Below are 139589 nucleotides of genomic sequence, written 5' to 3' on the forward strand. Positions count from 1 at the left end.
TTTTTGCATTATTTGGTCTCATATTGTTGTAAATTAAATATCTTTGGGTATTGGACTCGAGCATTTAAAGACGTCAGTTTCGTTTCTGGGAATATGTTTCACATTTTATTTCATTTCATACATCAAATATTAATAGAAAAAAATGAACAATGGAAATTTATTTGCTGCATTTATTGCAGAGACGAAGGAGAAACTTTTAAAGCTTGTGTGCCGTCTTGGTCGGGACTTTTTTTCTCTAATAGATAATCTTTTGGTTTTTGTTCACATTAAATAAAACGGCCAAAATGAAACTGTAAACCCTCCACCGATCTGGGATTTACCCCTAAACTTAGCACCTCCTGTTTGCTGTTACAGTAATGTTAGCAGTATCTGTGTGCAGAGCAGCTGTAGTGTGAAGCGGGTGCAGCAGACTAAGACATATCAGAGCAGACAGCTGTCACAGTCGCTCTCGCATCACCCCACTGGCTCCGTTCATACAGCCTCTGTTTACACAGGAGAAGTGAGGATGCTGCACTGTTACCTGTCCACGTGCAGCACTCTCCACTCCGTGCTTTATCGGACGCTGACCTCACTGTGAATGCAGGATGTTTATTTGATTCACTGATGTTTATTGAGACTTGTTTTATTAATGCAGGGAGGGCCGTGCTTCACATTCAAGCAGCTCATCATGTTCGTGACCACGGATGTTTCCCTGGACCGAGTGAAGGGTGAGCGTTCAGATCAGCTGTTGAGTGACTCAAGGTGTTTATTAATCAGTTTCCCTCCCAGAATCTTCCAGGGATTCAGGTTCCTGATCAATTCTCTGACTTTATAGTTGCTCACAAACACAAAAAAATCTACATTTGTTATTGACAACAGGTTTGAAAATAAACCACTCATGACAGAATTTATTATTGCAAAACACAAGAGCCGTTAGTGGATTTACAGTAGATGAGCCCTCGTTTGTTTTTACATGTAATTCAGCATAATATGTAAAGACACTTTTATTTTATTATCAGTCAAAATATCTAAAGATTTGTTGTTACTGTGCGGATCAGTCAAATCAAATTATGTCACTCTGAAAACATGTTCCTGCGTTCAAATGTCGAGCTGTAAACGTAGAGAGTGGGGCTAAAATAATTGTTGTTTATTCCTTCATAATCACCAAACCAAGCTGATAATCTCCTTCTTTACCAGCAAACAAATCCCACAGGGGCTCTTACGTGTCACAATTTAGCTTTGTTTTAAAGACCTTTAATCCTGGGGCTCCTCAGGGAACCACCCGGGTCCCCCTGTGGTTTTAATCTGAAAACCCTTAAAGGTTTCCTTTAGGGCCTTTCATATTTCACAGTGTGCAGGCATGGTAATGTATTTTAAAACATCTTAAGCACATTACAAGCGTGTTGCACACCATTCTGTTTGTATAATCACATTTGGAAATGACATGCCTCATTATCAAGGGAGGAAATTAACATTTTCATCCACCGGCCGTAATGGCTGGTGCCTTCCAGATTTTGCCAGAGTCTTTCACTGTTTCACCAGCCAAACATGATCTTGGGAAAAGCAGAAGAGTCTCAGCAGGATGGGAGGATACCGACATGTAGCTGCAGGCTGTTGTTGTTTTTCTACCCTAAACAGATTAGTGTTTGCAGACGGTGTATTTTATATTATCAGGAAAAAACCTGAGAAAAGAAAAGAGACGATAAACGAAATAGAAAAGACAAAATTGAAGAGCACCATCCATTTTCTTGGCGTCGATAATCTATTTGCTTGTTCTGTGTGTTGCGCTTGAATCATGCACTGTCTACTGTAGACATCAGACTGTATTTGTAATGGATACGCATGGTTAATCATTAAAGATCGATGAGAGCAGGCTGGCTGAAGGCAGCATCACGAGTCTATGATGCAGTTAATGATGGATTATGACGATAATTAGCATGAGATGCGAGAGCAGCGCAGAGAAGTGATGTGTCACCAACTAATTACAACTAAATCTCTTTCTCCCAGATGCATCGACATCTGCGGCCTCCGACAGACGCTGCTGTCAGACGGCGAGGACCGACTCCACCTGTGAGGAAGTCGGGTCAGCGAGGAGGAGCGGAGGTACAGGTACATCACACTGGTGCTTCACATGTCTGTTATGTCACATGAACCACGTGTTGAAGCCTTTTAACCTGCTGTAGTTTAAATACGACAACAAAACTTCTCACCTTGAACTTTAAATCTCACGTCGAGTCTCTTATTATGCAAATATTTAAAAGATAATTCCAGTTTATTACAACATGGGCCTTGTTTTTGTACTTGTGGGTATAGTTTCAGTCTGAAATAATAACATCGGTTTAATTTATATGTGACACTGAAGGTATAAAAACTTTTTTCCCGGCCCAAACTTTATTCTAAACTTCTCCCATTCTGTTGCGATTGAGGAGAGATTCGACAACTTTCCATCACGTCGAACGCAGCTTGAAGCAAAGACTCAATGCAACTGCACAAAAATGGTGCGTTCGCTGCCACATGAAAAGATGTTTGTCCCACACAAATCAAGCAGAAATGAGTCATCATCATTTTGTACATTTAGCATTTAACAAGAAGTCAAACTTTTAGTAAATCATTGCAGCATTTTGGTAAATTACTCAGTTGATTCAGGCGTTTCGGCACAAATTCATCCTCCTCAGACTTTCCTCTGTTTCGTGGAGAAAATCTTTTATTTTGTAGCAGCTGGATTCATGAAGCGGCCGGACAGTGAAGCTGCAGCTCGAACACAGGTAACACAAAACTCTGTCTGTTTTCTCACGATAGATAGATAGATAGATAGATATATAGATAGATAGATAGATAGATAGATAGATAGATAGATAGATAGATAGATAGATAGATAGATAGATATGCACATAATATTGTTCAGGTTAGACTGCTACCTGTATGTGTTTGAGATGCAAATCATTGATTATTGGAAGTTGTGATTATTACTTTCATTTACATTGTTATCTAGTAGATTTGTGCAATATGCAAAAGTTTTAATGCAAATTGTTGCACCACCTAGTCGGTGTTAACATAAAGCAACATATCGTATCTCTAAACAACCACGCATCTTTGCAATAACTTTTGTTTCAAGCTCAAAAGTTTCCAAAACTCCCTCAATGACATAAAAGTCAGCGTCAAAACCCACACCAGCAAAAACTGAAGGTACTTTTTTTCTTCTTTTTCTCCTCAGCAGCTGATAAACAGCTCAGCCAGATGCAGCTCAGCTGTGATACGTATTATAAAGTATAAAAGATGAGCGCTCTGACGCTGTGACCTTTCCCCCTCTCCAGGCAAACACCTCCACAACGAACCCACAGCAGCCGCCGCCGCCACCAGCACGGCTCCCTGGACTTCAAAGGAGAAAGACTGGCGAGGAACCAAAGTCAGACTTCAGCGCTCGACACATGATTTACCTTCTCTGCCGCTGTATTTCAGTTTCCACCCTTCTTTCACACCCTTGCATCAATTAACGGAAACTTCTTGGAAACTGATAATGAATTAATCTACATATCACTCCACCATCTTTCCATGGTCACAGGAAGACTCCGCTTGTGACCTCTGACCTTTGACCTCCTTGGTTACTGATGTTTTTAAGGTTTTACACTCGGTAGGGAAATGTCTTTTCGTACCATAGAGCGTGTACAAAAAGCTTCATGCAAAATACAAAACGGCTTCACACTTTTAAACGACAGCTGAAAACCTTTTTATTTATCTTGGCTTCAAATGAATTTTACTTTTCTTCTGTTTTCTGTTTTATTTTCATTTAAATATTTCATCATCTACTGTTTCAGTTTGTATTTTCATTGTCCTTTAATTCACCCTTATTTCATTTTTATTTGATTTTATTGTAAAGCACTTTGAGTGACATCTCTTGTATGAAAAGTTCCCTATAAATAAAGTTTAAAATAAAGCAGCCGAATACGTTTGTAATGTGTCCGAGAGTCGAAGTAGCAGTAAAGTAAAAACAACCCAGTCCTAAAAATTGTATTTAACATAAAAGCACAATAGCAAAATGTATTTAAAGTAAAAGTACACAGACACCAGCTGTGTTATTTTCTAATGGATCATTATTACTGATGCGTTGGCGTTTTACTGTTGGAGTTAAACTGTTTTATTTACTGCATTTATCACCGTATTAGTGTTGTTAATTATAAAAGAAGCAGTTATTTTATCATTAATACACTCAGTAGAACTAGATTTTATTATAGTAGTAGTAGTAGTACTGTTAGTCATAGTGTGAAGTGAGAGCAGTAACTCTGAGCTGCGGCTTGTCCTGCGCTCACTGGTGAAGAAGCAGCAGTAGTACTGTTGTAGTATTAGTGTAGTAGTAGTGTAGTATTAGTGTAGTAGTAGTGCAGTAGTAGTGCAGTAGTAGTGTAGTAGTAGTGCAGTAGTAGTGCAGTAGTAGTGCAGTAGTAGTGTAGTATTAGTGCAGTAGTAGTGCAGTATTAGTGCAGTAGTAGTGCAGTAGTAGTGCAGTATTAGTGCAGTAGTAGTGCAGTAGTAGTGCAGTAGTAGTGTAGTATTAGTGCAGTAGTAGTGTAGTAGTAGTGCAGTAGTAGTGTAGTAGTAGTGCAGTAGTAGTGCAGTAGTAGTGCAGTAGTAGTGTAGTAGTAGTGCAGTAGTAGTGTAGTAGTAGTGCAGTAGTAGTGCAGTGTAGTGTAGTATTAGTGCAGTAGTAGTGCAGTAGTAGTGCAGTGTAGTACACGGTGCTCAGCTGCAGTCCCTCAGCTCTTTCCTCCTGCTGCTGCTGGAGCAGAACAACAGGGAGACTTTTTGTCCTGGCTGGGATCAATCGGTCCATAGATGACGCCCACCCAGCCAGGCCTCTCCGTGGGCGGCCGGCAGCCCAGCAGACCGGCCCGGTCCGGCCCCGCCTGGGCCCTCCTCCGGCCCCCGCAGCCTGCAGGGTCAGCACGGCAGGGGAGCAGGAGAGCTGCACTTCACATCTGAAAGCTTTTCGCTGACACTCCGGTGAACTTTAAAGTCACTGAGGGAGAGAGCAGAGCTTTCTTATGGTGATCTACTTCCTGCTGACGGAGGGATCTCTCACCACCACTGTCGGTTTAGAGAAAGAGGGCGGGAAGGATCCAAAATCTACTACAAAAAAAAATATTGAAGCTACAATCAGAAAAATGATTCGTGGTTTCTATCCTCACCCGTTCTACAGATATTAGGAGTTGGTTCATTGAGACAAACAGTCGGAGGCGTCACTCGTCCTTTCAAGTGCCATTCAACCACAGCAGGAGTCGACGGCGAGGTGAGGTGAGGTGATGTCATTAAGAGAGCTGCGGCCAAACCACGTTGTTTAGTGTGTGAACACTAAACCTGATCTCAGACATCAGGTTTCCATCCAGACGCATCTTCCAGAAAATCAGCAAAAGAAAATGCAGATTAAAACTCGTTTCCATCCACCACTGTTGTAATGACATGTAGATTCATCATGAGCACCTTTAAGACTTCTCATCCATGTTGGCTTAAAAGTTCAAAGTTCAAGACAGTTATTAATGTGATGCAGGTTTGTTTACATCTTGAATAGTTGTAAACGTTGTTGTCACAGTTTCTTCACAGTAACAAAGAGACGACGGCTTCGTTTCTTCAGCTTCTTTAACACAAAACAGTTTTCACAACGCGCCGCACAAGGTTAAATAACAAAAGAAATCTGCACGACACACAAAGAGCAGGTGGAAATAAAACGCTGCTCGGCATGAGGCTGTGCAGAGACGAGCCGCCTCGTTAAAGATTCTTTCATCCTGAGCGGCTGCTAATGAACACTCAGGTAACAGGTGATCACCAGAGAAGACAGGTAGACGTTTACACTGAAAATGTGATTTCTGATCAGTACATTTTTGCCCGTCTGCGCTGTCACAGCATGGATTATGTTAACCTGTCTGCATCTGTTGCTGTGGTAACGATTTAGGTGAGAGAAAGTGTGCTATAAGGTCAAAGACAGTAAATCACAACCGGTTACACCTGGTTTCACTCAGCTCTGAATTCAACATCAGTATTAAACCATATTCATTCACGGTGACACGACCAGGGAGCATTTACCGACAAGCAGCCGAGTTCAAAGTTCAAACCACAGAACTGAGAGGTGTTACCAGGAAGGGATTGGTTAACACCTACAAGGGTGACGGTTAATACAGAGACAAAACTAAAGAGCCAGGGTTCGATCCCCATTAGGATTCAAATGTAAGCATTTCAATTTCTAGAAAGCACGTTAATGACGCACAAGTTGCCAAAAATGAGCTCATGCTCAATCCAGATTATGTTTATGTTTATTAACAGTATAAAAAGGATGTTCTTTTATCTGCAAGATGTTTTGATCAGACAGATGTTTCCTACAGTCGACGCAGTGCGAGCGATGTTCAGGAGACGCTTCATCAGGTTGATTTAAAGCACGCTCTTTATACCGAACCAAGCGAAGGGCGTAAAGTCTCCAGAGTCTGTGTTTCTGTGCAGAACAAGCTCGTAGCAACAACGTTAGCAGTTAGCAACATAATCCAGACAGCTGTTACGTTCCCGCCAAAACGTGTTCGGCAAAACCCGGGAATTAAGTTCATATTAAAACAATCCTCCGGTGCCAACGCAGGTTATATCGTGTCCTGGAGTGTAGAGGTTTGGCTGGTGGATGCACAGATATCTAAGGTTGTAATTTGGAAATATTGATATTGGATGTACAAGATAAAGAATCAGAGTCATCCAGCACTGGCTCGTGTTGACCATGTACGGCTACGTGAACGCAGCTGCTTTATACGGAGCATCGGTTGTAACAGCACTGACCACTTAAGTGAACAAAGACGATCAGTCGTCACTTTCCTGCAGTTTCTCTACACAGGCAGTAACGAGATGATATCTGATGTTTAATTAAAGGCAGATGAATCTCCGTGTGCTCTGCGTGTTCGGCCCTGTTGTCTCCGCGCCGTCTTATCAGTGTGTACATTAGTCGTCAGCACGTCTCTGCATTAATGTCACCACCACAAATCCCTGTGCATTCATTGTGCGCGGCGATTAAAGTGATGCTGGTTGTGATGTGCTGCAGGGACGTGGGCAGGGCGATGTGGGTACTTGTGTGTGAGGAGCCCTAAGTTGCAGAGGTTTTTTTCTAATTGAGTCAGGGACTTATGCTGGCAAGGTAGGCGTGTGAGTGGGGGGGAGACTAATCCCAAGCTGCTGTTGTTTTTCGTGCCTGCTGGCTTGAGATCAAAAACTTAACAGCAATAATCATGCAAAATGTGTGGCTTCACTTCAAAGCCTGCCTCAACTTTGCTCACACCCTTGTAGCTCGCATTGTTTCATCATTTCTACCAGTTTTTCTTCTTCTTCCTCTCCTGCAAGGGATTTTTTTTCCCCCTTCAGTGTTTATCTTTTGTCACACATCAACATGTCAGCCCGCGAGGTTTGAACGCGATCTGATAGATAGTCATGACCTTTCAGCAGCAGCTTCAAATTAATACATTTAACAGATTAATCACACCTTCAGACGCGCTCAAAGTTGAGGTGTTTTTGCCACGTGCACGCGCACACATACACACGCACGCGCGCGCACACACACACACCACATTTAAGGCCGGATGGTTTCTCTCTGACTGCAGTGTGTGGTCGTGGCAGAGGGAGCATCAGCCTCCGCCTGGTGATAGCAGACATGTCAGACGTCAGCAGCGCTCTCAGGGTGAGGAGGCCGTGGGCGGCGAGGGTCGCTGAGGCCCATACGTGGCCAAAATGGGCAAATCCCCTCCACATCAGCCCACGGTCTGTCAGCAGGGAGATACAGGGCTTCCCACTGAAGCTTTAAAGGTGCAACACATAACATCATAAGACAGTAAAAACTCCACCACATTAATGACGTTTGGCCCACTTTTCTCTGAACCCACAGCTTTCACACCACAGAGAATGATGCAAATTTCTATTTGACCTTTTTTTCTAATTTGTAAAGCACAGCAAATGTTTCTTTTACTTTTTACCAGATTGAGTTTCCTCAGCTCCATTTGGCAGCTTTTTTGCACCAAATAAAATTCAGCGTTTTGAGGCTTTTGGATTTTGCACAATAGTTTAAGTTGCTCATCTCTGCAGATGTGCTGGTTTACCATCAGATAAAGCTCAACAACTGACACTTATTTTTCGCTTTAAAGCTTCTCACAGCAAATACCTCCATGTGTAAAGTTGATGTGATGCACATTTTGTTCATTTTTAAAGGTTTTCTAAAGGTACACAGTGTAATCTATTGTGCTCACAGTACCACAGTCAGAGGCTTAGACAGGATTTAAGAAAATTTCAAGTCCAAATTTCCCCCAGAGCCGCCCACGAGAAACACCAACCAGCATGTGGCAGGGATTTTCTTCACCTGAAAGTCACAAAACTTTACAGACGTGTAGCTGAGATCAAACTGATCTGAAAGGCTGAGTTTGAGGATGGGTGTGGTCTGACCCATGAGTGCTCAGAGCATGTGGACGGGAGTTGAGGCTCGAGCTCAAGACGCTCCATCAATTTGTTTTTTCAGGTTGAAAAAACATCAAATTTTCTGCAAAATGTCGGAATCGACCTGAAAAACTCAACGTGTGCAACTCGTGTCATTTAACCCTCGACGTCCCGATGGGAACCTGTGTCACCCGGTACATGACTTCAATGCTAATGCTATGCTATAATTAGCAATAGCTTATGTCAATAATGTGAATCCTGCAGATTCTTGTGCATACGTCTCTATGGCAACGGCTGCCTTTTAGCATTGTTAGCATTTTAATATTGGCACAGTCATTTAGACAGCTTGAAAAAACAGAACGGCGCCTTCTCAGGAATATACCTGTAACTCTACAGCTTCAGGTGAACAGCCTGTCGAACGCTTCAGACCTTGAGCAGATATTTTCATGACAGAACAAGAGTGATTCAGACGTCTCTTCAAAGACACTGACACGTGTCTGTTGTTTGACACACCGGCTTTTGTTTCAGTTTAACCTTTCAACTACAGAACAGTGTCTTTAACCACAGACTGAGCCCACTTTACAGGAGGATGAGTCATGCTCAGTGTGTCACACGAGGATTCTCCACCTAATTCAGACATTTAAAATATTTCGTCAAACCCGGTTAATATCGAAGGGGCAGATTTGCATGTCGGAGGGTCAGAGTTAGTCAGTTAATCATCTCTTTTAAATGAGTCTCTGATGAAGAAGATTAATTTTCTCACGGTTTTTCAGCGTCTTTCTCAAAAGATTAAAACACAAAACTAATGATTTCTGTCCATATTTGAAGATAAATGGATATTGATAAAACTATAGTTGCAGTACTACGTTAGCATTCAGCAACTAGCTTCCATTTGCTTCCACTCATGCTACATTCAAGTCAAATCGTTAATTCCATAATGACGCATTCATGTCAAAAATTCTCTGTTTAGATTTTTCAGATTCAGATTATTATTGAATAATCTGTGATCGTGAATAGAATAAAGGTCGTTACGTTATTTATATTAGAATAACATATTATTATTATAACATTTATAAATGTCACGACCATGAAATAATAATTATAAAATCAAATGCAACCCTGATTAATTTTGTGGTGCTAATGTTACGTTTAGATTATTTTCCCAGATAAACCAGAGCTTTAAGAAATCTCTAATTACAATCTGGACAATTACATTTTTAGATTATTCAACTAATCGTTTACAGAATGCCGACCACAACCTGCGAGCTCCTGAGGCTGCGTCTTTAAATTACAATGATATAAAACAGAGAAAAGTAGCAAATAATCACATTCGAGAAGCTGGAACCAGAAGTTTTTATTGATTAATCCCCTGATCATTTGTTGTGATCAGAACAGCTCACACCTTTTAAAAGATTCTTATTTCATGCTCGCTGCTCCTGACCATGAGCTGTCCTTCTCTGCACTGACATGTGTCACATTTTCTCTGCCTGTGTCTTCATGGAGGTGACTTTAACTGAAAGTAGTAGATGCCAGTGAAGGCAGCAGATTTCCACGCTGGCACATTTGCAGGCAGCAGGGCCCCTATAGCTGCTTCTGCAGTCCAGACTCTGCAGTAAAGTTTCACACACATAAACACACTGCAGGAACACTGCAGTCTCTATCTGTATGTCACATAACCTCCGCCTACGCACACTACGCCCACACACATCCTTGCCCAAAACACCCACACAAGTGTAATGTGTGCAAAGACACACACACACACACACACACGCACACACACACACACATCGCCCCTATACACACACCCCGCCCACGCAGGCACACACGTGTTCAGTCAGACATAAGCCGCTCATACCATCCCACACTTTCTCAACAGACACAAAGTAAGACTAACCAGGGAGCCTGTGCAAACACACCAGCTTTAGTCCTGCACACACACACACACACGCACACACACACACACACACACACACACACATGCACATTCTCCCAATACACACAAGCTGTGACCTCGTACGGCATTGTAAACTCAAAAAATATGTTGTGCTTTTATAGAAAGAAAACCTGCTCGGCTGCTTCAGCTTCTTTCTGCCCAGATTTTTTGATTTCACAACATTTTTTTTTTTTCCCTTCCCAGTGAAGTCACATCCACACCCGACTGAAATGTGTCTGCCACCCAAAAACGGCAACACAACCCAGGGTGGAGTCGACAATAGGAGACACCAAACTCCAGACGAAAGGAGCGTTTGTTTTTTCCTTATTATTGAAATTTTTAAACTCCTGCTTTTGGCATCACAGTCATGCTGTAACCCATATTCCCTCCAAATGAAAAGGGACACTCCATGACAAGCACTACCAGCGCCTGGAGACTGAATCATGCTGCTCTGTTGTTCCTCCTCTTTCTCTTTTTTCTCTTTCTTTTTTTTTTTTTTCCTCCAAAAGAGGAACTTGGATGAAAAGAGCTGCTTTTTTAGAGCGCAAAGTGTTGAGGATGTGGGTTGGTGGGAAGGGGAGGAGAGGGGAGGAGAGGGGAAGGAGGAGACAGAGGGGAGGGAGAAGGGGAGCAGAGCAGCGTGGGCGCTCTGACAGGGCGAGGGGCTGACAGGCCCAGGCGTGGGCGTGTCATTGAAATGTGTTTCTACTCCGGGGGGGGGGGGGGGGGGGAGGATGCGGGGGGGGATGGGGGAAAAAGTTGCAGGGAAAAAGAAAAGGAGGAGAAGAAGAAGGAAAGAGAGCGAGGCAAGCCGCTGCAGAAATTAAACGAACAGGCGTCTCCTGAAAAGTGAAATATGAAGAGGCTCCTCGCCAAATGAGATACATCCACTGTTTGTTGGGGGGGGCACGCACACACACACACACACACACACACACACACACACAAAGAAAATCAATAAATAAATAAAAAGTGACGCCCACTCCTCAGGAATGATTGACAGGGCGACATGAAAGCAGATTGCTGCCGTCGCGTGGAAACCTTGTAACTCTCCGTCTCTGCGGTTTTTAGGAGTAAATTGAAGGATGAGAAGATATTTCTGGTTCGTGGAAACGTTTCAACACATGATCAGATGAAATGAAAATCTCTCGGCTCTCGAAGTGTCGGAGCGATTTCGGAAGATACAAGTGAAGTAACTTAAAGTTGAAGTTAAATCTGCATAAATATAAATATAAATATATATATATATATATATATTTATATATTTATATGTATATATGTGTGTGTGTTTGCTGTGACTTGTGAACTTATTTGACCAAAACTGTAATTACCTAAAAGAAGATAATGGCGGGAATGTGCAGCTGCATGTACGTGTGCTGGTGCTGGACTTACAGGACCGTCCTTTGGTTTCCATCGTCACGAATGGAGTCGTGAAAGAGAGAGAGAGCTAACAAAAGCAATTACTACGCCCACACACCAAGAGGATCGCCGTCCAGACTAACACACCTGAGAGCACAAACATACCTGAGCAATCACCAGCAGGTGTAAACAGGAAGCAGCTTATCTACTGCTAGCAAAAACAACAAGGTCAAGAACGCTTGCGGTTCGTTCTCCGTGTTGTATTCGCCACCGTTAGTCGAGGCAGATCAGACGCAATCAGGGAGCGACCGCCGGCGTCTTTACGTCATCGTTTCCAACAGTTTTCACTCGTCCATACGACGACGTAACCTGGGCTTTTCAAACTAAAACGGTTTCCAGCAGCGTTTTCACAAAGTCTCAGTTGTCAGTGTCGTGTGGACGAAGCCGAGCTGCCGCTGAGTCTCGACTCCTGCCCTGCCGCAAGTTTTTACATGTAGAATATAATTAAAACAATTAAAAGTGATAATATCCTGCAGTTAGCTAAGAAACATACAGATGTTCAGTGTAAAGACAGACAACGACAACACAAGCTACAAATAGCCAGACGGGTAGAGCTCTGGTTTGTACAGAGATGGAGATCCAGGCTGTGGCCTGATATTTACGGCTCAGGTCCGACCGCGGTGTCGATCCCTGCTGCACAGCAAATAAACACATTTCCAAAAACCTTGATCTTCCTCTAAAGGAGAAAAATGAGCTTTTTTATGTCATTTTGGCGACTGAACTGCGTCTGTCTGTAAAAACAATCATGTAAATAAACTCTGTCTTTGTCGAGAAGCAGTGGTGTAAAATTCAAACTGGGAAAACTGGGACTTGTGGGAACAGGCAGCCTGGGTGTCGACCTACCTCAGAGTGTGGGTGGACATCCTATTTCCTGCCGCCGCTCTCATTTTAATTCGTTCTTGTTTGGTTCTTGTCCTTAGTTATTGAGTGCAGTGTGTGTGTGTGTGTGTGTGTGTGTGTGTGTGTGTGTGTGTGTGTGTGGGGGAGAGAGAGGGATGAGGAGGGAGGTCAAAAGAGAGAGCGATACGGAGCTGATACTCCTTCTCCTCCCTGTTTCTTTCAGAATTTGATTTGATCCCCGTCTGCTCGGAGGCTGATCCATGGGAACGCTGTTAGAAGGTCATATCTGCATAATAACACACACACACACACACACACACACACACACACACACACACACACACACACACACACACACACACACACACAGAGCAGCCAGACGTGGATTTAGAGGCTGAAGGTGGGCGGACTGGAATCCTACCTGCCTACCTGCGTTTGGAAAATACATCATAAACATTTGCATGAAAGTTCATCTTTGACCTTGGAAATACAATGTTACAGGCTTTTTCCAGAGCTTTCAACCACATGACATGATCCTCAGCAGCAAATTAACTTACGCGTGTACTGGTGTACTTAAACACGCTGTATTAACCCTTTAATATTCCTGTAATGTGTTCCTCTAAAGTTTCACCTTTCGGTATCGGCGTAATATTCCTGCAGGGTTTTATATTTCAGCAAATCTGCAGTTTTGCTTTGATATTTGTTTTAGTTTCCTTCTGAAATTAATTAGAGGATCTGAAAAGCAAGGAGTTCCACCCCATCCACCCCCACACACACACACACAGACACACAGACACACACACACACACACACACACACACACACACAACACACACAGACAGACACACTCTACAAATACTAGTTTTCTCATCATTTGGGCTTTTGAAGACACATGAAAGGAGCTGCAGCGCCGGGTGTAAATTGCACTTCTTTTATTTTATTTTATTGCCGCTGCGTTCGGGGTGTCGAGGCGGTGGAGGTGGATGATGGCGGGGGAGCAGGGTTTCAGGGGAGGAGGGGTTGACAGAAGGCGTTCTGGTTGCGTCCCCGGGGTGTAACACTGGTGGCGGCTGGCCTAATTCCCCAAAATAGCTCATTGATGGGGAATCAGGCAGAGTCGAAGCGATCGTGTGGAGATCTGATCGCAGCGCTGAGGGCGTCGCTCCGCGGCGTGCCAGGACACAGACCTTTACAGGCTCTCTGCTCACTTTCCTGGCCTTCATCTCGCTCAGGACACAACTTCACTGCGCTGCAGGAGGTGCAGTCTATTTCCTGAACAAAGCATTTGACCTAATATTAGTATCTGTACCAGTTACAGTGAAATACACATTCAAGTAAAATACAATCAATAAGTAGTAAGAAGTACTAGAACTACAAGTAAAAGAAGTTAATTAACTGTATTATTAATAATAGTAAAATCAGGATTAAGTCGTAGCAGTAGTACTAGTAGTACTCGTAGTATTAGCTGAGGTAATTGTAGCAGACAGTTTTAATACCAGTGATAGTAAACACAGTGTCAGTAGTACTAGTAGTAGTATTCTGGAATTGGTACCAGTACTACTAGTATCAGTAGTACAATCAGTAGTAGCAGTGACATCTATAAATGCACGTCTTGGTACTTGAAAGGTGTAGTAATAGTAGTATCTGTACTAGAAGTAACTGAAACAGTAGTATTAGTACTTCTAGTAGAAGTGCTGTACTTGTACCATCTATTTACTGGGAGTAGGGTTAGTACTAGTAGAAGTAGTCATAGTAGCATAAGAGGTAGTAGAAGTGGTGGGGTCAGTACAAGTACTAAGAGTATTCGTAGTAGTAGAAGCAGTGGTAATAGAGTCTACTAGTACTAGAAGTGTAGTACAGACTGTGAATAAGTGAATTGTACAGATGTAGTATTGCAGTACTCTGTGTTTTCATTGGTTCAGTCAGTTTAATTGGTTTTAATCGAGGAAACTGAAAACAACATTCTCATTCTCTCTCTCTCTCTCTCTCTCTCTCTTCTCTCTCTGTCTCTCTCTCTCTCTCTCTCTCTTTCTCTCTCTGTCTCTCTCTCTTTCTCTCTCTCTTTCTTTCTGTCTCTCTCTCTCTCTCTCTCGTTCTCTCTCTCTCTCTCTTTCTCTCTCTCTTTCGCTGTGATGCAGTGAGAGTCATATTGGGGAAACACTTGTGCCGGATTTCGCAGCAGATGAGCCAGAAACACACACACACACACACACACACACACACACACACACACACACACACACACACACACACACACACACACAGAGGGCTTCCTGCTACGTACTTCCCTGTGTTGGAAACCATTTGCATGCCCTGTCACATCGCTGCGTGTTGTAGAATAGTGAATCTGGATCCATCATTTGCATACAGGCCTGTTTCATTGACGCACTCGACTCCACGGACTCGCACACGACCAAAACTGCCAGTACGGTTATCACTCAGTGATCACCACCCCACACTGATACGTCACGTTCACAATATGATGCAGACGCCTTTGAAACCCAAAATCAAAATGTTTCAATGAGCGAGAAAACAGGAGGTTCTGGTCACTGTCACGTTTATCAGATGTTGGGAATGTTTTTTATTTTCTTCTCTGATTTTGAAAAGCGAACAAGAAGTTCTTTATGTTGCAGTGAGAAACTTCCACAGACAGAAAACTGCCACACGCTCAAAACTACAGGTGTGTTCCTTATATACAGACAATAAACATATGTTCACACTTTATTTAGACAGATGCAGAGTTCAAATAGAAAAATATAAATATAAACACACAGAGAATATATGTAAATCAGATGAAGATACAGACAATGTACACTTATTAACATACATATACCAACAATGTAAAGATAGAAGATATACTTTATATACTTTATATACTTTACATTTATGTGGAATATTTACACATACAAACATTGGACATAGTCAGAAAGAGAATTTATATAAATATATACATATAAACTCCAGAACAATCACACACTCTGACTTCAGCACGGACGTTTACCGTCTCAGCTTTTCTTTAACAACTCTCAGGACGCTACTTCTCGCCTGATAGACGACTTCAGGTGCTCAACAGTCCGGGGTCGTCGCCGTCGCCGTCGCCGTCGCTGTAGTTTGTCACTTCATAATGATGTCACACGTTTTCATTGGGAGACGCGTCTGGATGCAGGAAGTCCGGTCTAGTACCTGCAGAAAAGGTGTTGTCCGGATGTGCTGTGTATGTTGCTCCAAAACCTGTTTGTACCTTAATGGTGTCTTCACAGATGTGCGAGTTACCGTCGTGTGGGGTTTTAACGCAGCGCCGCCTAAAGGGTCAAAGGTCACGGCCGTTCAGTGTTGCCCCCGACATCAAGAGACTCTCCTAATCTTGTATGGTATTACTGATTTCACACGATGAAATCCCTCAATTATTTGCAATTGTGCATTCACAGGCGTACAGCACATATGTTCAAATATATAGATATAAATATAAGAATTTATTAAAAAAAAAGAAAATATATACAAATAAACTGTATTTATAGACAGAAATATGCTCAAATTTACATTTTAAAGGCTAAACATGCAAATATAGGAAGAAGTGTACATGTGGACAAACACTTATTAACATATATATATATATACACACACTTAATTTATAGGTATAAAATATATGTAGATACATTGTGCATATGCAAAGGATATACCTAAGAAATTATATTTACATTTTACAGTTTCATGTGTAAAAATCTGTATAAGACACTTTGTTTAAATAAAGAAAATAAACCTGTGAACACATTGTACATATAAAATATATTCAGAGAGGTGATACACATTGTGCATGTAGAATATACTTATTATTTTTTAATTGTAGTAATATTCACATTTTACAGAAGAAAAAAAAAGAAGATTTCCATGAAGCAAAAAGAAAAACCTCTTAACTTTAAAAACCTGACGCATGTTGTAAAACTACACTGATCAGTGTCAATATCTATCGACTATTGGTTTTGGCTGCTGAGGATCAAATAGTGGAATAAGATCCACAGTAATAACTGAGTTGGAGAACATGAAGTGTGCAAACTGCTGCGTCTCTCTGTGTCTCTGTGGGTGTTGAACCTGCCTGTGTTTGGTATTCCGTGCAGAAAGCCTCCCACGCCCCGTGTGTCCGCCCACGCGCGGATTTGCGTCACGCAGGGAGCAGCGTGGGCGAGAGAGAGAGAGAGAGAGAGAGAGAGAGAGAGAGAGAGAGGCTCTGTGGCAACCGCGCGGAATATCCCACTTTATTCTGCTGCCGCGTCAAGCTGCGCGCGGTGAGGACGCGGCAGACCGGAAGTGTTGACAAAATAAAAACATCTGACCCAGAATCTGAGGAGCTACTTTCAAACAAAGGTAATTATGATAATAAATACAAAATAAATAAACGTGCACCTCATGTACTTGTGTTGAGAATATATTACAGTTTCATATATAAGGAGAAAGGTTTGTAGAGGGTGTGTGAATAATTCTTTGCAGTAGTCAAATTGAAAGAGACATCTTTATTTTCTTAAGTGGAAGAATTCAGAAAAATAATTCCCATTTTAGATTTGAAGGATTATATATTAGTAAATTATACAAAAAATAAACAAGCAGATTAAGAGCCTTTACAAACCAAATGCAGCGATAGCACTTTTGAAATTACATGATCGTATTCTGGGTCAAACCATAATAATCAAAACAGTGTATTGATTAACCAAAAACGGATTGAAGCTGAACTGCAGCTCTTCAGACAGATCACATGATGCTTGACTGATTCCACTTCAAGCTACTTTTTACTCAAAAATGAATCTTATTAAAGATTAAAATGTCTATAAAAAGTAGAACTTGCTCTCCCTCAGTAATTATAATAAACCAGTGTTATAATATAACAATATTCTGCAGAAATTAGCTGTTTTACTTTGAAGTAATTTTGCCAATAATACTTTTACATCTGTGAAATTAAGAATGCAGTAATTCCACTTTTAATGGAGTTTTGTACCAAAAAATATCTGAGTTTTCTTCCTCCGCTGTGGATTTCTGGTAGATTTTTATTTTCTTGTGTAATATCTTTATATTTACATTATATTTTATTTTGCATTTTAAAGAAGATAAAGAAAATGTTGTGGTTTAATTGGAATCTAGAATAAACTAATATCGTATATTGTTTGTGCTATTTTCACAATAAAAGTGCACAATTGAGTTTTGAAGTACATTATTTAAATTTTGGATGAAATGCCAGAAAACTTGAATTCAGCTTCTTCTTTCTCCGTTTCCCCAGTGCTTTTATTTTGTTACGGCAGGCGGAAGTGTGTGTGACTGCGTGTGTGTGTGTGTGTGCGCGCGCTTGTTGACGGTGGTGAATAGTGCAGGGGAGTGCAGAGACACTGGGAGAGGACTAAAACACTCACACACACTCACACACGCACAGACACGCACTCGGCACACACGCCACACGCACTCGGAGGAGAAAGACGCACGAAGGTCAGCGGCTCTTCACTGACTCTCTGCGCTGGTTTCTGTCTTTTCTCTGAGCGGCAGCAGAAAGAAAAAGTTTCCAGAGAGAGAGGAGAGGAGCGGACTGTCGCTCTCTGGGAAATAATCCTCCAGTTTCTTCACTTGATTTCACATTTTGAATTTTACGCGCCTCGATCTCGCTGTTGGATTCTCTTCTTTTCGGGCTTTCTTCTTCTTCTTCTTCTTCTTCCTTTTCTTTTTTTTTTTTTTTTTTTTTGCTGCACAAATTGACACGCAGGGTTTGTGTTGATAAACAGCGAGGAAGAGGAAGACGAAGCAGAAGGAGGAGAAAGAGAAGAAGAGGAACCAGACCAGGGCGGACCGAAGGGGGCCAGAAACTCACCAGGTAGGCTCCATTAGACACGGATTTGATCCTGCACGTTACCTGCTGCTGCTGCTGCTGCTGTTTCCCTCCACACAGGCTCGTTCCTGCAGATATCTCCAGCTAACACAGGAATATCACAGGAAACGATTTCAAATAACACTGAGGAGCATTTAAACTCACCGTTTAGGCGCTAAAACTCCCCGTGGGAAACAAACTATCAGCTACACACACAGTAAGGATCTGTCTGAACTGTATGGATTTATTATAAGGCACTTGGCTCAAAGATACTATAGAAATACTACAAGGCGTGCACAATAACAGGCACTGCTGTGCATGGTAAATGTACATTATATGAATATTATAGGTGTTAAATGCAATAAAAGGAGACAGTGACTTTGTTAACTTGCTGCTGAGCTGCACAGACAGAATATAAGAGATAAAAGAAATACCTTACAACACAACTATAGTCACTCGTGTGGATGATAAGTGATTATTATATGAGTATTAGAGGCGTGGAGGGCGACGGTGTGATTGTAAACTTGCTCCTGAGCAGCAAACACAGAGTATAAGTCTCCATAAGAGATTTTAAAAGAAATACCTGAAAGGAAAATTACAACGAGACAGAAACAGCTCAGCTCTTTACTGAGGCTGGAAGTGTCTGAAAGCACAAGTACTGTCACTGCTGGACATCATACATGTGTATTATATGAATATTAGAGGCGTGAAGGGAGACGGTGTCATCGTAAACTCACCACAGAGAAGTTTCTATAGGAACATTACAAGAATTCTCACTTGTGTGTGTGTGTGTGTGTGTGTGTGTGTGTGTGTGTCGCTTGCTGCTCGTTTCTTTAGCTGCTGTAAATTCATTTTCACTCCATAATTGTACTAAATGTGATGTTTAAAGACTTCTGAGGACTGTGGACACACCACACACACACACTCACACACACTCTCACCCACTCATACACTCATACACACACACTCACACAAGGATAAGGTCATAGTGATGATTACAACAACATGGTTCTGCATTGAGAAACTGGAAAATTCCTCTTGAATCAGAGTGAAATCAAAGTGTTCCTCATGTTTCTGAGGGAGGGCACAGATAACCACGGTCTGCTGCGTGGCATTTCACCTGGAAAACTACACACCAGTGTAGTGTGTGTGTGTGTGTGTGTGTGTGTGTGTGTGTGTGTGTGTGTGTGTGTGTGGTGCCATTGTGCAAGTGCACGCCTTACTTCTCCAGGTCAAAAGCTGAACTCGCTAAACTCGCTTTGTGAAGCAGGACTTCAATTAGAGCCTGCCATTCACTATTACACCCCGGTCATGCACACACACACACACACACACACACACACACACACACACACACACGTCTGCTGTGTTAAAACTGGGGTAAGATGGCTGGGCGTTAGATATCAGTGTTAATGAAGACAGAAACAGTGAGATGCTTTTTAAAGCTGCAGGATTCTTTTGCTGCTCAGGTAAAACTTACCTGTAACACAGGAGTCAGATCTTCACATTCACTCCTCTACAAGTGGAGGAATAATTACTAGAAGGATGAATTGATCAGAATAGTTCCTGGTTAATCGACTAATTGCTTGAATTTAAATATCGCCAAGTGAACACACTGATCTTTCAGATTCACTGTAGAAAATCTGGAACTGAATCAGTGTCGGTTTTGTTAGATAGAAAATCTTAGAGCGTCGCTCAGATCGTCCGACAGCCTCTGAAACCTCCTCCTCTCACACCTTTTCACATGTGAGGAGGCTGTTTTTTCCGACCTCGGAGGATCGCACCGGGACCTCGTTCCCTGAACGCTTCTCGAGGCTGAAGCGTTCGTGAAATCGATCTGACAAACCTGAGGTTGTAGAGATACAGATCTTTCCTTAAATGCTGGAAACGATCGTAGATGAACAAGTGACTCCCACACAGTCGTCTGAGGACGCTGCAGAAACCTGCAGGCGGGAATAAAAACTACAAGTTTTCATTTTTAAGTTTATACTTTTATCACAAGCGTTAATCTTTGCACTTTTCACCTCCTTGCCCGATATGTCCGGATCTTTTCAGGCTCCGTTTCTGATCACGTCCGTTTGTTGACGCTGCGCTCAGTGTGTTTTCCGCCACGTGTTTAATTAAATGCAGCAGGTCTGATCCAGAAATGATGACAGGATGGCTTTCACAATAGATGACGTGTGTGTTCATAGGAAGCATCACAGCTTTATTTCAGGTCTGCTGTGAGTGTGAGAGTAAACAGCTTTAATCAATACAAGTTCACTTCATGAAACACGCAGCAGCAGCAGCAGCGTGAGTCGCTCTGAAGAACTTCTTGGGAAAGACGTGTAGAAATCTAGAGTGTTATCTGGAAACAGAGCGTCTCACCTCAAACTACCTCAGTGACTGTTTCTGTGTTCGTATCCGCTCTGGGTGACGGCTGACCTTCCGACCTTTTTGTCTTCAGACGATCGACAGCTGGACTCCAGATCCAGGATTTAATTTGGATTCGACGTTTGTGTTTGTTGTATTGTTGAGTTTTGTGTATTTTTAAAGTTCAGGCTGTGAATGCTGAGGTATGTGGCTTCGGTTCGTTCCATACAATCAAACATTATCTCTCCGTCTGCCTCCACGCCGTGGTCGCCGGTCTTCCCGGGGTCCACAGGCGTATGTCCCCTCGGCATGAGAGCAGTCAGACAAAGGGCAGCAGGTGAAGCTGTCACATCCAGTTACCTGCAGAACAGCTGTGAAATCAGTGCATTTTAAAAACTCAGCAGCACAAGCAATAACACGGCGTCACAACTTTCCTTTGAAGACTTCCCCGGCGCCGTGAGGGAGGACGTAAACGACAAGACACTTTCTCGTTCGTCCGCAGCGTGGCCTCCATGATGTATAGACGCCGTTGTTGTATTTCTGAGTTTCTGTCAGAGGGTGTTTTACAGTCCAGTGTTTTCTTCTCGTCCGCTCGCTCTCTGATTGGTCGGTTTGTCGACTCCTGAGTGAATGTTATAAATGGCGCAGTTGCTGCTGTAGTTTAATGTGGCTGCACATGATTCACAGGGTAAATCATGATAGGTGTTGTGTGTGTGTGTGTGTGTGTGTGTGTGTGTGTGTGTGTGTGTGTGTGTGTGTGTGTAACTCCAACTGGGAAAGAGATGAGTGAAAATGTTCTCAGGAGATGTTGATTGATGTGTGATGATTTGAAGTTTATCATTTCTTCTTCTTCCCCAGTGTCGTGAGTTGAGTCTGAAATGAGTATGAATGGTCACTTCCTTTGAGTCGAGGCGTTCTGGTGAATGTGATGCACTTGATGAACTTCCTCTGTTGTATGACAGTGACTTTGCTGTGTCAGCACCCCCCCCCCCCCCCCCCCCCCACACACACACACACACACACACTGAGATGTTCTTAAACATACACATACATTATTCAGCGTCAAATAAAACACAGAAGAAGTAAAAATATGGAGCTTAAAATATTCGGACGTTTATCTGTTTTGCCCGGATGTGAAGTTGCGGCGTACGTGTTTCGTTGGCGTTTGTCTGACTGTATTTACACGTATCCTCCCAACCTCCCTCTCGAGACAGAATATAACCTCGGTTTCTATTTCAGAAACACATTTGGTTGATTGGAGATATTTCTATCACCTCACTGAGCAGTTTGTAGCTGAGAGAAAGAAGCAACAAGAAAGAGATTGAGTAAGATAAAAGCTAAGAACGAGAATGTTTTAAGTTGCTGTGTTTCCTCTGCTCGACTTTATGCAGATGGATCGAGTGTTTTTGGATATTTTAGATATGAACAATGATCTGATCGAGTGGAAAACAACACCAGCTAAAGGATTGTTGTTTAACTTTGAGTAGATAGTCGTTGATCAACCCAGGTGTGTGTGTGGAGTTTGGATGGAGACAGATGAAAGAAGCTGGTGCGGAGGTGACCTTTGCCTCACTGATGTGTCACACTGACCTCCATTTGGAGACGAAGCCGCCGCCTCGTCCGTGTCATGGCTTTGACCGAGAGCTTCGCTAAATGGATCTACAGGCAGCTGACTTTTAGCCGCTGGTCTGCTTTGTGGAGATTTCAACATAAACATAAAGACGGGTCATGAATCAGCAGCAGGAGCAAAGCTAAACTAAAGGTGTTGAATCACTTCTGTCTTCTCTCGCTCTCGTTTTCCCGACTCACTCAGGCTGAGTCGAGGCCTGCCTGGCTCCCTGGGCTGAGGCTCTCTGGGCCTATTCTGGGCGAGGCGAGCCCACCACCTACACATCCTGCAGGGGTGGAGAGAGGCATGTGGTCCTCCCAGCAACCCGGGCCTGCTGACTGCCACTCCTCTGTTAGCTGGGCTTCCGCAGGGCCTCACATGCACATAGGAACAGCCAGGAACAAGCCTCTCTCAGATCTCCACTGTTGCTCTCTCTCTCAGTTTAAGGTGGCGAGTGACAAGAGTTTGGCACAGATCTGAATGTTTCTCTGCTTTTGAGATTGTAGGCAGAGTGAGCGACGCCGTCACTTTCGAAGATAAATACCGAAGTGACGGGCTGTCGGGGAAGCAAACAGCCACACATCCCAGCCAGAAAAACTTTATTCACACTCTTCTGCAAACGTGGAATCTCATACCTGTAGAAACAAAGTGACGGCGGGTCGATTAAAAATACAGTTTTATCACAGAGTGCGTTCAAGCAGAACGAGACATGAAAGCACTGCGAGGAATGTCTTTCCTCAGTTGTAGATCAACGCTCTTCAAGTGTGAGATCCACTGAATTAGTGCTGTAAGAGGCAGTTTTGTAGTTTTTAATTCATGCATCTGCAGAGTCTCACTCTCTGTGTTTGTTCCACACCTGAACAGACGTAGATTAACCAAACAGGAGGAAAAGCAAAAGACCTGAACGTCCTACAGGAGCCATTCGAGCTAAAAACGCTCAGCACTCGTGGCGAAAAGTCAAATTTAACCTTTTACACGCACCTGTCGAGGCCTGATAACCTGAAACCCTGCACCTGCCAGGAAGAGTGTGCACAGTACAAATATAATTCATGTTTGATTTTCTTTTTTTTTGTAGAAACGTGTCTCCTTCAGTTTCCAGTGATAATTCCATAAATCAGCTGTAACTAACCAAGAGAGCAGGTTTAGATTTGTCATTTTAAATTATACCTTTTTTTTTTTGGCAGCTAATTAACAAATACCAGGAAAAACTTGGACGTCTTGTGACTGTGACATCTTTACTTTTCAGGTTCAGTCAGTTTGTGTCTCTTATCTCTGGGATAAACTGTGATAACTTCTGAAGAATTCACATGATAGTGTCGGTCGGTGCGGAGCGTTGCTCAGCAGACAGCAAGTGACTTATCTGACATTTCAACCTCAGACACATGATGTAGAGATTTTAAAGAGCAAACACATATAACAGTAAGTGTTGGGTTAGCTTAGCTTAGCATAAAGACTGGAAACAGGGGGAAACAGTTAGCATGGCTCAGTCTGGAGGCAACGAAATCCAAATAGAGCTAGAACAGAAAGTAAATCACCTCATTTCCCAAAATGCCGAGCTGTTCCTCTAAAGAACAAAGTGTCTCATTACCGTGTGTGTGTTCCCCCTCAGGTATGGCGGCGGTGTTGCCGAGAACCCTGGGTGAGCTGCAGCTCTACAGGATCCTGCAGCGAGCAAACCTGCTCTACTACTACGAGGCGTTCATCCAGCAGGGCGGCGACGACGTGCAGCAGCTGTGCGAGGCCGGCGAGGAGGAGTTCCTAGAGATCATGGCCCTCGTCGGCATGGCCAGCAAGCCGCTGCACGTGCGCCGTCTGCAGAAGGCGCTACGTGACTGGGTCACCAACCCGGCCATCTTCAACCAGCCGCTCACCTCGCTGCCCGTCTGCAGCATCCCCGTCTACAAGCTGCCCGAGGGCTCGCCCACGCTGCTCAGCGCTCAGGACCGAGCCAACACCGCCAGCGTCAAGATGCCCAAGGCCGTCGCAGCCGCCTGCTCAGATCCAGGGAAGCTGGACGTGGCGCGGGACAAAGTGTCGGCCGGGTCGCCCCTGCAGGGCGGCAGCGAGGCGCGGTTCTGGTCGGGCCACAGCAACGACAGCGAGCACAGCCTGTCCCCGTCAGACCTCGGCTCCCCGTCCTCACCCAGAGACGCTCTGGAGGCTCTGGATGCTGCGGCCGTCCAGTCCGTCCTGGAGTGCGTGGACCGGATGGCGCCTGGACTCCCTAAGACAGATCTGGCCGAGGTCAAAGAGCAGCTGAAGAACAACAAAAAGCTCGCCAAGATGATCGGGCACATCTTCGAAATGAGCGACGATGACCCGCGGAGGGAGGAGGAGATCCGTAAATACAGCGCCATCTACGGACGCTTTGACTCCAAGAGGCGGGACGGCAAACACCTGACTCTGCACGAGGTTGATGAATATCCGTGTGTCCTCTGGATCCTTGAGCTTTATGTGTTTGTGTTTCTCCTGAACTAACCTGCCTCATGTGTGTGATGTATGTGCAGCTGACGGTGAACGAGGCGGCGGCTCAGCTCTGTATGAGGGACATGGCTCTGCTGACACGTCGGGACGAGCTGTTCGGACTCGCCCGGCAGATTTCCAGAGAGGTCACCTACAAATACACCTACCGCACCAGCAAGTAAGAGCTCCGTCTGTCTTCCTCTGCAGAGGCCGCTCAACGTGTTGAAGTAGCTGTTGTGTGTGTGAAGGGATGAAGCTGATCTCCTGCTGTTTCTCTGCAGGTCTCGCTGTGGAGACAGAGACGAGCCGTCCCCCAAAAGGATAAAAACAGAGGTGAGGTTCCAGATGTGCAGCGGTGACGTTCAGGACGTGAGAGAATGTGCAGTTGCATAATGGAAACAGGTCTCATGGTGGGAGTGATGTGGCTCTTACCCAGTGTAACGGATCCAGTCTGGTCCATTCTCGTAGCGCTGAATCCGTCACATTTAACACGGTCGAAAACTCACAACGATCCAAACTCCACAGACTCCTCCGAGTTTAATTAGCGCCGCCTTTTCCTAAATCACCAAACTGCTTTACAGCAAATCCCCTGTCGTAAAAAACTACGACCATATAACTGCACACTTTACGACAGATAATAGAGAGACGTGTAACCTGAGCGTAACGCAGCATTCACCCTACACATTGATGTTATACAGATATAATACATGTGGAATCTAAAGAGCATCAGTCTCTAGCTGCGGCTCTTTCACTCAGTCAAGTGTTTAACAACGGACAGAGTACAAAGCGAATCTCCTGACGCTCTCTCGGGCTGAGAGCTGTCTTGGAGCTCTGAATGGCTCCTCTCAGTTTGTGAGGCGATGATGATGGGAAACATGTGGCGGCTGCGAACTGCGCAGGAAGAGCTGCAGATGAACCGACACCTGCTCAACGACACGACTCTGAGCTCCTGAAGGGAGTTTCCTCCAGAAACCATCAAAGGAAATTCATTATAAATACGTCCCTTATCTCACATTATTGTTTTATGAAGCTAAAATATAGGGAGGGGAAGAGACAATCAATAGGTAATAGTAATTATCTCAGACAGAAAGTAACTCCTCCTCCTCTGAAGACATGTCCTCCTTCATCTTAAGTGTGAAATAATAAGAGTCTCTGACCCTCTGTCTTCTCGACGCCTTCAGGAGAACTTCTTCGACATCCAGGAGGCGCTGCAGGCCATCCACATGAGGCAGGAGATGCTGAGGGAGCAGCTGGCCTGCGCCAAGTTGAAAGGAGAGGAAACGGTCGGGCGAAATCTGCAGGTGAGCAGACGAGTGCAGTAAATAACCGTCTCTGATTCCTCTAAATGTTTGAAGGTCGTCCAGGACGCATGTCCTTCTGTAACGAGGTGCTGCTGATATCTGCCGGTCTGAGCTGCGACGGACACGGAACTGACGAACAGACAGATCAATAAATGTGCAAGAAATAAACAAACCACCTCCTTCAGATTTTCTTAAAGCAAAGAGCAAAGCTTTTATTTCACCGTCACATTAGTTCAGACAGTTTCCACCTTCATCAGGGAGGAAAGTGTAAAGAGATAATCGACACCTGCTGCTCCAGAGACGACACACCGGAAATATCAACATGACAAAACATGAAGACATTTTGCAAATATTTTAAAGTGTCCCTGCTGGTTAAAGGGCTCATCAAGACGTGTGTATTACTCCACTGCTGAAAATAGTCCCCAACAAACGTGCTATTTCTCCTGTTTGATAAAAACTACAGTGAGCAGCAGTTTGAGGGATTTACTGAAGGTTGTTTCTGACAATAACAACAAACACAGACTGTTGTCATCTTTATCAATAAGTGCAGTTGTTCAAAAACCAATCCTCGGATCTGCACCAAAAAACATGTTTCATGTTTCTTTCACCAAATGTTATATTTTTAGGGCTGTTTTCCACAAATTATTTTAGTTTTGCTTGACAGGATTTAAAAGTGGAGCTCAGCAGATAAACTTTGCTCATTTCTCAGCTTTTACACTCATTTTTTTGCTTCTTTTTAGCATCAAATATCATTGTTTTAGTGTAATTGTAATATTTTAACACAGAAATATGAAAATGAAAGGTGAACACAGTGTTTCTGTGGGTCCTCAGCTGCAGATATATATGGCGACAGATGTCCGTGTCAGCAGATGTTTGTGGCAGCAGGATCCAGTTTGATCCCAGTAATGGTCGTTATTGGTTTCCATGCTGCCGCTCTGGCTTGTTCCTAATTAGAGCCGGAGTGTAGGAGGAGAGCTTTATGATAACTCATTACCCAGAAAACACATCCATGTGAGCTGTGTGCGTGTTTGACGTCTTCATGCGTGTTGAACATGTGTCCTGTCTCATGTATTATCTCTGTGTTTGTGCGGCTGCAGTTCCACTTGTCATTTTGATGTGATTTCCAGAAATCGCATTCAGAGGGAGAAGAGATTTCATGGCTGCATTCACACCGCCGGCCTTCTGAACATCCCATAATAATTTAAAGTGACAGTGACGTGCAGACTGACAATAACCTCACATCACTGCCGGTTTCAGCTGCTGTTTGGATGAAACGGAGGTGTCAGCTGTTTGTCACTCGTCCTCCGTGTTGATGCTCGCTGACTGCCTGGATCAGATTATTACAGTCATTTCCAATAATACATTTAGTCTCAAGTGCAGTTGTGGCTGTAACAGCTGTCGTTATAGTGACGGATGTAGTCGCACTTTCTCAAAATAACAGTTACAAGAGCTTTGCATTTATATCGGTACATGAATATATTCATAAAGTTATAAATAAAAGTGATAATAAAAGAGTTAAAATGAATTAAAATAGGGTGGGACAACATGATGTAGAATTATAACTCATAATAATAATAATGATAATAAATACAGTGTTTCTAGGTTTCTCCTAAGTTTAAAATCTTTTTCCATTTTAATTTAGACAGTAATTATTATTTCTAATAATTAGAATTAAAGTAAAGTTTACAGTTTAAAACGTACGGTGATTGACAGTGTATTTACTTTAATAATAAAGTTCACAGTTCATGGGGAACACATGTTTTTAGCGGTAACTCCCGTTCAATTTAATCCTACGGATCAATAATTACATTTGCTGTCATGTGAGATCACTGGGTGAATGTTAAATCATTTAAAGCTGAAATAAATCGTGAGTGCAGATCATTATGTCTTTTGTTTTCTCACGTGATGTCGACCTCTTCCTCGCCAAAGTATCTCTGTCTCTCATCAGCAGCCGTCTCTCTGCTCATTAACGTCCTGTTGACTGTCACTCCACTTCATTTCAAATGGATGTGAAGTGAAACTAACAGCCCGCAGTTCAGCGACGTCACTCGCAATCATGACATCACAGCGATCAGCCGATGATTCTGACTTCGATTTGTCCGTGTATCCGTCAGATGCAGCTGGAGCGTCTGCTGGCGAGGCAGATGGAGATCCTGCAGGACGCCGCCGTTCAGGAGCGACTCCAGGCTCTGGACTGGAGGATCCCCCCCGCCGCTTTAAAGTACCTCAACGACGCCCAGAACACTAACGGAGCCGCCGCCGACGCCAGCAGAGACAACCCAGGTGAGAAACAAGCCCAGAGACCCGAGAATCTGAATCTTCCAGACACAACGACTCCATCAAATCTAGATTTAAACATTTCTTAATGTTTTAGAAGATCATTTCATCTCAAAATATTTTAAAACATTATTTATATTTTCATTTATTATTTCTACCCACTTGCAAAACCTGGATGTAAACGTCCTTAGCTTAGCTCAACAGCTACTTAGCACCTGTAGCTTCAACAAGGCGGAAACATAAAGGACAGAGCAGAGATCTGACCCTCTTAGTTAGAGTTGGTCTTCAACCTCTACGTGAATCATAAATACCTTTTGTGTTTCTTTAAATGCTGCTTTGCAAAGTCGTGGTTGGCTCACTGCTGCCTCCTGTGTCCAATCAGGGGAAGACAGCCGAGTACTTGCCCTCGGTTGGTCTTTATACTGAATCTGAGGCTAATTTGACTTGATCTGTTTTGGAGAGTTAATTTGAAGAGATTTATTTCATGTCATAGATGCCACAGGATGTGAACGATGTGTCTGTGGAGGGAAGCAACACCTATAGGTGCAGGCTTTCCGCACCCAGCCCAGGCAGCTGTCACTTTTTTCTTTTCTGTTTTTTCATCTCCACCTCTCGAACACCGAGGGGGGTAGAAGAAGAGAGAGAAAAATCAAGACACATCATTATTCAGGATCTTACTTCTCCTCCAGGCCTCGTCTCATTTTCATCCTTTGCCTCCCTCACCCACTCCCAACAGCTCATTATAACGCTGTTCCCACAAATGCCACAATGCACCTGTAATTATCACGCCCACGCCTGTTTACCTCCAGCCAGTTGCCCAGAGGGGGGCGTCTCTCTCTCTCTACCTCTCGCTCGCTCTCTCTCTCCTCCCCCTCTTCTTCTTCTCTGCTTTCCTTCCTCTTGTCCCCTTTTCTCTGTCATTTGTCATTTCTTCTTCTTCACGTCTTCTGTTGGTCCAAACTTCTCTCCTTCCACACTCTAGTTTATTTCCTTTTACTGCCTCTACGTCTTTCTTAGCCCTTATTCATCCCTTTCTTCCTCTTCTCTTTTATAGTCTCTTTTCCTAAACTAAAAATCAAACTCTGCGTAAGTCGGCCTCATCGAAAAGTCCTCACACCTGTTTGCAGTTGTGAATTAACGACATATTCTGGGTGAAAATTGCTCCTGTACAATATGTTTAAACAAACTGTCACAATCAACCAATCAGTCGAATGACAGGAAGTTATTGGCAACTACTTTGAAAGTTGTTTTTGTAGATGCCACTTGGAGCTGTGGGAAATTATAACAGGCTTTTATTTTGTTATTTTCTGACATGTTATCAATTAGATTAGTAGGTAATGAGAATAATCGTTGGTCCTACACATACGACTTTAAACTGAATTTATTTGGATTTTGGACAGTTGAATAAAACAAGCTAATACAGCAACTTAAGCTGGATGGATACTATAACTTGTATTTTCCACTGCCGCATTTCATATCAAAACAATTCATCTGGACTAATAAAATCCACAGAAACAGCTAGAAAATGTGAATATGAAGCGTCGTATTCTGTTTGCCTTTGACCCTGGGTCATAGCAAAACAAAAAGTATGATGACAGACAATGAAATAAGAAAGTACAGACTCAAATGAAAGTAAAAAGTAAAAGATGCTAATGTGAAGAGGAACCAGGATAAGACTGAACATAACACTGAGTAACAACCTGTGAAACGCAGATTAACTGTGTGTCAGTATTAAGCAAAGAAGAGTCTAGTGGTTCAGAAAATACAGTTAAATCTTCTCTCTCTCTCTCTCTCTCTCTCTCTCTGTTTCTTTCTTTCTCTCAAAAGGAATAAAAGGCAAACACGAGGGATCAGCAGCTTAACTCGCACTGACACACATGCTTTGTAACCACTGGGAATATTGAACATGTAAAACAAAGACAAACATCTGGGCTGATGTTTGCTTTTTTTCCAGCTGGATTTGCTCTAGTCCACGGCAGTTTGATTTCATATTTATTTAGTATTCAGTGATTTAAATGACAGGACAGGAAGAGCTGAAGTGATTTTATTATATATATATCTATAATGTATAATATTTGACAGGCTTTTAGGTTTAACAAAGAAAAACAGAAAATATGTGGAAGTTTTTAATTTTCTTAAAAATGGTCAGACTTAAAAAATTAAACTAATAAACTTAAATTCTTGGTGTTTCAACCACATTTCAACAAATTCAACAAATATTTCGATGTTTTTGAGCGACAGATCATAAACAAAGGAATCGAATCAAAACAACAACGATCTTGTTTCCTGTTTTCCAGACGAACGTCCGATCAACTTGCGGGTGGTTAGTCAAAGCATGCAGGAAGGCGACCTCCCATTGGGCAAGCAGCTAGCCAATGAACTGAAGCGTCATCACAATAGCAACCACAACAACAACAACAACAACAACAACACAGACGAGACCAAAACACCAGCAACAGGTCAGTGATCAAGGACAATACGATCTACTGTATTGAATTTGTTCTACGGTTCCGACTTTGTAGGTTTGTTCAAAAGGTTTTATTTTGAATTATAAACCTCTTTGCTGATGATGCCGTGTTTTATCTTTGTGTTCAGAAAACGGGACGTCGCAGCGGGCGACCAGCAACGCAGAGAAGAAGATCATCAAGTCAGAGCCCGAAGACTCCACATAGTGCCTCCCTCCCACCACCCCACCCCCCCATTCATTCTACTCACACCTGACAGTATGCAGTTATTACCCGTCAATAGATACTAAGCAAGCACAGCCACAGTAGAGCCTTAACAACCAATGTTGCCTCATGAATAGCATTTATTTTTTTTTAATTTTGTCTTTTTGTTTTGTTTAGTTTTTTTGTTTGTTTTTGGTTTAAAAGGTATTTGCCAAAGCACCTAGAGAGCATGTCGAGAAGCGCCTCAGTGCTCTACAGGTCTTTGTCTGTTGGTTAATTGTACGTGTCAGATGTACATGTAATTTAAGAGCGATCGGTTGCAGACGTGTTTATACTCTTTACCTCCGCCTGGGTGTTTTTCTTTCTTTGCTTTCTTTGGACAGCCAGGTCGCAGGAGGATGTGAGCGCGGGGATGAGTCTTAACTCAAACGTAGATTCAGAGATGAGACAAAAAGCAGAAATGTTGGTCTTGTTGCTGACACTTAATATGACTACCACACAGACAAATATTTTAAAGTCTCTTTCACTGGTTTATATTTCAAACCCGAAGCTGCAGGTGCTGCAAGTATTCAATCTGAAATTTTTAAATTCCAGAATATTTCAAGCGTCTGTTTCTTCTTCAGACTTTTAGCAGAACTAGCACTCTGGAGATTGCACTTTGTTCCAGACTGAAATATATTGATAAATATTGGATGAATTGCATTTAGATTTAATGCAGACATCCATGGTCAAATGTATATTACCCTAATATTAATAGCACATTTTTAAGGCGTTTGTAATGAATTTTTAAAACACTTGTGCTCATTTACAACCATTTTTATGAGAACACAAGGTGCTAATTGATGCTTTCAGTTGGTGACCTGTACATACGAGCATATATGAACATTTACTGTCATAAATATAAAAGACAAACACATATTAATGGTAGTCATACAAAGTGTTAGCTAATCTTGAGAAATGTAATTGCCTGTATGTTTCCGAAAATTCACAAGCCGTTCTCACGACTCAATAAGCCAACTGTAATCTTTGAGAAGAAGAAGCAACTTTCCAGCAATAGCAACAGATGGAGCAGCGTTTTGCTGGTGGCTCGTGGTCGTTTTCCTGGCCGTCACCACGCCTCCTCTGAGCCTCCGTCATTCTCCCAAATCCAACGTAGGTGTCTGCATTTGTACTGTAACTCCAAAAACAAAAGTCTAGAAGTACTGTAGGGAGAGTGAGTTAGGATTCAGCCCCTGTAGCAGGTTAGCGTTTCTGTTGTGTTTAATCCTTCCTTCCTCGCTCTTGTCTTGTGTATATTTATGGGAAGTAATTTAAGAAGAGGATGTATAGGAGCTGTTGTGGAATAACAGCAGGGGACATCTGTCATTCGTTTTGGCAGGATGGCTGGGCTGGCATGCCGGAGGCCGAGCTAATTGGTTCATTTCACTTTGTAATTTAGCAAAACACTGCTGTTGAACCAAAACCATGCATCTACAAACAGGGAGTATTTCAGGAATCAAGACGCCTGTGTGTTTTTTAGAAGTAATCCAACGAGCTTTCAGGAGGCCTCACGGGTCGTAAAATCCACTCAGTGTGAAAACTGTCAACTGCAGACAATAAAACATTAAAGATTGCAGGTTTGTGGTTTTTCAACAACAGCAGCAAAAAGCAAAATTCCTGTTTATTGCTGTTCTTCACGGAGCAGCGGCCTGGGTTCTGTAAATAGTACCATGATAACAAATAGTGCTAGCCTAATCTCTCAACCAGGGTTTTCCTTTGTCAAGTGTAACTTTGCTGTAGATTTTTGGTGTCAATACGGTGTTTATGTATGTAGAGCAACATCAAAAAAAGAAACCTTACGTGTCATTGAGGAAAAAATACAACAGTGTGAAAGTGTCTGGTGTATAAAAACATGCTTTACATGATGATAATGTTAATTAGCCTTAGCTCTTAACAGTTTTTAATCCACCTGTGATGGCCATCAGTGCATATTTCAAAGATGTGTTTTTGCTGTTTAGAGGTAGATACATAACAAATAAGTGTTCGCTGTGTGTTCGTGTGTTCGCCACATTGTGTAAATACGTCCGTTTGGTCTTAACTCCCTGCAGATAGTTTAGTCTCACTCAGCGTAATGACAGACCAATGCAATATTTATGTAAGTAATAAGTCTATTTGCATACTGTATGGATCCATCGTTGTGTCATGTGCTCAGTAACTGTACGTCTGTCGTCACCTACAACGTGGGAAATGTTTGTATTTGTTGTCTCACTTTTAGTGCACAGAGCACTGTGTTGTATTTAAAGGCATTGTGCTCTCTTCATGAAAATCCATGAGGTTGTTTTGTTTCAAGCCGCCACGCTGGCAAAAAAAAAAAAAAGAAAAAGAACAAGGATTTGAGGCCGTGATCTGTCGTAGAACTCAAGTTTATGGCATCATCTAAAGCGGCTGGTGGATTGTGGGAGTAAAGCCGAACACTGGCCTCGTGAGCGTCGTACCATGTTTCAGAGAATAGCGCATGTCTGACCTTCCGTCTCACTGATCACCGTTCTCCTCACTGTTTATTGTAAAGTGATAGATTAGGCTTCACCTAGTTATGCACCTGTTTTTTAAACACTAATATATTTTATTTGTTATACAGCACATAAACATTAAACTTTATTTTTTTGAACTCTATTGTGTGGTGCGTTCTGTGATCAATGTCATCTGAATCCACTTTAAACCTGTTATTTTGGTTTTGCATCATAATATGACAAAGATTTATACATATCTGATCAAACTCTGGCCCTGTTCCGGTTGTTGACGTTGGCCCAAAGCTAGCCTGATTGCTGCTAACTGGAGCTAATTCTCTGGAATTAAATGACATTATATTTAGTTGTTTAGTTGTTTGCTACTCACTGTAGACATTAGCATGTTAGCATCGGTGCAGTGGGATATAAAGTGAAGTGACTAATGGGGCAGAAAGGTCTTTGTAGAGCAGTAATAACAGGTTATAGTCGCAACACTATAATGCAGTGATAATAATGTTTTGCTTGATTATAGATTAGCTTCCCGCTGCAGGGAGGGGCCACTGGAGTTTCAGTATCACAGGTTTGATTCCTGGCTTTAACATCGGAGCTGTTGAGGCTCGCTCATCATCCATTAGCGGCTGTCACGCTGCCTTAGAGCAAGGCAGGGAAGCCCCAGCTGTGAGCACGGCGGTCTCTCTCTGTAAAGACAGGTGAGCAGAGACTCGGGGTTCAGGATGACAGTGACTCAAAGGACAGCTGAGCTTCCTTTAAAGGAGCTTCCCTCTGTCCTCTGTTTGTTTTCTTCTTCTCTTTTTTTATTTGTTTTATTCAGATGAAACTTCTCAGGCCATTTGCATCAGCGTCACATCAACACATTGTGAAACTGGCTGATGAGTCACTGTGACGCAGGTCCTTTTCACATACCTCCCATCATCCTCTCTCTCTCTCTCTCCACTCCCCCCCCCCCCCCACGCCCTTCTCTCTCTCACACACACACAGACACACACACACACACACACACACGTAGACAGATTTTCTCTGGAGAATAGCTCAGCTCATGAACACCCACGCCGGTTGCTGCTCACAGTGGCAGCCCTGCTCGGCGCTCAAACGGCCACCCCTCCCCTCCCTGTCCTCCTCCTCCTCCAGTGCAAGTCACTGATGATGATGTGTTGCCGTGGCAACGGCTGGATGTGGGCGGCTCCACGGGCGGTGGGTGGAAGCCAGCCGCTAAGCAGCGTGGGAGGGATCTGCTGAGCGCACCCATCACCCTCATTTTGAAAGGAGCAGGAAGCTGACTGCTTTTGAGAAGGTGTGGGTGTTGGTGAATTATCGCCTCTCCTCCCTGCAGCTTCGTTAAGGATCGCCTTGTTTGTCTCCCTTCCTTCCTTCCTTTGTTTTCTGCTTTACTGCTGCATGCAGTGAAATGCAGCTGCTCATGAGGGATTTCTGTGCAAAATTCAACTTTAAGAGCAGCTGAAAAAGTGACATTGTCCTCTTGTTGTTAGATAAAAAGCTTTGACGTTAAAGGGTAAAATACTGGCACAGAAAAGGATTAGACTGATCACTCTCCAGGCATCTGTCTGTTGAGGCTGAAACTATCTCCTACAATCTTTCTATTTTCCTCCATATTATGAAACCTGCCGGCCAACGGGGTCAAGTAGACATCAATACAATTTGCTTCATCATGTAACTTTGTCTGATAAGATTGAAAATGTAACTTGATATGATTCTGATGTAGAAACAAAGCAACATAACACATAACAAACTATATGTATATGAAGCCAGCAGGATAGTTACACATTTAGACAAAAAATACAGTAAAGATAAAATAAAGAAAACTATAAAAAGGCTAAGTGTTGTCATAAAGGTGAAATATGACACAATAAAAATGCTATAAATGAACATAAAGTGCCATAAATCCATTGTGCTCCTATTAGCTATATAACTTTATAACTCACTGCTTGTAAAACCTCTAATAGTATCTGACACCATCTAGTTAAGGTCATGTGTCTGTAGCTCACAGCTTTAACGTACACTGACTTCTGGGTAAACGACTGTCATCTAATTATAAAACTGCTTTAGCAAACATACATGAGACTGAAACAGAGACGCACTGACTGTGATGTACCTAGTTTCTTGCAGGTAAGCAACATGTTTGGGCAAATTTTCAAATTTCACATTTAAATGTGACAGATTTCACAATCTTATTTTTAGAAGTACAAGCTTTAAGGCCTCTGGTTATTTACCTGCAGGTCTGTCAGTGCATGCCCCAAAAGTATCTTTGAAGCAACACACATGAACGTTTTTGTTGGAAGTCCCCTTTACCTCGAGACCTGATTACATGGAAATCAGAGCTGCAGATTCTGACTCTCCTTCTGTGGACTTCGTCCAAATTCATGAATGTTTCATGTTCTAAGTGAGGCACTATTAGTCAGGTCAGTTTGTTTGATTTATTCTACTTGGAGCTCCAGGTGGGTGGAGTTTACTGCAATTCAGATAAAGTCAGATAAAAGGTTGGGAGCCAGAGAAAAGTAAACTGAAGCAACTTGCAAAATACTTTCCAGTGAGTAATCTCTGTTGTAGGTCACTATTTCATGCTGGGTGTCAAACTCCACCCACCCAGGCCGCCAAAGAGTTCAAAACAAACATTAAAATGCTGTCTGACTCAGGTGGAATACAAAAGGAATAATATATTAGAGCTATTAGTTCAGAATTTGTTTATATAAAAGAAATTTGACCTGAATGTGACACTTTCATACATATACAAAGATAGTGAAGAAAACCCAAACAAAGCATAAAATTAGAGGCTTTTTGTCACTTTATAAAAATCTATTCTTGGTTTGTGAGTGTGTCCTTGATGCCTGGGGACCAAATTAAATTATTTCTAACCAGGAGATGGTGCTGTAACTATTTTTGTTGAGGACAGAGACTGCCATCTGCTGCCACTGCTACAATCTGAATATGTGCAGTACCAAAACCAACCGCAGGGTGGCGCACCAGGACAAGGCATCACAGTATGTATCTGCTGCTCACATAAACATGGCATATTCTAAACTACAACCACACAGATAAACATAATATGAATACAAAATGAATATTAAAAAAATAAAAAATAAATATAAATACAAATTTTAATTGATATGTAATAAATTATACGAACCCTACTCTAACAATATACTCTGTACAGTTGATTATATTCTGTATTATTGACTTAACAAAATTTGAAGAACTTAAAGGAAAACTTTAGGAAGTTGTAAACAAATTAGAAGAGAGAACATAGGAGAGACAAGACAGATATCTACTGTTCAGTGGCCTCATTCAATACTACACGATTCAACTTTTGGTTGATGGTATTAGTGCAATATAAATAATTAATATCCTATGTCATCCCTCCCCAATCCCATACATTTCATATAATTTGTTGTGTTTTCTTTCTTTATAAAGTCTGATATAGCATCGTTACTTCCTGGTCCTGCTTTTCAAAGAGGAAATTATGTATTTAAAAACATTAAAAGAGTGAATTATGTTCATAATCGCTTTAAAATGTTGAGGAATGATGTAGATAACACTACGGTCCAAAACACTACCCCGGCAGTTCTGATGATTGACAGCCCTTCTGACCAATCAGGTGCAGATATGAATTATGACGCTCCAATCAGATCTCAGGCGGTGTTAAAGGTAGGTTGTATCCCACTGAGGAAAAACCGTTACTCGACCGAGGAAGCCGAACACTGTCATAGGAAAACACGACTGTTTTATTCTCCAGATTTCTTCACTTTGGTTTTACGGTAGTTACTCCATACACACAGTCCTCTCGACGGGATTGAAATGTTACATTTTCGGTCAACGGTAGCGCTCAAGGAGTTATTTCAAACCCAGCTCAAGCGTCCGTTGACAGGTAGAGTCGGTGTGAAAGCCGCACCTGCGACCGCTGCTGCCTGCTTGAGTACCGTCACTTCGAATGGATGGTCGCCGGGCAGAGGGAGGGCATTTGCCGGGTGGAGAGCTCAAGCCCCGCAGCACTTCACCAGAAAGCACGGCGTGAGAGGCTTTTGCTCCAAGGGCCACAACGACGGCCACAACGACGGCCACAATGAAGCCTCCAAGGACTCTGCAGCGGAGAAGTGAGTAACCTTAGCCCCGGTCTGTTGGCAGATGTTAGCCGCTAGCTCCACGGTAGACCGAACTCCATAGACAAAAACGACAATTTAATACAGCAATTTAACACAGAAGACGACGATGACGCCTGGGAAACCATTCCTTAAAGTTTATTTTTTTTACCATAATATGTCAGTATTTACAAACAAAACATATGCCGAATTAATGACTGGCTGCTAACATTACCTTTTATCATAAAATGTCTTAATTTGTGTTGTTTGTCTTACAGTTACAGGCTATGCTGATTTTAATTTGTGATATTAAGAATGTAATTCAGCATCGAAGGTCTACAGGCGCGTGACGCCACTAACTGCTAACACAGATGCTGTTGACCTGCAATGGACTGACTAGCTAGCCAGCTAATGGCTAGTGGAGGCTGTAGTTGTAGTGTTTACCAGGTAACTAGGCTGGTCAGGGTGGTGAAAGACCAGCTGCGTGCATACAGGTAATCAGCGTGATTGCTAAGTAGCTGTACAGGCAGACAGAGATCCATTATCGGACAAACATGCTAGTCCAGACCAGATGTAGCCACTGTCACTAAATATTAAAAAAACCCCATATTGGGATATCATTTACTACTTTGTGAGATAAAGGTCTTAAGGTCGAATTGCGAGGTGGATGAAATTAAATTAATCACCTCACGTGAAAATGGCTTATCTTACACAGCCAGGCAGATAATCGTGACCACCAGGAGCTACAGCTGCCATCTCCAGCATGTTAAACCACTGAGGCGTGAAGCTGTGAAAATCCCTATAGACCCATAACAAACAAAATCTGCATCTCTTTAGCTTTAGCTAGTGACAGACCAAGCAATGACCTAATGTCTAATGAAGGTCAGTCACTCTTGCATCCAGGAATGCAGCTTACATATTTTTGTCATTGATTTTTATAGTTTGATCATTGATTATGTTGTACATAATCGATGCAAGATGCAAGTGACATTATGAGGCTATAATTAAGTGGATGGCTGAGGTGATTGGTCAACAGGGGAGATGAGTGAGCGCTGGTGGAGGAGTGAGGATGAGATGCAGGTTAAGGACCAGAACCACCACGACACCACCACAGGTTGACAAGGCCTCCCTGTTCCACTGCCTCCCCCTTAAACCCCCTGACATCAGTTACGACAGTGATCCAGTTTGGACCAGCGTGGGGAATGTTTGTTCAGTTGATGCTGTTAGTGATGAAAACCCCAAGTATCTTTGCTTGGTTGGCGTGTTGCTGCATCTGTATTCCAGCAGCTTGGCGTCTGCTGCATCTGTTATTTTAATGAGATGTAAATCTGCCTGAAATTTGAATCGGTGCTTCCTGTTTCCCTCTGCAAACACTGGAGTGTTGACTGAGGAATCTGCTTCCTCCTCTGACTGCAGTGGATATCTGACATTTTAATAAGTAGATTATTGACAATGTTTTAGACAGTGTTTGGTGATATGTTAGTGTTAACTTTAGCTGTTGAAGCACAGAGAATCAGAGGAAGGGAATCCTGCTTTGTAGACAGTAACTCATCCTGACAAGCTGAACTGTCGAAGCTTTGCTGTAACAGTCGTGACAGTGTTTATGGACAGAGATAAAGGCAGTGCAGCAGTTGGCATTGCATTAAACAGAATCATGTGTATTCATCTTACAAGTGCAAATAAAGATGCTAATTTTTCCCAGATATATGGTTCCTACATAATAGTTTAGCACCAGCCTGTATCCCGCCTCATTGCCCCCGCAGACCGAAGTTGCCCCATTTGTTTCCGTTCACGGACAATTTGATTAAGTTGTCGGCCGGGTTCAGGCAGTCATTTGCTGACTGGTTTTCATCAACATCTTGTTTCCCCTGGAGACAAGATGCAGCTTCAGCTTGTTCTGTTAAATACGATCATATCAATATAATCATCAACATTCAGATTCAGCTGGAGCTGAATTACAGGAGGAATCTCAGTGAGTGAGCAGGTTCAGTGTGAAGCACAGGAGCTTTTCATTATCAGTTGTTGAAAGGCAGCTTCAACAGGCGCTGAGTCATCTGAATCTGTGGATCTGTGATTATCAAAGAGTTGTGACACAACAAATCCAAGAAAAAAAGGTCCTGGGCAGTTTAAACATTAGGCATTTACTCTGCAGAAAATCAATCATTATCCATCGATTTAGTCCATGAACCAACAATTAATCAATAATAATAATCAATTGGGCAAAACAAGTAATTTGAAGACATCGCCTTGGTTTCTCTGGAGCTTTCTGTTGTTGATTGATTAAGAAAATAAGTGGCAGATTAATCAATAATGGAAATAATTGTTACCGGCAGCCCTAAAGACGAGACAGATAAACTTTATTGCAGCTGACGAACAATAACATGTAGATAATTAACTTTAAGTAACTAGAATATTCACATCATGAACATTTCCCCACATACACGTGAAGCATGAAAAAACTAAATAAAATGAACAATAATCATTTTTACTATATTATGAGAACTCACTGTAAATCAGATTATCAAATCCTGTAATGCTGGTCACGCCGTCATCACAGCTTTGGCTGTGTTCAAACAGGAAATGACATCATCACCAGGTTTTAGTGCCAGACAGAGCAAATAACCAGGGTCAGAGGTCAGTGATTAAATCTGGGGGTTTGAATTCTCAGAGGTCCAGACAGCGTTCAGCCTCCACTCCAGTCTGGGTGTGAGGGTCCTGAGGCTGTGGCCCGGTTAATAAGGGGTTAAAAATGTTAGTAATGCAGTGGAGCTTATCCCGCCCACATCATTTTTCCATGGTTTTTGCACCAAAGCCTGCGTGCTGGCGCGCTGCCCAGCAGTTGTCAGAGCCTAAAGGAGCAGATGAGTCACTCACACAGATTGATTTGTGCAGCGCCGCCTCTCAGCGCTCCCAGTCTCATGTCTGCCTCCACCCCACACCAATTTGTCATGACATCTGTGAGGCAGTGAAACCAGCGCCATCGATCGGCTCAGACCGACACTCGACTCGTCAATACGAGCATCTCTGTCTGCGACTTTGATGTATCAATTAAATGAAATCCCATCATCTGTAGTGGGCTGAGTGGAAAGACTTCAAATCATCATTATTATCTTGATCTTTGCTCTGCGTTTGTAATTTCCTGTCATTGCTCATTTAACTTAATGGGATTGGATTTGAAAGCTTTGTTTTGCATTATTTAAACCTAATTACTGTTTGAAAGTATTTTCTCGACCTAATGAAAGTGAAACAGGAACTTTATCTGTATTTTTACTTATTTTGTTTAGAGACATCCTCCCTCAGTCCAGTCGTTTTATCTCTAGAAACAGATACTTGGTTGTTTGTATAAAACTTTCCAACCACGCTCGACGTCATCAGCTGTCACTGTCCTCAGGACCAGCTGTCCTGTCAACAGACAGCTGCTGGTTCCAGTGCGTCTTCACCGAGAGAACTGACGTCAGAAATACCTTCAGCACTACTGACCTGCTGAGTGGACAGAACAGAAGAAGAGTATACAAACATGTTTTGGTAATTGGTTGAAGCTTTATATGCTGTCTCACGCTCAGTTCACAGACAGTGGGAGATTTGTAAGATTTTAATTTTTTTTTTAAACTAACCAGGGAAATATAAAATTTAAAAAATGACAAGAAATTTGCATATTGCATAAAGATGTGCAGCTTGATTCAAAGTGGGTCTGCAGTGCAGTGTTGGTTTGGTTTCACCTTCTGGACAAACTGTGTTGAATCATCAGCTGACCTTTAAAAACACACAGAAAGGGAGGGACAGACAGAGTTAGCTCCAGCGCTAATGAGAGCAGCTGAGGTGGATTAATGAGGCGATCCCGGCCGGTCCAGATGTTCCAGTGCTCACCTCTAACCTGCTGGTGATGATACTCCCAGAGGTGAAATCTCTCACAGGCCACATTAACTTAACAAGGCTGTGACTTACAGCTTCTTAAATCAGCCGTCTCCAGGTTTTCCTTCGTTTTAATGTTGCTGCAGCTTGGAATAATTATTATAAGCAAGGTTTATTTTTAGACACGGGCCTACTTAACACACCACTGTTTGTTTAAACCTTCATTACTGCAAAGTGTAACTGCTTATTATGATTTGTTGTGATTTTGTCAGGTTTTATTCATGCGTTTCATGTTTTTTAATTAATTTGTTGTTGTGACAGCAGCTATGAATTATACCAGTGTTCATACTCACTGAATAATCTGTGTACATTTTGCTTTTTGACACATTATATGTATGTGTGCCATTGCCACTGTGACTAATTCAGTATTATTCCCTCTGCACACTCTCTCCCTGTTGTTGATCTGCTTGCTTTACATTTGTAAGTATGTTTCTATTTTTTCTTTTAGTTTTAGTCTTTTTATGTTTTTAATCCATTCTCCAGTAGAAGTAGAGGTTTTCTGCAGAAAGCCGACAACCGCTTTTACCTTGAAATGACCTCACTTCCTCCCAACGGCTGTGCTTGAATCCTCTCCCCTCTACCTTCCACCTCACCCTGGTCTGTCTCTTCACCCCCCCCCCAAACACACACACACACACACACACAAACACACACACACACACACTCTCTCTCTCTCTCTCTCTCTCCGACGTGTCTCCACCGGCAGGCATCAAATGTCTGTTAACGAGGTCAGAGATGGACCGCACAAACAATCAATCTAAGGACTCGACAACATGCTAATTCAGTTAGCATGAGATTTGTTTTTAGTGTTAAAGCTGCGTTCCTCAGGTCAGGAGTTCAAAAGAATTTCAAAATATGAGACATGATTCTTCTCTAATTCTCCGTTATCACCAATAATTGACTGATAGTTTTTTGCAGCCATGTTTGTTTCCTGGTGTTTGGAGAGCAACATAACTGCAGTTCTGATCTTGTTGCTCAGAATTTCTGACTTCAGACATTAAGTGGAACTGTGCTAGAAATCTGTTAGCTGCAGTAACGAGCTCTGACTCTGGTGCCGGTGTTTCCTCTGCAGCAGTGGAGCTCAGGAACAATGTACAACCTTCATCTCTGTTTCCACCATTGTTTGTTTACCATGAGATTTATAACTACAGCCGCCGCTGTTTTTGATGTAGGCAGATCTCAATTCGTTTGCTGTTTTATCCAAATTACACAAGGAAACAGTTTAAAATTGATTCCTGTTCGTCATTTGAGACTTCCTTTTTGCAAATCTGGCTCATTACAGTTGTTCTGTAGCTGTATTAATGTTCCATTTTCTGTGACTGCTGCTGAGTCAAACCAGAGGAAACCCTGTGAGTGCTGAGTGTGAGATTACACTCTGGTAGATTTCTCATGTCTCTAAGGGTCCAAATCAGATTTATTTCTGGTTGGCTGCTGAGAGGAGCCACCTGCCAGCTAAAGCTTTACCTACAGACATCCTCCACCAGCACGCAGGCCAGTGGCCCATGATGCATTGCGGGACATTCTGAGCCTGGGCACCCAGAGCTTTGCACAAATCCAATTTGGTGTTAATATGAATCATAGCAGAGAGCCTGCTGTGAGCTGGTCGCCCCGTCTGCCTCCTGACACGCTACTAACTTTCCTCCCAGAGACGACTCGGTGTGGAAACTGCTTAGAATACCAGCCAGACCATAATACTAGATAATAATAAAGTTCATCATGAAGTTCACTAATTAAGGCAGCAGCAGATTAGAGGATTACAGCGGTAATATCACTGCTGAGACATTTACATCAAGGGCTGGAATCGGCTGCTTCTCGGCTAAACGATGCATGAACCTAAATCAGATCTGTCAAGCCTTCAGCTGTGAAACTGTAGACGTCTGAAGTTCCTCGAAGTCTGATTGCTGGATGTTTCAGCAGCCACATTGCAGACTGTATTGTATTTCAGTAGGAGGCTGGTGGTTGTTTCCCAGCCACTGAACAACATGCCGTCAACGTGCCCCGGGTGTTGGCAAGCCTCCACGTCACAGCTGCAGCAGCTGAGGCCCAGTCATCACAATTCACAGACTGTGCTCTTTTATTCGGCTGAATCGCTCTGACACTGCAACCTCACATCGCCTGAATGAAGATGCCTTTAAGGCTGCGTCATCTTCACTTTCTGACGGTGCTGTTCGTCATGAAATATTTGCTGCTGTTCTGGTCTGTGTGTTCTGATGCTGTCCTGACGCTCTGTCCCTTCATGCTGGGTTCAGAGTTCAATGACACGTGTAAAAAGAAAAACATATTCCTGGCTGGTATTCTACTAAAGCAGACAATTAACAGTTTACATTACAGTGGCCTTATGGCAGCATATTAACCTCTGGAAAAGTTAATAAGTCTTACAGAGCAGCCGTGTCTCTGGCGTTAGGTCGTACTGTACGAGTCTTTTCCACAGGTTCTGATACTGCAGTAAGGCCAGTGTAAGGTAATGTTTTCCAGTGCAGTATTACAGTTATTACTCACTGCTTCTCCTTGCAGTCAAAAAGCTTTTTCTCCTCCCCTCTGCTGCAGTCCCCCTCCATGTCTGTACCTCTGCCCGCCTCACTGTGGACTTATTTTTCTCACTTTTCTGTCTGTGTGTGTTTATTTGTCTTTCCTGCAGGAGAAGGAAGGCAGGCATCCTGCCCAGTCTGGAGGACCTGCTCTTCTACACCATCGCAGAGGGCCAAGAGAAAATCCCTGCACACAAATTCACCACAGTGAGTTATATCTGAGGCATTCACAACTTCCAGAGACTCTGACAGTGGAACAGCTGCTATAATCAGAATAATAATAATAATAATAATAATAATACTAATAATAACACAATATCCTGAACAGATGAGAGAAAACGACTTTAACGTATAAACAGAAGTTTTATGAATGTATACGCACATAGCTTTGCAAAGTTTACAGAGTAAAAGTTGTGAAAGTTTACAGAAATGTAGGACATTTATTAAGAGCTAATTGGGGATAAATCATAACAAACACCAGCCAGATTATCTGCATTAAAGACGAGAAGTGAACTCCCTGCACTGCACCAGCGACTTGTGAGAAATTCCACTGCAAACGATTTGTTTCTGCAAGATGTAAAAAGCTGCTTATGTTCATAAAGTGTCAGCAGCCTCGCAGTGAGTCAGCCTGGGCCCTGTACAGATCCCTCCCTGGTTGAATTATGGGTAACTCCTCTTGTAAGCTTGTTCAGGAGTCTCAGCTTATTGATTTGTTGTCAGGTCTCTCTTAATCATCATGCCCCCCCCCCCCCCGTTCTCCTCAGGCTCTTAAAGCCACTGGGCTTCGCACAGGAGACCCCCGGCTGAAGGAATGTATGGAGATGCTGAAGGTGACCTTGAAGACGACCTCTGACGGAGCGCTGGACCGGCACCTCTTCAAAAAGTAGATTTCCCTTTTTTTATTTTATTGCAGCTTTATTGAAGAACATGATCTTCCAGACTATAGAGTGTAAATTCAGTGGTTGTGAGGAAGTTGTTGGACAGGTAGAGTGACTCTGCATATCTTTAGTTATTGTCACTTTAATGTCCCGCCTCCTGTTCCACCTTTATTATCAGCATCAATCTTTCATCACATTCAGAATTATTAATGCTGGTCAAAGTCCTCTGCACTGTTCTGCTGCATGTCGTTAATTATTCATCAGCTCTCAGTTTGCACGTCATCCAGCTGGATGCATTCAAGAACACGACTGTAGGGGAAAACAGAACACTTGGTTGAACTATAGAAATGAATCAGTTTATCTCCAGGAAGCATTTCAGTGTGAGAACATTATTAAAGGAGTGTGAAGGGCATGAATAAAATGTTGGTTTCAAAATGAGGACAAAAAACATACAATATTGATCTGTATTGATGAGTGACAATCATTCAGAGCTAAAGAGGTGGTATCACAGAATGACCTTTCAATGACCTACATCAAAGATCAAGTCATTATATTGAGAGTAAATTGCGGTTAACAAAAAAATAAATGAAAAAAGCATTTTAATTGTGACATGAAACATGAGTCAAAAACCAAGAAGGTGTAGGTGTTCTCGACAAATCCACAAAAACCGCCTTGTCATTTATTAACGACGGAAACAAAGACGGGAGTCAGGGAGTATGAAACTGAAAAAGTCGATCGAGAGGAGTCAATATAATTGATAAATTTGAGAAGCGATGTGTGTCATGTTTTGTTCAAAAAGAAGTGAAACGATTAATCAAAGAACACAGCTGGAAAATAGAATCACATTAACCCCCCCCCCCCCCCTCCCAGAGGAAACGATGCTGGGTGACAGCTTGGGAAGTGGCGGTGTGGCGAGTCGGGGCATATGACGGCTCAGTAGGGAGCTGAATCCTCACAGACCCCAGCGCCGGCGCTCCTGGCTGGAATCCATCACATCCGCTCGCTGGGCTTATTTATAGAGCTCCGCCTCACGGAGGGAAGGGGAGCGTGTGTTTTCTCTGCAGGGATCCCATGCTACAGGGATTAGACAGGGTTTGATGCAGTGAGATAGCTGAGCCACAAATCTCTCTGCTGCCAGAGCGGCACAGCTTCCACCTCACCACCTTATTATATGGAGTGGTGGGTTTTACTATCTGTGCTCTTAATCTCTCAAGTAGAAACGATCAGGACAGAATCTGGAGGCAGGAACAATCATTTCCAAAAACTGCATCAGCACCTGACGGCTCGTTCAGGAACTGGAGGCAATGAGCCAGAAAAACTAACAGTTCCCTAAAAGACAACACAACTCATCACATGATGTTTAAGTCCAGCAGCAGATGTCTCACTGTGGCAGAGTGTATAACATGAAGCTTGGTCAGGCCTGATGAAGGATCTGATGATTTCTGTCCAAAAGTTAAGAAAGTTAATGACATTAAGGGCAAGAAAATACCTGGTTATAGACTGACTGGACGCTGTCTCGTCTCCTGTCTTAGATGTGTCCAGAGCAACATCGTTCTGCTCACCCAGGCCTTCAGGAAGAAGTTTGTCATCCCAGACTTCCAGCCGTTCTGCGCCCACATCGACGAGCTCTATGAAAACGCCAAGAATATGTCCGGAGGGCAGGTGAGTGAGAGCTGCTTCAGAAGTCTAATAATCTGCAGAGACAGATTATTGTCTCGTCTTTCCATTTACCATATTAACCAGTAAAAGCAGTTTTAAAATTGTTGTGCAACTCTGTAGGTGGCAGACTACATTCCCCAGCTGGCCCGCTTCAGTCCAGATCTGTGGGCCGTCGCCCTGTGCACCGTCGACGGACAGAGGTACAGTTTCATGCCAAATAGTTTTTGTTTGTTGGCTGGACAGTAACAGTGGGGGCAGCCGTATAACTGTGAATGACTGAACGACCACTGGTATGCTAAAAGCCACATGACTGTGCTGGAACTTGTCTCCTCTTTCTTAGGCACACTGTCGGTGACACCAAGGTTCCTTTCTGTCTGCAGTCGTGTGTCAAGCCTCTGAAATACGCTATTGCTGTTCACGACCACGGCACCGAATATGTTCACCGCTTCATTGGCAAAGAGCCCAGCGGCCTGCGATTCAACAAGCTCTTCCTGAATGAAGACGGTGAGGAATCAGTCGCTGCGTACCCGATCGCACCCCCGCTCCTCATTCTAACCAAGCTGTCGGGTTTCTCTCTGATACTGTCTGAACCCCATGTACTGATGTCTGTACAGATACAGAGATATTACTATGACATATTGTACTATGATGTTTTAGGAAAGTACAGTAAGGCATAAAAGTGGAGGTGGTGCTACGATACTGTAAGTAAATGTGTGTATAATATGTTTCCTTTGGTGTTCAAAGGAAAAACTGACAGGCTTTAAAAAAGAAAGCTCACCTGTCTTACAAACAGCTAGTAAAGTAAGAGTAGTAAAGGAGTCTACTCACCACAGTCTCGTCTCTGTTCACTTCCTGTATCGTTGATGTCCACTCACTCTGAAACAGCAAAGACAACAAATTAGCTGACTAAGGGGGAAGTAATGCGTCCCTCTCTCTTCCAGATAAACCTCACAACCCCATGGTTAATGCCGGTGCTATCGTCTGCACCTCCCTCATTAAGGTAAGGAGTACTTTTACTTTGAATACAATCTTTGAAGTAGATTGAGGGGTTTTATTTTTATGCTTACTGCAGCTAGAAAGTCCAACAAAGAGAATTTGTCTGAAATAAAATTGTGTTCCCAGGAGATTAAGGTTGTAGATAATCACGCTGAAAGGGGATTTAGTTTAGAAAGCAGCATCGCGCGGATATCCTGCAGTCTACACAGCTCAGACACATCACCAGCTTTAATCAGGGAACCTGCTGTTAGAGACACAAGAGCACCACCTGCTGATTAAGACTCAAATTAAAATCTAAACCTCAGTATCTCAAGTGGCCAGTGAGGAGCAACAGGAGGCCACAAGGGCGTCAGACTTTAATTACAATATCACATTCATACAGCGAGAGTTTGTCCTCTCAAGATATCAGAAGCCCCAACATGCACTAGTTTCTCTTTCTCTAATGTTCAGCTGCAACATCTTCAATAAGAAGCTATTAGATAGGAATTATTTAAGACTGAGAATAATTAGGATTTAACCGAAACACTGGAAGCTGATCTTTACACATGTTGTATTTCTTTGTTTTTGGATGAGGAGAGGAATCATCCAGGATCTTGTGTTGCAGTCACATTGTATGGGAACAATGCTTCTGATCGACACTACAATCAGAACATGTAGATGATAATTACTAGTTTGACCTCAGTTTTCTTTTAGGTATCTTTACATAAAAACAGAAACTAACTATGTGATTGATTATTCCCATACAATGTGAAAGAAATCTCCTGAATCCCAACCTGTCACTGTTGAGATTTGTGTAGCTGAAGCTTGAATCTGTCATTGATCCCCAGAATAAAACCAGGTTCTCTGAGGGGCTGTTTGCATGCGTCCCTCCTCCTCTCTCTGACTCTAGATCTACACTCATTTGCAATGTACCTTTTCAAGGCTCGTTGTGTGGTTTTATGTGTTGTTGCATATTTTACAGCATTAGGATCTTTGGGAAATTATGACCACAGCAACAGGTCAATGACGTTGGTAATTTTCCTTTTTAATCATTTCTTCCCCTCTTTTGGTCTGGATTTGTGACAAAGCTTTTAGCCTTCACATGGCTGTTAATGAATGTTTCAGTGTTGCTTCTGTACTTTTCACCTGCATCCTCCTGTTTATACGTCTGGATTATAAACAGTGCAGCTCTGGCTCAAACACTGGTTTTATGTCATTCTCCATTCTTCTGTAGAGACGGACCTCTTTGTTTAGTTTTGTCTTTCGTTTTTTATTATAATTTCTACTTTAGATACGAGACTAAAAGTGATCTGTTTGTATTTACTACTACACACTGAAAGCTACATGGCTATATTCTTAGTCTTATATATATCCTTTTATTTTGAAGATTAAAAACTATTTTTACTATCCTTTGATCCCGTTCATTGAATTTCTTTCTTTTCTTTTTACGAAACCAGAAACACTGAGTGGATTAACTGTTTTATTTCACCTCCTCCATCTCCAGCTAGTCTGCCACTTCTAATCTTAATTCATCTGGTTTGATTGGTCACATTACTGATGAATTTTACAACTGTAGTCATGTAGTTTAATATCATAGAGATATGGATCATGTATAATAGTGCTAATGTCATGACGTGGGTAACGTTTAGTGTCAGTGGCAGTTTGATGTGTTTGGACCGACGTGCTGTTTGATTAATAATCATTTTTGTGTTTCAGCAAGGGGCAAGCAACGCCGAGAAATTTGACTATGTGAGTGATATTGGATTATTTTTACCATCACTTATCCTGCTAGTTGTTTTCCTGAGTTTAAATTTACACTTGAAAATCCGCAGGTCATGAACTTTATGAACAAACTGGCAGGAAACGAGTACGTGGGCTTCAGCAACGCCACGTGAGTAAAGTCACACGTCACTGCAGAGATAAACTGATGTATTATGACGGAGCTGAACAAACCTCATTCACGTGTCGCTGTCCCAGTTTCCAGTCGGAGCGCGAGTCTGGAGACAGAAACTTTGCCATCGGCTACTACCTGAAGGAGAAGAAGGTAAGGTCAAAGGTCATCTACAGTCGAGGAGACGTTATTTACTCTCAGCTGAAGCCACATAACTCCATTTTAAAAGTTATTTTTTACTGTTTTAATTTGACATGTTTCTTATATTCATTATTGTCACTCTGTACATCTGACAGTGTTTCCCAGAGGGGACAGACATGACCTCCATCCTGGACTTCTACTTCCAGGTAAACACAGCTCAGAAAAAGTTCATGGAATTTATTCAAATATATTATTCATTGTTAAAAAACGATTTGCTTCAGCTGTAGAGAAGGTTTTATCATAATAAACTTAACTTTCTTTCATCATCAGCTGTGCTCCATTGAGGTTACCTGTGAGAGCGCCAGCGTCATGGCGGCGACTCTGGCCAACGGCGGCTTCTGTCCAATCACGGGGGAGCGTGTGCTGAGCCCCGAGGCGGTGCGGAACACTCTGAGTCTGATGCATTCGTGCGGCATGTACGACTTCTCCGGACAGTTCGCTTTCCACGTGAGTAACTCGTTCACACCGGGCCACTCGGATCCTCTCGTTAACATCAGGTCGTGACGCGTCGTCGTGGTGATTGTGTTGCAGGTCGGCCTGCCGGCGAAATCTGGCGTGGCCGGTGGGATTCTGCTGGTTGTTCCAAACGTGATGGGCATCATGTGTTGGTCTCCTCCTCTCGACAAGCTAGGCAACAGCGTCAGAGGCATCCAGTTCTGCACGGTAACTCGGCTTTAGTTACATCACGTGACCACTGCTGAACTCAGGTGACCCCAACAGTTGAGACTGAGCTGAGCGTGTCTTCTTCTTCTTCTGTCAGGACCTGGTTTCTCTCTGTAACTTCCACAACTACGACAATCTGAGGCACTTTGCAAAGAAACTGGACCCTCGCAGGGAAGGAGGAGACCAGAGGGTGAGTCCTCCATCAGTCCTGCGTCCTCCTCTTTAAGCCTTGAAGCAGCAAAACAAACATGTTCATGTTATTCCCACATCTGCACCTTCTACACATGGTTACGGTCAAGTTTTAGTCAATAACGTCACTTTTACAGGAACTAGAACATTTTTCAGACAGTCTGCGTCACATCCTCCCTCTGTGTCCTGATGCTGTGTGACCTTGCCTGGAGGACTTTAAGTCTCTAGCTCCACCTGCTGGACAATGACTGTACCACCAGTGTGTAATGTTTGTCCTTCATTCCATACAATGTGAACATAGGCAAGAAAAACACAGATATATTAGAGTGGAAAAATATAAATATACGTGAATATATGTATGTAGATGTTGAGCTGTAATGTGTTGTTGTGTTTCAGGTGAAGTCAGTGATCAACCTGCTGTTTGCTGCGTACACAGGAGACGTCTCAGCCCTGAGGAGGTCTGTGTCTCTGATGAAAACATAATTCAGTGTCATGTGTTACCTTTTGTCCTCCTGGGCTTTGCTCCAGAAAAGCAGCTTAAACAATCCGCTCCGAGATAACCATGACGAATACAAAATGCCATCAGCAATGGAGCTCAGCTTCAACAATTCACCATGGCAACGGGTAAATAAAGAGCAGAGCCTCCATTTTAATCCAGGGGAGCCGGAAAGATGAACGTGTGACATTAAATCACATTTAGTTTTTAAAAAGCAGCAGTGAAAGAGTCAGTAAGTTCAAACTATGATTTTTTATTCCGTTTCGTCCTCTAGACATAATATTTATCAGACTGATGTAACCTCAGAATCTGACCCAGGAACTATTTTATTATTATATTATTGTACTTTACATTTAAAAATCTTGCTCAACAGCATCAGACTGTATTTGTGTATATGTGGTACATTTATATACAGTTTCAGACTAAACCTCACTTTTAAACTACATTCAGGACAGTTTTTATGTTTCACTCAGAAACATCATCTACAGCATGATATGACAGTTGTTCAATCACATCGATGCAATGAACTGGCTGAAATGATTCTGTATTGATCATGTGTCCTAATTCAGGAGCTGTATATGGCACGTGGGTTGGTCCAGAACATGTCCTATGACGTCAGCGTTAAGACGTCAAACTCGCACGTCTTACGACGACAGTAAATGCTCTTTACACGTCAATTACGTCTCAAGACGTGCGCTTAAACGTGCCATAGGCTCCCGTCGCTAAGCAACCTTGACTACACGCAAGTTTTTTTTTTATACAAAACAATTGAGGATTTAAGGCTCTTGGTTTTAACAGTTGTGCCGTTAGCTGATGAACTGGGTTAAATGAGGTACTTACATTTAAAAGTGGCTCTCCGTCGGTGTGTTGTTTGTTTTCATTACCGGCGCAATGAATCTTGGGATAGGTGGATGAACGAGGAAATGACTGGTGCTGGAGGCAGAAACTCACGGTTTGTTGAAGCTGCCAGTCAGCAGGTTAGCTCCTGGCAGCTAGCAGGTTAGCTCCTGGCAGCTAGCAGGTTAGCTCCTGGCAGCTAGCAGGTTAGCTCCTGGCAGCTAGCAGGTTAGCTTCAACCATGGTGAGCCAGAGTTTCCTGCCTCTCAGGGTTGACTGACTGACTCTAATGTTTAACGTGTTCGTCCAGGTTTGCTCTGTCCTCCATGGACATGGAGCAGAGGGACTACGACTCCAGGACAGCCCTGCATGTGGCGGCGGCTGAAGGTGAAACACTGAAAACAAGATTCATGTGTTAACGAGTCAGTTTAATCAGTGTGTTTGTGTTCATGGAGCTGATGTGTGTGTGTGTGTGTGTGTGTGTGTTTTATTTAGGACACACTGAGGTGGTTCGCTTCCTGCTGGAGGCCTGTAAAGTCAACCCAGTTCCCAGAGACAGGTAAACACAGAATATTTAACCTCAGTGGCAGCACGCCCCTGTTTCTGCTGCTTTTTGTTCTTGTACATACTAAATTATTACATTTCCCCACCATGGGACTAATAAAGGACTCTTCTTCTTATCTTCCCTCTGTGTTTCCTGCAGGTGGGGGAACACGCCGATGGACGAGGCCGTCCACTTCGGCCACCACGATGTGGTGACCATCCTCCGTGATTACCACAACCAGTACAGCCCTCAGGAAAGCACCGACGACAAGCAGAACGCAGAGAAGAACCTGGACGGTTTGCTCTGATGGAAAAACTCTTAATAGGAGACTCGAGGTGACGGTGTCCTCTGAGGTGAAAAACTCATCACTTTGCACTTGAGAAAAACATTTTGAACCTAGATCAGACAGGAAGTCCTGATAAACAACCACACGTAGAAGATTAAAACAACCCACATAATAAACTGTACTACACTGTCCCTCCAGTGTAACAGCTCCTCATCATGGTGTTAGTAGATGTTGTTGGTTTTTGTATTATATTCATGTAAGTGGGGACATTTTTTATTTTATTTTTCTCCCTATTTTGTCATCAGCTTTGTAGCTTGGTAGGAAATGACCAGCCTCCAGTTGAATGCTGGACCTTCCTCACTTCATCATCACAACGTGGTGGAATGTATCTTCCCCCAAACACTTAAGTGTGTGTGTGTGATATTTATTTATCTATTGAGATAAACTGTACATTCATGTAGTGTGTGTGTGTGTGTGTATATCCCTGAGGTGAGTTAGTGTAAATACGTACAGGTGTAAAGCTGTAGCTCTCAATCAAACAAAACAAGTTCACGATGATGTAGATTTCACTAAAACGTTAAAATACGACTTTTAGATTTCAACTTTAAAATATTCAGACATTTTTTTTTTCTCCCAGAACTGGATTTTTATTTTCTTCTTTTTTCTATATTATTTACTATTTATTTTGCATTTTGTTTTTGTAACCTGTAAGTAAGTCAGCCAAAGTTTGTTGACCATTGAAAGAGTTAAAAGTTTCTACATATCGGAGACGACACTGCCAGCGCTGACTCACTGTAAAGTTCCACCTGCAACATGAGAAGTCTGTTTATGTGTTTATTACTTCGCAGTACGGCACAGAAACAGCATTAGCTTGTCTACAGTCTTTTACGTTGTGACCCGAAGCCTCTTCTTACATTTCTTCTTGTGTTTACAGTGATATCATTCCTGTGGTGACTGTCTTTTTACAAACCAGGAAAATAAATATATTATTTCTGCAATACTTTAACTAGTTTTAGCCCAAGCTTGTCAAACTAATGTAAAGGAGTGTTTTAATCTGGTGTCCTGGCAGACAGTCACCTGACGCGACAGTCAGTGAACGCAGCGCTATCACTGAACTCAGGTCAGTTTAAAATAAAGTCAAGTCTTTTGTTTGAGTGCAGTATCGAGGCTTTTAGCACTCTGTGATGTATCACGATTGATGATGGTTTGTTCAGTCTGTAAAAAGTTTATAATGCAGTTTTTTTTTATTTTATTTTAAATGTAATGTGTGAGAGATTGTGCAGATGTTTGGAGAGTTTTAGTTGAAACTTCAAACAGGTTGGGATCAGTTCATTCACGTTGATGAAAACTGTTAAATTCAAGTTAAAAAATGAACTGAAAGAAGCACAAAACTGCAATATTTTAGAAATGTAATAAGATGAAATCAGCAATATGGATTTGATTCTTTTTGATATGAACTGATCTCGACCTGCAGCTCGTCTGTTGTCGGTGACATGAGGTGGCCTGTGTCTGTGCGACTGAAATATCCTGAATGTAACGTGTTTGGTGGCGTTCTCATTGTATATTTATGCTGTCGCAGGCAGTCCAGATATTTATTCACAGATAAAAACATTTAATAAAACTTAGAGGGGAAAAAAACTATTAGATGACTGTATGTTTTTTGGATTTGTGGGAACAAACTTCACCTGCATCAATGACAAAGAAACACATCACACAAGCAACATTCAATTTCTAATTAGTTTATAATCATTAGATTATACATTTGTTTTGTAACATACAAGTTTCAATGTCTCATGCACAATCTTCATTAAGGATTATCAGGGAGTTTAAAAAGAACTATGTACAAAAATAAAGTGACAGGTGGACTGGGTTTAACTGCAAACGGGGAAACTTGATATCCTTTCAATGTGTTACGTCTCACTGAATTAATACACAGAAGATTTAATGTCCCACCTCGTCCAGATAGAGCTTTAGTCTACGTACAGTAGCCCTGCAGAGGACGTGAGGGCGCATCAGTTTTGGTCGGGAAAGTCTGAATTCATCTGAGAAGACAAGAAAAGAAGGACGACAGGTCAGTCGGGACGTCTGTGTCTCGTGTGAAGCAGCTGCAAAGACAATGTGACGCATGCAACACAGATCAAAGCAGATTGTACCTGAACGTTAAACTCTCCAAATCCAATCAGGTTGCTAGAAGCCTGAAGGCGGAGCAAGATGACAAAAGACAGACAGATTTAAAGCTGCGCAGACAGACATCAGAGCAGAGAAACTTTTATTAACTCTGCAGCCTATACGAGCGTCTACGCTTCCAAATCTCACGTCGTCTTCAGAGCGTCGTCACGCTGCGACTCTGCGGTTTGAGCGACAGACGTTTGGAGTCTGGAGCAGAAATCATGAACCTCCAGAACACGTGTGTGCAACTTTCTGTGTCGAAGTTTTCTTTTGTTTTTATGGTTTTTAATCTACAAAATAAGGAAAAATTCAAGGTGTGTTTTTTTTGTTGTTTTAAGTGCTGATATCCCCGATGATACAACACAAGAGTCTTTACTGAGTGACACACTGATTCTGAATCTGTGCAGCACTCAGTCAAGCTTTTGAATGAGAACTTTATAACTGAGCTTTGCAGGACAGCAGTGTGTGTGTGTGTGTGTGTGTTGTGTGTGTGTGTGGTGCTCACCACAGCGTCGATGTCTCTGGGGCCGACGAACTGCTCCAGAACCTTGTAGTCGTCGGGAGACATGGGCATCATGTTGTCCTGCAGTCTGGACGGATGTCTGGACCAGAGCAACAGGATGTTACTCCATCACTTATGAAACACATCAAGTCATTCCTCATACACACAGTGTGTCTGCTCTCTTACACTTCAGAGACAGATATGAGCTCCGTCTTCATGTAGCCGCTCTTCTCTCCGCTGTTCTCCACGTCCATCGGCTCCGGAGCTGGAGGTCAAAGTTCAAACCTCGGTTACACTTTGTATAAACGCGTGTAAACAGTCACTGGATAAACAGACGGGGCGCATGTGTGTGTGTCTCTTACTCTCTGTAGGTTTGGGGTAGTACTTCCCGAAAGCCTTGTCTTTGGGGATGTTGGGGTAGAGGAAGCGCAGCGGGTTTTCTGGGATGTTTTCAGCGGCCATCACCTTGTAGGTGCGGATGATGTCGGGCAGAGAGACGGCGCCCAGCTCCTTCTTCGTGTACGGCTCCACCGAGTGGAAGAGCGGCTTGACTGGGCGGAGGGAGACAAATGTTTAATCGCTGTGGACAGGGTCGGCAGAATAATGTGTTTTAAGTTTCACACTTGTTGTCTGACGGTTGCCATAGTAACCCATGCTAACAGGAGGCACGGCCTCACCGTGGACGTCGTGCTCGATCCAGGTGAAGGTGATGGCTCCTTCTCGGCTGCTCTCGCTGAACCTGAGCAGGAAGGTTCCCGGACACTTGTCGCTCAGCAGAGCCTTCTCCCGCTCCTTACTGATGAAACCCATGATGGAGCTGCAGCACAGACACATCCGCCACGTTCATCCCAACATCTCACACTCGCATCGAACGCTCACACTCGCGCTGGAGGGAAGAAGTCCCGCTCGTACTCACCCGTCGTTCCAGAGCGGAAGCAGGTGTCTTTTGATCAGATCCAGGATTCCTTCGATCCACAACCAGAAGGGAAACGCTTTCTCATTGGTGCTCTGCTGCTGGACGAGAGGTTAGACACAGGAAGTCATCTAATTAATCTAATTAATTTACCTATACATCTTAAAACAAAATGAATATATATGTTTATCTGTCACGGACTGTGGCTCACCTTGCAGAACTTGGTCCAGGGGATTTGTCCCTCTGGGTTCCTCTGGGCTTTGGCTCCTGCACAGAAACATTCAAACTTCACACACTTTATTATTTCACAGTGTAAAAAAAGGTGAAGAGTGAAGATAAACCCCGTGTTTCTGACCGAGCAGTTTGTCGGCCAGCATGTTGAGCTGCTCCTGGTTCAGGCCTCGCTTGGTGACCGACGAGAACTGCCAGCTGAGAACCTCGGACAGCTGAGACCACTTCGCCAGCGGAGGAGAGAGGAAGAACTTCAGGTTCTGAGGACGAGACGACAGAAGACTCAGAGCCTGCTCCACTCCTGTAGTTTAAAGAGTGTGTGTGTGTGTGTGTGTGTGTGTGTGTGTGTGTGTGTCTGTGTGTGTGTGTGTGTGTCTGTGTGTGTGTGTGTGTGTCTGTGTGTGTGTGTGTGTGTGTGTGTGTGTGTCTGTGTGTGTGTGTGTCTGTCTGTCCTCACCTTGGGCTCGGTGGTGAGCATGTTGTACCAGAGGATGGAGGCCCAGCCGCTGGGCAGCTGGCAGACGTTAGAGATGACCACGACAGGCAGAGAAATGGCCTGCGACGACAACAACAGCGAAGAAGAATTCAGTTTCATTTTTTCTCTAGTCAAGTGAATTAAATGAGTTTCATCTATAATTGTGACGTGGTTTCAGAGGTCGTGTGTGTGTGTGTTGAGTTTCCTCTCACCTCCAGTTTGATTTCGAGTCCCGACTGGTTGAGCTGCAGCTCAGACTCGAAGCTGAGCGAGTGGAGCTCCTCAGTGACGATCAGAGGGCCCTGAACACACACACACACACACACAAAATTTTCAACTTCTTTTATGATGATTAATGACAGTAGAAAAATAATCTGCAACATTACTGATTTATAAAACTTTCTTTTTGCCCTTTTATACATTTTCATAGTTGGATTTTTTGGTTCTTACCTCATTTGTTCTGTTCCCAGCGACTTTCTGCTCTTTCAGTTGCTGCGTGGAGAAAAACATCCAATTAGAGAGACACGTTTTCTTTTAACAAAAGGCTCCAGTTTCAGAAACATAACTGGACTTAGACTGGACTGTATCCCTCCGCCACTCAGACTAGTTTCAGATTACGTCCCTGTTTATCCAGAGTCAAATAAAATATCAAACATTTGTGTGAAATTTTGTAAGTCTTGAGTAATGGATAAAAAAATGTTCAGTGTGAGGTCACACTGACCTTGACCTTTGACCTTTGACCACCAAAATCTAATCCGTTCATCCTTAAGTCCAAGTGAACATTTGTGCCAAATTTGAAGGGATTCCCTTGAGGAGTTCTGGAGCTATTGCGTTCACAAGGCCAAAATCGTGTTATGTGAGGTCACCTTGACCTTTGACCTTTGACCACCAAAATCTAATCACAGTCACAGCACAAACAACTTTAATTAAATGAGTGTTTCCCTAAATAATCACAGGCATTGAAACGGAGCTCTTACCAGATGTCTGAACTCTGCTGCCAGGCTGCCGTTCGACTCCTCCATGTTCATGACTTTGGTGTTTGTTCCCAAGATGTTGAACTTCCGAAACCTGATCAATCAATCAATCAATCAGTCAGTCAGGACTCGTTAACGATGATTTATTCGACATTTATAGTGAGAAGAAGAACGTATATGGTTGTATTATTTCTGATTCAAGTGGAGGTAAACGGTTTTGACACGTACCCTTTCTTCTCTGTAACATCCCTGAGGAAAAGAAGCAGCTGTGAGATTTTATTCAACAACACGTTCAAGCAGGAAAATGAAGCCGTGTGAACATGAGAGCAGCTTACTTATCAAACACAGCCTTGACTTTCAGCTGGTAGTTAAACTCCTGCAGCTTCACCAGGAACCTGAACAAAGACAAAAGATATTCCACTCAAACAGGAAGTCACCGTTTCTTCAGTTTGGTGACATTTATGATAACTGACACTTTTTTCTGTTTTTTTTACAACAAAACAGGAAACAAAAATAAAACAGAAAACCTCCAGGTGGAATTAAAAACTGACGAACTGTCTGTCTGTCAGCGTCAGTGATTTCAAGATGAACAGATTAAAGATAAACAGCACGACGACTGCGACAGTGACATTTCCTAAGAATATATGATGTAAATCAGAGATATATTCTGCGGATACATTTAAATTTTAAATGTAATTAAAAAAGACGCTGTGATGTGGATCGTGGTTTTGTGTCTCACCTCAGCTTCACGGTGAACTGGACGCCTGTTTTCAACACCAGGGGTCTCTGTGGGTGGGTGGGCATACAGGGCTGCCTCTCTACAACCAGAGAGCTACACACACACACACACACACACACACACACACACACACACACACACACACACACACATTATTGCTTGGTACATTTTAATTCGAACCCTAACCTTACTACTAAGGTTTTTGCCTTAAGATCAAACACCGAATCGATAATCAATAACAAGGCGATCAATAACTCGCTCACTTAGAGAGGAGGTTCTTGAGGAGCTCCAGAGCTCGGGCCTCCAGTAAAGCTTTCTTCTGTGTGATGGGGTCGCTCTCGTACGTGAACTTCTGCTCCAACTCCTGCAGCTTCTTCAGGTGCTGACGGACCTGCTGCAGACTCTCCGCTACTGCAGTGAACCTGAGGAGGAGGAGGACAAATAATTAGGGAAGAAGAAGAATTAGCAAATAAAAAGAAGCAAAAAAGTGGAAGAGGAGGAATGAGGAAGAAAAAAGAAGGAAGAAAGGGGAGGAGTGAGGGAGCGTGGAGAAAAGAGGAAGGCAAGAAAACCAAAGTGGGAGAGGAGGAGGAGACACAGGAGGAGTAAAAAGGTGAAGAGGGGGAGAAGAAGAAGAAGTGGGAAGGGCTGGAAAGCAGGAAGAGGATGAAAAGTAGGAGAGAAAGTGAAGGAGGAGGAGGAGACATGATGAAGAAAAGAGAGAGGAGGAGGAAGGAGGCGGAGCCACAGAGGCTCCTCACCAGTTCTGCAGCTGGTCCACGCAGGCGTTGGGCGGTCCTCCGATACAGGCGATCTGCTGCCGCTGCTTCCACTCCGGCAGCTCCTCGTTGATCAGGTCCGACAGCAGCGCCTGGGTGACGTTCAGGAGGTCGACCAGCTGGGTCACCACGTCCTGACGAGCAACGCCAGAGGTCACATGTCACATCACTTCCTGTTTCTTTCTAATTAATGTTTGAGGGTCAGCGAGGTGACGGGTTTTCAAACTGAGAGCTGAGAGTTGAACGGAGGCGAAGAAGGAGACTCATCTTATCTCCTCGTCTCCTCTCACCTTATCTCCTCATCTTATCTCCTCTCACCTTATTTCCTCTCGTCTTATTTCCTCTCTTCTTCACCATCTTTCACTTTCATTGTGAATAAGTGAGAAAAAAAGAACATGCTCCTTTTCGCTGCAGAACCTGCCTGAGAATCATCATGTTTTTACCTTTTCTGCAGAGCCACGGCTGCACTGTAAACAGGAAGTGCTAACAGCTAATTCAGCTACTTTTAATGGGGACAGGCTAAAAAACAGGGCTCGCTTGGTTTGTTTCATTTCATTTGTGTGCCTCTTATTTTCTTTATTTATGAGTATTTTTGAATGAGCGTGATTTAAGTTCATTTTGAGATCTGTTAGTGATCAAACTCATTTTCCATTTTCTCATCAACCTTTCCAGGTGTGTTTTTCTGCTCACCTGTCGTTTGGCTTTCAGCTCGAAGCACATCCTCCCGATCACCATCTTCTCTTTCTCCAGCTCCTTCTGCGTCATGCCGTTCATTTCGTTCTCTACGGAAACGGGAAAACACACGACAGTTGAACCTTAAATCTGATTTTGACACGGATCTGTTTTTAAATATTACGCAACTCCTCACCTCTGTTCTTCAGCGTGTTGATTTTGAAGTCGTACTCGTCCTGAAGATCTTCCACGTTCTTTATGTTCTGATCCACAATCTGAAGAACAAGATTTCAGCTTTATTACGTCATCATTCATTTCCAGTTGTAAACTTACATTTTACATTAAATAAACCAGAAGAGATGTGGAAAAAACTGTGATTTTAATCCACTAATATCGACAGACGCTTTTTTTTAGCCTATATTTAACTTTCATGGTTAAAATCGTTGTGATTAAAAGTATCTGGATTGGCTCTGATCAGCTCCGGTTTGCAGTTTATGGTGGATGTACAGACAACTATCACTGATTAACGGTGACACTGAACGAAACTTAAAGACGTGATGATTCTCAGGAAGGTTCTGCAGCTTCTGTTTTCTGTGACTTCTTATCAGATTTATGGTCGTTTCATCTCAGCAGTGACGGATGATGACGTAATCCTCAGGAAGCGCGAGTCACGCTGAGTCACATCGATCAGTTTCAACCGTCACAATAACTAATACGCTGTTTTTAAAATGTCGTCTCACCTGGAGTCTGTCTTTCATCTCCTTCACTTTGTTGTCCAGCTTCTGTTTCTCCACCACCATGGCCGACACCGTGCCCTCGCCCTCCTGCTGCAGAAATAAATCACACGTACTTTAACGAGTCGGTCACTTTCTAACAATCCTTCAGTACGTTTCCTGAAAATAACTTTTTTACTTTGGCACAATTAAAGCCCAGTAAATATTAATTCACTTTGCATATTCTTTGTGTGCTCTGCTCACCTGCTGCATCATCTTAAAAAACACGACTGTAGACACTAGAAATGAATTGGAACTAATTAACTGAACAAATTTGATTTATATTTATTGCCAAGATAAATAGTTCCCATTAAAATTTCAAGGAAATTATAAGGAAATCATCAATTTTCCATTAGTTATAGAGGTGTTTGGGCTATTATAAAATAATTAGGATATTTACAATTATAACTATTCAAACACAGAACAGTGACTGAAAGGAGATGCAAAGAGTGTTTCCTCATTATTTCAAAATAAAAGTTCTGTAAAAAGACGCTCTGTTCTTCAGTGAGCTGCAGGTTTTACCTCGGCGCTCTTTGCACTGGCCAGGATCTTCTGCTCCTCCTTCAGGTTTCTGGAGATGATCATGGCCATGTGGACCGGATCTTCCTGGAACCGATCCTGTCGAAACACAAATAAATTACAGCCACACCTCCCTTAACGAACAAACTCTTCTGTCTCTGGTTTGAAGCTTAGAGCGGCGCATTAGCTCTGGGGTCCGACCTGCAGGTTCCTCTTGATCTTGCGGATGTTGTGCTGCAGCAGGAAGTTGTTCTCCAGGGCGAAGCGGCTGTGCTGGTCGTCCAGCTGAGCCAGGAGGTCGTGGAAGCGGACGGTGGCCAGCGAGTCCTGAATCGCCACCGTTTCCCTGAGGATGCACAGATTATTCTTATTATCAGGTGACCTCCAGTTTCAATTTACCATTACACCTGCACATTAAAATGAAATAACGTTAAAAATGTCTTCAGCAAAGCACTGAAAAGTTTAATAAAACAGAAGTGTTTGACTTGTTACCAGTCGATGCTTTCGATCCACTTGCTCAGGTACTGTCGGATATCCATGGGGAAGGAGTCATCGTACAGCTGGTCCACCTGCTCCAGGTACTTGCAGTCCAGCATCTGAAGCTGGCACCACTGCGCCATCTTCTGGTGAACAAGCGCAGCTTCGTGACGATTCAGGATTCAAACTTTTAGGTTTGTCCAGGTAAAAAAAATGTTTGATATGAATATGAACTGAGGAGACGTCTTCGAGGTGAACTCTCTCTGTGAGAGACAACGCACAACACGTTCTTGGAGTTTCTATGCTGCAATTTCATGCCACTTATTTGTCGACATATATATTGATACCAATATATCTGATTAGATAATATCAGCAAATCACTACAAATAACAAAAATCAAAAACAAACTGTGACATTTGAGGGAAAAGATTTTTCAATTTACTGTATATCATTTCTCATTTCTGTAGAGATCAGCAGCTCGACTGCTGCTGTGGTTTAACGCATTTCTCAATATGACAGTATTTCAACATTTTGATGTTGTAACTTCCCAATTCATCATTTCTTTTTCCTGTTTATTTCAGTTTTGTTGTATTTGGTCACTTTTCTGTCTGTGCAACATAATCTGTGTTCCTGCAGCAACCAGTAAAATGTTATGTAATCCCAGACGTCCTCACACTTCCAAATGAAAGGTTTGAATCCAGCGCCTGTGTTTGCTCATTACTCTAAACCTGCTGATTGTTTACACAGCGAGGAGAAGTGACTGTAGTCATTAGGAGCTGCATTCCTCCTCCTGCTCTGACAAAAATATTGGAATTAGAAACCAGAGAACGGAGGTTAATCTGGGTTTAAATGAAATGTTAGACGTCAACAGGAAAGTCCAACATCTGAGACTTTAGGACGGTTTGATAAATATTTCGTGCTGTTGATGGAAAATCCAAAAAAGGAAGACGACGAAAGAAAAGTTGAAAATAGATGATTTACATTGATTTATACAAAGAACATTCAAGTATTGCTGCATCAAACCTTTCATTTTTTACATTATTTAAACTCAACTTTATTAATATTTTTTCACATTACAAGCTGGAGACTTTAATGTAGGGAGGATGACACCATAGGTTTCGTTTTCCCCCACGAATCTGCCTGGACAAACCTCAACAAGACTCTGCACGTAGAGATGCACTTAGAGCTCATATTAAGGGTTTTATTTTGTATGAATCATTATACTGAAATGTATTTTTATAGCAAACCTGCAGTGTGAGTTTATACTACGTGTCTGCAGCACAATACAGGTTTCACAACTTGCACTTTTAGAGAATAATAATAACCCTCTGGCTGCTCAGATCCCAATAGCAAAACACAGCTCTGGTATTCCTTATAAACGAAACTTTATAAGGAAGAGACATATATAACTTTAAACAGAAAAAGACTCAACGCATTTTGTGAATGCAGCTGCGGCACAGGTGAATTCGGCCTGTGTATAATTACCCAGGTGTTACATGTAAACGATAGTTTCAACATGTAGGACAGGTGTCAGTTAACAGCTGACGTTTATACGTCGGTGACGAATACTGTAAAAATAATAAGATAAATTTTGATTTGAATAACGGCTGTTTTAGTGGACAATAATTACAATAAATAAACAAGTGGACGCTAGTATAAAATGCCTTTAGAGGTGTTTTTTGTCTGACTTTGTCGACTAGCAAAGGCAAGTTTCAGCTGCTGAGTTTCGTTAGCGAGCTAGTCACAGCGTCCAGTGTCCGGATGAGAGGAGAGGGAGCGGGTTCGCGGGTAAATGATGCCACTAAGAGAGAAAGTAAGTCATTAAACTTACCTTTTATTTTTGAGGAAATGTGTGCAACCTCGAAAAGAAGTGCAGTCTTCTTTTTTCGAAAAAAGCTCGGATCTGTCAGGCAGCTTCTCAGCCTACTTTTTAAGATATCTAACTGTACGGAAACACCGTGAGCCAATCACCGCTTAGGATTCACGACATGTGTCCGCCCATTTGATTATAGCAGCCAATCAGAGCGAAGGCAAGGCGGCTGTTCTATCAGTAAGCACGCCTCCCTAATACAACAATTATACACAAGGTGTTTTTATATAAATTTACCGATAACAGCACAAAATAAAACAATAGACACACGTTTTGACGATTTATAGACTCTAATGTTGTAAAATTGTATGTAAAATATGTTTTGAATTATTAAAAGCAAAAGTAATGCAGTTTTTTGGGGGGGAGGGAAGCCAAGACACAGAACAGCTCAAGGGTGACCACGTGTTTTCAGAGAAAGAGAAAGTAAGCCAGACAACTGAAACTATGGAAGTGAAGTTCAACCAGTAAAAGAAAACATAAGCCCTGATAAAAAAATTTATTATGAGATAAAGGTAAAAAATTATGAGATATAACGTCATAATTATGACATAAAATGTCAACATTATGAGATAAAAGTTATAATTATGAAATAGAAAAAGAAAAACGAGACAATAATAAAGGCTTAAAATATTATTTTCTTTTACCATTATTTACAATGAGTATTTTATTCAGAAGCACAAGAGAATAATGTAACTGTTAATCAACGATACTGATAAAAAAAATCTGAACAGTAGAACTGCAGTTTGCTCTATAAAACACGACAAAGCAAGTGGTAATATTCTTATTAATGCAAAGACATTAGTAATAACAACTGTGGACAAGCTCCTTCCTCACATGCATCAGAGTGTTCCCGACAGTTTATCATTATTCAACATATTCATAGTCAACAGTGGCAGTTTTTAATGGTGGGGAATATGAAACTTAAGTACTTTCTATAAGTCACGCAGATGAACTCTGGTGCACCCATGTGGCGGAAACTAAATTATCTGACTATGTGAAGATCTTCATTACCCAGCAGCAGTTGAGTTTGTGGGTTTGGCACGTCACAGCACCTGTGCAGAGCAGATTACACACCGATAATAATACTGACTGACGGCATGACATCAGTGTTTGATCACTGTCTGTGCTCTGCGGCTGATTTTCCAACGACACAGTTCATCAGTTCAGTTCTTGCTTTGACACATATGGACCGGTGTCCTTCAGTGCAGCATCCCCCCGTCTCTGCTTCACTTTCAGAGCTCCAACTGAAGCAGCGACATCACCTCATGTTTCATACTCCTGTTGTGTCTGAGCACATGTATTTATATTGTGAGTGAACATAGTCTGAATTCTAACAATCAAGTCATTCTTGATTCTTATGTAAAGATAAATAGCAACAAATGCAGGATATAAAAAAGTTTCCATCAAAACACGCTGCTTTCATTAGTTTTCTTTATCCAAAAACACATTTTAAAATCAAAACATATAAAAATATTCACCATTACATGTTTTTAGTAATTTTATTGAGATTTAAAATCTTAGTTTTTTCCTGCTCAGTGATCTTCGCATATCTGCAGAAAAAGCAAACCACCGCATCAATTATCACTGATGGACGTTGTTGCAGCAAAAAAGGTTAAAAAAGTTCACTCAAGTTCAATGCAGAATCACAAATGTGAATCTGTGTCACTCGTGGACGTTCTGTTCCAACAGCAAAGACTTCTGGGTCAGAAACCCCCGCGAAGCACAACAACAGTCAGGACATCTGCACTCACCTCCCTCTGAGATCACACTTCCTGCTCTCACATCGATGGATCCTGAACCTCGCCGGCTGTTCACGCGCTTTTCTTGAGATTAAAGTTAAGGTTGGTTCAGAGGCCTGGTGTTGGTGTGAAGTCATGCAAATCTACTGCATTAAGTATGTCTTCTACTAGTTCTTCTATTTACTTGTGAAGGAGCATTTCTGATATTACACAGAAATGCTTTCATCTGAAGTACCAGAGTTTAACTCCAGGCGTCTAACGTCTCATGTTTGCTGTGCTTTGATTTCTTTTTTCCAGGTGCGACAAAGCACATGTCTGACTCTGAGTCGGTGTCAGAGGTGAAACAAGCGACTGCTGCTCAGTCTGGTGCCAAGTTACACTTCAGAAATACAAAATCCTGCAGCCTTAAAAACACAACGTCATCGTACAGGAGGACAGCGTGAAGTCCACTGGTTTCACTCGACTCTGTTGACGGGGGTCGCGTCCTTCAGAGGCTGCATTTAAAGACCGACTGCGTCACAGCGGCGTGACTAGACTGTGCTTCTTTTCCTAGGCAACGAAGGCTCCGACAGGTGGATCCATCGTGGCCCAACCTATCCCAAGATTCATTGCACAACACAGACAGACAGGCAGAGAGCCTGAGGATCAGACTTATACATGTTAGAATTGGGTTTCAGTTCAGTTCAACAGCTGATCTTAGAGCTGTTAAAGCTAAGGGCCTTAAAACTTTACGTTTTTGTGAACAAAAAAGTTGCGCATTGTCAGGGTTGCTAGGTGACAGAAGCCACGCTTTACGACACAATCGTAAAGGCGGGCAAAGTGAAAATCCTCCGAAGGCCAGACGCTTTCAGTTCAGTTCAGCCTTCGCCTCCTCGGAAGGAAGCGGCTGCTGAAGTGGGACACAGCTGCAGATTCGTTGGCACTAACACGCCAAGAAATTCTGCAATGCACCTGCAAAAACCACAGAAGAAGAAGCTTTTAAAAATGTTTTGTGACGCTGGAGATGTATTCAACTTTTCAGGATGGAGAGAACTGTGTCCTCCTCAGTGGACCTTTAAGGCTTGAGTCTATAGGAGAAGACACTGCTGACAGTTTACAACACGCCGCACAATCCGTCCACCGCAAAGACAATCACAACACTGAAGGACACACCTGCAAAAAGTAAAAATAAAGAAGTCTCTTCTCTCTCCGCTGCTGTGACGCTCTTGAGAACTGGTCACAGCGAGGAGTTTGCAAACAAGCGTTGGGACAGAGAGAGGCGACGTGTCGGCTCAGAGTCACTCGGTTCATGTTTTTAAAAATAAAGGCGCACATGGAAGACGCCCTGCGGGGTTTGTTCTGGTCAGGGCTCAAATCAGGACACGTTTCATAAGACAGGAGGACAGGAAGCGGCAGGAGTCCGTCTATCTGTGTGTGTGTGTGATGGATGAATCTTAGATTCGGCTGCACTGATACGGTTGTGTTTCCAGAGCTCATTTAAAAAAGCATAAAGTAAAGAAAGTTGTGACATGAGCAGCATCGTTAACATATTTGTCCACGTCACCGGGAACACAAACAGAACTACAAAACCCTTCCTACCACAGACTACAGCTGACCTCCTTTCACATCCCGTCCCTGCTGCATCTTCATCTGTGAGGACGCACCACCAGCACTGAAACAATAACTTAAAGCAGCTATAATCATGTTTTTATAATAACAGTCGATGAAATGAGAATGTGAAATGTTAAAGTCGTGGTAGTGACGAACCTGCGGTGAATTATCAGCTGAATCTGCAGCGCTGGATCACAGCTTTACTCCTCCTCTCAGTCTCATAACTACTTGATGACAGGCTGTTACCTGAACTGAACCGACCTTCCATCACCTGTTTACATTTCAACATCTAGTGAAGAATCTCTGTGAGCTGCTGTGCTCGTGTCTTACTCTTTGGTTTATGTCTGTTTCTGTGTTTGGACAAAAGGGATAAAAGAACAAAGTATGAAACTACAGAATACATTCAGGAGTCCATTCCTTGGAGGATGGATTTGTTTTGCAATATTTAAAAAGTCTGCATCACTTTCACCGGAGATGGAGCTTCTGGGGTCAAACCTAAGTCCTGCGGGACGCCTGGGTTTCCTCAGGAGCAGCCGCAGTGGTCCACCACCATGGACGGGATCTTTCCGTAGATGATTTGCTCCTTGCGGTTGAAGTAGAGCATGTTGATGGGCGACATCTTGGTGGGCGTGCAGCAGGGCCCCGCGGTGCCCCGTGGGTTGGCCTTGTTCACCAGGTGCGCGTGCGGGTACTGTTGCAGGTGCATGAACTCACACTCCCCGGAGCAGTAGTTGGCCCGGTAGCGTTTGGGCGCGATGATCCAGTCCCAGCCGAACTCCTCAAAGTCGACGGTGAGCGGGTAACGGCAGCAGCGGGTCTCCGCAGATTCCTCATCGCAGTTGAGGCCCGAGTCGCGACGGGATCTCTTGGGGCTGTCGAGGATCTTCACTTCGATGAACGGTTGCTAGGAAGGAAATTTAAAACATTACTAACAAACCCCCCCAAGTCAATTCAGTCTTGAAAACAACATCACAGGTTAAACATCTGTACTTCCATGAAAACTGGGGACTCTGAGGAAGTCTGCCCGAGTTTGTTGGATGAAGTTTGAAAGTTTGAAACTCAACATCAAAGTTAATATTTAGTTTTGTGGCGAACTCACCAGTCCCTCCTCTCCGGGCTCTGCAGACGTGGTGGCCAGATCTTCTCCTCTGGAGTCGTAGGCGTTGATCTCGATGCTGTAGTTGGTCTCTGGTTGGCGCAGCCAGGCCTGCAGCAGAGACTTGATGTCGATGCTCTGCCAGGAGCCGGCGCCGGCGTCCGTGTCGATCTTCAGCGAGCGGACTCGGACTCGGGTGTTGTTTCCCTCCTTTCCGGGTTTGAGGTGGGAGATCTGCAGGAAGACGGTGGTGACCATGTCGGCCGGCCGCAGGTGAACCCACAGCTTCGCGCTCAGGATGTTCTTGGGCTGGATCTTTGGACTGAGGCTGAACAGACAACAGGAGTACAACTCGTCCTGGGCGATGGGATTGGCTGGAAGAAATCATTCATAGAAAATGATTATCTTGTTTCATACAAACATTTGGCTTGAACGTTTGTCTGCCTTTGGTTTCGTGTTCTATCTGTCCAACAACATTCATGATCCCCTGAGGATGAACCCTGGTAACCTTTGCTCAACTCTCTTCCCCAACATGTGTTGACATTGATTACCATGACGTTTACTGGATATTCATGGTCTTCATGAGGATGAACCCTCATGTTCTTCGACACTCTTTGACCTTTCACCTAACACCAAGATATCCCACAAGAAACTGGCAGATCACACCATGAGTGGATGTGTGTGGGAATGAGAGGCAGCCACCACAGGTTTTACCTCACTGATCCATTTACTGACCTTAAAGTTGGATACCTGATAGATTCTTCTGACATATTTAACACTCATATAGAAAGGGAGTAAAGACATGTTGTCTGCTGCCTGTGTGGTTTTCTTTAAAACTTGTTAAGGTGAAAAAGTTTGTTTTTTCATGAATAAGATAATATGACTTCCAGTTACCAAAATGTTCATAATAATAAATAAAACTGGATTGTGTGACTTTAACTTTATAAAAATGCATGAGATGCACTTTTACATAGTTGCTGAAATACTAATGCTCATCCATATGGATGTATTTACATAATTTAATCAATTTACAGAAATATCTGTTTGTCACGTTTCAAAGATGTGAATAAAGTAAATATATTCTTTGTCCAGTTACATAAATATGAGCTGCCTCTTGTTTTCTGGCTGGAAACAAACTTTACGCACAAACTTTACGCGCGGATTTCGCTTTTTACGCACGACGTTTAGAAAAGATCCCGGTGCAGAACAAAGTGGAAAATGTAAAATATTTCTTTGGCTTGGTTTAGTTACGCTTGGTGGCCATAGTGATGATGGTCTCCGTCGTGGCGTGGTCCTCGTCCTCCACCCGCGGGTCGTACTGGTCCAGGAGCTGCGTCAGAGGAGGCGCTTTGGGCAGCAGCTGGCGGATCATGTCCCGGCTGATGTTGGGAGCCTGCTCGAGCCGCAGGATGCTGAGGATCTGGGACTTGATGTTGTGGAGCCTCATCTGCTTACTGTGCTCCCGGAAGTCGCAGGCCGAGCACTGCTCTCCGCTCTCCGCCAGCAGCTTGGAGGTCTGCTTCGTCTCCATGGAAAAGCCCGCAGAGAGGAAGACGGTCAGACAGAACAAGAGGAGCATCCTGGGGGGACGAAGAGGACGGTGCGGTGACGCCGGCTGATATGAGCCTGTCCTCGGACCTCAGGGCTTTATGATTGGCTGCAAGGAGGATCTTTTTTTTTAATCAGAGAGATTTAAAGAGGTAGCAAGACTTTATGATCAATATTGTCTCTTTAAACGATTTTACTGTTCCACATTTTAGGAATGATTTAAAAAACTTTTAAAAGAAAATGGATGAGCAGTCATGGGCTCTTGCTCGAGGACACTTCAGCAGGATGGATGTGATTAACTCATCTGGCAACTGGAGTTGTCCAACACCGAGAGAGAAAAGATGCTGGGAAATTCAAAAGATGCAAAGAGAGCTTTTAGTTTTATTGTGAATTTTTTGAGGAAAGAAATAAAGAGCAGATGTTTCAGCTGCTACTTTCAACCTGCAACTATCAACTTTATCTTTCAGAGCTAAAACTGTTCGGGTAGAACTCCACCAGATGGCAGCCCTGCATCTGTCCTGAGAGCTCTATAAACTCCCACCCTCTGCAGTGACCCTGAAGGCACCATCACCTGCTGACCTCAGGCCAGTCTCTAAACAGAAATGACCCACTTTCTTTTCTCTAAACATACACTAACTTTAAAGGTTCAACCCCTGAGAACTAAAGTTAACCAGACACTTATATAATAATAATGTTAATAAATTAGTAGGATTATTTTCTTTTTTTTTGTTTAATTATTTCAATAAAAGTCTGGCCCATAAACTTCCACATCTGGGCAGAGTCCAGCTGTTGTTACCTGACATCCACAACATTTTCTGTGTGCGTGCCAGAATTGGTCCAGATGTGGAAGTAGCAGATTCAGGGGAAGAAAAACAAACACGGATTTATTTATAATTTCTTTAAATAATTCAGGGGGAAATCTTAAATAAATGTAATGAGTTTTCTTCACATGAATAAACATGGAAACTAAGTGAAATGTTTCATGTTTCAGTGGCACATTAAAGCTTCAGGAAATCATTTTCTCCCTAAATGAATTGACTATAGTCACTGACTTTTAGGGGACAGTGATGTGTTTTTATGGGTGGTGCAGATCGATCTGCTCCTCCCACCGCCACCACCCAGCAGCAGGAGGAGGAGGAGGAGGAGGAGGAGGAAACGGGTTCAGCTGCCTGTTTATCAGCAGCTCTGAAGCACAAACCTTAAACTAACCTGCTCGGAGTCGGAGAGGAGCTGCTCCACAACAGACGGTAAAAGATTCACAACAACTTCATATTTAATCTTTGCCTTGTAGTGGTGCTGATAAAGTTACTCTGATTCAACAAGTGGTTTTTCTATCTATGTTTAAATATTCTAATGACTTTAAATGTCTGAACTTCTCTTAAATGTTTTGTTACCTGTGCTTAAAGACCGGTTTAACCTCGGCTGAGGCTGTTATTAGTTCAACAGGTGGTTAACCACAGTCCTTGGTAAACATCGAACTCTCCTCCTGCTAAGAAGTCGACTGTTCCTCCGGTGTCTCTGTGAAATGGGATGTAATGAGTCCAGGTGCTGGTCTCGCTCCTGTCCAGACAAACAGAAGGAGGCCGTCATCGGCAAACAAGGAGAAGAGAGGAAAGCCTTTCTGGAGGACGTGAAGGAGACTGAACGCCTCGTCGGTCCGGAGGAGACGGCAGCTGATGTCTGCTCACTGGACCTTCCTCCGGTCGGGAAACAGATCCTGGATTTAGCTCAGAAGATGTCGGAGGATATCGTTGCTCAGGCGCTGCAGCTCTGCTGGGAGGTGGAGGTCCGATACAAGGACCTGCCTTTCATTGACAACGAGTGTGATTATGTCATATGACAAAATGAAGGGAAGTTTTCCACTGAACCAGAAGCTAATATGTGTTTTAGCTGCTGAAATGTCAAGTTCACATCCTGCTGTCTGATCCTGTGCTGGAGGAATGTGGCTTCTCTTCAGTCTCAGTCTGCAACATGTCATCACCTCCCAACACTGCAACACGCCTGAGTCTGTGGCAGCCACCATGATCCTTCAGAGCAGAACTTTCCCACAGTTAAAGAGTATTTGACAATAAAAACTGGAGTCGTCTTGTTTGTGTCTGCAGCGAAACTGAAGCTGAAAATGTTATTAATGAAACAAATCTACTTTCAACTTCTAAAACTGCTCACAAATATATAGCTTTAGTTTTAAATGCTCGCTCATTTACTTAAAAAGTCAGGGACTATTTTCAGCGGCGGATTAATCCACACTTGCCGCTCTAGTGAGTATTTGGTGGCAGCAGGACGGTGTGTGTTCATGATGAAGGAACGTGTGTCACAGTGTAACAGTTCCCTCCTGCGGCCACTTGGTGTCACCAGTGATTATCTGGTTTCTGAATGAATCAAGTTCACACAGGAGAATCCAGTGCATTGTTCTGGTCAAAGCAATGAATTCTCCACATATAAAACCTGAGGAGACTCAGGAGCAGGCGTCGTGTTGCACGGTGTCACAGGACCGATCGTTTCCTGTGAGAACGTGACGTGTGTCAGACACCTGTTGGACAGGACGACCTCGTCGCTCGTCATGTTGACCCTGCACAGTTTGTGTGGACATGAAAACAGGAGAGGAGGCTGGTCGGGGTTAAGTCAATGTTTTCCCGCTCGACCTTTCACGTGTGTTTTGGCAGCAGAGGAGGAAGAAGAGGACGGATTCAACTTTACTTTGTTCACACAGAGAGAAACATCCAGGAGCTGCCTCACTGCAGACACTCGCTAAACTTACCACATAAAATACTTTTAAATAAAGAATCTTTTGGATTTTTACATCTGTTCAAACTATTAAATCATTTATGACATTATTACTTAAATTCTATTATTATTCATCTCTGTTAGATGAGGTTAAATATGTTTATTTATCTTATTTGCAGGTTGGACTCATTTTAAACTAATTTTAAAGCAACAGCTTTTTAAAAAAAAATAATTTTGGAGCCTCAGGCGGCAACAACCAGTCAACGTTAAGAACTCAGTTAATAATGAAATATGTTGAAATATGAGATGAGTGAATCTCCAGAAAATATGAGACAGGAAATAGAAAATAAATGATATTTATCAAGAGGAAACCAGGAGATTCACTGACACCTTTATAATAACATTGACAAATAAATAAGTCATACAGAAAATTGAAATTGTAAAATAAAGATAACAGGAAAAATATCTTTTTACAGAAATATTGATTTCTGAAACTATTTGATTGATTTATATTTATAGGCATCTTCTGCTCGTTATTGTTGATCACTTTATTGTAAACTCTTTTGTCCCTATCAGGATCCTGTAGGAATGATGACGCCATTTTACCAGTGATTTGATTGGTCAGTAGTTTGGCTATTGACAGGTTTTCATCTTATTCTCTGAAGTTAACCTGCAGGTTAGGGGTTCAGCGTAAGTTACCATGGTGATTTACCAAGGTAACAAGTGAACCATCGTCATAGGACTGAAAACCAGAATTACACCTGAAGTTACCTCGATAACCTCAAATCCTGCTTCGTAGTACAGACCTCTGGTGTGTAACATTAAATACAAAACCATGTGACCATGTACAAGGTGAGATACATTACGTACCCTACGCTGCAACGTGCGTTAGTACGCACGCAAATGCCGACGCACGGCACGTGACGTACGTGCGAAACTGGCTGCAACGCTAAGCACGTCGCAGCGTAGCATATTGGTAGCTACGTCAGATTCTAGATTTCTCATCCTTGTGCCTTTGATCAGCTGTATCAAAGGCACAAGGTACGTGAAGGAAACCAAGAGTTTTCCTGCTTGTTAGTCATTGTACTCAAGACCTCACCAGAGACACACACGTTTATCAGAGCATCCACTTCCAAGATACGTTTTCTTCTGTGATGGAGAACAATTCACGTCAAGGCTCAGCTGCTGCTGTTCTTGGAGCCATTCCCAACTTGTCCACTGCTCGTCCCGGTGGATTCACTTCTTTCCCCCCTGGTGTCACACGAATCCTTGTTCAGCCAGGCCCCTCTACAATCATCCTGGAGTTACCAAGCAAAGAGTTCGATTCTCCTGCCTCCAGCTGTCAAGCCACACCAGAGAAGACCACCCACTCTGCTGACTCTCCTTCCTCTGGCTTTGAAGCCATCGCTGAGACTGTGGACAAGACCAAGCTGTTTGTGACCCTGCTGACCCTGAGACTGCTCACTAAGTGCCGTGTCCTGGACATCTGCACGGAGGAAGAGCTGGCCACCTACGCCAAACGACTGGTGAACCAGACGCTGCAGGGACTCACCGTGAGAGACGGCTTCTGCCCAGATGAAAAAGACATCAAAAAGATCTGCAGGGCCGTCATCAAGGATCTCACCAAGAAGCTTGGCGGGAAGAGCTCTCTGAACTTTGTAATGCTGTCAGAGCAACCAAGCGTGGAAGCAGTCATCGTCAAGTCCTTACAAGCCAACATCGCTAAGTACTCGACTGTGTCTGCAAGCAAGAAAACACGTAGATGGAGAGAACTCCTCTGGCCCGCCATGAATGTCATCACCGCTTGTGGCCTGTTCTTCTTGGCCGCAATCTTTCTGTAAACTCCTGAAGGTGGCACGGTGGGGCAGCGGCTAGCACTGTTGCCTCACTGTTGCCGGTGTCAAAGGACAGGCTAATGCTGGTGAACAGCCCTGGCCTGTCTCCTGTCACTAGTTTACACTGTGCCACACAGGGGGGAACTGGGCTCACTGCTGGTTCTGGCCTGGTTACTGAGGCCAGGACCACCACTGGACCCAGTTCCTCCCTGTCCTGGCGTGGGTTTTCCTCCGGGTCCTCCGGTTTTTCCCACACTCTAATTCAAACTCTAATTTGGACAATAAAATCATTCAATTAGATACTTTTGATTCCTGAATGGACTTCTTCTTAGATATAATCATATGACATGACATATATAATATTTGCTAATCATATTTATCCATGTTGAATATTGATCATACAGTATGAGTGTAACTTATTTTAAATCTTAATCTGCAAAGAACATTTTAACATTTTAACTCATTTAAAAAGTTTAATATTTTCCTCTGAAATATGAAGTAAAGCACAAAATGTGTTTGGAAAATCTTAACTTAAGGTGTTTGTGCAATGATTTAAATGACTTTAAGTGATTTCTTAAATATGAGACAAATAATAAGAAAGCCTTAAATACTTAAGTGAACATTTTAATGAAACCTTAAGGTGTTTTGTACAACAGTTTTTACTGTTCTGCTCTTATTTTGGTAAGTCTGCCAATAGTAACCCACAGACTGGTCATTTCAGAACAATACTTTACTTTAATAACAAAATTTGAGCATTTAAAAAAGTGTTAACTGGTGATAAAATTGATGTTAGCAATAAAATGAAATATGTTTAAAACATTTAGCATCAGAAATATCCAGTAAAACCAAACAAGATGTTTAGACCTGATATTGAATATTCTAGGAAACGTCCGTTGTATTTACAGCAAAATGTTCATTTAAATAGGAATAGATAGTTTATTTATCCCCGAGGGGAAATTCATGTGTCCATCAGCTCATTGTTGTACTCTTGCTACTGTCTCGTGAATGACGTCACACGCGACTCCAGCTCCGCTCGTGGTTGAATGTAAACAACAATGGCGACGATGTGACAGAAGTCTCTCGGTACATGATACGGTCTAAGACCGACTGCCAACAGTTCAATATCCCGACAGCGGATCTTCTTCACTGGGATGTGACCGGGGTTGAACCATCTATTGTTCACAAGCAGAACCAGTCCTCCACCTTTATTCTTCCCGCTTGCTCCGGCGCCTCTGTCCGCTCGTGCTGCAGTGAAGCCGGGTAAATCCACACAACGGCCGGGAGTGTTGTCGTTTCACCGGGTCTCCGTGAAACACATGAGACGACACTCACGATGTGCTCGCTGGTTCTTCACAAGTGCCTCCAGTTCATCACACCTGTTAGCCAGGTATAAAGGTGTATATCTCCATCTGCTAGCCTTTAGCTTAGCCTCTGCATCCAGGTGCTTCTTCAGCTCAGCTGGTATGGGATGTTTAACTCCATATCTGGTTCACTCTAAAGCCAGGAGTTCTTCCTTTATGTGCATTATTTTCTCCTTCCGGACGAAACAACGACGTAGAATTAAAAAACACCACTCCACAAGAAATATACTAATAATATATTGCAGAAAAACTGAGAGCTAAGCAGACTGATGCCTGCACATCATTTGAGTGTATATAATAATAATAATAATAATAATGATAATAATAATAATATAACCAGGTTTGACGATCCTGGTGTGTAACATTAAATACAAAACCATGTGACCATGCACAAGGTGAGATACATTAGAATTATTGCTAAAATAGTGTCGGCCGATATAATCACATCATATTATTATAGTAACTACCTGATGGAGAATCATACATAAATATCCAACATTAATATTCACACTAAATTACATAAATGATGAAAACAGCGCTGAGTCGTCGCACGTATGTACGTACCCTACGCTGCGACGTGCGTTAGTACGCACGCAAATGCCGACGCACGGCACGTGACGTACGTGCGGAAGCTGGCTGCAACGCTAAGCACGTCGCAGCGTAGCATATTGGTAGCTACGTCAGATTCTAGATTTCTCATCCTTGTGCCTTTGATCAGCTGTATCAAAGGCACAAGGTGCGTGAAGGAAACCAAGAGTTTTCCTGCTTGTTAGTCATTGTACTCAAGACCTCACCAGAGACACACACGTTTATCAGAGCATCCACTTCCAAGATACGTTTTCTTCTGTGATGGAGAACAATTCACGTCAAGGCTCAGCTGCTGCTGTTCTTGGAGCCATTCCCAACTTGTCCACTGCTCGTCCCGGTGGATTCACTTCTTTCCCCCCTGGTGTCACACGAATCCTTGTTCAGCCAGGCCCCTCTACAATCATCCTGGAGTTACCAAGCAAAGAGTTCGATTCTCCTGCCTCCAGCTGTCAAGCCACACCAGAGAAGACCACCCACTCTGCTGACTCTCCTTCCTCTGGCTTTGAAGCCGTCGCTGAGACTGTGGACAAGACCAAGCTGTTTGTGACCCTGCTGACCCTGAGACTGCTCACTAAGTGCCGTGTCCTGGACATCTGCACGGAGGAAGAGCTGGCCACCTACGCCAAACGACTGGTGAACCAGACGCTGCAGGGACTCACCGTGAGAGACGGCTTCTGCCCAGATGAAAAAGACATCAAAAAGATCTGCAGGGCCGTCATCAAGGATCTCACCAAGAAGCTTGGCGGGAAGAGCTCTCTGAACTTTGTAATGCTGTCAGAGCAACCAAGCGTGGAAGCAGTCATCGTCAAGTCCTTACAAGCCAACATCGCTAAGTACTCGACTGTGTCTGCAAGCAAGAAAACACGTAGATGGAGAGAACTCCTCTGGCCCGCCATGAATGTCATCACCGCTTGTGGCCTGTTCTTCTTGGCCGCAATCTTTCTGTAAACTGTGGCACGGTGGGGCAGCGGCTAGCACTGTTGCCTCACTGTTGCCGGTGTCAAAGGACAGGCTAATGCTGGTGAACAGCCCTGGCCTGTCTCCTATCACTAGTTTACACTGTGCCACACAGGGGGGAACTGGGCTCACTGCTGGTTCTGGCCTGGTTACTGAGGCCAGGACCACCACTGGACCCAGTTCCTCCCTGTCCTGGCGTGGGTTTTCCTCCGGGTCCTCCGGTTTTTCCCACACTCTAATTCAAACTCTAATTTGGACAATAAAATCATTCAATTAGATACTTTTGATTCCTGAATGGACTTCTTCTTAGATATAATCATATGACATGACATATATAATATTTCCTAATCATATTTATCCATGTTGAATATTGATCATTCAGTATGACTGTAACTTATTTTAAATCTTAATCTGCAAAGAACATTTTAACTCATTTAAATGAAGAAAATATAGTGGAGAAAAAGTTCAATATTTTCCTCCTTAAATATGAAGTAAAGCACAAAATGTGTTTGGAAAATCTTAACTTAAGGTGTTTGTGCAATGGTTTAAATGACTTTAAGTGATTTCTTAAATATGAGACCAAAATAATAAGAAAACCTTAAATACTTGAGTAGTGAAGTGAACATTTTAAGGAAACCTTAAGGATGAAATTAAGGGTGTTTTTTGCAACTGGTTTAATTTTAAGGAAACCTTAACTCAGACTATAAGGAAAATTCTCAACTCAATTTTTATTTTTGCAATGGTTTAACTGACTTCAAGTGATTTCTTAAATATGAGACCAAAATAATAAGAAAACCTTAAATAGTGAAGTGAACATTTTATGGAAACTTCAAATGAGATTGTAAGGAAAATATTAACTCAATTTATTTTTGCAATGGTATAACTAACTTTAAGTGATTACTAAAATATTAGACCAAGATAAGGAGAAAGCCTTAAATAGTGACGTGAACATTTTAATGACCCTAAGGATGAAATTAAGGGTGCACCTGTTTCTCTACTGTCTCTGGAAGCGTCTGGATTTCTCTGGAGAAACTGTGACGTCATCTCCTGTATAGAGCATCTTCGCTAACGGTCATTTGCGACTACAGGGCTTTACCGTTGCTTAAATTAAATGTCGTATCTCTCGACATGAAACGTATGAAAAGCTACAAAATATTAAAATAGTCTCCGTAGAATTTTTTTCGCTAATAAATACAGTTAATGATGTATTGCATTTTAACAAGGGGAAACCGCGACATCTTGTCAAAGGGGTAAGTTGTCAAACCGATCACATCTCCAAAACCAAAGGGCGCTATCTAAAAAACCAACCGTTACTTGTTACATGGATCAAATTTTCAAACCTCAAAGTAAAAAAAATTAAGCTGCTGTTTATGTAATAAAAGTTGGTGTTCAATGATATTACTTCAGCACATGATAGATGAGAGAAAATGTTTATTTTGATACCTAAACCAAAACGCTGAACTAAGCTAGCGTTAGCATGTCACTCTTTAACGGTTAGCTAATGCTACTAAGCTAGCATTAGCATGTCACTCTCTAACATCTGTAAAATATACAGTGACAATTTACCCCAGATAGTTAATGATAGGGCAACTTGTCACAAAAGCACATTTTATACTTAACCATTTATAACTCTATATTTAAATAAAGAGTGAAACGATTGTACATTTGTGCACAAGAATTTATTGTTTAAATTAATTTGAAAACAGTGATTGTGTTTGACTGAGACTAAGAAATTGATCAGGTGGAGAAATTTAAACTGGTCAGGGGGAGATGTCACATTAGTTTTAGTTCACTAATGCCAATTTGCTGCCAGTGCCATACCAAGAAAGGTTGTAAAACAGTATGAAATAACACCTGAATAATAAAATTTAACACTGAGAGTTAAGGTTTAGTGGTGTGAAGGTTCAAATATCATGTTTTTAATCACAGCAGGAGACCTTTGTTCACTGTGTATGATGGTAATATAAAACTGCAGCCTGATGTTTGTCCTCAGACCTGGTTTATAGTTTTATAATCTACTGAGATTCAAACATTCAAACGACACTGACAAAGGAGAAGGAGCAGCGTTTGACTCATTTCACTTTACCTAGCTTCACTAGCCTTTGTTTTAGCAGATGATCCCACTCAGATGATACTAATGTGAAAAAGACACATGGACCTGTCAGGAATACCTGCATGATTGAAGTAAGTATCGTCCTTATTACAGTGTCTATGATTCAGAAACAAAGTGTTTGTGCAGATGTGTTGCTCTTCAGAACATAATCACATGCAGCCTCATTGTGCTGTCGCTGATTTTTCTCATCTCTTGTCTTTGAAAATAGTTTGATATTCCTCTTTAATCTTGTCCACAATTTAATCTTTTATTGATTTTGTATTTTTCTTACCATTACATTCATTAGCATTTATTAAATGGATCATAAACTTCTACCAGAGAGCTGTGGACGAGACCTTAAAGAGTCCAAATGGACACCTGGACTTGTTCCTTCGCTTCCTCATGGGTCTTTCACTGCAGACCAATCAGCGTCTTCTACAACTCCAGTTTACATACAAAGGAAGTATCTCACAGACCAATGAGGAAACAGTCCAGTACATCAGGGAGAAGATTGGTGAGAATCCTTCCCCAGAGAAAAGCATCAACCTGTTCCACTGTCTGAATGAACTGAATGATCGTTCTCTAGTGGAGCAGATCCAACAGTCCCTGAGATCAGGATGTCTCTCTACAGATAAACTGTCTCCTGCTCAATGGTCAGCTCTGGTCTTCATCTTACTGTCCTCAGAAGAAGATCTGGACGTGTTTGACCTGAAGAAATACTCTGCTTCAGAGGAGGCTCTTCTGAAGCTGCTGCCAGTGGTCAAAGCCTCTAACAAAGCTGTGTAAGTACAGAGGTAACTGGATCAATTCAGGATAGTTTGGTCTAAGCAGTAAAATCATGTTTTTGTTTGTTGGTTCTTCAGACTGAGTGGCTGTAACCTCTCAAAGAGAAGCTGTGAAGCTCTGTCCTCAGTCCTCAGCTCCCAGTCCTCTAGTCTGAGACACCTGGACCTGAGTAACAACGACCTGCAGGACTCAGGAGTGAAGCTGTTGTCTGGTGGACTGGAGAGTCCACTCTGTACACTGGAGACTCTCAGGTCAGGATTTTACACATTCAGGGTAACACTCAGGCAGTAAAAGTGTTCATGAATGTCAAGTAGTCAAGGTTCAGCCTTGATTTATTCTCCAGAATGATTTATTGAGCCGTAACAGAAGGTGAAGCCAATCAATCAATAAACTGGGTCTAGGATATGAAGCTGATCTAACATGTATCTCATGCATGTTTTAAAGGCTGTCAGGATGTCTGGTCACAGAGGAAGGCTGTGCTTCTCTGGCCTCAGCTCTGAGCTCCAACCACTCCCACCTGAGAGAGCTGGACCTGAGCTACAATCATCCAGGAGACTCAGGACTGAAGCTTCTGTCTGCTGGACTGGAGGATCCAGACTGGAGACTGGACACTCTCAGGTATGTAGAGGCCTGCTGCAGACAAAAGAGATTGGTAGAGCTGGAAACCATGTTGTGTCAAGGTGTCAACATGTGTAAGAGGAAAGTGGAAGTGACAGTGATTAGCTTTCAGTTTTACATGAAAACCATCACCAGGAGACAGGTGATTAAACCAGTCGTGCTGACTAATTCCTGAGAAATATTAAGCTAATGATATCTTTGGCTGAGACTGCTGACTTATCCATTTTCTGCCACTTATCTGGAGTCGAGTTGTGGTGGCAGCAAGGTAAGCAAGAGAGTCCAGATGACCCTCTCCCAGCTGTATCAATCATATATCAATTCTTATATATATCTACATATATTCTTTTCCTCTAGCATCAACAGTAGGTCGTATTTTGAATTTATGCAGTAAAATATCAACAAGATGAATGTCTTGGATCTTCTGACTTTTGTCTCTGGCGCCACTTTGATTTGTGATTTTGGTGGATGGTTTTCCACAAAGTTTTCTACGGTATAACAAGAACAATTCAGTGTTAATGTCCATTATCCAAAAGAGGATGCTGGTCTGACTTGGTGTGTATTTTCCTCCAGAGTGGACAACAGTGGAATCTGCAGGCTGAAACCGGGTCTGAGGAAGTGTAAGTGTGTTTTTAATCTTAACATGAAAACGAATGAGCGAACACTCAACTATCTTCTTCACTTTAATAAACAGGAGCGCTGTGTCGTATTCTCTCCATCAGATTACTGTGAACTCACACTGGACTCAAACACAGCGCTACGAAAAGTCAAACTGTCCGACGACAACAGGAAGGTGACAGCGGTGGAGGAGGAGCAGCCGTATCCTGATCATCCAGACAGATTTAACCACTGGGGACAGATCCTGTGTGAAACTGGTCTGACTGGTTGCTGTTACTGGGAGGTCAAGTGGGAAGGGTGGGTTGATATAGGTGTGACTTACAGAAGGATCAAAAGGAAAGGAAATGGTGCAGACTGCAGGCTCGGAGGGAATGATCAGTCCTGGGTTTTGGACTGTTCTGATGAAGGTTTCATTGTTTGTCACAAAAACAGTGGAACATCTGTTCGTCCTCCGGCCTCCTCGTCTAACAGAGTGGGAGTGTATCTGGACTGGCCGGCCGGCACTCTGTCCTTCTACAGCGTCTGCTCTGACACACAGATCCACCTCCACACCATCAACACCACATTCACTGAACCTGTCTACCCTGCGTTCAGGATTAGGGATAAGTCATTTGGCGCCTCACTGTCACTGTGTCGGCTGTAAGAGAGACAGAGAAGTAACTGCCAAGTAGAACAAGTGGACTAGTTCAAAATCAGCTGCTGACAAGCCAGTTTCAGTCTTTATCCAATGTGTATAGAAACACAAACAAAATCATTTTTACGTTGTTCAAAATCACTGGACATGTCACAGTAGGAAAAGCAAAGGTGTAATTCATGAAATTAATGGTGGCTGAAGTCCATTAAGTAGTTGGAAGGTCCTGATATTGTGCATGCAGTCACCTGTCAGTCATCTGTGCTGTTTGCTATGAAAAAGTCCTTCATGCACTCACTTGAATGAGGCAAGCCACAAGATGTGAGATGTTCAGGTGTTGATAAGATACTTGAGAACAGACGAGGTGGGCTAAAAGGTTTTTTTACTTTCTTCTCACTGTGTCTATTGTTTTGCACCAAAACACTGAAGCAAGTCCCTTGTATGTGAAAGCCTACTTGGCTATAAACTTAATTCTGATTCTGACTGTGAAGCTAGTTAATTTTTATATAAGCTACTGTAATTAATACAATTATTTGGCATATGTGGAAACTTTTCACTGATTGAAAGCTTGGTCAGTATCATATAAAACCATGTTTGATGTCCTTTGTATTTCATACTTGTTTGTTAAATAAACACATTTGTAAGAGATATTATAACAAAGTCTATAGAATTGAGCTTTTCTTGTTCCAGTCTCTTTTATTGTTGTATTTTAAACTATAACCTGGTTATTTTTATGTTAAGGTATTAATATTAACCACATTGATGTATATGATGTGTGTATACCGCCATCTAGTGTTCAGAAAGAGTAAGTTAAACATTCATTCAGAAATGATCACTGCCAAATCTGGAAAATAACCCTGTTTAATTTTCACGCTTATATTTTTAACTGCAATAACTCCGACATTAATATGAATTATTCATGCTTTTGTTTGTGGTCACGTCAGGATCAGTGAGGACCCAACGACACACAGACAGGACAGGTAGAGTCACTTTATGGGAGCAATGGCAGAGGAAGAGGCAAATACATCTGAACAGCTGAGGTAAGAAATTATACACAGGTAAGAAGAGTGGCTGCAGGGCAAGAAATAAGAGAAAAATAAAGTAATAAGAAAGAAAAAAGAAACAAACAGAAAAGAAGAAGAAAGCGGAAGTTTACGAGAAGCACCTTAAGGCAACTCACAGCCTCGTGACGCCGCACGTCGCCGCCAGGGGGCGTGGTGACATCACCGCCTACGTCTGTAAAAGTAAACGGACGGAGGGGATTTTTTTTAATTTTTTTAACGGACAGAGGAGAGGAGGTGTGGAGGAGCCGGACGGTGGGTGGCTCAGCCTGGGGCGGTGTAAGCTCCACAGAGAGGCCGTGGAGGGGGGTTGAGACACCGAAACTCTGCTCCAGTCTGTCCGAGTGATTCAGTTCAATTTAAATTAACAACTAATTAAGACAGAGCTCGCGCCTCACCTGTTGGAGCTCTCACGGAGAAACGGAGTCGCTCACCTGCCGTTTGTCGTTTGTCATTTGTTTGTCGAAAGCTTTTGTGCAGAGAACATCATTTACAAGTAAGTTAAAGCTCTTAAACTTAACAAAAAATCGATTAACAATTAGTTTTTGTTGTTATTGATGGTAAAAAAGCGTTAATAAGATCACAATTAGCTTAATTATAATTAGCTTGATCTGCTATGTCGAGTAGCTTTATTTTGTTTTGACATTTAACTGAATTATATATATCATGTTTTATCATATTAGACAACGATAAATAAATATTCACATCTGAGAAACTCAAATAAAGATATATTTGTTATTAATCAATTATTAGAATACGTGTGTTAATTTTCTGATGATCAGATAATAATCTAATCATTCCAGTTATAATTTTGATAATATTCCCATAATATTCCCCATATTTCACCTGCTGCTCCTATATTTGGAAATGAATTTAAATATAATGAATGGTGTTTTGGCTCCACTCAGCCTGTCAGAGTGAACTGATGTCGATGGAGCCCACTGCACGGCAGGAGTCATGGAGGCCGTGGACTACAGAGACGACCTGAGGGTTTCTGCAGGAAGGATGAAGTGGTGGAGGGAGGTGGACAAGTGGCGAGGCCGCACGGACGAGCAGAGGAGAGGGGAGGAAGGCGAGGAGGATGAGGAGCTGGTGGAGGTGCTGCTCCGAGGCAAAGCGCCCTGGGGCTTCACCCTGAGGGGAGGAACCGAGCACCGAGAGCCTCTGGTCATCACCAAGGTGACGTAGTTCTTTTGCTCCAGAGCTCAAACCTTTCTTTTTCACTTTTAGATTGTTTATTTCATTTCATTCACAAAGTTTATTTATTTACTGCTGCTGTGCAACGTGTCAGATACAGACAAACAAGAAAACATCATAGGAGGAAACGTGAGACGCTGTTTTCTAAGGTGTGGACTGAGCTCTGGGTTTTGGAAACACCTTCATCAGCTCAAACTGTTTCATCTTAATTAGAGTCATGGTGCAGAATTTAAAGCCGTTCGGTGTCTGAAATATTGGCTTTTACTGAGAGCAGCTGTCTTCTTTCATACTGAACATCACTGCTGCGTGAGATATTACACATTGAGTTAAAAATCTGAACTCTAAGTTTAGAATATAAAGTCAAATGTTCAAATTTAAAACCTCAAATCGAATTAATTGATGCTAAACCTTCATAAGGAGTCACTTTTTATCTTGCAGTGCTAATTCTTTATATGAAACATGCTGCACAGCAGATACCAGGAGCTTTCTCTGTGTGCAGGTGTGAACTGCAGCTTACCTGGAGCCACACACCGCCGACTCCCTCAGGTTACAGCCGGTGCAGGATTTAATTTTTAATCAGAGAGCTCAGGTTTCCGGCCAGCGCAGGATGAAATGACGTCCTGAGTGAAACACTGATGGAGAAAAGAAATAGAAATGGTTGTTGTACCTATGATATCCTCAGCTAAACAGAATGTGACTTAGATTCAAAGTGTTGTGACATAAAATCATTTGAAATATTTTTTTAATTGCCCCCGAGATTAGAAGTTGATTTATTTTGAGATCTTTTGAAATAACTGACTTCCTGCTGCACCTGTATTTGGTGTCTATGTGCTCAGGTGGAGGAGGGCAGCGCGGCGGCGGCGGTCCATCTGCAGGCCGGTGACGAGATGGTGAGCGTGAACGCCGTTCCCCTCAGCGGCTCCCGTCAGGAGGCCATCTGCCTGGTGAAGAGCTCCCACAAGACCCTGACCCTGGGGGTCCGAAGGTACAGAGTTTTGGCGCCTTAGTGTGAGAAACACAAGTAAATGAAACAAAATTTTCTCAACTTCACCACAATAAAATTGGGTCTAAAATAGTCTGAATTAGTTGTAAACAAACTTTGTGTCCTAAAACTCCTAAAATCCCACTATGTTTCTTCACCAACCATTAATTCCTCTTATTAAGGGGGGATGGGCTGAGGCAGACCCAGCCTCCCAGCCTCACACATGGGCCTCTCGCTGCTCGTTTGCCCCTGAGGGTAAAACAAAAGCGGGTATTGTGGAGGCAGTCGGGCTCCAGCCAACACTGTTATTTCAGAGCTCAGATAATGACTCGTAGATGAGACAGAGGGGAGTCCCTCCCTCTGTCGGCCGCTGCGACACCGACCCACCTCAAACCAGCGCCACTCTCACTCTACTGGTGGTCGAGGGGGTCGACCTTTAGCCCAGTTCAGCCCTCAGGTCAGGACAGCCTTCAGTGAGCAGGGATTATGTGAATGCTGACAGTAAACATTATTAAGCATGCTTCATTAATTTTCTATTTGAACGTGATATTCTAGTAACAGTGTTTTCTCTGTTTTTTATCTTTATTAACTAAAAATATTCAGAATTTACACAAAAACACAAACTGTAAACAAAGATGGACGTACTTCTGTGATGTCACCCACAGGTTTTTAAATCTCAGAGTGAGCTGCTCCACCGTCGCCATCTTGGCAGTGTCTGACTCCGCCCCTAACTCCCAGCTAATCCCAAATAGGCAAAGAGGTGGTGCCGAGACTTTGGTGCATGCATACACTCAAAGAGGCCACGCCCTCAATTATACATAACTTAAGTCCTTAATAAAATGTAAATAGATGAGTTATATAAACAGGTGTCATGAATGAGGAAATCAGCTACAGAAACCAAAACAGTTTTTTGTACCTGGTTGTAAACATGTTTATTTGTGGAGTCTTTGGGGATTGACTCAGTGTTGGAGCTCGGCTCTTGTGGTCATTAGAGGAACTGCAGTTTTCAGCACTTGAGCGTTGGATGTTGATGCTCGGACAAAACAAGACATTCAAAGTCGTCCTCTCACCTGAAGTCGCTCTGGGAACTTGTGATGGGTATTTTTCTCTATTTTCTGACACTTTATAGATTTGACAGCGCCTGACGAAGATGTCTTTAGATGGAAACTTTGTTTTATTAAAATTAAAACAGAATGCGGATCCTTTTTCTGACTTTAGACTTTACAGACCAGCTGATTGATTTATATTTTCCCCCACACCTGTTGATTTTAATCAGTAAGTTTATTATTTTATTTCATTTTTTATTGTTTTGTAATGTTTTCTTTCTCACATTTAAGTTGCTCCACACCTGCAGCTTGTTGTCTTGACGATGTTCACTCGTTATGAACCAGGTGTGTGTGTGTTGCTGCAGGAGCGTCTGCACTGTGAGTGTGACCGTTTGTCTAGAAATGAGATTACAGTCAGTAACGTATCGGTGGAGTTTGTTTCGTGTTTTCTATTTAAATGTTCAGTTAATTGTTTTCTGCTGTTCAATTAATGGTCTCGTCGTTTCAGCTTCATTACTTCTGTCTAAAGTCACATTTTGTCCGAGTGACAGGAAGCAGATGATGAATTAGCTCCACCCTGTGGAAGCCTTGAGCCCATTGGGTGTGTGTGTGTGTGTGTGTGTGTGTGTGTGTGTGTGTGTGTTTTACTTTTTATAAGGACCAAAGCATGTTACAGTGATTTGAAATAACAGGGAAAAAAAGCATTGGGTGAGAATATTTTTCTGTTCCTCCCTTTGACTCGTGTCCTGGCTTTTAGGAATGAGGATCAGGTTTGTGATTTGTGATAAAACACAGACAGTGTTGCTGTCTAAGTCACACATGGATTAAAAGTCTTAAAAGTCATTTTGTTTCATCAATTCTCCAAAACCCAAAGATACTGATTTAGTGACGACTCCTCTTATTGGAGAAGCTCGATCCGGAGAGTATCTGTTGATTTCAACTGAAAATTCATTTAAAGAGTTAATTCATCAACAGCATTATTGCCATTAATGAATCATTATAATTTAAGAATATCTATGTATACTGTAAAATTAAGAGGAAATCTGAGGGGAAATAAAGAGATAAAGTTGAGATTAAATTAAAGAGCCATAGTGTAAAGGAGGTTGTAGAAGAAAAACCTTTTCTCCTTTACACTGATGTCAGAATTACATACTCATCTGCTCACTGGGTAAATGGCAACAGAGACTTAAATCCTGAATCCAATTACTAGTTGCAAAGCCACGGGGCCTGGGCTCAGCTTTGCAGAGCGGGTCGAGTCAACAGGAGGGAAAGGTGGAACGACGGTTGTGTTTCATCAACCAGCTTCTGCAGGAAAAAAAACACCCGATCCGAGGTGATTCAGAGAGCGAACGTCAGGTGCATATCGAGAGGGAAGGTTTAAAAACTCGCTCTGAGGAGGCGCTCAGCCGTCCTCAGAGCTGCCTCAGTGCAGGCGTCCTCCCCTGTTTGCAGCAGCAGTGGTACGGTCCATGTTGCCTAGGTGAGTTGACACTACTTAGTGGGATAGGCCATATCAGCAGAGCCCATTGTTTTCAGGGGCTTTGGCTACTCCAACAAGCACAGAGTGGGCGCTCCTGTCTGCTTCTCTCCTCTCTCTGGACATGTTTGCTTTTTAGAAGATAAAGAGAAGATTTTCCACTCCCAGGTATTTCCTCTTCCCCTCTACCTCCCTCTTGTCTCTTTCTTGTTCTGCCTCTGCCTCTTTTTATTTCATCTCCTCTGATTCAATCATGACAAATGGGATTAGATCAGGAAGCGGCGAGTGAGTTTGAGATAGCAGATAGTTGTTTTCACACACATAAAGGTTGAAGAGCAGTGACCCATTTTCCAGAAGGATCAGCTGTTAATGTAGAAAAACAACCTGACGAACTGCTGGAAGGGAATTTATGTGAAGGTGGAGAAAAAGGACAGATGACAACATTAGTGCAGGTAAAGTGTGTGTGTGTGTGTGTGTGTGTGTGTGTGTGTGTGTGTGTGTGTGTGTGTAACGGATTCATGTGTCGCAGTGTTTCTCTGTGAATTTACAAGGCGGTTTATGTTTGTGTCAAATCATTGTTACAGCCCTTAAACCTGTTGTCCCTCTCTCTCTCTCTCTCTCTCTCTCTCTCTCACACACACACACTATCTACTCTAATTTAATTTAGGGACTAAAAATCATGTAGAGAATCCTTTTAAATTCATAGAAAAAGTATTTTAATTTTATAACCCCCTATTTTCCCACTTTATTATTACATTTTCTTCCGTTTTCCACTTTAATGAAACATAAAATAAACGCCGGCATTTTCTGTTTGAGTAAAGTTTGTTTGTTTCCTCCATGAGTCACAGGAATCAGCCACTGAATCAAGATGTAGCTGCTATGAATGAATATTGTGTTGTTGTGCAACAGGTGGATGTTGTCGAGAAGAAGTGAAATGTAAAATGAACGAGAGCCTAAATCAAAAGCCTGATTGTTGTTCCAGGTGTTGCCAGATGTTCAGGCTGTTGGCCGTCTTGAGGTCTGACCTCTGTCGAAGCGTGTTACGTTCTCCAGGCTCCCTCCTCTCTTTATTTTCTTGTTGCCGGTGCGGGCAGTGACACACACAGATAAGCCCAGCTGTGATGACGCTGGCACTTTCTATTGTGCGGCTGTGTTTGGAGCTCATCGCGGCGAGGTCGGCCCCACAGGCGGCTGCTGCTGCTGCTGCTGCTGCTGCTGCTGCTGGTGTCGGTGGTGGTGGTGGTGGTGATGGTGGTGATGGTGGCTGTTTGGCCTCCAGTGGCCACAAGCTGGTGAATCAGCAACATGTGTCACCTCTGAGCGGCCTGACAGGAGCTGACGGGGGAGTGACAGAGATGACGGTTAGGAGAGGAAATGGCGGTGATTTGATAAGAGCGACAGTGATTGTTGTACCAGGGTTTGTTTGAATGGAGGATTGAGTATTGGAGGAATCCTCAGCAAGACAAAAAGTGAGGAAACTAGAGCTGCAGCTAACCAGTATTTACATTATTATTAATCATTTAGTCTGTAAAATATTAGGAAATGATGAAAATATCCATCCTTGTTTCTCTGAATCACAGGTGACGGTTTCAACCAGCAGGTAAAACCCAAAGATATTCAGTCTCCTGGGATGTAAAGCAGAGGAAAGAATCTTAAAGTTCCATATTTTCTTCTTCTGTGTTTTATTTTGAAGTGTTGATCCATAAGAAGATATATTTGTTGGTTTTAAGAACCAAAAACCATCTCAGTGTAGTTTCACATATCCTCTCTCAGGCTTCTCTCTGGAGTTCTAGTAACAACAGGTCGGTGAGCCAATCAGAAGAGAGGAGGCTCTGAGCCTCTCTTCTGATTGGCTGACGGTTTTCTGAGTGATCCAATAAAAATAAAGCAGATTTCGGGTAAAAACACTCAGAGAAACTAAATCCTGCAAGGTTTGGATGGTGGGTCCAGGTGGGCGGGGCTTGGTGACTGCTTTGTTGTGACATCACAACGTCCTAACAGCTCGTTTTAAGTATAAATATCATGAAACAACACATGGACATCTTATTTTATACTTTAACGGACCTTTAATACAGGAACTCTTTGTTTGAAAAATGAATCGATTATCAAAATAGTCGCCTGATGGATTTGAAGCAGTGAAATAGTTGAAGTGGCCGTTGAGCGCCACCTAGTGGCTGAACTGGCGATTAGAAGACGTTCGTAGGGAATTGACATCACTGACAACCGGAGATGTTGGATAAAACGCCATCTTGATTTATTTCTATTGATTGTGTGATCAGTCGTGTGGATAATAGTTGAATCCAGTGATCAGGGTCAGAAAACCTAAAGATAAAACCTTTGTGTGTCTGTTGCTCTCTGTCGATGACCTTGACCATGTAAAAAAAAAAAAAGTGCTCAGATCCATAAATCAGCATTTTTCTGCTTCATTTGTAAAGTGGCTGAACTAAATTTACATTTACATTTTGGGTGATTTTAGTTTCACAGACACACAGACCAAGACTCTGACTCCTGCTGCTTCAGCAGAGGAGTCATTCCATGCTGAAGGAGCCACCCGGTATCTGCCTCCTCCTCTTCCTCCCCCTCCTCCTCCCCCTCCTCTTCCTCCCCCTCCTCCCCCTCAGTCTGACATTGGCTGGTATCTCTCAAAACAGACGTGGGCCCAGGCCAAACATTCCTGACCGAGCCGTGTTTCCTGACAAGGACACTGAAGTAGATCTGGAGCAGAGAAGCGAGGTTGTGAAATGTAAACTATCACAGACAGACTGATAACTGGACAAAGTGCAGTCTGATTATCTCATAAATCCTTTAAAAAAAAACATGTGTATTTGTTTTTATGTCGTCGGTGGTTAAATGAGAAAATACTTGGAGACAGACTGAGACATTCTTGCTGCACCTGTTTGAAAAAAACACGACTTTAAAGACTCAGTTACAGATAAAGTCGACGTGATAATAATTTACTGCCACTGCTGTGAAAGATGTCGGCTCGTGAGCGTCCGTCACTGTTCCTTTATCTGTGACAGACGGAGCTGCCGAGGTGTTGTGGTCCAACTTAGAGTCCAAACACTAGATCGCAGCAAGGACGCGGGACAGGACGATAACTCCTCCCCCTTCGTCTCAAATCCCCCCCTCATAATCCCCCGGGGAAATCTCCTCCAGCACAAGGTGGAGTGTGTTTGTGTGTGTTCATACTGGGAGCTGGAGGAGGAGGAGGAGGAGGAGAGGAGGAGGAGGAGGAGGAGAGGAGGAGGAGGTGGTGGTGCCAGATTCCTCAGTGCTTGTTTCTGTCAGACTGGTGGGAGTAGTGGTGTCAAAGTGCATCTTTTTTTCTTCCTGTCCCGAATGGTTTTTGAAGGAGTCGGCTGCAGAGGTGTCACGCAGACAGATCACACACACACACACACACACATACACACACACACACACACACACACACACACACACACACACACACACACAGGAGAGAACAGTTACCAGAAAGCTGGTAAGTTCCCATGTTTTGTTGTTGCATCATTTCCTCAACATCTCCATCATCATCACTTCAGTTCAGCAGGAAAAACATTTCAACCAGTTTGTGACTCGGATTATTTGCTAAAATCAGGTTTAATGTTGTTGGTTCTTCTGCATCTTTTGTTTTCAAGAGACAAACCTCTGCAGAGCTGAATAGAAACATGTTGATTTGCATTGAAAACAGGTTGAAATCTTAATATCTTGATTTTTGCATCTAACTTAACAACTTTTTTGTCTAATGATTATTTTTATTTTTCAGTTTAGGAAATAGAAAATGATGTCTTCATGTTTGTAGTGGAGCTCAGGACAAATCGCTGTCGTCCAGGTTCTGATTTCATCCCTTTGTTTTTATGTTTGTGGAGTGAATCTCAGTCAGTGATGAGATCAGCGAGACTTCGGATGCTCCTGCAGCCAAGTGGGTCAGCTGTGTTTCAGCTCGGCCTGAGCTGGACTCATGTTTCCTGGGAGTGAGCGGTGGCGTCTCCTCCCCGCTGGAATATCTGTGACAGACCAGCTGTATCCCCTGACAATAGGCCCTCTGCGCTTTAGAAAAGGGGACATTTGCATTTCCTTTGTGCGGGGGCTTGTTTGGAGGCAACGCAACTCTCACTTTGTGTCACGTGGAGCAGAGGCAGGGGTTTATGTTAAAGTCCTGTTGGCTGCTCCATAAGTTATGATGATTTTAAAAACACCTGAAAGTGACGTTTGTTTTGTATTTTATTAAAAACATCCTGGAAATGACGAACCCATAACACAAAGATTTGCAGAGCGATGAAAGCTACCTGTCTCAGCCACAGCTGATTCCTGAGGTGCAGTACAAAGATGATGAGCCCCAAAGATTTTGCATCTGCATCGTTTCTGTCCAGAAACATCATAATAAACTTTTAGATTATCACCTTTACAAGCAGCCAGTGGTTGTATTGACCTTGAGTTTTGACTTTCTTTTCTTTCCCTTCCTCCTTCGCTCTAATCTTATGTTTCTGTGGACGGACAAAAGTCAAACCCACAACAAGATTAGTAAAGAAATCAGAGCGGGAAAGATGCTGCTCTCTCTTTATTCCATGGCAGCGACTGGGAGACTGTGGGACTCCTGGGAGATGGCCAACAGAGATGTCCCACTTGAAGCGAGGGCACGGCAGGGAGGGAAAATACCTCCCTGCATTCCTCCTCTGAAGGAATGCAGCGTCTCCATCACGGCCTGGCAGGGTTAAAGTTTCGGTCAGGGCGACTGAAGTCTCATTTGGCTGAGAGATTTCACTTGGGTCTGACATCTGAACTTGGAAAACAACCTCCCCAAAGATCAGAATTTGAAATGTCCTGTAACTTTTTTTGTGCACATAAAACCGTCTGATAGTTTCAGCTGAGGTGGAGGAGGTTGTGGTGGGAGGGAGGCAGATTTCCTCTCCATCCCGTGGATCCAGTTCACAAGCAGCTAAGCTCTGTCAGGGCCAGATGGCTGTGACAGATCTGTCTCCCTCTCCTGTTGTGAAAGCTCTTCACAATAAAAGACGGGTTCACCCAGAAACACATGAAGTTCCCTCTGGATAAAAGCTGCTCCGGGATTTAGTGCAAAATAAAGTCACGTTTCAGCTTTGAAAAATACTGGTTGTCCTAATTATCAGCTGTAATTAAAATAAACCTCAAATTCAGTTTCTGCTTCTGTTCATGTTTGACGCCAACGTTTCCTTTGCCTCCTCCCGCTCGCCGCCCATCAGGCCTAAAATGGTCGACGTCGTATCGCCACGCACAATGCCGTCAGAAACCGAAGTTCACGTGGCGAGGAGCTTTCTCACCAAGATTTTGCGAAGCTCTATGAGGTACCGTCATCCGGACGCGTCCCGCTGTGTTTGCTGGTAGTTTGTGTCCCTGTGGTCGTCCAGTTTTTACCTCGTGATTAGTGTCCTTTCTCTTTTGGTGCTAGTTGTCCAAACCAAGTTTCCTTTAGTGGTGATTTGTTCATCGGTGTTAGTTCAGTCCTGTGATGTTGGTTTTGTCTCTGGTTTAATAAACTGTGTGATCACATGATCTATTAAACACCTGTAATTATTTTCCCTTTCAACATGCTCTCCAGGAAGAACCGCTTCAAAGGGTATGTGCCGGTTCGGTGTGAGCAAAGTGAATATCACAGTTCAGTATCAGTTTATGTTTCTAAGCTTCGTTCCAAGGTGTGGGTGATTTTATAAGAGCAGGTTATTCATTTTAATTGGATTTCCAGGCCAGAAGAGTTTGAAATGTGAGCACAAATATTTTGATGAACAACAAACCAAAGTCTCTTATGAAATCTAACGGATTCTGAAATGCAGATTATGTGAAAACAATAAACCACAGTTTTATTGTGGACGAAAAAACCCACTCAACTGAATGAAGTGAACTTGAAACTGCAGAGACTTTGCACCGTCTGAACTCTGTGCACTTCTATTGGACGAGAATGATGTTGGTGCCTGTCTTCTCCTGAGAGAAACAGTGAAGGAGCTGAAATGTCAAATACTCTCCTGCGATAGTGTAAAGTGTTTTGTTTGCTCGCTGCCTTGCAGGAAGAATGATCCGGGCTCACGGCCTCATACCTGGCACTCCTCCAAGCTGACAGAAGAGGAGTCGGAGCCCGCTGGGAGAGAGGCCACTGCAGCACCAGTCTGGCAACCGAAACATGAAGCAAGGTGAGTCGTCTGTCGGCCCAGAACATCTTCTGTTCAGTCAGGTAACTTTGTGATAACAGAACAATAATTCATCAAATTCAAACGTGACATTTTTCCCGACCTCAGGCCCAAAGAGTCGTCCACACAAGCGGATCAGAAGCCTCATTGTCAGCTAACCAGTCAGTTCAGCTCAGCGAACAACATGGAGAGACTGGACCGTCCGTCTCATCTCTACCCAGCAGGTCGTCTTTCCCCGACCAAATACATCAGCAGCACTGAGCCGCTCTGTGGACCAGGAGGCAAGAGAGACTCCGGGTTCAGCTGTTTCTCCAACGGCTCCAGCCCTCCGGTTCATGAGCAGAGCGCCTCAGGGAGGAAGGGCACGAGCACCGAAAACATTTTCTTCAAGGGCCTTCAGAGCGAAGGGCCTCAGCAGGCCGGGCGGCCCCGGTACCTGCAGCCGACGCTGGGGAGCGGAGGCTGGGAGGGGTCGCGGGCAGAGGAGCAGCCCGCCTCTCGGGTTTCGGTTGCAGGTCGACCCGGCACCGGCCCGGTGTGGCAGGTACCGGAGAAGAAGAAGTCCCAGTCTCCTCCTCCCCCACCTCCTCCCCTGCGCAGCGACAGTTTTGCCGCCACGAAGGTGTTCCCTTACTCTGAAGGGCCGAGTGGTCCGACAAAGAACAACGGCAGATCAGTTGAAAAACAGTCTGAGAACAAAGAACAGAACGGCCTCAGATCTCACCAGGAGAAAACCTCAGAGGCCAGACGGAGCTTCAACCCCCTCCCCACCGAAGACTTCCTCCATCCCAACACGGCAGCTGACCACAACCACAACCAGCTGCACCCCAACAAACTCTTCTCCCTGTCCAGCACTGATGTCCGACAGTCTCAGTACACCCAGGCTCCCACCCACCAGAGGCAGTACAGCGACGAAAGCCCCCTCTACCTGCAGACTAGATCAGCCCCTCCCACCAAGACCCAGAGTGTGGGAAACTACTATCGCAGCCTCCAGGATCTGCCCACAAACATCTTCGGCCGCAAACACGTCCGGCACTCCACAGCCGCCACGACAGGTTCTGCTGCGAACCCGAACCTGGAGGGCGGGGGCCACAGCAGATACTACAGCATGGCGAGCAAGCATTCGGTTCAGACTGCTGAGCTCAGGCAGGTGAAAGCAGAGAAACCTCACCGGGTAAACAGCAATGAACCAGGTTTCCAAGGTTCCCTGAAGGCAAACGTTAAGGCGAAGTTTCCTCTACCTCAGTCCCAGACGCCTTACAGTGAAAATAAGGAGCGCAACGGTCATTCCCATCCTGGGAACGGCCTTCATTATGACCACCAGACGCCTGAACACTCGGCTCCAGGCCGCAGCCCAGAGGATGCTGCAAAGAGAAGTGAAGGACACACGCATGACATGAAAAGACACTTTTCAACACATCAAAGTATTGATCATAAAAACAGTCTTTCGAGGCAGCAAGACCCATGGGTGCCTCAAGACGACCACCGGATATCCCCGCTGAAAACGCCGCTTCTCCACTCGCTGGCCCAGGAGAGCAGGAGTCTGGCCGAGAGACAACCGGCAGCGACGACCGTGGGTGTCGTGTCCACCCAGGATGCTGGTGACACCTCGGCCAGCGGCAGTGGAAAAGCGAATCGCCGCAGCGACCGTTACGCCACGACCCTCCGCAAGGAGATCCAGCAGAAACGAGCTCAGCTGCAGAAGAGCCGCAGCGCCGCCACGCTGACCTGCGACGCAGAAGACGAGGAGGGAGAGGACTGGAGATCCACAGAGACTTCTACGTCTTCCAGCGTCTCCTTTTCCAACACCTACAAGGACCACCTGAAGGAGGCGCAGGCCAGGGTCCTCCAGGCCACCTCCTTCCAGAGACGAGACCTGGAACCCCTTGGACCGGAGGCGCAGGCAGTTAAAACCTCCAACGCACGCATCAGAGGACGTAAGCGCTTCCCCCTGGCAAAGAGGACGCACTCCTTCTCAGAGCCTGACAAGATCGACAAGGTAGGAGTGGAGGGAGAACCTCAAACTGGGTCCTTTGGAGAACGGAGGAAGTTCTTTGAGGCCAAACCGGCGTTCTCCAGACCTGTGCTGAAGTCCAGTCAGGGTTCAAACCTGAACGCAGACCTCGGTGAGAAACTCAAACAGAGAACTCCGTCTGGAGAACCTGAGGAGGCTCACCCCCCCGCGGACCCCTACCACCTCCTCAACCCCGGACACATGCAGACCTCACTGGAGCAGCAGAGGCTCGGCACCTTCGCCGAGTACCAGGCCACGTGGAACAAGCAGAAGAAGTCGTCGGAGGCCAAGACGCAAGGGAGGTATCACTCTGCAGAGAATATCTTAGACGCAGATTCTGAGGAGAAGACCGTCTGCGTCCATGAGAGATCCAGATCGTCTCCCTCTGCAGACTTCTACACACAGGTGGGTTTTTATATTTCTGGATCTGACAGGTACGACCACAAGAGACTACTGCTGTCGTCTTCTATTGAGGGCAGGCTGCGTTTAACAAAGGCCTTAACTTTACCTTGTATTTTGCAGAATATTCCTTCATCATGGAGAGACCCTCAAGCCCAGCAGAGCACTTCCACCACCAGGTGAGATCCTAGTTTGTTTGTATTGTGAATATATATAAGATAACACTTAAAATCACGTGGGTAAAGCAAAGAAACATAAACTGGAAAACAAAATGTGACGGGGGGCCGGATGTCCCAGAGGTTGTCAGGTCAGGTCCAACAGCATCAACATCCATATGTGCTGAACACCTTCCTGCTCAGAAACATCCGGCAAAAAGAAATGCTTGTGAAGTTTCATGTAAATGTGGAATGTGTTAGAGTGGTGAGATCTCAGCGCAGAAAGAGGACAGGTCTCCGTTTCCCGAGCCTGAAAGGAAATGAAATCTATCTCCTGTTGTCGGAGCTCGTGTTGAGGTGATGAGTTCCTCCTGGACTCCTGTAGTAAAGTTACTGCTGAGTTACGGCGGGTGGAGGGTGTATCAGTTTATTCTTAAGCTGCTCCTGACAAAGAGCAACTCATCCGTTGTCTGCGTGATCGTTTTCTTGGTCAAAAGGTGAAATTAATCCTCAGCATTTGCTCCTTTTGTTAGTGGCTGTGTTCTGCTCAGGGTCGGACGTAACACCCTGCAGGAAATGTGATATTCAACAAACCTAAGAATCTCTCTGCTGTTACATCACCTCGTCTTAGTGGCTGAACCACTGAAGTCTTTTGCTTTACGTTCATCATCAACCAAAACCTCTTTTATGTTATTTTATTCCCACTTTGAAGCCTAAAGAGCGACTTCTTGCTTTGTACATCAATGATTAAGAGGTTTAAACACATTTATAATTAATGTAAGGTGAATTTAATTGGCCAGTCTTTTTACTCTTGCAAATTGAGAAGCATTAAATTCAGAATTACTGCATTTTATTTTTTCACTAAAGATCTAGAGGTTCTTTTAAACTTTATTCACTTTACATGGTTGTTGCTTTGAAGAACCTGATTAAAATGAAGGGGAATAAGTCTTTTTTTAAATGCTAACGTTGATATTGCAGTTAAAAGGTAAATAATGATTATAATAAAGAGAGAGTTAATTGTGTTAAGTATTTTTTCTGATATACTAAAACCAGAGTCACAGACTTGTTGTTCTAAACAGCTGTGACTCAAAACGACTGTGACTCATGTTGTGTTGATGGAGTTTGACTTGATTCCCAGAACGACTGAAAAACACAGTAAAGATGGGTCGAACGTTTCTGAGCTTTTCTCTTCAGAAACTGTAATAAAGAGTTTAACAGCTTGATAAAGACGGAGAGAATCAATGTTTTGTTTGATTGTGAAATTAAAAGAATAATTTCCTGTAGGACACGGAGCGACTCACTGTGGGACGTTTAATGTTTTTATTTTTTTTGGTTCTGATGAGGTTTGTCTTTGTTTTGACCTCTAGAGGGAAGTCAGAGAACAGGCAGCGATACCAGCCTGACCACAGCCCACAGGCGGCCCCGCCGGCCCCCAGAAACGAGGGCCCAATCCCGGGCCTCTCTGACCACAGGACCAAACCAGATGCCGCCAATCCCTCCCACACCACCCTCTCCTCCGGCCCTCGTAGCCTCAGCCCCAACCCTGGCTCCCAGCATCCAGCCCAGCCTCCACAAACCAAGGGCCTCCTGCCGCCGCCCAGGCCCCATTTAGGCCCAGAAACCACATCCTCCTCCCAGGAATTCCTCGCTGGCGCCCAGGCCGACCAGTCGGCGCTCCAGCCTCTGTCCAGATCCAGCTCCGACACCCAGCACCATGCTGCTGCTCGGGGCTCGTCCGCAGGCCCCGCCCCGGCCAGCTCCCCTCACCTCAGCGGGACACCCGGACCAGACATGAGCGAAGGAGATGTAGACACTGAGCAGGAGAAGGAGCAGCCACCTCCACCTTCCTTCTCTCCATCCCCGTTCTCCTCCTGGGCGGACGCTCTGTCTCTGCCCTCGGCGGACCGAGCGCGCTCTCCCTCGCCGCAGTTCGCACCGCTGAGACTGACCGACAAGCCGCCGGCCGTGTCCGTGTGGGATGACTCACCGCTCAGGTAAGCAGCTTAGCAAAATGTCTCCTCACTGCCCCTCGTTATGTAAAGCTTTTCCTCCTCCTCTAATAAAAGAGGCTTAGAATAACGGCTCCAGGTGAACATGGATGAAGACACATGGAGGGAAAATGAGACGGTGACAAACAAAACAACAACAGATAAACAGATTTATACGTCAGACCTCGAGTAATGAAGCAGCAGGTTATTCAGCTGCAGGTTCCTGAAATGAAAAGAGTCTGATCGTGCACGTCGTAGATTTCCTCAGCAGCCGGAGACGAATCAAAGTGGAGGCTGTAATTTTGTAGAAGCCACTTGGCGACTGTGACCTTTTCCTCCGGTGGCGTACGATCAGTCGCCGGCGCAGCTCTGGTGTTTATTAAAAAACTATCTGTCTCGTGTTCAGGTCGGAGAATGAGTCGAGGTTTGCTGAAGTGATGGATGTGAAGAGTCCGGTGAGGAAAGTCCCCGTGAGGATCGTCCACGCCGAGAGCAGCTCAGATCGGGAGGGGCGGGCCTACCTGCCCCAAAGCGGCGACACCTACAGCTTCTTCGGGCCGCCGCCCCACGTCCCCTGCCTGGGCGCCACAGAGCACCCGGCCTCGTCCCTGTTCAGCGCCTACACCCGCCAGGCCGCTCCGGACCCGGGACAAGCTTCGGCGTCGGCCCAGGAGTCGGTGCCCGAGCTGCGGCGCTCGGAGGAGGACGCCAAGAGAGAGGAACTGGCCAGGGACATCATGGGCAAAGACAAGTCCCTGGTGGACATCCTCGACCAGAGCGGCAGGAAGACCACCATGGACCTCATGGAGGGACTCTTCCCCTCAGAGGAGCAGATCCTGGAGGGAGCCCATCAGCGGAGGAGGGCGTCCGCCAGCTCCAGGCTGCCCACCTCCTCCCCCAGGAGCATGGACAGGTGGGAGACGCAACACCTGCTGCTGCATCCTTTAACCTTTAACCTTTAACCTTTAACTTTTAACCTGTGTGTGAGTTTTATCATTTCAATAAATTCACAACAAATGTAAAAACAGTGATAAAAAGAGAGAATACAGTGAACGTGAGGGAGCGGTTCAACCTTCAGTCAGCCTGCCCCCTGCTGGGCAGAGGCTTCATTACAGCCACAACTCCAAGATCCATTTTAACTGTGTGTGTGTGTGTGTGTGTGTGTGTGTGTGTGTGTGTGTGTGTGTGTGTGTGTGTGTGTGTGTGTGTGTGTGTGTGTGTGTGTGTGTGTGTGTCAGGAGGGAGGAGGAGGATGTGTGTGTGTCAGCAGCAGCCTCCCTGGTGCCCAGCTCCTCCTACTACAACACATCGGCTCCTAAAGCCGAGCTGCTCATCAAGATGAAGGACATGCAGGTGCAGCTGGAGGAGCAGGACTCTGAGGACGAGCTCGACGTCGACCTGGCCAGTAAAAAGGTAAAACACACGAACGGAGACAGAGATCTGCTCATCGGAGAGAGTTGTTGTCGTTATTGTGTGTAAGTTGGACTCTTTCTTCTTCTCCTCCTCCAGCAAGAGCTGATCTCCAGCCTGGCGAGGAAGCTGGAGGTGCTGCGGGAGGCCCGGCAGAGCCTGCAGGAGGACGTGGAGGACAACGAGACTCTGGGCCGCGAGGTGGAGGCCACCGTGCAGCGCCTCTGTCAGCCCAACCAGCTCGACAAGTTCCGCATGTTCGTGGGCGACCTGGACAAAGTGGTGAGCCTGCTGCTGTCGCTGTCGGGGCGGCTCGCCCGCGTGGAGAACGCCCTCAACAGCCTGGAGGACGAAGCGCCGCCAGAGGAGAAGGTAACCGCCGCGGTCCCACGAGGGCAGAGGGGAAACACAGTGATATCATTCATTGACATATATATTATTAATCATTAATATCCGTTCTCCATCAGCGCACCCTGACGGAGAAACGCAAGCTGCTGATGCGGCAGCACGAGGACGCCAAGGAGCTGAAGGAGAACCTGGATCGTCGAGAGCGGCTGGTCTCCGGGATCATGGAGGTGCACCTGGACGCCGGGAGCCTGGACGACTACCGGCACTTTGTCAAGATGAAGTCGGCGCTCATCATCGAGCAGCGCAAACTGGAGGACAAGATCAAGCTGGGCGAGGAGCAGCTCAAGTGCCTGTTGGACAGTCTGCCGCTGGAGCAGAGGCCGCTGCTCTGATGCCGACGTCCTGGATCAGGACCCGGCGCCTGGATCAGGACCCGGCGCCTGGATCAGGACCCGGCGCCTGGACCACAAGTGAAGGTGCAACATGTAGCATTTTTGATATTAATGTCTTTGTTAGATTGAGACGACTTCAAGCCTCTTGTTTCATGCTCGTTATTATTTCTCACGATTAATACCGATAATAATTTCCCACGAGGCCGTTTTCTACCAGGAAACTAAAGATGACTCACTCAGCGATAAGATAAATGGCGGCTTCACTCAGGCCCCAGATATTTCACTTAATGTCCAGACAAGAATCCGGAGAGACGATGTGACGCATCAGTGATTAAACAAACTGTAACCACAGAAACAAAAGTTCCTGTGGTTGAAATTGGCTCATCAACGTACTGAAGGATTCTGGTCTTTCCCTCCCGTCACCGTCTTCTGGATCCAGAAACTCATCCTGGAACAACAGCGTCCTTTTGTTGATTAATTGATTATGTCTCATGTCTCAGTGACTTTGAGTATTTTATTGAGGCGGCCATGATTTCATCTCCGCAGATAAATCTTCTGACTCACAGGCTCCCAGTGTTTCTGCTCCTGAACGTTCCCCAGAGACACCGAGCTTTGAAAAACCCCCAAACTATAATTCCTCAGCCAGTGTGTGAACACACACATGTGCTCGTCTCTTCATCTCCTCCCTTTCATATCTGTGTTTCCTGAGCTGGATTGAAGCTGCATCATGAGCTCACGCCTCCGCTGCTCGTGGCTGTTTGTAATGAATCATCATCGCGTGTGTTTTAAGTTTCAAAGAAATATTTTCTAGTAATTTATTGTAGCCTTTTTTCTTTTTTTGAAGACGTGTATGGAGAAAGGGAAGATGTTTTCCCGGTGATTTAATTTGACTCTTGACGTATTTCTTGTTTCCCGATGAAATGAAACGAAGAGTTTGATTCCTCGTCGTCCTCCTGAGTGGAGCTCTCTGATTCACGCCGGACTTAGAGGCGGATCCGAGAACCGGAAAGATGACGCCGACCCGTTCCGGCAGCGCAGACGTTGATCATTTCAGGCTTTCACTCACACTTGGTGCTTTTAGCTGAAGCTCCCATCCAGACATCCTCCTGACTCCTGTACGTTTTCTACTTCAAGGGACTGAGGTGCAGCTGGTGTTTTCCATGGAGGTTAATGATGAAGTTAGCACTTTACTCTCTGCTTTGGTCCTTTTATGGGACGCCACATATTTATCTGAAGACGTGCCTACTGTAGCACCCCCCCCCCACTGTGATCCACATGGACTGACGTGGGTCCGGCCCACACTTGTTGTATGCAGTGGCTCTTTCACCAACTTGAAAGCAATAAAATGATTAAGCTGAGAAACCTGCTCCTCCTGTCTTCTTCTGCTTTTATGTCCAGTAACTTTTTTTTCTCCTATTTTCACAAACGCTCGCTGCAGGAATCTCAAGAAAGTTCAAGTCCTGATTTTAGAAAACGTTGTTTCAAGAAAATCAAACTTTAATAATAAAGTTTCACGGATAAAAATGACCACAGTGTCTCGTTGATACGTTTCTAAAAGTTTCTGCGTGTTCAGTGAGAAAAACAAATAACGGCATTAACATGTTTAAACAGTCACAGCTTTTGTTTTCTTTGGTTGGGAAGAACCGAACTGAAGGATTTTTGTGCTGCTTCTGATATTTTTTTAGTTTTTACGATGATACCAGAGTAAATCTTTGTCACAGGCGTTTCATGTTTTTCACCAGGCCTTTTTATAATCCTGTAAAATCCTGACGCCCTTCAGTTTCCTGTTGTTGACGGTCAGTGATGACGTCAACAACAGGAACTTTTACAGCCCCACGCTGGGACGTTTCACAGCTCGTTTACTGCCCCTGATGATAACGTCCTGACAGAGGCCGAGCGTGTGGGCGTCAACAAGGTCAAATACCTGATTTTCATCGGAGCGTCTTTAATCGATTCTCGCCAGAGAAACAGTGTTTAATCTTTTTCTCTGAAGATCTGTGAGAAAACAAATTTCTCTCCAGCTGTATTTATTATACACAAATATAAAAATAGGCAGTTTAATGTAAATAACTGGCAAATTGTTTCTACAGCCATAAATTAGATTTTACACAAAAAAAATCTTCTTTATTCAGTTTCTAACGTTGTTGTCCTGATTCGAGCCGAGGTCAGTTTACCAATGAAATGCAATGTTATTTTAGGATAAATAAACCAGCTCAACTGTAACAACTGCAGTCAGACTGTAAGGCCCCGCCTCTGTCTGAGTCTATATACTGTCAATCATTTACAGTTATGATGGGAAACTGTATCTAGGTTTTTATTAACAAGATGAGGAAGTGTGCTGCATCACAGAATAAAAGAAAAGACAGTCAGTCTGTTTCCTGGTCAAGAGTTTGAAGGCAGCTCACAGACGGCAACAGGTACGAATCTAATGAATTTATAATTATAAATTAATTACAGCCTTTTAATCTTGATGTGGTGATTCATTTACTCAGAGTAGGTGTCAGTTTTAGTATTTTTGAATTAAATAATTTAATGCAAAAGCTTTATTTGTTAAAAATCTGTTTGTCAGGTTGATTCACATTTTTATTAAATATATTAAATTTAAAAAGATGTGAGTGAGAAGAATCCAGATTTCTGTTTCCTCCCACACCATTAATAATGTTTTGCTACCATGGCAACAGTAGCATGTTAAAATGAAACGTTAGCATGTAATGTAGCATCAGTTAGCATGATGCATAATCATAACGTATAAACAGGAAGTACCATTGTTTTGAACGTGATATCCCGTCCAGTCCTCTGCTGTTGGTTGAGTAGTGAGGATGTTTGGTCTGTGTGTGTGTGTGTCTGTTCTCAGAGGAGCTGCAGGTGTTTCCAGGTGTGTGTCTGTTCTCAGAGGAGCTGCAGGTGTTTCCAGGTAACCCAGGTCACAAAAGAGCATCAGGGGGAAAAAGAAGGTGGGGAGAAAGTAAAGGAGAGGCTGAATGAGCTGCAGCACCAGAATCAGGGAGAGTTTCAACATGACACCTTCCGCCTGACTTTGACCCCCTGATGACCTTTGGGTGGGATCAGGACTTCCTCCACGATGACCTACTTAGCCCACACGGCCCACGCTCAGCTCGCCGCCCTTTGGCTGAGCTGCGTGGGCTGGACTCTGACCGCTGTGGCCCTTGGACTCATCCAGTGGAGGGTTTGGCTGGTGTCGGACAGGGAGGTCATCAGCTCCGGCGTGGCCTGGGTGGGCGTGTGGAGGGCGTGCTTCAACAGCTTCACGGAGGTGACCCCCGGCTTCAGGGTCATGCACTGCAGGCACATCGGCCTGACGGAGGCCTTCACGCCTCCAGAGATTGTGGCGGGTCAGGTGCTCATGATGCTGTCTCTGCTGACGGGGCTTTGTGGGAACGCCGGCGGCGTTTACACCCTGAGGAACGTCTACTTCGGGGTGGAGAAGAGCTCGCCAATCCGCTTATCGTTCTTCGCCACCGGAGCCCTGTGCCTGGCGGCCGCCGTGATGTCCCTCATCCCTCTCCTGTGGAATCTGACCTCGGTGGTGACCAATCAGACCATCAGGTTCCCCTCGGATTTCAAGTTGCCCCAGGCGCCTGATTCGCAACACGTGGGGTGCGGCATAGGGGTGGGGATGGTGGGAACGTTCCTGATGGTTGTCTCTGGGGTGGTTTTCTGTATGTACAGGTTACCAGAGAGGCCGCAACCCAGGATCCACCTGGACGGGTCGTTACCTGCATCATCTGTGGCCGCCGGCCGGGGAAACGACAACGCGGCTTTTGAGTCTCAGGAACGTCTGTGATCAGCTCGTCCGGACGTCTGGCTCTGACTTGAAGGAGGAAGAGAGTGAGAGGCTGCAAAACAGAAAGAGACAAAACACAAAGTTGTATCTGAGTCTCAATCTGTTTCCAGCAGAGACACACAGCTGCTCGCGCTCCACACACCCAGTTTGATTTATTCATCTCGTCAGACACAGCTGTCGCCTCGACTCATCTGCTTTTACTCTCGGCGGGAGATCGAAGTGAATGATTCATCTCTTGACAGCAAACAGACCTGATGCCGGTTCATGCTTCAGACTGAGTTCAGCCTGTGGCCCTCTGCATGCCAGAGGGCCACAGGTCTTTTATTTTGTGTCACCACTTCCTCTTTAGATGACCAGTCTGTGTCGCTGCCTATTTTTTAAATTTTATTTAAATTTTTAAGTTCATTAAGTAATTTCATTTAAAATATTTGAGAATAATCAACGTTTTTAAATAGAGGAATATTTTTGTTAATTAATATAAATAAATAAAAGAAGAAGAAGAAATATTTAAAAAGATCTGTTTCATATTCTATAGGAACTAATGTTTTTATGTTGTATGGGGTGGGGTCTGTTATTGTGGTTGCACACCATGATCAGCATGTGGAATGAAGGGAAGATTTATAAAGAGTGGAGTTTTCCTTTCTTACCGTCTTTGAGATAACGACCAGTGAAGTATGCAACTTATGTTTGTTTTATGTTCGCAGATATTATATTAATATAAATATATTCAGACTGAAATAAACATCATCTCTGAAAACACCTCAGTAACATAAAATATATATATATGAATATGAATGACATCCAGAGGAGAAAGAGGCTTTATTTATCCTTTGTCTCCAGAAGGCTTTGACCTTTGACCCTGTCACTTTTAGAAACCTTAGATCTGATCCCTGACCCTTCATTGGTTCTGTGTTGCTGCAGCAGCGAAGCATCCGACAATCCCTGGTTTTATTATAAGACAAAATGATAAGTAAATGAATAACTACTGTTAAGGAAATGCTTTTATATTTTTGCAGATACAATGCTGTGTAAACCAACTGTTTCATTAATTACCTTTACATATTTGACTGATCTGAATAATCTACAGTCTAATTTCTTCACTTTTTCCTCATATAAATACATCAATATATATACTATCTGTAGTTGTGGGCCTCTAAGTTCCAATAATTAAAAATCTTTACAATAAATACTGCAGTTACAGGTAGAGGAAGTCAAAATACTATTTAATAATATACAAAGGATAACAGAAGTTTTTTCTTAAATATTTTATTCAAAAAAAGCAAAAAGCTCATCTCCAGAATTTCAAACCATCTGTATCAATGTTCCTCTAATGATGAACAGTCCCTTCACCTCACTGAGATCAGTGTTATGGCTCAAATCACAGCCCTTCCTGCCCGGGGTGGGGGGTGGGGGGTGGGGGGTGGGGGGTGGAGAAATGATAAAAGGCGCTCAGGCTGGAAAATCCAATTGAGGCGACAGTTTTCCTGTTTGTTTTGATTCCACACACCTCTGTGGAGTGACGGCCATTTTCTAGATGATCTGTAATCGCTGCTTCGCTTCGTTTAGAAAAGGATCATTATTTCCTTTTAATTTGCTTTTGGAGTGTAATGTCTGGCAGTGGAGACAGCTTCTGGATACATGCTGTGTGCACTGAAAGCAAATCCAAGTCCCAGAGGTGCAGTTTACCCATCATCCACTGCAGCTCTGACCTGACATCTCGACTGTCTCTGAAGAGTGAAACGACCAGAGTGTCAACAGGCATCGACATGTTCTTTCTGTGTTACTGGTTGTTTCACCCCTCAGGAGTCGACCTGTCTTTGTGATTCACACACAGTTGGGGGCTGCGAGTGATCTTCACCTTCTTGAGGAACTTCATACAGAACACAGATTAAGAATTTCATCCCAAAAACAAAAAGGAACGCTTTAAAAACAAGCGCTGACAGCACAGTTTAACATGTCACTGTTCACAGACGAGCAGTCGGACTGTCTGTCTGCACTGTCTGCTGGAGGACAGAGTCATCTGAGGTCAAACCACTGTGACTGTCAGCCAGAAAAATGTTTCCAGAACGGGTATATATTTCAATATATAATCACAGAATGAAACCCTCCAATATAAATTAAAAACCACACTGGAGATACATATGGTAGATCATTCAAACACACTCTAATACTGAATACAACATATACAAGTAAAGCACAATTATCATTTAGAAAAATGTTTCAAATCTCAAATATTATCATATCAGGTCAATTATTACCAGAATTTTACAATTTGATTATGGTGCAGTCCTTCAAACACAGGCTGTAAATGAAAATGACTCAGATCTACAGGAACTAAATTTCAGAACAAGTGGTTTTGAGGATGAGTTACAGAGAGACTGACTGTCCAGTAATCCAGCTGTTTATCAGCACACACGGTCTGCTCAATGCCCTGAATGTAAATACAGAAAACATCTGGAGTGAACTGCCTCGTGTACAAACAACTGCATCTTTCGCGTCTAACTTGGTGTCAAACTCCTCGGGGAAATCAACAGGTGTGCAAGCAACTTATTTTTGTACGAATCAAATGGAGGATGAAGCCGGTTTTAATGGCTGCTCACCTCAGACAGACTTAAAGGAATAGTGCATCCAGAAAATGTATTTGCGACGCTGTCTGCTCAGCTGATGCAGCTTTGCTTCAGTTTCCTCAAACTTGTTTAATTGTCAGGCAGCTTCTTCAATAGTCAAATATTTGGATCAAGACATAACATTTTCAACATCTACTTTCTCCTGACATCCACTTTAAAACCACGTGGCACACAGATGCTTAATGTCGGGGACCTAAAAATCATACAAGCGGATATCAACACGTCTCGACTTCCTCAGCATCATGTAACTGCTAAATTTTGCTCTTTAAAAATTGATGCTTAAATTACATTATATTTCAAAACGCAAGTGTCTGCTTTCCGCTGTAGTGCACAACAACTTCTAAAAGTCTATTTGTTAAACAAGTAAATACTGAACCTTTTGGACCCTTAGTGAAACTTCTTGGTTTCCAAACACTGAAATTATCAGGAGGAGTTTCATGAAAACATTAGTTTCCTTTAGAGGAAGGTGAAGCAAAGCTCCATTGACGACTGATCTTGTCTTGAAATGTTCATACACATGTGAAGATGATGACAACATTTTCCTGTTGGGTGAACTATTCCTTTAATGCAGCTTGTTCCTTGACAGAGTTATTTGCTTCTGCTGACTCCCGAAAAGAAAATGGGATAAAAAAACAAAAATATGTGATTGAATGCTATTGCTCGAGTCAACAACATGAACATCCCTGCACTTCAGAGTACCGCAGACCCACTGTCCTTTTCCTCGTCCTTACCTCAGTCCGTTCACCTTCCCGCCCTCACACACATGGAAGCCCTGATAGAGTCGGTTTTGATCCAGATGGTTTGAAACTGAACAAAAATACGTACATACATACAAAATAAAATACAAAATAAGAGAAAAAAAAGATTTAGAAATGCAGGAGGTTTAATCGTTCCAAAGTCCGCCGGTCTGTTCTTGATAAACCTCGATGACGTCCTCGTCCTCCATCCCCAGCTGACATGAACACACAGCAGAGACAGGAGAGACATTTATATTAGCAACAGAATAAATGTCCTTCAGTTCTCATCACTCCTAGTCATGATCATAAAATAGAGCAGAGTAATCCAGATGAACATGTTGGACAGTTCAGCTAGAAGACAAAGGGGATGCTCAAGACAAGAGAGACAAGTTTACCTCTTTCGGAGTTTGGTTATCTGCGATTCTCTGTCCTTCGAACAGAAACCTTAGCGTGCTCGCTGGGACGCCCTGGAAGAAACACACCAACACACAGCGGTATGAAATAACGGCCTCTGGTGCTGCTGGAGTTGAACATCTACAAAAAAAGCTCAGACTTCCTCTTGCCTCATACCTGTCTCTGGCTGTAAGACTCCTTCAGCTTTTTTAGATGTGTCGTCATTTTCACCTTAAAGTGGATTTCACTGCTGTCCTGTGGGCGGAAGGAAACAGTGATGATGAGAAGCAGCAGAAACACACACAAGAAGGTAAGTAAAAAAAACAAAACACAAAATATAAACATATTGTAAGAACAGTATTATTAGTTATATCATGGTATATACCACCACTGTTATTTTCATCAACCCTGATATTTCATATTGGTGCATCTTTATAAACAAGTAACTACAGCCTACATGAAGCATTTATCTCACAAGTGTCTCATGCAGCAGAAAAGTCTCGATTAAGTTTTTTCACTCAGTCCTATTTGTTGATGATCAACTACTGTCCAAAGCTGCATATTCCTATGTTGAGCTCAGTGAGTCCCATCCATCACCCCTGCATTTCTACCCACCTGACCGATCACTTTTAATTTGATGTACTCTCCGTCCTTCTTATCTCCGCCGTCTTGGCTGGATGGTTTTGTCTCCTAAAAAGACAATAAATAAGCAAAACACAAAACATTTAAAGGCCAGCTACACATGTAAACAGGCCTGCAGGCTTCATTTCACTGACTTTCACAACACTGAGGTTGACATATTTGTATATTTCGGTTTCAAAATGCAGGTAAAGCTTAATGTTTGGTATCAGAACTTTGAAAATGAACTGAAACCGAAGCTAGCCGCTAAGCTAAGCAGCAAAATAAGCAGTGAGCTCTGGGCCCGCAGCTTCATGAGCTAACAGTTAGCATGTTAGATAACCACATACGAGGCAACAGCCACAAAAACACTAATTTGCCCCTTTTTTCTTTTCGTTTCATTTCAGACAATGAAAGACTGTGTGAGGTTTATATCTCACCGTGTCTGACATGTTTCTGCCTCTGTGTGTGTTGTGAAAAATGATCCGAGAACGGCGTTAGCGTTAGCTTCCAGTCGCAGCTTTAGCCTGATGTTGTGAGAAGTCGACATCGACCGGACGGGACGACACATTCGAAATACTTTCAAAATAAGATGAAAGCACTGTGGTCTTTTGCACATAACCGTCTTTAACTGTCATAAAATGAAAAAATTAAGCAATTAATCAATATTGTCTAAAGAGAAATGTATATTCTTTTAAATTTGGCATCAAAGTATCAATTCAGTATCAAATTTTTATATAATTTATATTTGTATAACTTCCCTGTCATTTTATATCTGTTCGTAAAGCTACTCCTTTACGGCCATGTTGGGTATAATTTAAAGGGATGCTGACTGCAAAGTATGTGGTACTATTTCAAAGTGCATAAAATACATCCATTAGGTTCTGACCACTTAAATTACAGGTATGATCACTCACTATATATCTAGATAATTATTAAAAAAATATAGCCCATTTTATTCCTGTGTGTACAAACGTTTTTGACATGATGTTTAGGTACTTTAATGTTAAATTTGATTTCTATGACATGAAAAGTTGTGTTTTTGTGTGACTCCCCCCAACGAGACTTGGAGACTGTCAAGTTTGCCAAAATGAAAAAAACACATTTCCGGTTAATAACTGTCAACATAAAATACGAAATATGTATTTATGCTTTTCCCTTCGCGAGACACATTGTGCTTTTATTTTGTCAGCACAATCTCGATATTCCGGTAGTCCTTTGTCCATCGACCGTTAACTTGACGCAGCTGTGGGGGCAACAGCGAACGAAGCTACCGTCAACGAGTGTGTAAAGTGCAACAAAAATGAAAGCTGTCCATTGACTTTGCCTTTTCATTGCCGTGCAGACACGAGGATACTTTCTCGGATAAGCCGTTATCTTGTCATTTTTCTGCCTGAAGACATCCGCCGGGCTCAGCTGACAGCCGTTGGGCCTCGTCGTCGCGGCCCAGCAGGACTCGAGTGAAGTTGAGAGCGGACTACCAAACTTCTGCTTCCTCCAGCGGCTCTCCGCGGGGCCCGGGGCTCCTGTCACCGGCCCTGTGGATGAGGACGTGAGAAGCAATCTAATCAGCCCCCCAGGTGAGATGATAGAGGTGAAACAGTTCGGTTCAGACCTGACATTTGTCCGTTTGATGGTTGCTTTTTACGGCCATGCATTGCGGGAGAGCTTTGAATTAGCATTAGCTTAGCTTGTCAACTTCCCTGGCCTGACAGCTAGCTGTACACGGAACTCTTCGGCTGGCGTTAGCCACTTAGCTTCCCGTATCAGCTATGTATGTGCAGCTGACTGTGTTTTGGTTATATTTCAAGATGCCACATCATTCATTAAGCACATTTTGGCCGTGGCACGTAATGCCAGATTGGCTAGCAACAGTTGTTAGTCAATTTTAGCTTATGGAGCTACTCAGCTAACGCTAGCAAGTTAATTTAAAGCTAATTATCTACTAAAGGAGGCCATAACAGTGGCGGTGTTGTTGATATCAACTTTGCCGTGATCAGCTCAGCACAGTGATTTGAAAAGGACGATATATGTTTGCCGTTTGTAAAGTGCTAAGCTAATGTTGATGTTGCAGCCCACTCTCACCAGCGTGATGGAGTAGTCAGATTTTACGTCACTCGCAGACAGTGATCGATCAGTGATGATCAGACTCTGATCAGCAATATCCAATCAGCTCCTGATCAGCAGAGGCCATCTTGACTGTCCACACTTTAATTTCCAGACTCACTGCACACAGTCTGGTGCAGAGCCTCTGTCTGTAGTGTTGTATGGTATCATCACGACTTCACACCAGTAACTAACACTTTACTATAATATCATGACAACTGGTGATGAGAGTGCAGAGGGAATATATCAATATGTTATAGGAATGGCTGCAACTATTAATTGATTCCTGTATTGCTTTTATTATTACATTAAATGTGCTCTATACTTCTGCCTCACTACACTTCCCAGGGAAGTATTGTACTGTTAACTCCATTTTAGAAGCTGATTAATCGATAAGTCGATCATCAGAAAGATAATATGCAGATACTTTAATAACCGATTAATCCCTCCAGTTCATTGTCAGTCACAAACCTCTGCTACTTGTCTTTGACATACATCATTGTAAACTAAATACTTTTGCGTATTTGGACTTTCTGTCACATTCGGCAGTGGGAATCTTTTTACCTTTCACAGACTAAACACGTATTTGTTTGAGATAATCACCAATTGTTATTAAAAAATGATATTAGTCATTACTGGCTTAACCATTAATGACTTTGCAGATTAAGACTTAACCTGGAAAAATATGATCATTATATGGAATCTTTGTATAGATTCCGCTGCCCATTAGTTCATAAAGTGGTTTAATTTATTGCACATTATTGCACCAATAATACTCTAGTAATACAATATAGTAACTGGAGTAGGGAATAATACTCTGAAGGATGCAATTCTACGTAAATACATTTAGTTTTTATACCGTTTGTACATTTGTCTGAAAGTCCTTTTTGTCCCTAATGCAGGACTTTTAGTTTTAGTGTTTTCTTACTTTTTAAAGTTAATTTTTACAATACAGTCTTCTTCACTGATGTTGTCACAATCCTCTGTCACAGGATATGTTGATTATTGGAATAAATTCTCCAGTTTATTAGGAACTCTTTGCTGTGTCTAACTGTTGAATGTTATTTGTATGAACGTTTTGGACAAAATGTTGGAATCTTCCCTGAAGACAGGATTTATTACAGGCTTGTGTATCAGATGTATTTTTAACTCCATGGATTTAATAAACAACTGAGTGTATCGTGGTAGAAGACATTTTCTGTAAAATCTGTTGAGAAAGTGTAAATTTAACCAGAGAAGAAACGCCTGACAAATCACAACACTGATGCAAAGATCATATTAAAAGCCATAAATCGGTTTCACCAAATAGAAACATTAAAGTGACAGATACCACGGTGTAAATGGTAACGACAAGAGAGAAATTCACCCTGTCTCCCTTCAAACTGCAGCATTTTGTAATTCAAAATGTTCCTGGATAAATTCAACAGACTGTAATCGTGAAATTTGATGCAGAGTTTTGTTTATACACGACAACAACAAGGCAAACACTGTCAGCTTTCTATCTGAGACGCAGGACGGCACCATCTTCACAGTGATGACACCAGCTGCACAACTTAACTGTGATAAAAATATATTCAGTTGTTGTTATCATATCCCCCCCCTACACACACACACACACACACACACACACACACACACCCCTCACCCCTGTGGACGAGATCAGATCAACTGATCAGTCGGCAGCTTCAGGCTGGAACTTGTGTCTCGATCAGCTGCACGTCAGGATTCATGTTGTGCTTTTGCTGTTGCAGGAGAAAGGAATCCCTTTGATGGGAGAATCCTCTTTCCCGGCCTCCTGGGTCAATCGCCGTGCCACGATGATGGGTATGTGTGTGTGTGTGTGTGTGTGTGTGTTGTGTGTGTGTGTGTGTTAAGACAGCGTTACTGTTTGGCAGGAAGCCAACTTTGTCTTTTGTTAAACTTACAAACCAAGGAATGTTTTTTTCCTCCCTGAACAAAGTTTCTTTGACATCGTTACCTCACAGTAAACCTCTGTGTTATCTGCAGGTAAATCACATGTTCCTATAGTTGTGCTCTTTTTTACCTGAGCTGTAATTGTCATTTAAACATTTATATTTGACCTGGATTTTGTTAATTCACAATAATGTCAGCCCAGTTTTGCTTTTATCAGTCTTTATCTTTTAAAATCTGCTCGTTGTCCCTCAGATGAGCAGGAGGCGCTGAACTCGATCATGCAGGACTTGGCCGAACTGCACCGCTCCAGCCGTCCTGCCATGTTCCTGTCGGACCTGGGCAAACCCAAAGCCTCCTCGCCCAAGAACCAGGTGACAAAACAAGAACATAAAGTCTCTTATCTTTACCAGAGCCATGACTCTGACTCATTACAGTGTGCTTACATATGACACTGAGATTTCACAGTAAGAGCCTTTCAGGGAAGCTGGGGCTTTTAATGTGAAACTGGAAAAAGTTCACACAGACAAAGAGACCAGTTTAGAAACTGAGAAAGCCTCTTCCAGTAAAACGCACTGGTTCTTTCTTTACTTAACTGCTGCTATTTTGTTTTGTCTTTTTGGCCATTTTGTGCTTTTATTTGATAAAGACAGACAGGAAATGAGAGAGAGAGAGAGAGAGAGAGAGAGAGAGAGAGAGAGAGAGAGAGAGAGAGAGAGAGAGAGAGAGAAAAAAAAGGGGAAAGACATGCAGCAAATAGTCCAGCCAGCCGGGACTTGAACTGGTGACACTGGTTTTAATAATTTCTTGATGGTTTTTATTATAAAATATGATAAAAATGTTAATGTAATTTTCCATCAAATGTCCCAAATGAAATTAGAGTCAGATGAACGGAGCTCGGTCAGAAGCCGCCGCTCTGTGTCGTCCTCTGTCACTGTTCATTCATCACATTTCTTTATTCTTTGTCCTCTGCTGCATTTTCCGTGACTTCTCCACAGAACGACGTCAGAGTGAAGTTCGAGTTCAAAGGGGAGAAGAGGTGAGTGTTCGTCCAGGTGCATGACTTTACTGTCAGCAGTGTGGACCTGCGGCTGTTCCCTCCCGACCTCTGACCTCTCTTCTTCCTCATAGGATCCTGCAGTTCCCTCGACCCGTCAAGCTGGACGACCTGAGGTCAAAAGCTAAAGTGGCTTTCGGTCAGACGATGGACCTTCACTACACCAACAATGAGGTGCGGAGCTTCACAGGCTGGAATAACTACAGTTTAATGCTGCTGTTGAATGAAATATTAAAAGAAAGTTGTTGTTGTTTCTTCCTGCAGTTGGTGATTCCACTGACGACTCAGGACGACCTGGACAAGGCCGTGGAGCTGCTGGATCGCAGCGTTCACATGAAGAGCCTGAAGATCCTGCTGGTGCTGCAGATGTCCTCTCAGGTCAGCAGCTCCAACATCAGGACAGAGACGGCCACATGTTGTTGACACTTTCACAGAGACACTGACGACTGGAGGAGACCAGTCTTAGTATTTCCATTCAACTTGTTTAACAGCAGCAACTAATTCAAAACAGTTTTAACTCTTTTTTTTTCTTGTTATGAGTCGCTGGGTTTGGTCTGTTAACAGCCGGGTTTGTTCCTCTTGTTTCTGCAGAACTCTTCCTCCAGTATGGACCTCTTGCCGTCCCACGAGGAGCTGGACAACACAGGATTCAGGGTCGCTGACAAGAAGAGCATGCTGGCTTTGATAGGTGAAAACACAAACTCACAATCAAATCAATCATCAAACTCACAATTCACGTTGTTGTTTTGCCCCTTTTGCCTCCGATCCAGCAGATCTTTATAAAGCAAATATCTTAAATGAAAATGTTTCCCGCTCTCCTCCGAACCTCAGGTTCCCATTCGACGGATCGCAGCTCTCCTCCTCCAGGATACATTCCCGACGCTCTCCAGCAGGTGGCGAGGAACGGCTCCTTCACCAGCATCAACAGCGAGGGGGAGTTCATCCCCGAGAGCATGGACCAGGTACCGGCAATTAAGATTACTAATTATCTAATAACAGATCGATATGATTTTGGTCGTGACGGTGTGTGTGAGCTTCTCTGTCTGAGCGTCTTTGTCTCCTTCAGATGTTGGACCCACTGTCCATGAGCAGTCCGGAGAACTCGGCGTCGGGAAGTTGTCCCTCTTTAGACAGTCCACTGGACAGGTGAGCACCGCGTTATTCTGACCGTACAACAACACATCAGTAAGTTCATTATTCAGGATCACACTCATTTAATATTTAATACCTGCAGATACTCTTAGTCTAAACACACCAGGTGTAAACATGAAATGTGGACAGGTGACAGGTGACGCAACACGGACAACAATGAAATAACGGTTCAGGTGTTGTTTGTCTTCATGCAGCGACTACCCGAAGTCCAGGATGCCCAGAGCACAGAGCTACCCAGACAACCACCAGGACTTCCCAGGTGTGTGTGTGTGTGTGTGTGTGTGTGTGTGTGTGTGTGTGTGTGTGTGTGTGTGTGTGTGTGTGTGTGTGTGTGTGTGTGTGTGTGTGTGTGTGATACAGACAGACTGACCCTGTTGTCCTCCTCTTCCTGTGCAGAGTACGACATCCCAGTGTTTGAGAAGTCGGGGAAAGGGGGGACGTATCCGCGGCGATACGGTATTCCCTTCGGCCTTCAAGACTACAGCGATGGTGGGCGACGTTTTAAATGTTAAATAATTCTATTGTTTCTTCATGATTCATCTTCCTCACCGTTCCTGCTTCTCCTCCTCTTCCTCGGCGCGGCAGGGAGGAAGACCTTCCCTCGGGCTCGGCGAACGCAGGTTCACGGCTTCCGCTCGCCGGTCAGCTTCAGCCCGACCGAGCAGTCGCCCAGCACCAGCAGCGGCAGCAGCGTCTTCACCCCCGACCTGGAGGAGGCCCCGGGACCCGCCAGGAGGCCGCGGCGGGGCAGCGACATCGAGCCCAACCCCAATCCGACGGCCGCTCCCACCCTCTCCGTCATGGACATCAGTCCGCCCAGCCGCTGTGAGTCTCCGTGAAACAGCCGCAGAAAGAATCTCCGCCATGTTTCTTTCCTGTGATTTAATCGCTCGTGTCGTTTCGCCTCCAGCTCCACGAGCTCCAACCAACTGGCGGCTGGGGAAGCTTCTGGGTCAGGGAGCCTTCGGGCGGGTTTTCCTCTGTTATGACGCCGATACTGGGCGGGAACTGGCGGTCAAACAGGTCCAGTTTGACCCGGAGAGTCCGGAGACCAGCAAGGTGAGGATGATTCAGACGGTGTTTATCTGGTTCACGGTGGATGGCGGCTGGGAAACAGCAGAGACAACGGTTTGTGGTGTGTTGGTCTTTATTCAGGAGGTGAGCGCGTTGGAGTGTGAAATCCAGCTTCTGAAGAACTTGTGCCACGAGCGGATCGTCCAGTACTACGGCTGTCTGCGGGACACCATGGAGCGCACGCTCTCCATCTTCATGGAGTACATGCCCGGCGTGAGTGTTCATCCACACATTTACTCATGTAAAGGCTAAAGACAAATAACTAAGGAAGTTCTTGAGTTTGCTTTTAAAACGTGGGATTTTACAGAGTTAAAAACAAGGTGAATGAATCAAATATAAATGAATAAGATCCAGTAAAACCTGATAAAAACATGTTAAATGTCTGTCGTCTGTCGTGCTGCTCAGGGCTCCATTAAAGACCAGCTGAAGTCGTACGGAGCGCTGACGGAAAACGTGACGCGCCGCTACACCCGGCAGATCCTGGAGGGCGTTTCCTACCTGCACAGCAACATGATCGTCCACAGGGACATCAAAGGTGAGCCGGACCTCAACGTCCACAGGGACAGAAACAGAGTTGGAGAAGCAGGTTGATAAACTCGGTCTCGTCTCTGTTCAGGAGCCAACATCCTTCGTGACTCGGTGGGTAACGTGAAGCTGGGAGACTTCGGCGCCAGTCGGCGGCTGCAGACCATCTGTCTGTCAGGAACAGGCATCAAGTCGGTGACCGGCACGCCGTACTGGATGAGCCCGGAGGTGATCAGTGGAGAGGGCTACGGCAGGAAGGCCGACATCTGGTGAGAGCTCAGGCGCCCTGTTGTTAAAAGATGACAGCCGCTGAATTTCACACACACGGTTCATATGTTATGGTTCTGGGTAAACGGGGATGAGACTGAGATGGAGGCAGACAGGTGTGTTATTAGTTATTTCATGATATTACAGGTAAAAGACGTGGGAGGAAACTCTCATTCCAGCTGGAAGAAGTTTGGAACCAACTTTAAAATAAAAGAACTGTGTGTTTGCTCCTGAGTTTAACACCTGTCCCTTCGCCCTCAGGAGCGTTGGCTGCACCGTGGTGGAGATGCTGACCCAACGACCCCCCTGGGCGGAGTTTGAGGCCATGGCAGCCATCTTTAAGATCGCCACCCAGCCCACTAACCCGGTTCTCCCCGCCCACGTGTCGGACCACTGCCGAGAGTTTCTCAAACGGATCTTTGTAGAGACCAAGCAGCGGCCGTCTGCTGATGAGCTACTGAGGCACATCTTTGTACATTAACCCCACCCCTGAACCTTTAAACCCCGCCCGCCTGCCGAACTGCCAGATACGGCCTTACCCGATGGGGCGCCCCCGCCTCTGACCCCCCGCTCCCTCCACCTCCGAGCTGAAACCACATCAGACCAGGAAGGACTGGCTGGAGCAAGGTGGGGCGTGTAGGCGGGGGGGTGGCGCGTACCTGCTCCTCCTGTCTCTGTTTGTATGAGACTGCCATAGAGGACATAAGTTTTTATTTTATTTTTCTCCGCAAGTTGCACCTTAATTTGTGAGAAACGGAGGGACGGAGCACTTCCTCCTGAAGCGACGAAAAACGACTATTTGAAAACGTCTCCTTTTTTATGTTTGTACGGTTCCTCTCTTCAAACGTCTTGGAGTGGGATAGTGTCGGTGTTGTGGACCTACAGGAGGTGACGCCTGACTCTCAATGGCTCTGCCCCCCCCCCCCCCCCCCCCCCCCCCCGCCCCCGCCCCTCCCCCCTCCCATCTCGCTGACCCGACCCCAGAATGTAGTCTCCTGCCAAAACCCAGAGCGATGGTGAGGAGCTGGGCCCGCTGCTATAGAGAACACTCCCCACCAACAGTTTCCACTCACCCTCTGGTCTCAGATGAAATGCTTTGCCTCTGCTTTACTGTCTGTAACCCCCCCTTCCCCCCCCCCCCCCCCTCCTCCCTCCCCATCTTCGTTCTTTGCCGTGTGCCTTTTCTGTTTTGAAACGCAGTGAGTTTGTGGATAATCTCTGTCGTTCTTAGTCGCAGTCGTTCTGAGTGTCGTTTTTTTTTCTCCTCCTGGATAAACTGCCTTTTGCACCGTTTAGCCCGAATCCAGCTGATCCCAGTTCAGCCGCAACGTCCGTTTCTGCCTTTTTCTGTAACACAGACTCTCCTGCTGTTGAGATGGGGTCCCGCCTCAGCTCAGCTCACTCCGTTCGTTTGCCTGGTAACAAAATATGGTAACAGGTTTCACCTCCCGACCGGTTCTCCGACAGGGACTGGAACTTCTGCTTCACAGAATCCAGACGTGTTGATTTCTCGAATGCACCTTTTGTCTCCTCTGCTTCTCAAAGTGTTGAGTGGTCTGATTGGTTGGACTCTTGTGGATTCAGAGTCAGTTCATGGCCGTTAGATCCTGACTTTTACCGGTACGTCACTGGTTTTAATGCAGCCGTTACATCAGTTAGCGGCCGCCTGGTGAGCAGAATATTTACGAATATTTCATTTAAAATCCTGTGTTTAATACAGTTTGATATGAGATATAGTCAGGTCGTTCTGCAGAAGCAGTTTATAGACGAAACAATGAATTTATCATTTTAGAAAATAATGGTGGGATGAACTGACGGTGAGATTAATGATCAGTTGCATCAGATCTGTCATTAAATGAGGAAACTCAGAATATGGCTCTTTGGTGGCGAAGAAACTTCCTGTCGACCACTTGAGACCACGAGAAGCACTGAAACTAAAGAGGAGCATTTGAAGAGCGTCGATCAAGGCGAGAGGTCTCGCAGCTGATTGGCCAGAGGTCTGGCTGTATGACGCTGTCCCGCTGTTGTCCGACATGTGGAGCTGTAAAACCGGACGTTTCCAAACACCTCACGAGCTGCTCGTCGTTGAACCTACAGGTACATATCCAGTTAACTGTCTCTTCTTCTCTGCCGCTGCAGTCGGTCCCTTCCTGTCCTCCATCACTCTGCCATATCACAGCACTCTCATCGTGTCACATGTTGTTTGTGTTGTTTGTGTTTGTGTTTTTGTTGTTCTGGCCTCACATGCACTCCCACAGAACAGACCCGCTCTCCACGGTGTCGTTTACAGTTTCCCACAGAGCTTCACTCCTGAACAGCAGGCGGCGCTGCAGCTTCTGTATCAGAACGTCAACTCGTCACTTTAGCCGAACCACAAACGTGCGCCGCGTCCCGCTCGGCTGTCGTCGTTGTCACCGCCGCCTCCGCTTCCTCTCGGGACCGAGCTTCAGTCACGTCTTTGTGTTGAATACGAACGATCCATAGAGGTTGTTCATGGCGTTGGCTCCACAACTATGCACCAGTAACACCAGACTGCAGCTTTAAATGAGCTCTCTGCAACCAGCGACCCCTCGGCTGATGACGACCAGGAGGAGTCATCTTGTTTTGGGCAGCTCTGCCAACAACCAATCACGTGTTGGTTAAATGTCCCGCTTCTTACACGTTCACTACAGACGAGTTCAGCCCTCACCTGGCTTCATGTCAGACCTTGATCCTCTCGCAGAAGTCAGACAGAGTAATCAGAGTCTCGGTGTGTGTGTGTGTAGGTGTCAGTGTGTGTGTTGTTGTGGGCGGAGCTGCAGTGACATAGAGATTTACACACAGTGTCTAAGACAGATGAGCTCGCAGTAATATTTACCGGCTCTTTACACATTAGCTCTAAAATGTCCCTGTGTGTCGTTTCAGTGACTTTATTTGTTCTTATTATTTTTGAAACAAGTTGGTAACATGTCAAACTCCTCCTTGACTTCCCACGATGCACTGCAGCTGGTTGAGTGTTTGGAGACCTGAGAACATGAAGCAGACTGACACACAGTGGTGAAGCTGCACGTTTCAACAGTGTCAGCCCGTAACTTCTTCTTCTACTGCTCCAGTGACACCACCTCATTTTATTAGTTTACTTTCCAGTATGAAGTTGGATATTGGTGGATGGACAGGCGGATGTTTTTGGTTCTGATCAGTAAACAAATGACATGTAGCTGTGATATATTTGGTACGAAAACTTGCGAGGACGACATGTATCTGCAGATGTTGTTGTAGTTTCCTGCAGTGTCCACCAGGTGTTGCTAAAGAGCCGTGTTTTACTGATCGCACCTGTTCAACAGCTGCTGCTCCTCACCTTGAATCATCCAGGAAGTCAAAGCCAGAGTGACTCAGAGCTGCGAACCACAGGTCGTGATTTTCCCTGAAGGCACTTAAACTGGTCTGAAAGATTCAGCCCGTCTGTCGCTCTGTGGTCGTGTGTCTGTCATCAGCCGGTAGCTCCGCACAGGTTGTGGAAACAAACTCCTCCTTCACTCACGTTATGCATTTTCCAAACGGTACCAAACAAACAAAGCTCCAGAGAAGAAGAAGTCATTTTAGAGTATTTGCAAATCAGCCTCCTGTATTGAGTTGGAGGCGGCGTACAGTAAACTGTCTGGTACAGATGGAGGTTCAGTTGTAAAACGCCGCCAGCACTGGTAAACCTTGATACGCACTACCATTATGCACTATCGATTATTCACTGATGCTTTTTCACGATTCCTCGTCAGCTGTCGCTCGTGCAGCTCGGTTCAGCGACCTTTTCTTTGCACATTTTAAAGACTATTCTTTATTTTTACACAAGTGTGAATGTGAGCGGGTGTGCGCGTGTGTGTGTGTGTGTGTGTGTGTGTGTGTGTTGTGTGTGTGTGTGTGTGTGTGTGTGTGTGTTGAGGGTTCAGTTAGCGATGACCTGTACATGAATGTATTGTCTCATTTCTACCGTCAGATGGCCTCGTTCACCACAGTGGATTAAACTCTTTGGTACCAGTATTTGCCACCTGCAGACGCCAAGATACACCTGTAGTTCTCTCTTTAGTGTCTAAAGCCACTGCTGCCACTCCTGGATGTGTGTGAGTGTGAGTGTGTGTGTGTGTAATTTGTATGTGTGTGTGTGTGTGTGTGTGTGTGTGAGTTTGTAAACGTGCATTTACTGCAATTTGTGCTCATTGGACACTGCGCCTGAAATGCCTTGAGCATTCTGACTGTAGGGGGTGAGAACATTAAAATAATAATGAAAATGAAATTTAAAAAAAATCATGTACAAATGTATAAAATGAAAATGTACCCTTTTTTTTTTTTTAAAGAAAAGTACACTTATATCCCACATGTTTGGTCTCTGTGTATTGTAAAAGAAGCCATGTTTATAATTCTAATTGGTTTGTGACCAATACGCCTGTTTATATCAGATCTGTATATCAGTGGTACGCATAATTTTTTAATATATATTTTTTATTTTACCTTTTTTTTAAATGGGAGATTGTATGGTTGCATGGTTGGGTCCTGAGAGACGCAGCAGTGCCGTTGAATGGTTGCTGTTTTTTGGCAAAATTCTGGAGTATTGCCACAGCTCTGTGTTCATAATTACAACAATTATGACTATGACGATGAAAACAATAAAAGATATTTATTTCACATCTGAGTGACCGTTGTTTCATACAAACAGCCTGTGTTTGAAATGTATTTTCAGATTTTTGCCTGTTAATGTTGTTAATGGAAAGCCAAATTAGATCCAGAAAATTTGTATCTATGGTTAGAGTTATAATAGTATTACTCTTGTTTCGACTTTATCTTATAATTTAGATTTCTCTCATAATTCTGACTTTTTAACTCATAATTTCTACTTTTTATTTCATTCTGTCTCATAATTTCTCTCTTATTCTCATACTTTTGATTTAACATGATTTTATTTTTTAATCAAGGCTACGTTTTTATGATTTTTTTCTTTAATAGGTGGAAATGGGTTTCCATAACAAACATCCAGACATTTGTTAAAAAATTAAATCATAATATAAATAAATACTCTCAATGAAAGCAGACTGACGGTAATATAGTTTTACAACTGTAAAGTATAGAAAGACATATTGTGTAGGTTTATGTGTAAAGGAAGACATAATAACGTACTAACGCTTCCGGTGAAGACCTCCAAAATAAAACTGTCGAATCAGACTGAAAAGACGACGCGGATCGATACGTCTTGCCGCGGCATTTCAGCATTACTTTTGGCAGAAAACAAAGCATGGAGTACCGGCGAAAGCTGCTCCGTGCCGCTGCCTGTGCGACGGTGCTTTTTCTAGCAAAAAACACCCGAAAAAAGACGCATTTGGAAGAAAAACTGGCCGACGTGAAGCAGCCTCCCTCCGGATTTAAAGGTGTGTGTGTGTGTGTGTGTGTGGTGGTGGTGGGGGATGCTAATGCTAACTCTGCTAGGTGTTAGCATGAGTTTGTTTTAACGGTCGTGGTAGTTTAATTGAACACACTGTGTGTAGAAGTGTCAAAAACATTGGATATTGAAGTTTTACAATGATGGGATGGTCAAAGATGGCGGCCGGTTCGTTGGGACTAAAGCTAACGGTTCTTTCTGTGACGCATTCACACTAGTCTCTTTAACTACGTTGTTATAATGCCATTTGCTAACAAACTAATTGTAGCAGATGTTTAATTAATTAAACCTGAATTCTGTAAGAAATAATTAAAAAAAAAAAAAACCCTACCTAAATTAATTAATTATTTTTTCCTCCAGTAAAAACGACAAAGACTGATTTTAATATTCTGCTTTTTCTTTTATTAACTATAATAAAAAGAAAAAAATTCAAGCCTTGTGGTTTAAATTAAATGAAATTAAAGAAAATATACACCTAAAGAAAAGACGGGAAAGCTGAACTCTTGTTTCACCTGTACTCTACAGTGCAGTTTCAAGAGTGTGCAGATTTCCCCTTCTTCCTTGGTGGCCACAAACGCAACAGATTTTTACAGCAGAGCATTCAGTTGTGCAGGCCTAAATTATACATCAGTTTGAACTGAATGCACCTTGCAACCCTCAACTCAGCTTTCTTTAAATTATTGAAACTGTGCAAGTTTCAAGTTTGATGACAACATTTTAAGCCAGAATGTAAAGTCTCATTGAATGAAGTCAGTTTTTCATGCGACTCATTATGTGTTTTGTATTTTATTCTGTCTCTGCAGGTCGATGACAGCTGAGATGACTTTTTAAACTTTGTGAAGATGACTCCAGAAGAATTTGACATTTTGCTGAGGAGAGTTGGGCCACGACTCGCCAGACAGGACACCAAACTACGAAAAGCTATTCCTGCAAAAGACAGGCTGTCTTTGACCCTGAGGTTTCTGGTGGCAGGTAAATATGTACTAATACACATAACACACGTACATTGTCGTCTGAGGCCTTCGTCTGTTTATAGTTTACTTCCTTTTTTCCTGCAGGAGAGTCCTTCCGATCCCTCAGCAGTAAGTACAGGATGGGATGCAGCACTGTCTCTAAAGTCATTTTTGAGAGTCCAGCTGCTCAGAAAAACCTCTGTGATATTGAATCATCTACGTCTATGTTAAATATCTCAGCTTGGTGTTAAATATAAAAAAATTACTTAAATGATCAATCAAATATCACAATTATGAATTAATTTTCTGTCTAATCAATTAATTAATTTATCTGAACACAATTAAGGATTCAATGTGGGTAAAAGGGGTGAGAATAAGAACTGCTGTCAGCCACCCTGACACTGCAGCGACCCTGACTCACCACTAGATGTCAGCACGACGCCACTAATTCATCTGAAAAATCACAATCATACAGAAACTTTCAGTGGATTCAGCTGCAGGTTTGAAGAGTAAAAGCAGTTTAAAGCAGGTATTTTATATTTTGTTGTTAGATCACTTTATTGTCTTTATTCTCTCTATACAAAGACACAATAGTTGCATTTAAGGACTGTCTAGAAAATCTTAATAATACGAGAATAAATGAATTTAATACGAGCAGTTCCTGCAGTACTGAGAAGTGACTGTAGGGGGATGAACACAATAAAAGGAGTTGCACTAAACAAACTTTCACCAACACAGTCGCTGCCTTCACACCGCACTGTGTCCAGCATGGCCTCCCCGGCAGCAGCTGCCCGGTCCCTCCGGCTCTCTGCGCTCTGCGCTCGGACAGCGCCGGAGCCCCGGACCGGTTCGGAGCTCCGACCCGGAGCGTCCGCACCCAGAAGAAACCTGAGCGTCCAGACGACGACTGAGGCGGGAAGGCTGAAGGGCATCGATGACCTGCCCGGGCCCAGTATGTCCACCACTCTGTACTGGTTGTTTGTCAAAGGTTACGCGGAGAAGAGCCACCTCCTGCAGGTACGCGCTGCCCCTGACTGACAACAAATAACTGAGAATTGATTCATTATTAGTATTTTCATGTTATGAAATATGTTTATGATTATTTTAGGTTGTAGTCGTGGGTTAAGTGCAGTATTTTAGGAAACATTAACACAAACATTAACTAAAGTTTATGTAAATGTAGAAATGATCTCTTTTTCCTGAATTGAAAAATACTTTTAAAATGTTTTTAAGGCTTCAGGTTGTTATATTGTGATTTAGAGACACAACCATCTGAATTTGAGTGATATAATTACCCAGAATCCCATTTTCACCAAGTCTCAGGAGTAATTTTATTGTTAGGAACTTGTTAATTGCTGCAGACATTTTACACACAGGAGGAAAGAAAGTAGTTGTAACAGTATCACAATGTAAAAATGCAGTAATATGCAGTGTAGTGTGGTAATAGTACAAGTATTTGTTGCAGCAAAATGTACTCAATTATTGAAAGTAAAAGAACTCACTGTTTCAGACTATTAGATAGAATATATCTGTATATTATTGCATCTGTTAGACAATTAAATCTACATAATTATGGAGCTAATTATATATTTTGGTTGAACAGGTTCATAAAAAAGTAACCAGTTACTCTAGATGTAGTAATTTAATACAATGGAAGTTTTCCGGTTGTACAAGTATCTCAGAAATCAGCTGTGTCAATGTTTAAATTCTGGTTCACACTGTCATTATTCCTCAGGGTTTACAGAGGAGTCTGTACGGACCCATTTGGCGCTCCAGGTTCGGCCCGTTCGACCTCGTCAACGTGGCGACTCCGGAGCTCATAGCTCAGGTGATCCAACAGGAGGGTCGCTACCCGGTCCGGGCCGAGCTGCCGCACTGGAAGGAGTACAGGGACCTGAGGGGGCAGGCCTACGGTCTGCATGTGGAGTGAGTGGAGACGGACGCCGCGGCGGGACAAATAATAACCTTTAAAGAGTTAAAGCTTCATGTTTTTGAAAGTCTGATTTCTTGTGAAGGGGTCCCTCAGGGCGCCTTCATGGGTCACTTCGAATCTGTAATCTGAAGAACATTAAAGCTCTGTCACTTTCCAGCACAGGACCAGAGTGGTACCGGATCCGCAGCGCCCTCAACCCCAAGATGCTGAAGCTGCGGGAGGTGTCGGCCTTCGCCTCCACCATCCACCGCGTGGTCGGAGATCTGCTGCGACGCGTCGAGCTCCTCCGCAGCCGGAGTCAGGACCAGGCCACGGTTCCAGATCTGGCGTCTGAGCTCTACAGATTTGGCTTTGAGGGTAAGAGGCGCTGCAGCGACACTCGGAGTGGAGGGCACAGAGGGAAGCGAGTCCTCTGAACCTTTTCCCGCTCCCCCGCAGGCATCTCCTCCATCCTGTTTGAGACCAGGCTGGGCTGCCTGCAGGAGGAGATTCCCCCGGACACGCTGCGCTTCATCGCCGCCGTCAACAACATGCTGACGCTGTCTGACATGGTGGTGCTTTTCCCCCGCTGGAGCCGCAGCGTCCTCCCCTTCTGGAAACGCTTCGTTCAGGCGTGGGACGACCTCTACGACGTAGGTAGGCAGCAAGAGAAACGACTGAAGGGGGAAATCTGCGTCTTTTCAGGTTCCAGTTTCACGTTTGACATCCATGTTTTTTCACCTGTGCGTCTGTTCGGCAGCTCAGACCCTCATCGACAGGAGGATGGCTGAAATCGGAGCGCAGGTGTGCAGCGGCGAGCCGGCAGAGGGCATGTACCTGACTTACCTGCTGTCGTCTGACAAGATGAGCAGAGCCGAGGTCTACATCAGCGTCACGGAGCTGCTGCTGGGAGGAGTCGACACGGTGAGGGGGGGGGGGGGGGACACTGTTTGTGCTTCTTCATGAGATAAAACTTCTCCCACACGGTGAGACGTATTTGTTCCAACAAACGTGTTTGTGTTCTGTGTTGATGATCTCCTGCGCTGCTTCTGACCCGAGGGAGGAAACCCAGCGAGCTGCAGCTGGAAGGTGAATCGTGCTGCGGATGAAATTTTAATGGAGGAAACTGATGTTTGTTTCACAACTTCACATTCCAGTTCATCACTCGTCATCATCACTCTTTCCAAATTAGGAACGCAGTTCTGTCCGACAGCAGTTTCTCCTCCTCTTGGTCTCATTTGTTTTGTTTGAGTCAGTGAAGTAGATTCTATTCATTCTTTCCATCTGAGGCGAGTTGCGTTCCTGCGTCTTTAAGACCCGACTGTTTATGCCAAATCTGAAAGTACAAAAATATCTGAACCCTGAGCAGAGGAAACCCGATCGTTTGTTGGAACCTGTCGGGTTTTGCAATTCTTTATTTCCTGGACAGTTGAGAGCGTTTCACCTGTTACAGAGAAACAGCCTGGAAGTTACACAGTCCTGAGAGACAACAATATGTGTCCAGTCGAACTTCCAATAACTATTTTACAAACTGAAAAGGGGATGTGTATTAACCCAGATGTGCATTAACATGTTGGGAACTGAGTAAAGCGTAACGTTGCAGAAGAAGAAGGTTCAGACTTCATTAACTGTGTTTTCCTCTGTGGGAGAGCGTTGGGTTTTTCACCAGCTGAAATCAGTGGAAGTGGAGAGAGACACATGTAGTAAAGGGAATCAGACCGGTGACATGCTGCTCAGGGTTCACACTTCCTATTTCTGAGGAAACCAGTTCAAAGTGCTGATGTCTGAATTACTCATTTTTTTCATGATTCACATGAGCCATAATTTTAGTGAAAAAGGCAGGAAAAATCCCCTTACATGTAAATAGACTTTATTATAGTTTCATTTCTTACATCTTTCTTCTTTATTAATGTACACATAGTAAAACAAACGTTTTTACAACTTTGAGCTTTTCTATCATGATATTTTGAGGGATTGTGACTAAAGATATGAAGATTTATATTTCATATATCTTGGCTTCCTGGCAGGTTATGGTTTGTGCAGAGCTGGGGGCTGGGAGCTGGGGGCCGGGAGCTGGGGGCTGGGAGCTGGGGGCTGGGGGCTGGGGGCTGGGGGCTGGGAGCCGGGGGCCGGGAGCCGGGGGCCGGGAGCCGGGAGCCGGGGGCCGGGAGCCGGGAGCTGGGAGCCGGGGGCTGGGGGCCGGGGGCCGGGAGCCGGGGGCCGGGAGCTGGGGGCCGGGAGCTGGGGGCTGGGAGCTGGGGGCTGGGGGCTGGGAGCTGGGGGCTGGGAGCTGGGGGCTGGGAGCTGGGGGCTGGGAGCTGGGAGTCGGGAGCTGGGAGCTGGGGGCTGGGGGCTGGGGGCTGGGGGCTGGGAGCTGGGGGCTGGGGGCTGGGAGCTGGGGGCTGGGGGCTGGGAGCTGGGAGCTGGGGGCTGGGGGCTGGGGGCGGATTAAAAGCTGCTTCACAAAGAGAGAAATGAATGCATGAAGAAATCATCAGAGGGTTGATGTCACACACCAGGATAGAGGTGTGGACTCGGGACTCGTTAGTCTTGATGTGCGGCTGCCGGATCGTACCTGTAACTGTGACCTTAACCCACATCTGTCCGCATCAACGCTGATGTTTCCACACCAGCGTCAACAAGACAAACTCTGACCCAGTTGCAGAAATGTGTCGTAGTGACGCCTGGAGGTGAAAGAACGGCGTTCATGCTCCAGCAGCTTTCAAAAGATCACAACCTGTCAGAGTCCGGCTGTTGTGTAACTTGAAGGCGTTGAAGGTGAAATACAAAAGCCGAGAAAATAACCATCAGGCTTTTCGTGTCACCAGGCAACAACCTGTGGATTTAGATGTAATAAAACTCCCCGAGGCTTTGTGCTGCTCCCGGTGGAATCAGATGAGTTTTGCTCGAGGGAATCAAAACCTGAAACTGCAGGAACGCACTCGGAGATAATCGCAGACGAGGTTGCTGCACTTACCTGTCTGGCTGCATTCCCAGGTGTGGTCGGGACTTGTTGCCATTGTTTTAACCACCAGCTGTGGGTTTGTGAACTCTAAGACCTGGGTGTCACTGCAGGTACAGCAGCGATCATCCAGGTCTTATCATCACAGGAACCTTTGTTTTCATTTGTGGATTCTTGATTCAGTCCAATAAATCTGATGGTTTTGTGTGATGATGTTTAATCTTTGAAGTGTTTGCGTGTTTGGAGGCTGCAGGTTTGCTTTGCTGTTTGTGTTGCAGCTCAGATGCTTCAGTTTGAGCATTAAAAAAGACGCATTGTCGGCTTTTTACTGACTGAGCAGAAGAGTTTTAATGTTCCAATATGTCGCTTTAAACATGACACAAACAACAGCCTCCTCTGTGTTAAAGATAGGCTCCATGTTTCCTCCTCTCTGTTTCCTCCTCTGTTTCCTCCTCTCTGTTTCCTCCTCTCTGTTTCCTCCTCTGTTTCCTCCTCTGTTTCCTCCTCTGTTTCCTCCTCTCTGTTTCCTCCTCTGTTTCCTCCTCTGTTTCCTCCTCTGTTTCCTCCTCTCTGTTTCCTCCTCTCTGTTTCCTCCTCTGTTTCCTCCTCTGTTTCCTCCTCTGTTTCCTCCTCTGTTTCCTCCTCTGTTTCCTCCTCTCTGTTTCCTCCTCTGTTTCCTCCTCTGTTTCCTCCTCTCTGTTTCCTCCTCTCTGTTTCCTCCTCTCTGTTTCCTCCTCTGTTTCCTCCTCTGTTTCCTCCTCTGTTTCCTCCTCTGTTTCCTCCTCTGTTTCCTCCTCTCTCTGTCCCATGACACCAGTTTAACACACACAGACGAAGAAAAGGGTTTTTACAAAAACCTGATGAACATATTTTCTCCTTTTTAAAATGAAATACTTTATTGTGTCAGTTAATGTCAATGAAACATTACACGTTTCTTGTTATTCAAACATTTTGACACAAACTTTTTAACCTTGTGTGTGTATGTGTGTGTGTGTGTGTGTGTGTGTGTGTGTGTGTGTATATTCTGTGGTAAGAAGAGATGTTAACAGTCTCTGAACACGTACTACATCTACAGCTGTCGGCACTGTGTGTAATTGTCTGACGAATCATTGCTTCTGTAAATATTTAAAGTCTTCACAGTCGTCACCAGAACAGGAAGGAGCCTGTTTCATTTCATTGAGGAGTGAGGATTATTTTCCGACTGCACACTGACTCTTCTCAGTGTTTCTTTTAGTTTTAGACATTTTAAAGTGTGAGGACGCGACAGAATCAAAACCTGCTTAGAATTACACGTAAGACGGATTATCTCCACAGAACAGTCCGGTCACATGAGTCAAGGTTTATTCTGATTTCTCCGTCCTTTCCCTCCTCTCGTTCTCCTCCCTCCTCCTCTCAGACGTCCAACACCTTGTCGTGGACGTTGTACCACTTGGCGCGGGACCGGCGGGCTCAGGATCGACTGTACGGCGAGGTGAACGCCGTGTGTCCCGACGGACGGGAGCCGACCACGGACGACCTGAGCAGGATGCCCTACCTGAAGGCCGTCATAAAGGAGACGTTACGGTGAGCTGACGTCTGAGGAAGAGGCGGGTTTGACCTTTTATGACCCTGAAAACGAACCAGTGTCTACATGATCTTTTTAAACAAGTTTTAAATCAATTTTATTTTTAAACACACAAAAAACAGAAAACAAGAGAAACTCTGTACAGACCTCCACCTGGTGATGAAGGAGGATTTATTTCGACCTGAGGGAATAAATGCATCATGGGAACCAAAGAGAGGCTCTAGGACTTAAAATGACTCACTCAGAAACGGTCTGACATCAGCTCTTGTGTCTGACGGGAGAAGCTCAGGGAGACGTTGATGGAGCAGGAAACAGGAAGAAGCCTCTGTTTGTTTCTCAGTCTGTTGTGGTTGATAGAGCTCTGCTGCGTTAACCTCCCTTAACGAGACTCGTTATCGGTCTTGAAGGAAACACTATCGCAGGGAGATTTCCTGAAGCACAAGAACAACAACAGAACTCCTTCGGTTTGTTATTGAGCGACAAACTGAGATGAAAGATTAAAGCAGAGCGACGCTGCAGGAGCGTCAGTGTAGACGAGGTCAATAAATAATGGGTGAGCAGCAACTGGACAAAGGTAAAACCTGCAGAGAGGAAGTGAGTTAAGAGGTGTTCTTGTGTGTGTTGGTAAATCATCAGTCATGTTGCATGAGCTCTCGATCTGGTGACATCCACAGTAGACAGCGCAACTCCAGAAGGCCGCAGAGGAAGTTCACTTCCTGCTGCTGATTTTATTATCAAGACGGCGTCTCAGACTTTTGGAAACTCTGCTGGACCTGTTTTATTTTGAAAACTCCACGGTGGCGTTGTAGTCTGGACGACAGACCTTTGGAAACGACAACGCAGACACACACGGTCTCTCCTGATTGGCTCTTATCAGCCTCACCAGCCGTTACTGACCCTATTGTCTTTGCTAGCAGCTGTTGTTCAGTTAAACGCTTCCTGTTTACACCGGCTCACACATGCCCAGTGCACGTGGTCATGTGATACGCCTTCTCAGGTGGGTCAGTATGGACGGCCGATCCTGGGAGGTTCTGATCCAAATCTGATGGATCAACACTGTCACGTCTCAGAATCAACTCGTAAAGTCAGAAAACATTTATTATTGTTTTTGGACTTTTCACAGATTCAGTAACGACAGTGTTTCTGTAGAAGAACATGAACCCGTGCGACGTGCTCCGAGTAGTGAAGCCGTGTCACACCTGATGTGGGAGGAGTCAGCATGACTCACTAATCCAAATAAAATGTGTTTGTAGGTGTTGTTACTCACCTCTCAGCACTTTAAGGTGCCACGTCTTTAAAATGTTTAAAATTTCTACTTAAAAAATCCAAATAACTACATGGAATATCCTGGTAGAGTTAATGAAATTAGAGGCTTAAGAAGAGTGAGGCAGGAGTGCACACTGAGTATTGTTTGTTCAGTAATGTTTAATGAAGTCACATGAAGGCAGATTGTATGAACTGGTGCGGCAGACTACAGTAATCTGGACATCAGCCGACATGATACACACACACACACACACACACACACACACACACACAGTAACAGGGAGCTTTCACAACATCATGTGATGCAACAGAGCAGATGGAGATCCTCATGGTGTCGGGATGAGTTCTTACCTGAAACCTTCCGTCCAAATAACAAAGTCTTGATTCATCGTCTCCATGAGTCACAGATCACTGCCATGATTTTATGGACACCCGCAGCGACTCCCTACAATCTGCCACAGTTGCCGTGTTCTGCTGCAGGAGCATCATTCCAGTCGGCGTCTGTAATCTGGAGCTCTGTCATGTCTGTTGACATGATTTAATAACGTAATAAAGAGAAAGGTTCTCTGCAGGTCGTGTTTCTCTCTGATCTCTGTGTCTTCCTCCACCAGCCTTTATCCCGTCGTCCCCGGAAACGGACGCTTCGTTTCAGAGAACGAGGTGATACTGGACAACTATTGGTTCCCAAAGAAGGTGGGGAGGCGGAGCCAAAAGAAATCTGTGAGTTCTCCTTTAACTTTAACATCAGAACTTAAACTTTGTGATCGTTCTTTCTCTTCAGACTCAGTTCCATCTGTGTCATTACGCCGTCTGTCACGATGAGGCAGAGTTCGTCGACGCAGAGAGCTTCATCCCGGAGCGTTGGCTGCGCGAGACGGCCAGAGCGACGCCCGGCTTCTACCAGCACCACCCGTACAGCTTCATCCCGTTCGGCGTCGGCGTGCGAGCCTGCGTGGGGAAGAGGGTGGCGGAGATGGAGATGTACTTCGCTCTGTGCAGGGTGAGAGACAAACACGCTCTGAAATCTTGCTGTTGAATCACAGACTAACGTTAAACTGAGGAAACGAGCCTCTCATCAGTGCGTGTGTCGCCCTGCAGCTGATGCAGCACTACCACGTCCAGCCGGAGGACGGCGCCCCGGCTGTGGAGCCGAAAACCCGAATCCTGATGATCCCTTCCAAGCCCATCAACCTGCGCTTCCTGCCCAGAGTCTGATGAGGGCAGCGCAGGTGCTGACACTGAGACTCCTCCCCCAGGAAGCAGCCAATCACAGCCTGACCTCAGACTAAACTGTTCTGCTCTTTTGTAATTGTGGAGGTGTTAGAGTGAAAGACTCGAGCTGAAGTGTTTTATCTGCAGATATCAGCACGATCAAATCACTCATTTAAACATCAGGTGTAAAGAGAGATGATGTGTGTCCACCTGCAGCGTTGGTGTTTAACACACCTGGTGTTATTATTGCACCAATAACACCACAGGATAAATATCACACAAGAACACAAATTGCTGAAAATTTGACAATGACAAAAAGTTTTTCCCTCCTAAACTTGCTCAAGTGATAAATGAATGGACTTTTAGATCAGTAGCAAAGTAGAGAATCTAAAATATTAAATTTCTTATGCAAACTGTTGAATAAAAGCAGCTCTGAAGTTTTAAAGTTTTCTTTTCCTGCGCGACAGGATTTATTTTTAATCTGTTCCAGAGTTTCCAAGACAAAGACGAGGAGTGGAGGTTCTGGTTCCTGCAGAGTAATGATGTTGGCTGGCTTCACGACACACACACACACACACACACACACACACACACACACACACACACACACACACACACACACATTCTCAGCCTTTTTTATTTGATTGTTGAACTTTGAACTTAAATAAGTAAATAATCATATTTACTGCAATGTTTGTAGAGTAAGCAGCTGCATACAGTGTGTGTGTGTGTGCGTGTGTGTGTGTGTGTGTGTGCATGTGTATGTGTGTAGGTGTGTGTGTGTGTGTGTCCCTGCACATGTAGATGAGAACTTGCTGACTCCATGCACCTTGCACAAACATGTTTTTTTACCACTTTGTGATTTCACAAACCCATGTGATCCGTCTGAGGTGACAGCTGTGGTTTCCAGGGTGTCGAGAGGACGCAGGGTCCACACTGCCCCCCTCTGACAGTGAGGTGGAACTGCAGCCTCTCTTTAACTTTTAATCACTTTAATAAGGAGACATTTTTCTGCTTTTATTCACTTTTATTCAAAACACGTCACGTTCAGCAGAAAGTTTCTGTTTCACATTAAACACAAAATGTAGTTTTAAGGAGGAGGGAAGGAAAGGAAGGCAGAACCAGGAAACAGGAAGGACACGACTCAGGGCGGGAAAGTGTTTACATGCTGAACTGGAATCAGTGGAAAAGTTGAACCAGCAGCTAAAACTGAAAACATCTGTCATTAACACAAAACGGTGATTTAACTTTAAGCTTTTGCTTCTTTAAGTTACAAAAAAAACAACCTGTAAAATATGTTTCTCCTCGTGTTCGTAACAAAGTGTGACTGAAAAATTTGATAAATCTCTTTAATGTTCCTGCGGATGTTGTTTTTCTAACAATGTGAATTCAAATTTTCTACAATATATGTTAGTATGTAATGCAGCTCTTGATATGTTTAATGCTGAACAAATATAAATATAAATAAATACAAATAAATGAATATAAATGTACATTTTCAGTGTTTTTTGTCTAGATTTTGGCCCTTCCTCCACACAAGCTCTTCTGAGGGTCCAGGGGCAGTTGCCAGCCGATAATCCAGCCTCTCAGGGCAGATGTGGTGATGTGGTCCAGCTGCAGCAGATGTGTAAATGACTGAATCCTGCTGGACCTTAGTGCAACAGTAAAGACAAGATGTATCACAACACAGTCAAATCCCAGACGTGTCAGTCTTATTTTGAAGGTTAAATAACTCCACTTCCTGTGCTCTCGCTCCTGGTTGGCTCGACTCTGCTGCTGCTGCCCCGCCCACTGCAAAAAACTCACATCCAAGTGACTTTATTTTTATCTGCACAGGTAACAACAGTGATTTTGGCTCCTGCTGCATTTAGATCTATAGAGCTGATGCTCCGATCCTAAAGTCTGATGTTATTATGTATTATATTATTTCATTTTTAATACTGATGAATTCATGTATAAGTGACATTTTAATAGTAATTGTCTCATTTTTAATACTTTAAGTTTAGTAATTTATTCAGGTACTGTATTCTAATATAATTTTGAAGTATTTGTGAGTATTTTACGTGAGTATTTCCATGTTATGACACTTAATACTTCAATTCCACAACAGGAAAATATTGTACTTTTTGACTCCACTGTATTTACAGTTAAAGTCTATAAAATACTAAACCTCGTAAAAGATTCAACTCAGTTTCCGCTCTGCATTAAACACCTGGAGGCACCAGTGACGCAACATCAGAGAGCATCATCATCACGGCCCCTCACATTTATCTGGTGACCCTGTGGAGGGGCCCGAGCCCCAGCTTGGGAACCACCGGACTAAGATGAGTGCATCTTCTTTTAAGGCTTTAAGTACATTTACCTGACAGTATAAAGTCCTTTTTACTAAAGTGGGATTTTAAATACTTTTAATGGGAGTTTTTCACATTGTTGCTGGTGCTTTCAAGTAAATAAATAAAGTAGGAATAAATGCAAATAAAATAAAGTAGCTCAAAGTGGTAAAAGTTAAACTGCATATTATAGTTTGTATATGAAATACGGATACAATAATACATTTAGAAATATATTAAAAATGTAAAAGTAAATAAAATGGGTTCTGACTGTAACAACCGTCAGTGTGTTTCAGGGTGTGTTTACGGTCTCGGCCTGCAGGCGGCGCTGCGGGGCAACAACACGGTGAATGTGATGCAGATTTTGGCTTTGATGAGTCCGGACTCGTCACTTCTTGCAGCGGAGGCCACCGCGATCACCCGACGCACTACGTCCCCGAGAGAGGCTCCATATCCTCCCTCCATCCCTCCATCCAGACCGGAGCCTTGCCTCACATCCACACACACACACTCACACACTCCTGCTCCATGTCCGGAATGTAACCCGGGTTATTCTTCATTTTAGCCCGGCTCCTGTGTCCTCCTTTCTTCAGCCCCCATGGAGGACTGAGGGAGGTCGGGATCCAGCGCCCTGCAGGCTGCCGGGGAGAGAGGGAGCTCCACACCGACGGAAGCACACCCAGGTCGGGGACGGCAGCGTCGGAAATGGTCGGTGTTTCTGGTTCTGGAGGCTCGTTTTACCGTCATGTGAACGAAGCCGAGGCGCGTCAACCTGCCGGGGATGACGGTGAGTGGCCGATTGACGCGCACGGTGCGTCTCTTTTGTCTTAGATACACGCACACGCACGCACACACACACACACACACCTGCTGTGAAACACGGTGAAACCGGGGGTAAAAACCCGGATCACTGCGGTGTAAATGGAGCTGAGGTCGGTGCTGTCTGACCCGGATGGGTCGATCATTGAGTCAGAGTCAGTTGCTTCTGATTACAAGCAGATGGATGGATGAACGGATGAATGCACTGATGGATGGATGAACGGATGCTGTGTTTACCAAAGAGAGAGTTTGTCCGTTATGTGTTAGACCAGTGGGGGAGTTTGAGCTGTCCCAGCGGTCCCTGAAGGGGTCTCAAACAAACTGTTTTAATCCTAGGTTCCTAATATTCAAGAGTGTAGGAGTAATAATTAGATTATCGGCTTTTAATTGATTAATCTCTGTTTAAATCTGGATTTATCAATTAATCATGAGCCAATCAATCAACAAAAAATACCAATACTCTAATTTCAGCATCTTAAATGTGACGATTTGCTGCTTCTCTGTGTTTAATATCTTTGTAAATGGAATATCAAAAAGTGATTTATGGACATTTATTTTCAGTATTTTATGATCTTTTATATTTAAATTGATTGACAGAATTAAAATCCATATCGATCTGGGTTGAGCTGGAGTTAACGAGATGAACTTGAAAAGGTCCTGGATGAACCTGGAGTCCGAGGCTTTTAACGTGTTTCTATTTGTGGCTGATGGAAATGTGTGAGCGGCTTGGAGGTCGACCAGCTGGATCTTCATCTTTAATTTGTTAATTAGAGAGAAGAGTGATGAGACGATGGAGGACGGATCCTAAAGTGACTGACACGGTTTATTATCACAATTATTTGCACTATTAATTGCGACAGTAAGACACATTTTGGTGCTGTCAACATGACATTATATTTGATCATCCCCAGGCTCCGAATGCTGACGCAGGATTGGCTGAATTTTGAAAGCAGGAAGTGTTGAAATCAGATTATGTTTGTGTGTTGGAGACGAGACCTGGACATGTGTGATTGGATTTTCCTGTCATGTCCAGGTGTTGAGTGATGCAGACTGGTGTTGTGGTGCCTTCAAGTGCATTGTTATTTTTGTTTTTTAAAAAAAGAAATGCTTCACTCAAGTATTTTTTATTAATGGCCGTGTCCATTTTTATTGTAAACCACTTGAACATCTCGCTCAGAGCGCATTTAACCTTGCATACTGAAAAATACGCCGGCGTCATTTCAGGGCGGCATTTCTCCTTTTCTTTCCACAGATGCTTCAGTTTTGAAATTCAACAAACAGCATTTCAGCTCAGGAATAATCGCTGTGTTGAAGTTATGAAACGGTGCGTTTGTGCGCTCTGACAGAAACCCTGCAGTGTGTATTCACTGTGTCAGGCCGCCGTCTTATCAGCGCAGTCAGGCGGCGCAGCTGGAGCTCTGCGGCCCGCCGGGGGAATGAAAAATGCCACAACACGTCGCCTCAGATTCCGCCAGTGGGTCAACATCTCCGGCATGGTGCTGCTCGCATCCCCCCCCCCCCCTCCTCCCCCCCCCCCTCGCTATCTGAGTCGAGGATGAGTTTGTTCTCTTGTCACTGTGATCTGATATAAACAGCAGGTTGGACTCAAACCAAGAAAACATGACGGCCAAATGCCTCATTTGTGCTCTCATCTTGTGCAAAACAAGAACCTGAATGCATCACGGTGTGTGTCATATTCCCAGATTGCACAGATTGATCATGCGGTGAAAACACACACAGGTCGTGTTCTCTCTCTCTCGTGTTGCGTTCTGGTGCCGTGTTGTGCAGAGGCAGAAGTCTGAGAAGCTGCAGGAAGCGTCGTTTCCTCCGAGGCGTTCAGGGTCCAGATAATTAGCGTGTGGTCTCAGACAGCGAGCGGAGACCCGCAGGCTGCTGAGGGCCAGATGTTTGTTCAAAGAAATAGAGCCTGTTGTCGGAGCTGACAGGTGCAGGGAGGTGGACCAGGCCGCCTGAGGAGAGTCTGGAGTCTCCGCCCACATTCAGGATTTAAACTAAACAAACAGGAAGTAGTTTAGATTATTTCAACAGTCACTTCCTGCTTTTCTCTCTTTAACCTCACTGTAAATATGAAGCGTTTTTTTCTTTTGTAGAGCAAAGAATTAACTGAATCAAAATAATGATCAGCTGTGTAGACTATAGTAGATTATCACTGTTATCGATGAGCCTATTGATTATTTATTGAGATAAAAAGATGAAATAAAACAGAGAACTGGTCCGTCACAGTTTCCTGGACTCAAATAACCTCAGATATCATCAGAACGTCTGCGACCTCGGAGCGAGCGTAGAGGTCACAGGCAGAATCACTGGGCGGCTGATGATCACAGCTCCTCACGTTGGAAACGCTGCGAGTGTCATCGACCCACCTGCTGTGTGATCACACGGGCCGGGCCGTGTGAGGGCGAACAGAGAGGATCATGGGTTATTCCCGCACGTGCGTCTATGTGTAATTAGTTCAGTGTTGTTGATTGCAAACATTGATCGGCTTCGATCGGCTTTCATGAGCCAGACGTCAGGAGAAGGTTGTTGTTGATTTGTTTCTGACACGTAATGTGAATAAAATCCCATTTAAAGGTAAAATGAAATGACATTAGTGGCTGTAACGATGGAGTTCTGGTGGTAAGTTGGTTCTTCTCATGATGACGTCCTCGCTGGTTCTTTGTTTGGCATGTATTGTACAGGTATGTGGCCTTAGGACTCATTTTGATCTCATCGGCCAAACCACCACCTCTGATTGGACGAGGCATGTGGGTGGAAACACGTCAACCAATGAGGAAGCAGCTAGCATTAGCAAAGCAATAAACACAATATACAGCTTTGCAGATGGCTTCCGTCTTTTCCTCTTCTTCTATCTTTTTCTTGTTGTTGTTGTTTTTTGGATTTGCACAAACGCGAGGAGGATGTGATGTCATCCGATCGATTGATCAATCTTTATTTTGATGAGGACTCTGGTTCTTCAGGTTAAAATCATGTGTAGATACGATCTGGATCTGATCATGTGATTCTTCAGTTGGAATATCCAAATTAACCTTTAATTACACATTCAATGTTTGTCATCATAGGCCTTGTTACCATAGATACCGTTGCTAAGGCCAACAGCAGTCCGACTTCACTGGGTTGTCGTGGCGTGATGCCGAAGAGAAGATCACTCCTCAGAGTGGCAGACACGCTGAGGTGCGTTCAGGATCCTGCTCTGACTCCTCTGCCTTTAGTTTCTCCTCCATGGGAGCAAACATCATTGGTATTCCTGAGCGGCTCGCTCGGGGCCGCTGGGGGGGGGGGGGCAGAGACCTGGCTGGGGGACGTTCAGTCATACTGAGCAGCAGGATTAAGTCGGTGTGAAAAAGAAAGGGAGCTTTTATTGAAGGAGGGCGACGTTTACGCAAGAGTGACTCGTCAACTGGAAGGAGACGGTTCCTAGAAGTCGTGAAACGTGCCGCTGCAGGTCTGAGACACCTGAGAGGAACCTGCTGCTCCTCTTCTTCTTTGGTTTTTGACAGCTGGTGCAGACAGAAGAGTTATTGTGAAAGAGCTGCTGTTATCCAGAGCTCGCCCCACCTCTTCACCTCGGTGTCACACAGATACGAGGATTATCCTCGCCGCTCAGACGCAGCAGAGGTCGATGTCAAGTGGTCGCCGCGGAGAAGATTAATTTGCATCATTATCCTTCATGAGTCAAACAAGTCGACATGTGAACGTTTAGTTTTACATATAAACATTTAATACACAATACTACAAGAGAAAACAGCTGTTGTAAGTCTTTCTGGGTCGGTCTAAGGATTTACTGCTTCACTGCAGCAGCTCAGTAATTAAATATTCAGTGAGTTTGGCCTTTTAAAGGTCCCATACAGTCTGAAGGCAGATGTCCATGTCTTCTCTGATTATAAAGCAACTTCTATATTAATACTGTGAATTGATCTAAATATTATTTTGATTGTGAAAGTACAGTGAGATGGTAAACATGGTAATATATCTTCTCATGGATCAACGCTTCAAAATAAAAGACAGGAAGTGTAAAATATGAACCTTGAAGTTGGCGACATCAACAGGTCTGAATCTGAAACTTTAATCTCGTCGTCATGGATCAGGTTCACGCCTCATTTATCGGACGTGTTTCATTCTGATGAAACTACGTTTAAAAACTTGTGGTTTTGAACCAGATTTAGTTTTTAGCCGTGAATCCGAACCTGA

At 43.9% G+C, this 139589-nt stretch overlaps 12 protein-coding genes across 25 annotated transcripts in view; 9 read left to right on the plus strand and 3 right to left on the minus strand.

Moving 5' to 3' along the window:
- Window positions 1-17965: 17965 nt before the first annotated feature.
- nab1b (NGFI-A binding protein 1b (EGR1 binding protein 1)) lies at window positions 17966-33778 on the plus strand. Its single transcript, XM_056370816.1, has 9 exons — window positions 17966-18082; window positions 18373-18461; window positions 24026-24828; window positions 24924-25057; window positions 25161-25212; window positions 26061-26180; window positions 28295-28463; window positions 30755-30916; window positions 31053-33778. Exons 3-9 carry the CDS (start codon window positions 24028-24030, stop codon window positions 31127-31129), a joined length of 1515 nt encoding a protein of 504 aa, XP_056226791.1. The 5' UTR covers window positions 17966-18082; window positions 18373-18461; window positions 24026-24027; the 3' UTR covers window positions 31130-33778.
- A 3521-nt stretch (window positions 33779-37299) lies between these two features.
- glsa (glutaminase a) lies at window positions 37300-54424 on the plus strand. Of its 3 annotated transcripts, none has more exons than XM_056371077.1 (18): window positions 37300-37739; window positions 44275-44371; window positions 44929-45047; window positions 46575-46704; window positions 46822-46901; window positions 47042-47205; window positions 47643-47701; window positions 49393-49425; window positions 49509-49567; window positions 49654-49720; window positions 49864-49914; window positions 50039-50215; window positions 50300-50431; window positions 50529-50621; window positions 51017-51078; window positions 52264-52340; window positions 52449-52512; window positions 52657-54424. In XM_056371077.1, exons 1-18 carry the CDS (start codon window positions 37444-37446, stop codon window positions 52802-52804), a joined length of 1908 nt encoding a protein of 635 aa, XP_056227052.1. In that variant the 5' UTR covers window positions 37300-37443; the 3' UTR covers window positions 52805-54424. The 3 variants fall into 3 exon arrangements, with proteins under 3 accessions (XP_056227052.1, XP_056227053.1, XP_056227054.1); XM_056371078.1 differs by having other exon boundaries at window positions 44281-44371; XM_056371079.1 differs by lacking the exons at window positions 37300-37739; window positions 44275-44371; window positions 44929-45047; ... (1 more) ...; window positions 46822-46901; window positions 47042-47205 and adding an exon at window positions 48659-48708 and having other exon boundaries at window positions 47670-47701.
- Window positions 54425-54506: 82 nt separating this feature from the next.
- Window positions 54507-63980, minus strand: stat1a (signal transducer and activator of transcription 1a). 7 transcript variants are annotated; one of them, XM_056371074.1, is made up of 25 exons: window positions 63838-63980; window positions 62022-62269; window positions 61731-61875; window positions 61533-61628; window positions 60978-61064; window positions 60434-60512; window positions 60256-60347; window positions 59548-59699; window positions 59050-59208; window positions 58787-58879; window positions 58383-58442; window positions 58276-58296; window positions 58051-58141; window positions 57524-57565; window positions 57286-57375; window positions 57056-57154; window positions 56723-56858; window positions 56579-56634; window positions 56371-56465; window positions 56132-56271; window positions 55817-56005; window positions 55641-55719; window positions 55458-55554; window positions 54937-54978; window positions 54507-54825 (listed from the first exon to the last, which is right to left on the minus strand). In XM_056371074.1, the coding sequence occupies exons 2-25, from the start codon at window positions 62147-62149 to the stop codon at window positions 54796-54798; spliced, it is 2298 nt and encodes a 765-aa protein (XP_056227049.1). In that variant the 5' UTR covers window positions 62150-62269; window positions 63838-63980; the 3' UTR covers window positions 54507-54795. The 7 variants fall into 7 exon arrangements, with proteins under 7 accessions (XP_056227049.1, XP_056227044.1, XP_056227046.1 ...); XM_056371069.1 differs by having other exon boundaries at window positions 56371-56468; XM_056371071.1 differs by having other exon boundaries at window positions 56371-56468; window positions 62022-62149; window positions 63838-63965.
- A 511-nt stretch (window positions 63981-64491) lies between these two features.
- On the minus strand, window positions 64492-70204 carry LOC130165389 (growth/differentiation factor 8-like). Its single transcript, XM_056370620.1, has 3 exons — window positions 69553-70204; window positions 68305-68675; window positions 64492-68109 (listed from the first exon to the last, which is right to left on the minus strand). Exons 1-3 carry the CDS (start codon window positions 69878-69880, stop codon window positions 67729-67731), a joined length of 1080 nt encoding a protein of 359 aa, XP_056226595.1. The 5' UTR covers window positions 69881-70204; the 3' UTR covers window positions 64492-67728.
- A 1170-nt stretch (window positions 70205-71374) lies between these two features.
- On the plus strand, window positions 71375-71689 carry LOC130165647 (small membrane A-kinase anchor protein-like). The gene has a single exon (XM_056371095.1). The coding sequence runs from the start codon at window positions 71375-71377 to the stop codon at window positions 71687-71689; it is 315 nt and encodes a 104-aa protein (XP_056227070.1).
- A 7984-nt stretch (window positions 71690-79673) lies between these two features.
- LOC130165388 (NACHT, LRR and PYD domains-containing protein 14-like) lies at window positions 79674-82694 on the plus strand. Its single transcript, XM_056370619.1, has 5 exons — window positions 79674-80188; window positions 80270-80443; window positions 80637-80810; window positions 81381-81427; window positions 81530-82694. The coding sequence occupies exons 1-5, from the start codon at window positions 79809-79811 to the stop codon at window positions 82066-82068; spliced, it is 1314 nt and encodes a 437-aa protein (XP_056226594.1). The 5' UTR covers window positions 79674-79808; the 3' UTR covers window positions 82069-82694.
- Window positions 82695-83338: 644 nt separating this feature from the next.
- Window positions 83339-102048, plus strand: LOC130165561 (protein Shroom2-like). Of its 6 annotated transcripts, XM_056370919.1 has the most exons (13): window positions 83339-83613; window positions 84026-84296; window positions 85151-85299; window positions 93042-93143; window positions 93398-93415; window positions 93861-93983; window positions 94089-96399; window positions 96517-96572; window positions 97916-98542; window positions 98943-99449; window positions 99775-99949; window positions 100046-100318; window positions 100414-102048. In XM_056370919.1, exons 2-13 carry the CDS (start codon window positions 84075-84077, stop codon window positions 100684-100686), a joined length of 4836 nt encoding a protein of 1611 aa, XP_056226894.1. In that variant the 5' UTR covers window positions 83339-83613; window positions 84026-84074; the 3' UTR covers window positions 100687-102048. The 6 variants fall into 6 exon arrangements, with proteins under 6 accessions (XP_056226894.1, XP_056226895.1, XP_056226896.1 ...); XM_056370920.1 differs by lacking the exon at window positions 93042-93143; XM_056370921.1 differs by lacking the exons at window positions 93042-93143; window positions 93398-93415.
- Window positions 102049-102142: 94 nt separating this feature from the next.
- LOC130165562 (claudin-34-like) lies at window positions 102143-105151 on the plus strand. The gene has a single exon (XM_056370926.1). The coding sequence runs from the start codon at window positions 103769-103771 to the stop codon at window positions 104489-104491; it is 723 nt and encodes a 240-aa protein (XP_056226901.1). The 5' UTR covers window positions 102143-103768; the 3' UTR covers window positions 104492-105151.
- A 1394-nt stretch (window positions 105152-106545) lies between these two features.
- sumo1 (small ubiquitin like modifier 1) lies at window positions 106546-109435 on the minus strand. Its single transcript, XM_056370375.1, has 5 exons — window positions 109307-109435; window positions 108864-108938; window positions 108426-108503; window positions 108251-108322; window positions 106546-108070 (listed from the first exon to the last, which is right to left on the minus strand). Exons 1-5 carry the CDS (start codon window positions 109316-109318, stop codon window positions 108002-108004), a joined length of 306 nt encoding a protein of 101 aa, XP_056226350.1. The 5' UTR covers window positions 109319-109435; the 3' UTR covers window positions 106546-108001.
- A 667-nt stretch (window positions 109436-110102) lies between these two features.
- Window positions 110103-121614, plus strand: map3k2 (mitogen-activated protein kinase kinase kinase 2). The gene is made up of 17 exons (XM_056370374.1): window positions 110103-110446; window positions 112724-112796; window positions 113139-113257; window positions 113882-113922; window positions 114015-114114; window positions 114205-114318; window positions 114532-114628; window positions 114772-114902; window positions 115007-115086; window positions 115287-115351; window positions 115489-115581; window positions 115678-115917; window positions 116003-116151; window positions 116248-116379; window positions 116572-116701; window positions 116783-116960; window positions 117220-121614. Exons 2-17 carry the CDS (start codon window positions 112742-112744, stop codon window positions 117437-117439), a joined length of 1944 nt encoding a protein of 647 aa, XP_056226349.1. The 5' UTR covers window positions 110103-110446; window positions 112724-112741; the 3' UTR covers window positions 117440-121614.
- A 2345-nt stretch (window positions 121615-123959) lies between these two features.
- LOC130165360 (sterol 26-hydroxylase, mitochondrial) lies at window positions 123960-133724 on the plus strand. Its single transcript, XM_056370586.1, has 9 exons — window positions 123960-124332; window positions 125051-125241; window positions 125406-125605; window positions 125687-125884; window positions 125988-126151; window positions 129586-129752; window positions 131631-131712; window positions 131801-132019; window positions 132118-133724. Exons 1-9 carry the CDS (start codon window positions 124006-124008, stop codon window positions 132232-132234), a joined length of 1665 nt encoding a protein of 554 aa, XP_056226561.1. The 5' UTR covers window positions 123960-124005; the 3' UTR covers window positions 132235-133724.
- Window positions 133725-134981: 1257 nt separating this feature from the next.
- The window catches only part of tmem198b (transmembrane protein 198b), an 18202-nt gene continuing 13594 nt past the window's right edge, over window positions 134982-139589 (plus strand). Inside the window, exon 1 of the mRNA XM_056370599.1 lies at window positions 134982-135348. The gene's annotated coding sequence lies outside the window, so the exon portion shown is untranslated. The remainder of the gene's footprint in view (window positions 135349-139589) is intronic.

Source organism: Seriola aureovittata, chromosome 24, assembly GCF_021018895.1.
Source record: "Seriola aureovittata isolate HTS-2021-v1 ecotype China chromosome 24, ASM2101889v1, whole genome shotgun sequence".
NCBI classification, from domain to species: domain Eukaryota; kingdom Metazoa; phylum Chordata; class Actinopteri; order Carangiformes; family Carangidae; genus Seriola; species Seriola aureovittata.

Excerpts from the sequence above, each read along its gene's own strand:
- nab1b (XM_056370816.1), top strand. The coding sequence starts at position 24,028 with ATGGCGGCGGTGTTGCCGAGAACCCTGGGTGAGCTGCAGCTCTACAGG. Across the intron at positions 24,829-24,923 it reads AACACCTGACTCTGCACGAG|CTGACGGTGAACGAGGCGGC; the intron begins GTTGATGAATAT and ends ATGTATGTGCAG. Across the intron at positions 25,213-26,060 it reads CCAAAAGGATAAAAACAGAG|GAGAACTTCTTCGACATCCA; the intron begins GTGAGGTTCCAG and ends CGACGCCTTCAG.
- glsa (XM_056371077.1), top strand. The coding sequence starts at position 37,444 with ATGTTACATTTTCGGTCAACGGTAGCGCTCAAGGAGTTATTTCAAACC. Across the intron at positions 46,902-47,041 it reads TGCACCGTCGACGGACAGAG|GCACACTGTCGGTGACACCA; the intron begins GTACAGTTTCAT and ends CCTCTTTCTTAG. Across the intron at positions 47,702-49,392 it reads TCTGCACCTCCCTCATTAAG|CAAGGGGCAAGCAACGCCGA; the intron begins GTAAGGAGTACT and ends TTTGTGTTTCAG.
- stat1a (XM_056371069.1), bottom strand. The coding sequence starts at position 62,149 with ATGGCGCAGTGGTGCCAGCTTCAGATGCTGGACTGCAAGTACCTGGAG. Across the intron at positions 57,566-58,050 it reads CAGCAGAGTTCAGACATCTG|CAACTGAAAGAGCAGAAAGT; the intron begins GTAAGAGCTCCG and ends TTCTCCACGCAG. Across the intron at positions 55,555-55,640 it reads CTCATATCTGTCTCTGAAGT|ACATCCGTCCAGACTGCAGG; the intron begins GTAAGAGAGCAG and ends GCTCTGGTCCAG.
- LOC130165389 (XM_056370620.1), bottom strand. The coding sequence starts at position 69,880 with ATGCTCCTCTTGTTCTGTCTGACCGTCTTCCTCTCTGCGGGCTTTTCC. Across the intron at positions 68,676-69,552 it reads CATCACTATGGCCACCAAGC|CCAATCCCATCGCCCAGGAC; the intron begins GTAACTAAACCA and ends GATTTCTTCCAG. Across the intron at positions 68,110-68,304 it reads AGCCCGGAGAGGAGGGACTG|CAACCGTTCATCGAAGTGAA; the intron begins GTGAGTTCGCCA and ends TTTCCTTCCTAG.
- LOC130165647 (XM_056371095.1), top strand. The coding sequence starts at position 71,375 with ATGGGATGTAATGAGTCCAGGTGCTGGTCTCGCTCCTGTCCAGACAAA.
- LOC130165388 (XM_056370619.1), top strand. The coding sequence starts at position 79,809 with ATGGGTCTTTCACTGCAGACCAATCAGCGTCTTCTACAACTCCAGTTT. Across the intron at positions 80,189-80,269 it reads AAAGCCTCTAACAAAGCTGT|ACTGAGTGGCTGTAACCTCT; the intron begins GTAAGTACAGAG and ends TTGGTTCTTCAG. Across the intron at positions 81,428-81,529 it reads GAAACCGGGTCTGAGGAAGT|ATTACTGTGAACTCACACTG; the intron begins GTAAGTGTGTTT and ends TCTCTCCATCAG.
- LOC130165561 (XM_056370919.1), top strand. The coding sequence starts at position 84,075 with ATGGAGGCCGTGGACTACAGAGACGACCTGAGGGTTTCTGCAGGAAGG. Across the intron at positions 93,984-94,088 it reads CAACCGAAACATGAAGCAAG|GCCCAAAGAGTCGTCCACAC; the intron begins GTGAGTCGTCTG and ends TCCCGACCTCAG. Across the intron at positions 99,950-100,045 it reads TCGACCTGGCCAGTAAAAAG|CAAGAGCTGATCTCCAGCCT; the intron begins GTAAAACACACG and ends CTCCTCCTCCAG.
- LOC130165562 (XM_056370926.1), top strand. The coding sequence starts at position 103,769 with ATGACCTACTTAGCCCACACGGCCCACGCTCAGCTCGCCGCCCTTTGG.
- sumo1 (XM_056370375.1), bottom strand. Across the intron at positions 108,504-108,863 it reads AATTAAAAGTGATCGGTCAG|GACAGCAGTGAAATCCACTT; the intron begins GTGGGTAGAAAT and ends TTCCGCCCACAG. Across the intron at positions 108,323-108,425 it reads AGTCTTACAGCCAGAGACAG|GGCGTCCCAGCGAGCACGCT; the intron begins GTATGAGGCAAG and ends TGTTTCTTCCAG.
- map3k2 (XM_056370374.1), top strand. The coding sequence starts at position 112,742 with ATGGGAGAATCCTCTTTCCCGGCCTCCTGGGTCAATCGCCGTGCCACG. Across the intron at positions 113,258-113,881 it reads CCTCCTCGCCCAAGAACCAG|AACGACGTCAGAGTGAAGTT; the intron begins GTGACAAAACAA and ends ACTTCTCCACAG. Across the intron at positions 116,961-117,219 it reads GGCAGGAAGGCCGACATCTG|GAGCGTTGGCTGCACCGTGG; the intron begins GTGAGAGCTCAG and ends CTTCGCCCTCAG.
- LOC130165360 (XM_056370586.1), top strand. The coding sequence starts at position 124,006 with ATGAACACAATAAAAGGAGTTGCACTAAACAAACTTTCACCAACACAG. Across the intron at positions 125,606-125,686 it reads CTACAGATTTGGCTTTGAGG|GCATCTCCTCCATCCTGTTT; the intron begins GTAAGAGGCGCT and ends GCTCCCCCGCAG. Across the intron at positions 129,753-131,630 it reads GTCATAAAGGAGACGTTACG|CCTTTATCCCGTCGTCCCCG; the intron begins GTGAGCTGACGT and ends TTCCTCCACCAG.